Source organism: Arvicola amphibius, chromosome 4 (genome assembly GCF_903992535.2).
Source record: "Arvicola amphibius chromosome 4, mArvAmp1.2, whole genome shotgun sequence".
Taxonomy (NCBI): domain Eukaryota; kingdom Metazoa; phylum Chordata; class Mammalia; order Rodentia; family Cricetidae; genus Arvicola; species Arvicola amphibius.
In genome coordinates, this window is record NC_052050.1 from 122,023,478 (window position 1) to 122,167,656 (window position 144,179).

Here is a 144,179-nt window from a genome sequence, read left to right on the forward strand (position 1 = left end):
AACAACCACTTTGTAGGTCAATATGGCTGCTTCTCAGAAAATTCAGAATCAGTCTACCTCAAGACCCAGCAATACCACTCTTGGTGTACACATTCACTCCACAAGGACATTTACTCAGCCATGTTCATAACAGCATTATCCATAATAACCAGAACTAGGCAGCAACATAGAGGCCCCTCAATTGAAGAATGGATAAAGAAAATGTGGTACATTTAAATAATGGATTACTACTCAGCAATAAAAAACAATGACATCTTGAAATTTGCAGGAAAATGGATAGAACTACAGACAACATCCTAACCAAGGTAACCCAGACCCAGAAAGACAAACACAGTTTGTACTCACTCATAAGTAGATATTAGACATAAAGCAAAGGATATCTATTCTATAGTTCATGACCCTAGAGAAACTAGGTAATAAGGAGAACTCTATGAGAGACAGACATAGATACCACAGGGAAGGGCAAATAGACAAGATTTTGAAAGTTGGGAACATTGGGGGTAGAGAAAGGAGGGAAGAAAGGGAGGGGAGGGGAGAAGGGAAAGGAGGAAGAGAGTACAAGGGAATGGGATGCTCAACAAGGGAAAAAGACAGAGGGAGAGCAAGGGAAAAGATATCTTGATTGAGGGAGAAATTGTGGAGATAGCAAGAAACCTGACACTAGGGAGTTTCCCAGGAATCCACAAAGATGACCCCAGCTAGAACTCTAAGCAACTGTGGAGATGGTGAATGACTAGCCTTCCCCTGTAATCAGATTGATGACTACCTTAATTGTTATCATAGCACCTTCATCTAGCAATTAATGGAAGCAAGAGCCACTAATAAACACTGGACTGAACTTCTGGAGACTAGTCGAATAGAGGGAGGAGCAATAATATGAGCAAATGAGACAAGACCTTGATGGGAATACCCACAGAAACAACTGACCTGAGGTAGTGGGAGCTCACTGACTCTGGACTGATTGTCAGGGAATCTACATAGGACCAAATTAGGCTCCCTGTATGTGGGTGACAGTTATGTGGTTTGGGCGTCTGTGGGGCTACTGGCAGTGGGACCAGGACTTATCCCTTGTGCTTGAACTGGCTTTTTGAAGCCCATTCTGTTTGGAGGGATACATTGCTAAGACTAGATATATCTGGGAGGGCCTTGGTCCTGTCCCAAAGTGATGTGTCAGACTTTGATGACACCCCATGGGAAGCTGCACTATTTCTGAGAAGTGAAATAGCGCTGGGCGGGGGGAAGGTTGAGGAAGTGGGAGAAGGAGAAGGAATGGGAACTGGGATAGGTATGTAAAATGAGAAAAGATTGTTTTAAAAAGGAAGTGTATCAGTAACATTAAAAAGAAAAAGAGGGAAAAATTTAGAGTAGAAAGTGCTTGTTTTGACTTATCAATTTAGAGTATAGTCCATCATGATGGTGTTGGCATGGTGGCAGGGAGTATGAGATAGCTGGTCATATCTTATCTGCAATCAAGAAATACAGAGTCATGAATGTTGCTCATCAGCTAGCTTTGTAAATTTTGCTTTGTATGCCTTTAGATCCCTGGCCATGGGATAGTATCAACCATACTCTGAGACGGTTTTTCCTCCTCAGTTAAACATGTTTAGGAATAATCTCATCAATATCATAGAAATGTTATCTATGTTATTCTGAATCTAATTAAATTGACATATATGAACACACACAAATTAAGATCATACTAATGAAAAACAAACCTCAAAAGAATATATATGAATAATCATAATTTCTAGTTATGAATACGATGCAGTTTTAAATTATAAATCATAAATCAGGAAGAGAGATGTATAGAATCATGAATATGTGTTAAAGTCAGAAATCATAAGAAACTTGCAAAAAAGTACTGAAAACTATTCATAATGGCTATATGTTTAATATAAATTAAAACTTTAGTTTGGATTTCTATAGTGCTGTAATCCAGTTCCTGAATCAGGAAATAGGGCAGCTAACTTGAAAACAGGTAATATTTATTAGAAATAATTTAAAAATTTGCTTTAAAATTTCTACTTAAACCTCTTTCATGTACTACTTATTACTTTTTTATTATCAACCTTACCTAAATTTCCTGGAAGCTATTTGGAAATTCAAAGATACTGAATGTATCAATAATTTTAGAGCAAGAATTAAAACCCAGTGAATGTAGTAATAGTTTTTTATGGAATATAATATTTAGCAATGTCTTATTGCTCTGTACTTATTTTCTTGAGTACAAGAAAAATGTTTAAGAATATTTAATGGATTCCATTTGTCACCCATTGCAGCATCTCCATCTTCTGAAATAAATCACAAGCCAGATCAAGGGTGAGTTAACCAAGAGACTGAGGAGGTTTTATAAAGCTCTTAATCATTTACTTATATATTGCATTTAAAAAACAATTTGAAACCTGAAATTTGAAACTTGGTTCTGTTTCTTTTCCATTCCATAGATTGTCGAGGTGATAGAAACCTACATTTTCCTCTCCTATAAATGGAGGGAACAGTAACAATGGTGTATAAGGTTTTAATTTTTTTTTCTTTTTTTTATTTAAAAAATTTCCATCTCTTATGTTAGTGTATGTACATGTGTTTATTTGTGTTTGTGTGTATAGTTATATATGTTTACGTGTATAAATTTCTGTTTGTGTGTACCTTCACTTTTAAAAATTTATATATTTACACATGAATATTTATGCATGTTCATTGTGTTTATCCATATGTATGCATAAGCATGTTTATATTTGTGTGTACATGTGTTTATATATGTGTGTATACTTATGCATGTGTGTACTTATGTGTGAACACATATGTGTACATGTGTATGCTTATGTGTACACAAATAAACACATGTACATACACTAACATAAATGTAAACATGTAAATGTAACAGGTACACACATAAGTATATACATGCACACACATAAATATGCATAAGCTCACACATGAATATATAAATTTAACATGCATAAATGCACATATGTATGCACATAAGTATACAAATGTACACACATAAATATACTTATATACATACATATAGTCATATACAAAACACATAAAAACATGTACACACACATAAGTATGAATTTGTACACATACATTGTAAAAAAAGATAAGAAAAAAAATTTCCATCTCCTCCCCTCTTCCTCCCCCTTCCCTTCCCTCCCCTCCCCCCATACCCTCCCTCCCTCCCTTTTCAGGCCAAGGAGCCATCGGGGTTCCCTACTCTATGTTAAGACCAAGGTCCTCCCAACTCCCCCCTGGTCCAGGAAGGTGATCAACCAAGCTGAGAAGGCTCCCACAGAGCCTGTCCATACAGAATAGTCAAAGATCAGCGCCTTTGTCCTTGGCTTCTCCATCAGCCTCCACCGTCGGCCACATTCAGAGAGTCTGGTTTGGTCTCATGTTCCATCAGTCCCAATCCAACTGGAGTTGGTGATCTCCCGTTAGTTCTGTCCCACCGTCTCCATGGGTGAATGCACCCCTCACGGTCCTGACTTTCTTTCTCATGTTCTCTCTCCTTCTGCTCCTCATCAGGACCTTGGGAGCTCAGTCCGGTGCTCCAGTGTGGGGCTCTGTCATTTTCTTCATCTATCGCCAGGTGGAGGTTCTATGGTGATATGCAAGAAATTCATCAGTATGGCTATAGGAACTGGCCTTTTCAGGCTCCCTCTCCTCAGCTGCCCAAGGAACTAACTGGGGGCGTCTCCCTGGAAACCTGGGAACCCCTCTAGGTTCAAGTCTCTTGACAACCCTCAGGTGGCTCCCTAAATTAAGATATATGCTTCCCTGCTCCCATATCTACCCTTCCTGTATCCCAAGCATCCCATTCCTCCGAACTCCCCCCATTCTCCCCTTCACGCTTTTCTCTCCCCATCTTTCCTTGGCCCTGTCTCGCCCAACCCTCAAGTTCCCAAAGGCAGCCTACTGACTGGGAAAAGATCTTCACCAACCCTGCAACTGACAAAGGTCTGATCTCTAAAATATATAAGGAACTCAAGAGACTAGACGGTAAAATGCTAATTAACCCAATTAAAAAATGGGGTGCTGAACTGAACAGAGAATTCTCAACAGAAGAAGTTCAAATGACCAAAAGACACTTAAGGTCATGCTCAACCTCCCTAGCTATCAGGGAAATGCAAATCAAAACAACTTTGAGATATCATCTTACACCTGTCAGATTGGCTAAAATCCAAAACACCAATAATAACCTTTGCTGGAGAGGATGTGGGGTAAGGGGTACACTCATCCATTGCTGGTGGGAATGCACACTTGTGCAACCACTTTGGAAAGCAGTGTGGCTGTTTCTCAGGAAATTCGGGATCAACCTACCCCAGGACCCAGCAATTCCACTATTGGGAATCTACCCAAGAGATGCCCAATCATACTACAAAAGCATTTGCTCATCTATGTTCATAGCAGCATTATTTGTAATAGCCAGATCCTGGAAACAACCTAGATGCCCTTCAGTGGAAGAATGGATGAAGAAACTGTGGAATATATACATGCTAGAATACTACTCAGCGGTAAAAAACAATGACATCTTGAATTTTGCATGCAAATGGATGGAAATAGAAAACACTATTCTGAGTGAGGTAACCCAGACCCAAAAAGATGAACATGGGATGTACTCACTCATAATCGGTTTCTAGCCATAATTAAAGGACATCGAGCCTATAAATTTGGGATCCTTGAGAAGATAATAAGAAGGTGAAACCCCCAAAAAAGATATAGTAATCCTCCTGGATATTGGAAGTAGACATGATCGCCAGGCAAAAATTGTATAAGGTTTTTAATGAGTACAGATTTTTACAAAGTAAACAAGACAGCTGTATCACACAGCACTGCAAGTGTATTTGCTATTATTTTTAAATTGACTAGCCTAACTCAATCACCAGCTGAAAAACTTCATGGCATTCTTACTATGTAGAGCTAAAACCTGAGTTGTTTCCCATGCTGAGTGAGGCATTTTATTTTCTATTCCTAACATACCTTATGTTCCTTGATTTAACCTTAGTGCACAAAATGTGTGTATTTGTATATTGTATGATTTTGAATATAGTTTCACAATATTGTTCACCATGTCTAAACAGGTTTGTCCAAATGCAGTAATCCATTGGAGGGCTAGTTTTCTTTGAATAGATCTTTTGTAAAAATTTTCGATTCTGTTTTGCACAGTGCTTGCTTTAAAACACAGCTTATTTAAGTGCAATTTTAAGCCTTTGTTGTTCTTTCTAATCTTTATTGATTAGTTTCTTTATTATATTCTTATTATATTTTTATACATTTGTATTTCAGTATTATAATCTGTGGCATAGTATCTCTTTTACAATCAGTAGTTTCACTTCAAAAAGTTCAGTAAATTTTTAATACGAAGAAAATGCTTACAGATTTGTAGTTCAACGTATAACTTCCTCAAACTGTAATTAGATCACAGTAATTTAAAATTATTTTACAGGTGTATATGTATGAGGTTCGTACATGTGTACACATGTTTTGACATATGCAGTTGCACACATGTGTGCAAGGGACAGAGGTGGATGTCATGTAATGCGCCACCTTATTCAGTGAGCAGAGTCTCTTTCTGATTTCAAAACTCATCTTGAGCTTGTCTGAAGAGGCATCTTGTGTCCTGGATTCTCTATCTCCTTCTCCTATATTTTTTTGGGGTGGGGATTATAGGTCTTTGAAATACTCAGAGGCTTTTTATATGGGTTCTGGAAGCTGAATTCCACCCCTAATGCGTTCCCAGGAAGCGCATTTGGTGTTAAATCATCTTCCCAGTGCCTCCCTCCCAAGTTTCCATGTAAACTTCTTTGCCACAACAATAATAGATTCGTCATGAACCTGAGAAATTAAAGCTGCCATATCCTGGGTTAATCATATTACTTACGTACTGCAGTGGGGAAGTAATGTATTTCTAACTGATCAGATCCCAATGAGTGGGATTACTGGACTGATTAACAAACGAAACACTTGCGAATATCCTTCATTGGACTTCAAGGTAATCATGAAATGTTTCACATTTTTAAGGTGTGATTACCATTGGCTTCCCTTTATTGCTTTTTAGTTAAGAATGTGGAGTTTCTCCCTAGACCTGTGATGGCTCCTTCTTTGGAGATATCTCTTTCATTGCTTTCGCACTTCCCATGGGAGGCCTTACACTTTCTGATGAGTGAATGGGGGTGTGTTGGGGGGACTTGGAAGAAGCAGGAGAAGTAGAGGGAGGGAGAACTGTGGCCGGTATGTAAAATAAATTTTAAAAAAGACAAAATATAAGAATGTGGAATTAACACCATCAAGTATAACCTTATAATTTTGTATAGTTTTTGTATTTTTCTAAAACAACTCTATGAAAGAGAATTCCTCTAGTATTCTAATAAATTGCCTATTAATTCTAAATTCATATTCAACATTAAAGATATCAACAGGAATATTAAGCCTAAAGACTAAGGGAGTCTACCTCTTTCAAATAGAGCCAATAATTATTTTTTAAAGGACCATGAGAAGAAAAGCAAATGCATCAAGCAGTTAGATATTTATACATGCATTCAACCACAGATATTGACCTAAGCACTTCATAATATCATCGCAGTTTGAGCAATTAATCATTCATGTATTTACACATTATTCAGGTCATTTATTTTTAATTAAATAAATGCAACACCTTTCAATGATTAATAATTAGATGTTTCATAAAAGTAAATTTTAATTTATTAAAAATGCTCGGAATGACAGAAATAAATGTTTAATCTACTGCTTTGTAAATATAGCTGAATAAATGTATGTGCACTGGTATATAAAAAATACATTTTAAAAGTTTGGGAGAAACTAGCCTAATTAGGTCCATACTCCTGTTTACAGAAATTACTGTTGCCCTGTGAACTAAGGCTCCATTTTATCTACTGTTCCACTGTTATTCTTGGAAAATGTATGTATTCCTCAGAATAAATACTCAGAACTACTCCCCAGTTGCACATAAAACTTGTGCCCTTAGATTTATTTCATATTTCATAAATCAATACTTTTACTTACACCAACATTCCATTTTTCTAAAAAAATGTAGTCCATAACACTTTCCTCTGTTACATGTCTGAGCTGGGATATCTACGTGTGCTTAAGAAAATATGACTATAATTTAATGTTTATTACAGGTGAGGAAGAAAATGCTTCTTGCATTTCATCCAAATAATCCCAGATGAGGAGCATTTTCATGCTTAATGAGTAGCTTTATTCACTATGTCTTTCTTTGTTTGTTTCATGGTTTGTGATGTGATATTCCTGTAATAATTTTTGGCTCTAAAATATGGCATTGTTGGTTTAAATACATCTTCAACTTGCAGGAAAACTGAAAAGATGCAATTTAAAGTGTTAATCTATCTTACTGATTTCCATAAACTTCTATTCTTATTAAATAGAGACATAATCTAAACTTTTATAACCTAATAATATTATCTTCCTTCCTTTTCACAAAAACATTTTCTGCATAAGAAATCATCATTTGTTTTATTTCCATAGTGGCAAAATAGTCTCTCATAGACCAATTTCTCTAGACAGGTACTTGAACACCTCACATTTACCACAGTAGGCTTAGTACAATCTACTGGCTGAGGCTCAGAAAATTAACATTGAAGTTCTCTGCATAGTAGACATTAACGCACTGTTTTTGTTTGGTGAGCTACTTTAGCATGTGAGATATAAAGTGCCACTGTGTGGGTATGTCTTGAGTTAGCTGAGTTATGGGTTCTTCAAGTAGTTTATGGATAAAAGATTTTAAATAACCTAGTTCAGAGCAGCTTGAAATGTTCTCCCAACTTCCTGAGGGTTACGTTCTTTCAGTTTCCAACAGATAATGGCATTGTCAATAAGCTTATGCACAGTTGAATATTTTTAATAGAAACCATAGTTAAACAAATGTAACATTGTCATAGTAAATGTTTAATAGTTAACTATGTAATTCTGAACTGCATTTGGGAGGATACTTCATCGAACTAATCTTAGGAACATCACAATCATTACAAAAAGCTTATGTTAGACTTGATAAAATGACATTTTTAGTTGCTTAATATCAAGGGTATAAATTGAGGACTACTGAGCCACAATAACAAAGAAAAGTTAAAGAGACAATAAAAGGAATATGGGACTTGATGACTAAAACAATACTTTTGTTGGCATTCAGGGAAGTCCAATTCACTGAAGGAATGGAGAAAGTTCAATTCAGTAGTTTCTGCTGACATAGGAACCTTTTTGTATCAGAGTAACCCTCTGTTGAACAAGCATAAGAGCTTGATTAGTACATAGAAGGCATCAGAGCATGACTATAGTGGTCCAAACTCTGGAATCATAGGAGGCATAGGGAGGCCACATGGAAATGAGTACCAGATTGTGTGGTTGCTTTTGATGACTTCTCGTACTCTATGGAGTGCAGTGTGAGACTTCAAGAGTCAAAGATCATGACATAGTTAAGGATATTTTGCTTACAGGTTTGGGTGAATAATGTCTGTGGTCACATTCTGAAGATAATGGAATAAAGTAAGTATATAGATAACTGAGGCATAGAATCCTGAAAATGTGCAGCATTCAGTGGAAACTATAAATGCCATTGCATACAAGATCTGTCACTTAGAAGACAGGATAGAGTAAACACACCCATATCTGGAATGTGTTGGGCCTTTCCAGTTTCCATTAAAGAAAGTCATCAGTTCGGTACACTATAATGTACATACACTGCCTGTTATTTAATAAAAATTAACAGAATTGTCCTAAAACTAAATAATTCTCAAGATAAAGAGCTATAAATTACACACACACACACACACACACACTCTCACACACATATGAAGCACTGGTGATACAGAGATTCTAATTACTTATAAACAATGACTTAAATAGTGATTATTAAAGTAAGAATGGAAAGATGGGAACTTGCTAGAAAATTAGAATTATGCAACTGAATGGAAATATGAAACCAAACATACTGATTAAAGAATTAAGCCAGGTAATAATAAGTGCAAGGCAGAAGTTAAAACTGGGAGCTGAAAAAAGCTTCATACTCTTTATCATATACAATAATATGACGAAAACATTTGGAAAAGCCCATATGGAGGATGGGAAATTCAATAAAATTAAGTGCAAGACAGAGCAGTATTTGAACTCTTATTGACTTACAGTTTTCCTACAAAGACAAAACCATCAAACAAACAATTCAAGAATATCGATAAACCCCAATTTGGAGAAATACAAAGAAAAATTTCAGTAAAGCATATCTTAGAAAAAAGCTGAACTAAATGCTAAAGAGAAAATCTTCAAAGTGATCAAACAACACATTGCATTTCCTTTGTTGAAATAAAAGAATGCAGTTGCTGGTGTTTTCTACAGAAACAACAGGAGCAAGAAGCCATCCTCTTTTAAAAGCCTAACTGCCAACCAAGGATTTTCTGTTAATAAAATATTTACTGAGGTGCTATATTTGTCCCAGATATAATAATATTTAAGGTAAGCATTAGTAAAAAAATAAACAGGAATCTATCATCATAATAAAATCATGAGTGCACCAGAAAAATGCTATTATTCTAAAGTTGTATTAAGCCAGAATACATACAAACACACACACACACACACACACACACACAGACACACACACGATAGCAAAGAGATTTTAGCGTCCTTCCCTCATTAATGTAATTAGACTCTAGCAAGGAATGTATCAGGCAAGGACTATTTAATACATACTACTACTTGAAATCTTAAATATGTAAAGATATTCTCTTTCAGTTTCTGGGACTGATAGTGTCAGTTAAGGTGGATCAGAATATGCATATCAATATAAATACAGGTGTAAAAATCGTTCTCTCTGTGTGTATCTGTATACATATTCCTGAAAACATTAAAAAATACAAGATAGCTCATAAAAAGAAAGTAGTCTTGAACTGGCACTAAAAACAAGGGGTTAGCTCTGTGACTAGCATACATAAGGAAAGTTATAAAGGCATTGCCAGGTAATTAGAGCTCTCTCATGTTATAGATGAACCACTCTGGAAAATTCTTGAGAAATATCTACAAATTCAATAATATACTCTCCAGTCTACCAACATTAGTTTAGCATAACTTATGATGAAAGAGGCCATGTTTGCTCTAAAGACTCATTCAAAGGAATATCTAAGTTTCCTTCATAGGACATTTTCTGTCCTTCTGTCCCTCCTCCAAAATGCAGACAAAAAAATCCAACAAAACAAAGCAAAATGGGACTGATGGAACAGGCGACCAAACCGGACTCTCTGAATGTGGCTGACGGTGGAGGAGGACTGAGAAACCAAGGACAACGGCGATGAGCATGAACTCTACAGCATGGACGGGCTCACTGTGAGCCTTGTCAGTTTGGTTGCTCACCTTCCTGGACTTAGGGGGAGTTGGGAGGACTTTGGACTTAACATAGTGAAGGGCACCCTGATGGCTCTTTGGCCTGGAGAGGGAGGGAGTGGGGGTATGGGTGGAAGGGAGGGGAGGGAAGGGAGATGAGGAGGGGAAGAGATGGAAATCTTTAATAAAAAAATGAGGAAAAAAAGACAAAGCAAAAAACAAATAAAAGACAAAAAACCAAAACCCAAATAAACCACAAAAACATCGTGACTGGCATTTTCCAGAGTCCCTTTTCTTCTCTCCCCCAGACTTGAATTTTGCCAATGAGAGTACTTCAAATCAGACACTGGAAGAGGAATGATTTGCACAGGACTTCCACTGAAATCAGTTGCAGCTTGACAAGTTAGATGAGTGATTGACAGCAGTTTCATAGCAAGCACTGAAAATCTAACTTGCTGCTGCAGACTAAGTGTGTTGTTTCCCACACATCCTTGAGAAGCATGAATTTTCCCAGATGCCTTTGAGAACTGTCTGTTTCGTGATTCAGGTAGAGATTCTCCAGTACCAGCCCCCACGACTTTCTTTATTGCTGCTTACATGTAAGGCCAACATGTTCACATGTGTGCCCTTCTAACTGAGAAGTCCTCACTAAATTTGTGTAAAGTCTGGTTCATATCTGAAAACATTATTTTGTCAGGATGACTGAGGAGTCTTGTTTCTTGATAGTTCCAGACTGTTACCAACCAATCGTTTTTGCAGCTGTAGTTCAATAGATAGTTCACTAGTTGGATGTGACAGTAGTGTATCGTATAGCTGCAGTCTACAGCCTTAACCAATTTTATTCCTTACAGAACTCTAGAAATATCCAAAGATGCTCCTGGTAGTCACAGCACAGCTATTTCTAGCTTATTTAACAAGTAGAGGCCAAGGACATTGTTAAACATGCAACCATGTGTAGAATGATCCCAAGTAACAGAATTAGGTACTCTAAAGTATAAATAGGGTTGATACTGAGAAACCCGCAATGCAACAGTAAAAATGAGAGCTGTGCCTTTGCTACTTTATTCAACGTTCAGAGATAATATTGCAGTATTGCAGTTTCCACAGCACGTGTCCTCAAACCTTCATCCCCCCCCCCCCCAGCTGCATCCCCACTCTGCCCTCGCAATCTCCGATTCAGAGCAAAACAATATTTAAAAGAGAAAACAACAAACAAAACAATTATACAAGCAAAGCATAACAGGGCATGACTCTTGGTGTCTTTGTCTGTCTGTCTGTCTGTCTGTCTGTCTGTCTGTCTGTCTGTCTCTGTCTCTTTCTTTCTGGTCTCTCTCTGTATACACACATACACACAAGAGAGAGAGAGAGAGATGGAGAAAGAGAGAGGAGGAGAGGGAGAGAGAAAATTAAAAATGCATGTAAAAACTAAAGAAGAGGTTCTGAATTTGAGAGGTAGTGGGAAACACATGGAAGTGGTTGGTGGAAACGGGAGGTTGGAAGGATTTTAAGTATAGTTCTCATAGATGAAGTTCTCAAAAGAAACAAGCTGAAATAATCCTGCAAAATAATAAACAAAAACTAATATGTATACATATTAGAGTACTACTCAGCGGTAAAAAACAATGACATCTTGAATTTTGCATGCAAATGGATGGAAATAGAAAACACCATCCTGAGTGAGGTAACCCAGGCCCAAAAGATGAACATGGGATGTACTCACTCATAATTGGTTTCTAGCCATAAATAAAGGACATCGAGCCTATAATTCGTAAAAAATCCTAGAGAAGCTATATAAGAAGGTGAACCCAAAGAAAAACATATAGTTATCCTTCTGGATACTGGAAGTAGACAAGATTGCCGGACAAAAAATGGGAACATGCGGGTGGGGTGGGATGGGGAGAGAGGGAGATGGGGAGAGAAGAGTGTGAAGTGGAGGATGGGAAGAGCTTAGGGGAATAGGATGGTTGGGATATAGGAAGGGTGGAAAAAATAAAAAAAAATAAAAAAAAAACAAGAAAAAAAATAAACAAAAACTGAAGCTAAAAATATAAAAATAAAATAACTAACAGAAGATATCAGTTAAGAAAATTCAAGAGTTGGACTTAGAAAAATATTCTATATTTGACTTTATGGCAATATCTTATAGAGAGAACAGACTGATGAGAATTATTTGAACGATAAGAAGTGAAAAACCTGAATCCTGAGACTTTAGACATTAGCACAGTGCATGTAGCACACGGGACAGTGAATTGCAATATTCCTATACAATGCATTTGGTGACGTACTAGCCATTTGTAGGCTTAACACAACAAGCATACTCCATAGTTTTAAAGCCCAATTCAAGACAATCTCACCTGTTATTGTCTGGAAAGTTAAGAATTCGGTAGATTTTTCTAGCTTCTAGCAATTTAGAAAAATCATAATGTGTTTGATTCATATATCATTCTACATATCTCTTTTTATATGTGGTTCATCTTATAGTGTGCTTTATTCTATACTTGATATTTCTAGAAATATTTGCCAGAAAGGGATATATGTCATTTTTGAAATTATATAAAAATAATTTCCCCAGGAAATCTGTGAAATATGTGCTATACTCATAAATCAAGGATTTCTTCTCACAATGATTCATGCCTAGAGTCTTATTTACACAAACTTTTAAAATATTGGTTTTGCAGGCAACTTCATTGTAAAATATTTTATCAAGTAAAGATGCAATAACTTATGTAGTTATTCTCTGCATATATAAAATTATCCTGCATGTATATAATTGATGTCACTTAAGTGTTATTAGAAATGCTTTATGTTGTTTGACTATACATTCTATTAATTATTAATAATGACTTTCTAATCAATTCTTTCTACACATAAATTATACATTTAATTAAGACTTGATCATTGTTACAGTTGTAGTTAGTTTGAAATGTCTCCCATAGACTCATGGTTTGAACACTGGAACTCCAGATAATGATTTTATTTTGAAAGTTGTGGAGCTTTGAGTTGGTGGGGCCGGGGTGGCAGAGTAGGTCACTGTGGTCCATTCTTTGAGTGCCATTTTCTGGTCTTGCTGCACTAAGCATCTTCTACCACATGTTTCTACAGTACAATTCCCCCATGTCTTTCCTTCTGTAAAGACATGAGACCCTCTATTACCACAGGTCAGAATCAACTTTCCTCTCCTAAATGGCCTGTTTTGGGCAATGAAACGCTAAGGTAACTCATACATACACGTTAATGTTTTATAAAGGAATCTATTTAAGGAAACTATTCAAAAGCACAGATTGAAATTTGTACATTTATATGAGTGCATAAAGATAAAATGAAAACTAAAGTTCTGGTATATTAAATTACAATTATTGAAATAGCTATCACCTTTTGATTTATGAACACTCAATCGAGTAATATTTTCAATCTTTGTGTTGTAGGATTGTTATGATATTTTGGCAAAGAATGAACTGAATCAGAAATACATGAGTCGATTACATCTATGGGGAACATATGGAATAAAGTAATCTTTTAAAAATATGGCATACATTATTAGATTATGAGTGAATATAAAGAAAAGAATTGCTTTAAGCTTGATCCCTGTCATGTTAATAAAGATAATTGTGGTTCATATAATCATGTTCCTGTTAATTCACAAATAAGCTTATCCCTGCAAGGGTGGAAACACAATTCCTAAGATTTATGATTGATTCTTAAATTACTCACAGCAATAAAGGCACACAGAGTTGATTTCATACATATTATAGGAACAATGAAATTCTTTTGTTTGGTGCTATTTTAGCTTAACTGAAATTATAGTGTTTCCTACCATGTTGGGTAGTTTCAAAATAACTTATAGATAAATTAAGTATATTATAAATTAGTTTAAATGATAGAAATTTTATTTTTTTAAAGTTGAGATACCAAACACAAAGTCCTTAACAACACTCTGAATAGTTACACATTAAAAATCATTAATGGTGTTTTTAAGAACTGTGGGATTCTTTCTGTATGGAAAATTCCATGATCCTCAGTTTTGATAATTTGTAATAATAAACCAACTTAGAAAAAGTGAATGCATCTTAGTAATAACAATCGTGAATAACCTCATTTTGCTAGCTACCAGTTAATACCAGTTAATTAGCTGCTATGTGATCTTAAATAATTGGGTATTTTGAGAGTATCATTAGAAAAAGACTCTTGCTAGGAATATCTTTAGGGGTAACAGATATAAAAACTAAATGTAATAACTGGCTAATAACTAAAACTGTCATGAACAAGGTAAAACAAATTAACAAACAAAAATCTACACAAGATTTACTCCCCTAATGAACATTCAGAAATAAAAAAAATACCAAATATCCTGGATGATCCTATGTGGTAGAATGTTAAACAAACTTAATTTCTAGAAACCACTAATATATAATCAATTACAAAAAGCAGGGTTTTTTCTTTTTTATTCTTTTGGTAAAGGTACTACATTCTTAGTAGATACTCCACTTCCAAAATCACAGTACTGCAAACCCTTAAATCTCCGAGTCAGAAGAATTTACTATAAGACAAGATTTGGAAATATTGTGGAAAGGGACAAGAAATAATTTCTTTGGGAGAGGTCAAAATACCATGATTATAAAGTGTGGATTACTAATGTCAAATCCCTAGGGAACGATGGTGTGCCCTCCCCCTTGGAATGAAGACCTACTTAATGGTAGGTTACTTAAAATTTTAATAGCATCTCTGGTAATAGCTAGTAGATTGATAATGAATTAGAAATCATGACATGCAAACTGATTGACATACTACTCACAAACAGATAATGTAATCAAAGCCACAATATACACCCACACATCACAACACTGGATTGATCAGACCTATGTATTTCAGGAATAAAGGAGCAGTAAAAAATTCTATACTTCTACAAAGAACAATGTATTTTAGAGTTGAGTCATTGACCAGTATAGCATTTTGCTAAATATTTTATATGTGCTCATTAATCTTTGCAAGGCAAGCTTATAATTAACTTCAACCTACCAATTTCTATAATAATCCTTCCCTCATATCGCCTAATAAATATCTCATGATTATTTTCATGTTTCATTTGTTACAGTAGCAAACTAAACAAACCAAAACTATTTCAACTACACACTTGTTTTTGTTAGTCTTCTGTTTGTACAGTCTGTCATTAGCAACACAAAAAGTTTAGTGAAATTTTAAACTTTTAAAAAATGTATGTACAAGAATTCCAGCACTGCTATTTCAAAGTTTTATCTAAATAGATAATCTTATAGTGGGATTTAAAATGTTTTCCTCATGGTTGCTTTTAATTAAACCTAAAGTCTGATGATTGGCAAATTAAATAACTCTAAAGAATTATTAAAAGGGAAATACAAGAAGGATGAAAATCCTAATTCCCATTGAATTTAAATGTTTCAGCAACCATATATGTTAATGAAAATTTACTCATACTTATTCATTTTCTTTGGTATGTAAGATTGATTTTATGACATATATTCTAAAAGGATAATTCCATACTAAAATCTTCTATTGATCCAAGTTCTTACAATAAAAACTGGGAGGTACAAACGTAGAATTTGATCAAGAGTACTTTGGTTCCTACTATAATGAATACCTAGAAAACTATATTAATACAACTATCTCTTCATGCTGACACAATAATGACATCCAGTACCCCAGATACTTATTATCTTTGAATTGCCATGAGAAAAATCAAGGAATTAGGACATTTATACTAATTATATGTAATAATTTTATGAATTATCCAACTATTGAAAACCTATATAATCTATGATTAAACATAGGATACTAAAAGTTATTTCATACTTTAAAATATCATATTTATCTTTTGCATACACCCTGGGTAGTCAGACAACCTTCAATGGCAGGAGACATAGACATCAGCACCAAACTTGTTTGTAGTAGGGTCATGGACCAAGACATGGCCCTTGAGAGCAGGTCATTCCTTGATGTCACCATGCCACCAATATCAGCCCATTCATCACTTCCTTTTACCTCATCACATCTATCTCTCTCCACATAACCTAACCATTCTGCTTCTCTCTATCCACTTTAGTTGACCATATAATTACTCACAATCACGGTATTCAAACATCTTGCACCTCAAGGCTGGTGGTGTTTTCTCTCTTCCCTGGGCAGGCAGCCTCAGTTGGGCAAGTGGTTGTCCTTCACCCACTCAATCCTAATATACTAATGGCACAGGGCAGGCCATATATACATCACACAAACGTATATATTCTTTTATACACAAATACACTGTGCATAATATAGCTTCTATGACTGTTTGCAGGGATGATCATTTGCTATTGAATAATGTATTGGTATGCTCACCCCTGAAGGTTGCTATCTGTTCCACTCTGAACATTCCATTGTTTATGTAGTTCTTTGTGTAGGGCTACCATAGTAAAATGGATGGGGAAAAAGTCCACAAGGTCTCAGTGGTTTTATTTTGTTTTATATTTTAAAGAAGAGAAATGAAATTGGGTAAGTCTAGGAGTAGTGATGGGGGCCAATATGTCCAAATTATATTTTATGAAATTTTCAAAGGTTTATTACAAATATTTAAAAATTTTAGAAAATTATTTTCAGGAAATAACAACTCAAGCTTGATAGTAACGCCACCATCCAGAAATAACTACAATATTACTATTTAATAAATAGCCTTCATTTAAAGCCCAAATTTGATTGAGAAAAAATCCATATTGTAATGATATGATGCATTTTACAATCTGTGTCTTGTTCTGAGCAGAGTATTTGCTCATAGTTTTTAAGTGTTCTTGTAAATGCTGCATTGCTTTTGCTGTGGTGTGGATATGAATTGTTGCCATAGATGTATGCATTTGAATAACTAGTTCTCAGCCATTTGTCAATATTGTAGAACCTTTAGAGAGAAAGGGAAACTGGAAGAAGGGGTTCATTGGGGGCAGGCCTTGGAAATTTATAGCTCCATTTCTTGTCTGTTCTCTGCTTTTTTTTTTCTACAGAAATGTAATGAAGTTAGAAACTTAATTTGTGAGTAAAGTGGCTCATTTGGCACCAGAAGCTAGAGCACTGTTCCCAATGAATTGCCTGCCCCACCATGAAGGACTATATTTTCAAGTCATAAGCCAAAATAAAGCTTTCATCCCTTAGTTGCTTCCTGGCAGATATTTGCTTGCATGAATGGAACAAATTACTAATACAATCAGTTTAATCCAGAGTGACCAGAAAACAAACATACTGGAAATTCATACTGGAAATAGCTCACTGTTATACAGAGTTGACTGAGAACACATTGGACGTACAACTAATCAAGCTTGGACGCACACCTGTCAGTCTGTGTTCAGTGATGATGTAGGCTCACATCAACATTCAGAAGCCTTATTCTATTGTGGTCTATGCATGTCTTAACTTTGTACTTATTTTTTTATAGGAAACACATGCTGCTTGCCTTTTTCTATTCATATTTGTAGTTCTTCAGAGTTGATTATGCAAGAGAAAGGAAAAAATAAGCTTGTGCTCTTTTTAAATATTTTATACAGCTCTCAAGGTTTAGCCACCTCCTACAGGGTCCATCTATCAATGCTATTGGTTTAGAAATTAAGCTTTATTGTGAATAAAGAAAAATTAGAAATGGTCCTGAGGCCAATTGCCCAATTATTTTATTTTAAAATAAAGTCTCTAGTCAAAACAAATGTTGAGTGAAGTATCCCAATGATGAATAAGGTATTTAGAAACTATATTGATGGATGTGGTGGCAATGCAGCTACATATTAGGTATAAGTGTCTAATTTTCTGAGGACAAATTGCTGTTCCTGCCATGTTGGAGGAATTCCAATGTGATCAATCTTAATTTGCCACCAGTTGGCTGTCTTTCCCTCCAGGGAATGGTGCCATATCAAAGAAGTGAGAGTCATTCCTGTTGTTGACATATTGGATATGCAGTAGTAATAATGGCCAAATAAGTCCAGGTAAGACAAAATTGTGTAATCATCTTATACCCACAGATTTGATATATTTTTCATGTCCTTAGTGAGAACTAGGTCAGTTGGTGAAAGAGGCAGATTAAGTAGCATAAAAAAGATCAATTTTGCCTATCTGACAAAAGAAAGCTTGAAATGCAGAAGACACACTTTAATTATCAATCTAAAGGCCATTAAAGATTCCTGCATTTAGTTCTTATACTGAGCTCCATCTATATCCCTTGTAGTCAATCCGGTATTGCTATTTTTCAAAGATGGTGACAATTAGTAGAGACATTAACTACCATTTACATAGCAACATAGCATCAACATTCTAGTCACATATTCTCTCAGGCAAAGCAGACATAAAGATATATCACTTAACATCCGTTAAGCATCTCCACAGGGACTAGAACCTTTCTTATCAGCATTCAAGAACGTATCTTTGTGCCAGGTTCGCTGTGTGGTATTCCATCCCGCCCTGCCCCCACCTTGGCCCTTTTGTCTGGGCTGCGACCCTGGGCTGCCTGGAATCCCTGATCCTGTGCACTGACATTCCATCTGATCTGGTGAGTGAATGCGGACCCTGGGGCAACCTGCCCTGGAAGAGAGCACAGACCCCCTACCCCCACTTCCCTCTGCAGGCTTGTGTCTGTTTCTCCCGTCCCTGTCTCTCCCAAGCTTTCCCTAGTGTTCTCAGGTGTCCTGCTCCTGTTCTAAGGCTATGTGAGCAATCAATGTTGTTTTAATGTGGGGCAGCATTTAATGCAGAGAAGTCATGTGGAGAGGAATCCCACCAAATGGGGGAAAATCTTTGCCAGCTATGTGCCTCATGAGTAAGTAAACCAAGAATACATATAGTATTTGAAAAAAAAAAGGTAAAAAAAAGAAACCCAAAACCAAATGACCCATTTAAAAAAAATGGGCTCAGATCTCATCGGAGTTAGTAGTTTAAAGAAGAAAAGACTGCCTAAGAAATACCTCAAAAATGTTATTTGTCCTAGCAGTCAAAATAGCTTCCAGGTCTCATTTTAACAGAGCCAGAAAGGGAAAGATGAACAAACCAACGGATAACAAATGCTGAAGGGGATGTGAGGAAAAGGAACCGTTATTCACTGTTCGTTGGATTTCAAACAACTCTTGTCACTCGGAAAACCAGTGTGGAGAATTTGCCAAGAGATAAAAATGAATATGCCCAAAGAATTCAACATCCCAGGCCATCAATACTTACTCTTTTGTGTTTATTGCTTTTGGGTTCACAAGAATTATAAAGGGGAAACAAGCTAATTGTACATCAATTGATGACTTGGTGCAGGACAATTATATTCTGTCAATTATATATTAAATAAACGCTGATTGGCCAGTAGTCAGGCAGGAAGTAGAGGCGGGATAACCAGACAGGAAGTAGAGGAGGATCAATTAGAACAAGAGAATTCTGGGAAGGAGGAAGCCCTTTCCTTCTCAGTCCTGTCCAGACACCGAAGAAGGAAGATGTGACCTGTCGCGCTGAAAAAGGTACTAAGCCAGTTGGCTGACATAGACAAGAATAACGGGCTAATAGAAGTTATGAGTTAATAAGAAGCCTTAGATAATGGGCCAATCAGTTTATAACTTATGGAGACCTCTGTGTGATTTTCTTTGGGGCTAAATGGCTGTGGGACCTGGTGGGAAGACAGAAACGAGGCAGGACAGAAACCCCAACAAGCAGATCCTCAGTCTACAATGACTGGATATCAAAATGTGGTAATATAAACTATGGATTACTATCCAGCTATAAAGAAAAATGAAATATTGACATTTGTAAGTAAATGGTTGGAAATAGAACAGATCATTTTGAATGAGGGAGCCTAGACCCAGAAAGATAAATGTCACATGCTGTCATCTGAGGCCCCTAAGTCCATATCTTCATATGTGGGTATGTGAGCTGAGAAACTGAGGGGAACAAGAAAGTAAAACAGATCAGCAAATGATTTGTGAAGTTGTACTGGTAAAGCCAAAGGCAAAGCGGATGTCTCAAGATTCTAGGGAGGCCCAGAACAAAGAACAATTTCCCATGAAGGCCACACTAGTCGAGGTCAGTGACTAGATTCAGCACAAAAATGTCGCCACTGGTGCTGCAGTTAACAAGGCTACAGAAGCCAGCATCTTCAAGCCTTTTGGAGCCCACATCGTGTGACCAACAGCCTTACAGCCAGTCAGAAAGCTATAGAATGTTATGTTTCACCTTCTCAACTTTTACGTTGCTTTTAGTATGTCTCTCCTCCTACGCTTTTATACTTTTATTTGGAATGGGAAACCTTGCTTTGTATCATGGCATGATTTTAGGAGGAATCTCAGGTAAGATTTTAACTTAAATCTCAAGAGACATCTGGCTGGGAAGAAATGGTTGTAGGGTCATCTAATTCATTAAGGCCTTGGCAAAAGGTCTTAGATGTACTGTCTCAAATAGCTCTGGCTGAGGTTCCATCTTCTGGGGTCAGAATAATCAGTTTCAATTATTGTACAGTCTTCTGAAGACATTTGTACAATTTTCTAGATGTCTGATGATAAACTGTCTAGCTTATGCTCAAGGCAAAAACATAGTCTAACAGATGCTATTTATGAATTCAAAATTTCCCATTTTGCAGCATTTTCACATGTTTAGAGAAAAATGAAAATCAGAAAGAATGCTTATATATATATATATATATATATATTTAAAAACTTATCATTAACACTAATCAATATCCTTAAAGTGAAATTTGAGAGTACTCATTGCTTGCTCAGCACCAAGAGGAGATGGGTTTCCTGCTCATCTTTCTTATTAGGATGGTTGTTACTTTTTGCTTCTTCCATCAGTGTGGAAATTGATACTATAATTTAGAATCAAACAAAGCTGTTGGGGAATCAAAAAATTCTGGCTGCTAGGGGACTGCAGAAAAGATATCTCCAGTGATCTTCTTGTAATCATACTGTTTTAGATAATTCACACCAGGACATCAGAAATTCACTGGCCGCTTGTGCAAGTCTGTAAATCGCTGACAGCTATTCATCTTCTGATGGTTGCCATTTGAGGAAAATTGCTTTATCTCTCCAAATCCATTTAAAAATTCTTGGAAGAATATGATCATAACTTTCTAGGCAAGATGCTTACAACATTTATGCCTCTCTATATAATACAGAGTTTACAATGGTATGAAATACACTGACGATCAGGCCAGTCATGGTCAAACCACAACACAGTACATTGTGTTTCCTATATATACAAATGATTAACTCTCTTAATATGTACACAGAACACTAGTTTTTGGACTAACTGTTACCGCATTTGTAGCCCCTAAATCTACAATGTGCTGTAATACTACTGAAAATGTCAGAAGAAATGTCATTTTGATTTAACTTTAAAAGTAGAAAATTAAAAGTCTAAAAGAACCACACACTAAGCAACTGTTAAAACTAATCTTTGCTTTATGAGTCATGTTAGTGCATATAGATTCTATAACTTACTAGCAACGGGGACTTATGCTTTAACAAAATAATTACATGGAATTTAAAATGTTTTATTTTAGGCATAGTGATTAATTTACTAGTTTCTGTGAATTAAATATTAATTTTATAGCAACTATTTCTGAGTCAATGCTATGAATTCAATATATTTCTCATTAATTTACTCTAAGTTCTTCAAAACTATACTTAGAGATGAAACACTACTCAGCCATAAAAATGAATTAACTATTATTGCATGCAGCTGAGTGAATATTAAAAAGCATTTTACTGAAAGAATCTAGGCATAAAGGAATAAAAGCTCTAAGATTCTGCCCAAATTAATCTAAAGAAGAGTTGACTAAACTGTGGTTGAAAATAGACTAATGCCTCAGCACAGAAATATAGACAGTTATGACTGAATTATGGATACATAAATTTCTGTATTTTGAGAAGGGTATGTTCTGGTTGTCCTAGCAAAAACATGTGAGTATAAATAATTGAGATTTAGGCAAACATTCTTACCTAAGTACACTTTTGTTGCATAACTCTCCCTTAGGTGGGGTACTAATTAATGTTTATTCTCCTCAGTCAGAAAAAGAACAACAAGAAAATAATTATTCTGATGACATTCAGTTCAGTGAACAAATGAGATCACTGAAATTTACTTAAAGGAGTAGGTGTGAGGCATTGCATCTAGGTATATTGGTGACAAAAAAAGCCACATCTCCAGAACGTCCCTCTGCCTGGTTGAAGACCTCATGATGTCTCCACTGTAGAGTCCCTCCTTCATATGGCCATGCACATCCTATAGACTATAGGACACCCCAAGATCACCTGTAGGAAATGACTGAAATCCAAAATTCCTATGCTTCCTTGCATGGAGAGTATTAACAGCCCTGTGACTATGAACACGGATCTACTTAGAACTATGTTAAATATTTACTTTGTTAACAAAATTCTGAGACCAGACACAAGCATTTTGTCTTAGGGTCATACTCGTTTTAGTCTAAGAAGTCTAAGAAGGTGAAAGGTTTTGTTTAGGAGCATGATGTTGAAAAAGAACACAATTCCTATCAATGCCAGGAGTCGAACTTCCTAGAGGAACAGGTACCTTGTAGGGAGAAGCGCTGAATGGGTTTTTTTTTTCTCTCTTTCTTTCTTTTTTTCTTTTTATTTTTTTAGAGATTTGCAGAATATCTTAGAAGGCTGAATGTCTTTTTTAGGCTGCTGATTATGATGGGAGGACTACAGGTTGAATCCCTTTAGTGATAATGGAACATGCAATTAAAATAAAAACTCCATTGTAATGTCTATAATTAGGAAAAATGGTTTATGGAGAAAAATGCTGTCTTTGAAAACTCTATTTTTAGGGTTTTTTTTTTTTGAACTTTAAATGTGAGAGCAAAGACAGAAAAACAATCATCTTAAACATCCCTTTGTTTTCAATTGACCATGGATGACAATTCTTTTTAAAGTACTTATTTCGAGGCACTCTGAACTTAATTGCTTCCTCCCAGGAAAGATTAAGCAGCTTTAGGTTGTGAGAGAAGCATTTTGTAAAAGGAGGTTTACATTCTGTGGAACAACCCTGATGACAAGGATTTAAATGATGAACCACCTTAGAGGAAGAGGATTTAAATGATGACTCAGCAGCTCTCTCTTGTGCAGCTTCTAAATCCCTGGCGCAGGCGGAGGCGCGCGCGTAATGTGAGGTGCTCTCAAAACCTGTGGACACCAGATTTCTACCACCAGAAACTGATTTAATTGTTTTTGAGGTTGTTGTGGATATTCTGAAGCTTTTCTCCCTAGGTGCTTATATATAAACTTTGCCCTTTACTGTCATTGTGGTTGCGTTTCTCAGTAGGATCTGAAAATTTTTTGATTCCTTTTGTTCCCTACCAGCAGAAGGAACCTGTCTTTGGCTTGTTGAACTAGATGGGGTTCAGTTGTCAACATGGCACTATTTTCTCCTGGTGACCTCACTTAAACCTGACACAGGGAGACTATCTCCTGTACATGGTTATCAGTCAATGGGAACTTATGGCATGAAAACTATAGAAATGACATCAAGCTATATTACCAGTAAGACACTCAGAACTTATTTATTGGGAACAGACATGAGTTAATACTGATTAAAACAACAACAACAGAACCAACATAATACAAAACAAAACAGCAAAACAGTGGACAAGATTCCTCACAAACAGAGGCAAGCAGCAGACTTTTATTTCATGTTTTTGGAGGATTAGAGTGGAGAAAGTTTGGGGAACATAGGATAGAGGTAAAGGTAGAGGGACTGGTATGAGGATTAAAGTTTTTCAGTTGCCTATTATTCATGAGCATGGTTTCTAAAACTAGTTTGTTTTTGTACACAACATTCTGGTCTTGTACTCGATAGACTTGTGGTCAGTGATTTCACCAAGAGACATTGAATTTCTCTCCTGTTGCTTGTGGTGGCACCCCACGAAATTTCTCCCATCTTCTTCCCCGTTAGCAAGTCTATGTTCTTGTTTAGGTCTTGTTTAGGCAGCCTTATCGTTGAGGGATCATGGATAAAGTTTCTCTGCCATTTCTAGGATACAAGAGATCACAGCAGTTTTCCTAGTTTTCTGGCTCTTACACTACGTGTGCCCCTATTCTGCGATGCTCCCTGAGCTTTAGGTGCAGGAGTTGTATCTTAGATGTATCCCTGGGGGTCCGGCAATTCATGTTCACTTGTTCTCTGTATTCTTGCTAGTTGTGGTTTTGCAATTTACCTAAAGATTTTGAAACATCAAAAAGGGCAACAGCAAGTAAAAGCAGAGATAGTAGCTTGTTTCTCCTATTGAAATTTTCTATCAGATACCCTTGTGTTCTCACTGAGTGCCTCTGCTTTTAGCGAAAGTAAACTTTTGGTTTCTGAAAAGGTCCCGTATTTAACTGTTATTATCCTCCTCCCCTCAGAGATGTCATCATCACAGGAAGTGGAAAGCTAGCAATGCAATGTCCAGCTGAGTAACTTCTGAAACATTGATGAAGTTAACTATGAATGATGAAATGCACTTTTCTCTCTTGTATTCATCATTTAGGTAGCCCCATTGGTGTTTGCTTGGCCTGGTCATGCAAGGTTCTAGCCTATCAACATCTGAGTTTATGAGCTAAACTAGCTGACATCAGGTAAAAACATAGTGACAGCAAAGCTGTTAGTTAAACACACATCAGAAACAGAGGAATTTACCTTGTGCCTTTCATGTGCTTATGTTTTGTCTTTGTTGTTGTTGTGATTGTCTCTGGAGTAGCCCATCCTTCTGACTATCTCCTTTCACTCCCCAGCTTGTGGGAGAACTTCCTCCTGCTTGTCATACTGTTCTATTAACAGATGCCAGATCAAGGACAAAAATTTTACAATCTGTCTTCTTGAGGTGGTCTCTCCCTGTCTAACAAAAAATTTATAAATTAATAGGTAGGATTATAATTCAACGGTACAGCAACCTTATAACTTTATATATTACATATTATCAAAACTAACAACTCTATCAATTTTATTTCCTTAAAACAAATCCCTTACTTTCCACATATTAGGTAGATAGGTGGCAGTACTTACCTGGGGGAAGAATCTAAGTGTTACAGATTCAACCTTTTATACCCAGAATTCTTATTTCTCTTTTTAGTTGTCCCTTACAAGTCTCTTTCTTCCTGGTTCTTAACTTGCACCTAAGTCAAGGGCCCGCTGTTAACGAGTACCCTAACCTAATTAGCTGGGATGCAGAGGAATACATTATGCAGATGTGTGGACATTAAAAGTTACAGGGCTTTAATTGAAAATGTGTTTTCCCTTCGATTTTATAGCTTTGTTTATTGTAATACTAATTCAGTAATTTAACATAAGTGTCTTTTTTTTTTTAAATGTAAGGCATTATTGATACCAACTTTCATCTGTTCTCTGGCAGGGTTTGTTCTTCACTAATCTGAAAGTAGGATGTGCTATAGGAAAACAGATTCCATGCGTGTATACTGTGGAAAGTGCTCATTCTTTAGAGGACAAATAAAGGTCACGTGGAATGCATTAAACATGGAACATGTTTGGAACATGGAAGATCGACTGATAGAGCTAGTTAGGTATTTGACACATGCAAGGATTGTAAAAGTTGCCGGAGCCATAACAGACAGATGTGGCTTCTGTGGTCTTTTCTGCTATGTTAACTAGGTTGCTGTGGTGATTTCAATGAGAATCACGTCCCCATGACCTCATATGGTTGATTATTTGGTCCACAGTTGGTAGAACATTAGGGAAGTATTAGGAGGGGTGGCATTGATGGAGAATGTGTGTCACTTGTGATTTCAAAATCCTACACCCCCTCTGGTTCCTAGTGTCTGCCTCAGCTTTTGGATCAAGTCTCAACCACTGTGCCAGCAGCATGTCTGCCTCCCTGCTGTCCAGCTTCCTGCCCTGATGGCAATAGCTCCTATAACTAAAAATATAGTCTATGATTCCATCAATTTAATTTTACATACCAAATATTTAAAAATGAGTAGAACTAAGGCAAATGTTTATTGTATCAACGTGGATAATAAAAGATGAACTTTGAAAGAAGACCATTGCGTAATAAATGTCCACACACTGATTAAAATCTGTGAGTTAAAAGAATGAACTGCTATAGTGTAGCGTAAATGCAGCAAAGTCAAATGTACTAAAAAAGAAAGCAAACTAAAATTGACTACTTATAGTAGATTCTACTTAGGAAAGCAATTCAAAAAATGGACTAAATGTCAGTAAATATGTTGTTTTGCAGCACGAGTTCTAATAGATCTTAAAAATAAAAGCCAACAGTCAGACATAAGGGAAAAGGGTGAGATATCAGAGAGACCAAGGAACAGAATCATGAGCCATATTACCACTCGACTTCCCAGTCTAAAGGAGACCAAGTTCCTGTTTTCTCCCAACTTACTACTTTTGCTTTCACTGCCCAGCCACATCACTTCCTGTCTGTCTGTACAGATGTACAGACCACTATGGTTAGCTAGTGGCTAGCACTGCCCTCTGATCTTCAGGCAAGTTTTATTTGTACAAACAAGGTATTACCATATTTCCCTTTTTATCTCAAAATTAAAAAGGAAGGTTATAACTAATTGAAGAAAAACTATATAAATAAGTACAATAGCTATATACAATATACATGTATACACACACAAACATACACACACATATATATACATATATACATATATACAATAAACACAACAACAATGTGCAGTCCATTACCATTGACAACTGACAAATTCAGAGAAATTACTGTATATCTATCCTATCTTAGTCCAAAAGTTGTCCCTCTTTACTTTCTATTTTAACTTGCATTACCTAAACTATCTTTTTATGTTGATCTACCTTATTCATTTTACATTTCTTTAGTGGCATTTCTTTAGTGGATTTCTTTTCTGATTCTGGTAACAAGGAAAACTAAAAAGTCTCAGAGATCCAAGAAGGGAATAATATCTGAGTAAGCAGAATGTACAAGCAAGCGACTTCCAAAAATATGAGGAATGACAGCCAGCAGCCTGGACAGCCACTCAAGATTCTTCTGCAATGTTGGGGCATCCATCTTTAGGCTATAGGCTTAACATATCTGACAGACTTCCCTGTGAAGCAGGATTTTCTGAAGGGCTGTTGTACTTTGTCTTGGCAACATTTAGCAGGTTTTTTCTTTTGTGTCTTGCTTGTATGATTTGGACAGCATACTGTCAGCAGATGAAGCAAGAGCACTTTCTTGCCTAGTGGCTAACTTTTGCCACAAAGAAAGTAAACTCCATGTGGAGTTTCTTTGATGCCCATTATCTTCTTTGTAGTAGACGGGTGCTTCCAGGAGCAGACATTTGCCATTGTTATAAAAGAAGGAAAAATAACTTGCATTATTAAACTATCCTAAATGACATGTTCTGTAGGTCTCTGGAGTGTTTGTTGACTCCCACTCTATCTAACATATATCTCTGTTTGATCGTGAAACCATACCTAATATGACTAGTAGTTCAATTGTAATAAATGACTAATTGCTAACCTGCATTTCCTTATTATTCTAAATAGTTGATAATAATAAATTTCAATGACTAGAAAATTGCATTACATTGTTAAATGAATTTCATAGGTACCATACCTTGAACAAGATTAGAAATGTATGTACAGTATATTTTTATAACAATAATTCCAACTTTGTATCAATATATGAAATTCTAACATAAATATTTAAAACTAGTAAGTGCTTTTTTGGTTTAAAATGTAGATTTAATAATCTAGTTTTTAACCCTATTTCTGTATGCCCCCCTTATTTCTTTTCAGAGTAGATTCAATAATCTCCCTTTATATACTACCTTTAGATAATACCATATCTGTATTCCCCACTTGTCAATATTTCTTCTACTCAGTGTTAGCTTCTATCTTTCTTTACAACAACTGGATGAAGGACAGCTTACTTCTTCCCATTTTCTCTCTCAAATCCTCCATGAGAACCACCCTGCCATTATTACCAGGATATCATGTTAACCACCCATTTACATTGTCAAATACACAGCTTCTGTCACTATAATCAACTTTGTACCAACTATATTTTTACTTTTCAGTTTCAGTTCGTACAGATGACCACTCCTTCCATCTCAGAATCCTTCTGAATATTGTTTTCTAAGATGCCATGATTTATTGTTTAACAAACCTTCTTTTTCTGTTTGTCTCTTTTTCTCAGCTCAAGTACTGAATCACTCAAAGAGACTTTCTACTGCTTTCATCTCATTTGATGATCATGGATAAAGGTGTTTATCTGACATTTTGATTTCAAGTGAAGAGTGCTAGATCTTCAAGTAAGCATATTTCCACTTTACATTTATTTGTATATTAACCATGAAAGATTATACTAAATATAACTCCAAAAGCATCTTTGGTCTCTGAAACACACTCTCAGGTTAAACTATTTTTATCACAATTTCTTCTACCTTATTAAAAGGGATTATAATTTCTCATCTTGGATAGGACAACAGTATTTTCAAATTTGCCATCCCAAGCTCTCTTTTTGTGTGCGTGCAGCAACAATTATCTTCATAAATTGGGCAGGAAAACCTAAGCAACTCATAATAAGCACCTCTAAGTTTTTATGAATGGAATATGAGCATATATAAGCATTGATTAATCCCGAAAAAAATTAGTTCAAAACCAGCCAATTATATTATAAAAATTTACAAAAAAAACCTTCTCAGAGGAGAGGATAGGGAGAGCTTGAGGGAATGGGATGGTTGGGATGGAGAAGGGGTGGATGTGGGAGTAGGGAAGTATATATCTTAATTACGGAAGCCATTTTAGGGTTGGCAAGAGACTTGACTTTAGAGGGGTTCCCAGGTGTTCATGGAGATGTCCTCAGCTTTTTCCTTGGGTACTTGGGCATTAGAGGAAAGGGTGCCTGAACTGGCCTTGTCCTATAGCCACACTGATGATTATCTTGCATATTACCATAGAACCTTCATCTGGTGATGGGTGGAGATAGAGACAGAGACCCACATTGGAGCACTGGTCTGAGCTCCCAAGGTCCTAATGAGGAGCAGAAGGAGGGAGAACATGAGCAAGGAAGTCAGGAGTGTGAGGGGTGCGTTCACCCACTAAGACGGTGGGACAGATCTAATGGGAGATCACCAAGGCCAGTTGGAATGGGACTGATGGAGCATGTGATCAAACAAGACTCTTTGAATGTGGCTGACGGTGGAGGCTGACTAAGAAGCCAAGGACAATGGCTCTGGGCTTTGATTCTACTGCATGGAGGACTCTGTGGGAGGAGCATTGTCAGTTTGCATGCTCACCTTCCTGGACTTGGGGGGAGTTGGGAGGACCTTGGACTTCCCATAGTGCAGGGAACCCTGATTGCTCTTTGGTCTGGAGAGGGAGGGAGTGGGTGTGTGGGTGGAGGGGAGGGGAGAGAAGTGGGAGGAGTGGAGGAGATGGAAATTTTTAATAAAAAAATAAAATATAAGTATTAATTTAAAAAAGAACAATAAAATGTATGCAAAATCATGTAAAAAAACCTTCTCAGTTTTCAGGCTTTGTATCTTCTATTTACTGGGAAAATGATGCCTGCTGTAATGAGGCTGTTTCTTTCAAACAGAAATACTTCTTCCTGGAGAGAGGAGAAAAGCTCAAGGAACTCGCTAGATTGCTAGATGGGGTTTAGAAAATTCAGAGATTCTTATTGGCTACTATATGCGTATTTATTTCTTCCAAGGTTAAGCCATACATCTAGGAAGGAAACTTCATAATACACATAGAATATACAATGTGATCTGAAAACGTAATTGAAGACTATGTTTATAGGGAGGTGAAGCAATCTATTCCACAGGGAAGCTCATTAAGAAAGGACACAAACAACACAGAAAAGCTTCAGGAAGTCCTTGAAGCCAACTTGTGTCACTAGACCCCTTCCTCCCCAAGAGCATAGAAATGATAAAGACTGCTGAAGGAAAGGCAGAGAAACCTGGAAGAAGTCGAGAGTAGCTGAACAACCTAGAAGAAACAATATCAGCTCAGCTGTTTGAAAGAGGCCAGGGCTATCCAGCCTGAAAAACGACAGCGGACAATTTGATGAGCTGCTGTAGGGTGTATGCAGTGTGCTCCAAGTTTCCAGTTTTTGTGAGCTGTCACCCACACTACAGTGGGCTTGGTGATGCAGCTGTCTTTGAGTTATTTCTGCTCTTGGAAGCTACTCCTCACTCAGTGTTCTGGGATGAATGAGAATGGCTTCCATAGGCTCATATGCTCGAATACTTGGTTTACAGTTAATGGAATTATTTGGGAAAGGTTATGTTGTGGGAGCTCCTTCCGCTCCTTCAGCCAATAGCTGCTGAGATACCAGCCCATTGAGGCGTGGTCTCTCCTTCTTTAAAAAAGCAGCAACTGACCTCCGCTAGCTCTCTGGCTTCCAGCTCCGCTTCCGGTGACTAGGCTCCCTTCCTGATTGCGCAGAGGGCTGTTGTCTGGGATGGTGATCTGTAAGTTTTTCTCCTTTAAATAAATAACCATTCTATTAATCATAATTCCAAACTGGTGTGGGATTGTTTGTGATTTACGCCTTCAGTTTTAGAACATGTCGGAGAAAGTTTGTCACTTGGAGCAGTCTTTTGGTGTCATGGCATTTCCAGTGTGTTCTTCACCTCCTGCTTATGGATTCAGATGTGAGATCTCAGCTGTACTTCCTGCCATCTGTCACTGTGCCTTCCCTCCACCATCATAGACTCTAATTCTCTGGAGCCATAAGCCCAACGAATGCTTTTTATATGTTGCCTTTGTTGTAGAGTCTTCTCAAAACAATAGAAAAGAAACTAAGAGAAACTGGTGCTAGAAAGGAGTTATTGCTTTTGGGGGGATTGTTGGGCTTTTTATTTGTTTGTTTGTTTTTAGGAATGTGGATGATTTGGGGATTTAGGACTAGCAAACTTGATCAGTGTAGGTGGGGCTTAACAGGCCATCCTGATAGAAGCTTGGAAGCCTGTAGTGCTAAGAACATTGTGGAATATAGAGGACCAGATGAAAAGGTTTCAGTCGAGAACAATATTGGTTAAAGGGTTAATGATAATTGTGATATTTTGTAGACAAAATTTGCTGCCTGCTGCCTTTGTCTTGAGAATTTGCTTGAGGATAAGTTTAGAAGTCACAAATAATTTTTTTTAATGACTGAGGAGATTTTAGGACAATTATATTAACTCTTTCACACGGTTATTAGCAATCATAGTTGTGGTGGGCTACACTAAAATGAGAATTGTGGAAAAAATACAAACTGTACAGTTTGAAGAGATAAAGAACACCACAGACAATGATTATTCTGAAAGAGATAAGGAGACAAGGAGATCAAGGCCTGATCTGTATTGCTATGATGGGAAAGGTATCCTCAGTGTAAGACCACACCCAGCTAAATTTCCAAACTGTGCAAGAAGACGTTGAAGGATTTTCTCCTATTAAACAGCGAAAACAAAGGGGAGCTGCTGCAAATGTAACTTAAGGGGCAGGCATGATTTCAAGAGGGCAGCTGAACATGGCAGTGCTGTCCAAATGGTTCTAACGTTAGAGATACAAAGGATTCAAGAATACAGGGGTTGTAGACTCTTCCACTGTAGCCAAGGATATATGCTGAGGTCAGTCAACGTGTGACATGGCAGTGGCTTCCTGAAGGGTCTGAGGGGCTATTGCATAAATCTGGTGCAAGAAAAATTAGGACTCTGTTGGAGGCCCCATGATGCTAGAATGCCAAATGATGGATTATCCAACAGTGATGTCTGTACATAAAGAATGTAACAAACCCAAGAGAGAGAAACATGCTATAGGCAGCAAAGATAGAAGGGCAGAGACATCTAAGCCCTTTGACCTTGTATGCCAAGCCAAAGGATTTGAAGTTTGCACTGCTGAGTTTCCAGTTTGCTTTGTTTCAATATTTTCTTAGTATGTCCAGTTGCTTCCCTTTCTGAAGGGTAATGTATATCCCGTGACATTATATGTTGGAACTATATAATTTGGTTTCTGATTTTATGGGGGATTACAGTTAAGAGATTGCCTTCAGTCTCAGGAGAGACTTTAAATTTGGGATTTTAGACCAGTCTTGATACTGTAAAAGGCTATGGGGAGTTTTGATGTTTGACTAAGGGAAATTTGCACTATGATATAGCTACAAGTTTATGAGATCCACATGCTGAATGTGGTAGTTTGAATGAGAATAGTTCCATAAAGTCGTATGTTTGAAACCTTGGTCCCCAACTTGGTGGCACTTCATGGGGAAGGTTAGGGAGTGTGCCATGCCTGGGGGAGGTGTCACTAGAAGTGGGCTTTGAGGTGTCAAAAGCCCATGTTATTCTGAGGTAGGTCTTTTTGCCTCCTGTTTCAGGATCAAGATATGAGCTCTCAGCTGCTGACAGTCACTATACCTTCTCTCTGCCATCATAGGCTCTAAGCTTTGGGAACCATGAGCTGATTAAACTCTTTCTTTTTGAAGTTGTCTTCTTCGTGGTCTTTTATCACAGCAATAAAAAGAAACTAAGACACCCATATTCTTGTGAGCAACTCCAATAACAAACAGTGGCTCACAAAGTTAGACTTTTGTGAAATAAACACTTTGGTAGGTCAAACCCTTCTTTTCTGGGTGAGAAGATGGATGTTGCGTCTCCCCAGGAAAAGTCTCTCACACAAGCAGCTTCCTCCCTAGGATTCTGCAAGGTGTAGCAGCTGCTGAGGAGAGAGTCTCTTCAGCCTGCAGAGCTGATTTCAATTTCAGCATGGAGTGGCTGTGATGTCGCTATTCCTCATCAAAATCACAGTGCTCTGTAGAATTTAGTCATTTTAGCAGCAAATTTTAGTACTTCATTTGCATGCAGTGTGGTGGAAGATTTCAAAAGGTTGTAGAGTCTTGCTAAGCCAAATATTTTAGAAAAATGAAAAAATATTGTTGCAGAAAGTTAGGTAAGTACAGATTAGGTTTTTGTTTTCAGTCTTCATGATGAAAATTTAATATTAAAAGTTAAAAGCATTTCTAATATTCCTAAGGACTACAGGATGTATTTTTTGCATGTTATATTTTACAAAGCCTCTGTGTACTCTAAAATACCTGTAGTATCTCTAAAGTATACAAAAATCTTCCTAAAATGTCAATAACTTTAAAAGTTGTTTACTTATTTTGTTTTAATCTTTTTATTTATTGTTTGTGTTTTTCAGATCACTGCTTCTTGATCCCATTTATTTCCTGTCCCTTAGTATCCACCCTCTGCCCTTGCAATGTCCCCTGTCCCCCAAAATAAAATAAAATTTAAGAGAAAAATGGGGGAAAACGAAAAAAAAAATATCATGGAAGTTGTAGTGCGACACAGCGAGTCACATAGTAAACCCTTTTATCCATATATCTTTAACTTGCAAGTGTTCACTGCAAAGCCCTTGGTCTGGTTTTATGCCCCTTGTTTCTGCTACACTATTGCTGCTGGGTCCTCCCTGGGACTCCTCTTGGTTATTCTGCTGTTGCTCTGTGTCATGTAGATTCTGCAGTTTTGGGTGTGCAGAGCTGTCTTCTTCATGTGCTCTAGTATTTCAGAGATTATGGTGGTTGTTGGGCTGGGTCAACACATAATCCCAGTTCTGGGCCTGAGTAGTTGCAGAAATAGTCAGCCTGCAAGTGCTCCCCTATCTTTACCACCAGGGTGAGCTCTTCAGCATGGCGCTGGCTAAGTGCACCCCTTGCAGCAATAAGCAAGGGACAGAGCCTGTTCTCCTACTGTTACTTCTCCCAAATCTACACCTTCAGGGCCAGCTCTACTGTGCTGCCTAGGCAAGACATAGAGGTGACTCACCTAGGTGCTGCAGCTGGTGAGGGACAGGAACAACTCTTCTGCTATATGACCTCAGGGCCTACTCTCCCACCTACCTCAGGCATAGGGATGGAGGGAGGACATTCCTCTCCCCTTGCCTATGCTTCTTTATGGCCTATGAGAAGTGGGACCAGATCTCCCATGCTCAAGATCTCAGGGCAGCTCACCTGTGCCCATCAACAGAGTCAGCTCCACTGTGTTTGTCTAGATGAGTTCAGGGCCACCTTTTCCAAGTGTTGCATCTGATAATGGGAGGGTCAGCTCCCTCACCACCTGGAGGCACTAGAGGCAAGGGGAGGACATCTTTCCCTCATTCCCACCACTATACCTCAGACAAGGGGCAATACCCCTCTCATGCCTTCAGGACTGGCTAACTCACATAACTGTCTACGGGGTCAATTCTACTGTGCTATCCAAGTGAGATGCAGGGCCCATTCTCCTTAGTGCTATAGCTGGTGAGGGGTTGTGTCAGGTCCCCCACCTACTGCGGGTGCCTAAGGTTGAAGGGAGGAGGTAAAAGTTATTTATGTTTTAAAAATTAATATCAAGTCATGAGTTATTGCTTTGACAGATCTCACCATGTATTTTGGGGAGGATTATGGAAGGGCTTTGGAACATTGTAGTAGAAAAGCCACTGAGTGCTCAGAGCTTTCTGAGCTATTGTGAGAACTTAGAAGATAATGTTGATAGTAGTTCAGACGGTGGTGGCCTGGTTTGTAAAGTTTCAGAGCAAAGTTTGACAGTCCATTAAATAATTTATCAAAGTCATTTGTGTGATGATTTCAATTAAGAATTACTACAGTAAATTTGTCAATTTTCTGGGTCAATGAATGCTGAGCAGCTGAGGCAGAAGAATCAGCTGTGAGTAATAGACCAGCATTATTGAGGGGGAATCTTCTGGAAGTATTTCCTCAGGGTCAGCACACAGAAGTTATGGTTGTGGGTGGTATCGCATGCTGCTAGCTGAACTTGATAATGTGTTAGAGTCACCCAGTCTAAGTGTTACTGGTTTTAAAGGCTTGAAGGGGATCACAGCAACTGGACTTTGGCTGTTTGTATCAGGGATGGAGACTGAAGAGAGGCCAGGAGAAGCTATCAGTGAAGGTTTAGTCTCAGGTGTAGTAGACGTTCCGGAACATAAGGGTTCATAGAGAGAAACTGATGCTTGGCAGCACATGGCAGTCAGTGTTCCTTAAGGAAACCCAGGAGGTACTATTGATGAAGGTACAACGTAGTATCTGTTTTGGATGATGTCAGCACAAAGGACTGGCCAGCAACAACTATTGTGTGCCACCAGCTTATGGAGTGGAGCTAAATGAAACAAACACTTCCCTCTCTAAGGTGCTTTTTGTTTGTGGTGATTTATCACAGCAATAGAAAGCTAAGACAGCTACCTTTATACAGAGGTATTTTGATGGTTGGGGTTATTTCCTTCCTACATGGTCACCTGTCTTTCAAGGTTTTCAGTGGTTCTTTTGAACCTATTCAGGCTATAGGCATCTCAGCTTGCCAATCCTGTCTTTATTTAAGCTGTCACCAACTTCAATAAAACATTTCTCCTTCTAGACCATCAATTTGACTATCACTCTATAGCTGCTTCCACATAATAAAGCTGGTGTCAACATAAGTTTTCTTGTAGAAATTAAAAACATGGTTGGAATCCTCATAATTTTCCTTCACTAGAAACTCAGTTTAGAGCATATCATGCTAGATACTCACAGGCTTCCTCTTGTTTATAATATAGTCAGTACAGTGAAACATATTATTAAACGTTATTAAAGTGTGTTTGTCCATCTTCTACTTAAATTATGATGAATATATTTCAGAGAGATCATAACACTTTCTCAGGAGAATGATTTAATCATCAACAGAAAAGGAAAGTCTAGTTTATCACCAACTAATTGGGACTTTTTCTTGTCAATTGGAAAGAGAAACTAAATAAATCCAGATATCATTTTGTATTTAACTTTTCTGTAATTGATTATACATGATGCTTGTAGCCAACTTATTGGATAAACTAATATAAATGTCTTTATGCTATCATAATGCCAATAACAACAATAATCTGTTTAAATATTTATTATGCACTCTAACTTTTACTAGGTAATATTGTCACATGTAATAAATATATTCATGTTATATAATATTTAAGAGTTCAGATATTTAATAATTACTATGAAAGAAAGTGAGAAGAAAAAAGTTAAACCGAGCTTTGTTTCTAACAGGGTAATTATGCACTATCTAGAAGATTAGTATCCACACTAACAAAAATATTCAGTAATGCTGTATTTACTCAGTGCCAAAAGATATTAATCTAGATATCAGAGCTATGAATGGTTTGAGATATTTTTTCTCATCTGGATAAAAAAAAGGCTTGTATCATAATGACACTCTGAGAAAAAAAAGTGTGTCTCAATTACAAGTGGAAATAATATTTAAATAATGAGTTTTCTGAGTCCAAAGTGATGGCTCAACAACTAAGATTATGTATTACTTTTGCAGAGGACAAGAGTTAAGTTCCTAGTCTTTCATTTGTGGCAGCTCACAACCAACCACCTGTAACTCCAGCTATAGAGACTCTGATACCATTTTCTGAGTTCTGTGGGTACCTACACACTCATGACATAACTTTCACATACACACACACACACAAATAAATAAATAAATTTTAAAATCTTACAGAATAATGAATTTTCTGCATATAGTAAGAATAGTTCAGTCAATGATTTCTAACATTTGTCACTGTAGATTGAAATACAAATGGGTCTTCTCTAAGTCACACTAATACAGAAAAATATGATGATTAGGACCACAATAAATTAACTATGGCAATATACATTTGGACACTCCTGCCCCAAACAAGCTGTACTGAAGTTAGACTTAGAGAGTATCATCCATCAGGAAAATTATATTACTAAGAAAATAATTCCGATTTTACATAAGATCTTAGTTTATGGGATAATATGCAAGCATTGGAAAAATATAAATATGAGCAATGGCATTGTAGCCCAAGTTTAGTTAAGAAAGAAATTACAAAAGTAAATGCCTGAATTTTAATGTAAAGAATGGTAGAAAATGGCTACCCAAATATTTTTCTAAATAACAGCATTGTGAAGCAACAAAGTTCTCTGTTAATTTAAGCAGAAGAGAGGTTTATTGTAAAACTATTAGGCATCTCATAGACTCATTGAAAAGCGGTAGAACAGGTGTGGTGCAGCTGAAATCATGCCCAGAGCATGGCCCAAGAGGTTTCTCATTACTCCTGCTGATGTCTCGATGTAATAGCCTCTACCGAACCAGTGCTCTTCAACTATGAAGTTTGTGACCTCACCATGAACATAAAATTTCTGATTAAAGTGGGTCATAATAAAATGGGCTTAACTGATAATTATGTTTTAAATTAGAATTCAGTCTTTGCTTGAAATTCAAGTGGATGTCAGCTTAGTAGAATGTTTAATAAATATAACTCTCAGACTTCTTCTAGACAACTTGAGAAATAAAAAGTCAGATCTAAAAATTAATACATTTAGGAATACTTTAAGAGCTTTGTCTTAAGAAAGATACATCGAGATCAGAAACTTTCATCGAACTGGCTTGGTTTTAGGCATAGCTAAATTTAGGTGGCTCAAATGTTCTCAGAAACTTTCTTCTCTGTGTTGAGAGTAAATTTTTTGCAGTTTAACTTGTTCAGTACTTCCATCATGTGAATGCTGCCTTTAACATTCAAGGGTTTTGTTGAGCTGTAATTTGGGATTAATTTCTTAACATCGAAATCAGTGGTTGGGTAAGTTGTCTTCTTACTGTTAAATTCTTAGAGTTATAATTGACAAATCTTGATCCTGATTCACCTTGTTTGAGCCAGGTATCTTACACAAAAGCAAATAAACTGATTTTGCTGTCACACTTAGACTATACAATCATGTTTATTGCCAGAGATTTGGGTTAGTTCCAAAGAAACTGTACATGTACTAAACATGTAATTAGACAAGAAGGGGTGAATATGTCATGCAAAATAGATGTGTATTTGTGATTCAGAACCACACGTGCCTAGTCATGCAAACCCCTCAAGTCATCCTTATTATTGTTTGACCAACAAATTGAATATCAAGTTGCCTTTCATTAAGAATTTTAAAATCAGTAGATTTAAATTTTTCCATGTTTGAACATTGTTATAAATACAACATGAATCCAGGTCCTCTATCATTGAACTCTACTCCAATTTACCTTTGAAACATCCCTAAAGTCAATTCCTAGTAATGAATTGTTTTTTAACTAGGGTAATGACAATACTACTTTGGACAAAGTTATTGGACTATAACTTGCATTTGTCACTATTTTAAAGTAGTTTCAGATAATAAATTCATTTTCTGTAATGTCAGATTTCTTATTTGAAAATTTCCATGTAAGATTTAATTTACTGTTTAATTCTCTGTGATCCAAGTAAATTTCATTTTAATTAATTGTTTCTTTGGAGCATAAACTTGACTAAGAAATAACTATACAGCAAACAGATGTCCTGGAATACATTTTTTAAATAAATACTTCTCAATTAAAATAAATATTGTTATAAAAGTGTTCATCCTGAATATATTTTGGATTTGACAAAGGATGTATAAATATGTGTATCCTTCACCAATGTTGCTTCAAACTCAATTAAACATATTCATGAAAAATGATTGTAAATAATACATGCTTACACATTCAGCATCATCATAAGTATAATGATGGAAGTACCCATAGTCTCTAAAATTTCTTATGTTTATATACATGTATTCTCTGTGCCCTGCTAACTACCTTCTCACTCTATGGGTTCATTTCATTTCTCAGAAATTCATAAAACATCTTAGTCTTCTTACTCAATGTTATTTTGGGATTGACCAATATCACTGTCTGTGTAAACAATTATCATTTCTTACTAGGTAGTCTACCATCAATGAAATATACTTAAATCTATTTACAGGCTATAGGTGAATGATGCCCATTGTCTGGGGAATGAATTAGCATAAGGCCTAAAAAACCATTTTAAAAAAGAGGGCTTTTATACCCATAAAATAGAAGCCAAGTACAGTTTCTTGGTTGCCACATTTTTTTTTTTTCTGGATGTGCTTTCATTGAGCAGGGGCACTGCAGCTCCTTTTTGAAAGATATGATAAAAACCTTGAGCAGCTTCTTTAAAAAAACAGCAGGTTCTTAGTTTACCAGAAAATAATGGCTCTGACTCTTTCAGGAGGTCTGGCTATGGAGCATTTAAATAGTGTTTGTAGACAGAGTGCTGCAAGTTGTTTAATGGCAACACAGACACACTGTGACCCAACCCTGAATATAGAGTGGAAAGAATGGCTCTCAGAAGCCAGGAATGCACCTCTGACAAGTTGGACTGGGTGTCCAGCCACACCCACTTAGCATTAAAACAAAGGCACTTCTGATCAGAAAATAATTACAGCAACACAATAAAGACAGATTCAGATTTAAAAGAAACCTCTAAATGGGTCACAGTGTTGGATAAATGTACATAGGCTTGGGAAAGAAAAGAAAAAGAATATGATAATTATAAAAAGATGTAAATGGGAGGAGGCAGAGGCAGGCGGATCTCTGTGAGTTCGAGACCAGCCTGCTCTACAAGAGCTAGCTCCAGGACAGTCTCTAAAGCTGCAGAGAAACCCTGTCTCGAAAAACCAAAAAAAAAAAAAAAAAAAAAAAAAGATGTAAATGGTTTTAAAAAGATAAAACAAAGTCTTTAAAGAGGCACATTAAGGTAGTCATAGATTAAAGGAGTAGAGAAAAATAAGCCACATAAAGATGGAAAATACACATAGAGTCAGGATTAGGTATATTATTGCGTTTTCTTTGAATTTTTTGATTGTGAAAGAAGAGAGACATATCATTTTACAGTTTACTAAGCTAAACCAACATAAGTATTTTAAAGGCATCTTGATTTCAAAATTTAGGTCTAAGAATATGTTGCTTTTGAAAAGAGGTTCTGCTTTTGTTTCCACAGAGGATGAGATCCTATGAATTCTTTCCAGACTACTGTGGTTTGATCAAACAAATCACCTGAAACAATGGCTTAGATGGTCCAATATCTTAACAACTTCAGAACTGCTGATTGAGATGGACCTATCACACAGAATACTCCATGAAAGACCTATTTAACAGTGCCCCTAATCATCAGGAAGTAATATAGGGAACAGTGCCCAAATTCCCTAAATAAATGTTTATTAATATGTATTTACATTTAAAGGGGATATGCTATAGATATGAATACTTTGCATTGGTGTGAATCTTGGTCTATTGATACAAATTTTAGGTCATTTGTATATTTCTGATCTTGATTAAGGGATTGTGTTTGTGCAGCTCATAAAAATGTAATATATAATTAAGAAATACAGGTTAATAGATAGCCATCTATAATAGTCAAGCTTGTAGTCATGTACAGAGATAAATTTCAGATGGACAGTTATTCTTTAAAACTTTCAAAAACTAACAGAAATTGACATTTAAAATGTTTTTTTAAAAACTAGGACTTTTCATGAAAATGAGACACATCTGGTCCTGGCTGCACCAATATACTTCAAGAGGAGGATGGGAATCAAAGGAGCTCCTTATGGAGTTTGCTAGCCATTTGTGCAAGAAACTGCTCTTGCCTGGATTGCTGGATGTTATGCTATATTAACTGTACATGCAGGACCCACAGAAAACTGACTGCTGAACTTGCCTGAAAGGTAAGATGGTCCTTCAAGATTCCCGCTTCATAAAAGAGTCTAACAGACATTCCTCAGGACACAGAAGAGACTGAGTGACAAACTGTCAATATAGGCAAAACTGTCTTTGAAATTTACTGTTTTATGGAAAACTCCCAAATACTATGGGCATGCAGGCTGAAGATGAGTGCCCTAATGTAACAGAAGAACTTTGGGTGACTGTCTAGGCAATGAGATGTCTCTGTCAATTCTAGAGTTTTGGAAGTTGTTTACAATGCACTTCCTGTTTACTTAGGTAATATATCCTTCTGGAGTCTTTGATGGAGTTGAAGAATAGATAGTTGTAGTTTTCTTTAGTTTTGATAAAAGATAAAGTAGATATAAATATTATAACTATAATTCTTGCTTGATAACTGTTTTCTTGTATGTGATTTTACTATGTTAATGTTAAAAATCTTTTTTTTAATTTGGACAGAAGAGGGGAAATAGTGTGGGATGGTTTTCTGTATATGTGTTGCTTTTATTGGTTAATGAATAAAGAAACTACTTTGGCCTGTGATAGGGCAGAATAAGATAGGCATGAAAACTAAATTGAATGCTAAGAGAATGTAGGCAGAGTCAGTGAGATGCCATGTAGCAGCCAGAGGTGAAATATGCAAGCTGCCAGCTGGAATCTTGCAAGTAGGCCATGAGCCTCATGGTAAAATATAAAATAATGGAAATGGGTTAATCTAAGATATGAGCTAGCCAATAAGAAGTTAGAGCTAATAGGCCAAGCAGTAATTTAATTAATAGATGTCCAATGTGTGGACAACTGCATCCACATAAAATCTGAGAGAGCTTGGGAAATAATTCTAGACAAAAAATAGAGAGTAAAGTATGGATATTGATAGCAGCACTTTTTTGGGTGAGCTCTGCTTGCTAGAGATTAGTGCTCATTTAAGAGAGATTTTCTGACTCAGCTTTAGCTGCAAAACCTTGCAGCTTTTTAAAGAGGTCCTGCCACAAAACACTTAAATGGTGTTGATAAAAAGATGACCACATTCTTTTTGGTGGTGGTAGGGACCTTGAAACACCATAGAGTTGTGGCAATAAACAACTGGTACCTCTGCCATGAGGCTCAAATCTCAGAAACCTAAGGAATGTGCTGGATCCAGCTGACAAAGCCACAGTTTTAACTCTAGCCATGTTGCTTAAAAATTAAAGATTCATGTGGTCAAAAAAAGAGAGATATACAGTAAAAATAGATTCAAAGACAAAACCTCTAAATGTTTTACAGTGTGTTTAAAAATATATGTAGGCTTGGGAGAAATTAAAAGATAAAGTCCCTAAAATAAAAAGGAAAGAAAGAGAGTAGTTGGGCATTGTGGCACACACCTTTAATCCCAGTTCTTGGGAGGCAGAGGCAGATGGGTCTCTGTGAGTTCAAGGTATGGTGGTACACACCTTAAATCCCAACACTTGTGAGGAAGAGGCAGACAGATCTCTGTGATTTCAAGGTATGATAGAACACACCTTTAATACCAGCACTTGAGAGGCAGAGGCAGGCAGACCTCTGTGGGTTCAAGAACAACCTAGTCTACAGAGTGAATTCCAGGAAAGCCAAAGATACACAGAGGAAACCTATCTCAAAAAGCCAAAAATTAAAAGTAAAAATGAAAGAAATAGAATTTAAAGTAAATCCACATAAAGATGGAAAATACACAGAGAGTCTGGATACTGTATATTATTATGTAGTCTTTGAATTGCTTGACAGCTAAGGAAGGAGCAACAGCTGCTAAAAGACATTTGAATATAAATGTTGCTGGATTAATAAAACATAAATATTTTATAAATGTCTTGACTTCAAAATTGATGTGTTACCTTGGAGAAGAGGTTTTGCTTTTGTTTCCATAGGAAATGAGAGGCTATGGATTTATTCTGGGCTAAGAAAAATAAGGTTTGATCAAGGAAGACCCCTGAAAAATCTCCAATTGGAGCTGATGGCCCAGATGTCTGAGATTACATGGAGAGCAGCCTCAAGACTGCTGGCTGAGATGATCAAGTCTCACAAGATACTCTAGTCATGACTTGATCATAATTCTAAATTTTCTCTAGGTCCCTATAAAATTATCAGTGCCCCCAATCAGCAGGAAGTAGCCTGGAAAATTATGCCCCCCAAAATGGACTATGGATATTTTCTTTGTTTAGAAATTTGGTTATAGACAGTAGTCAGAAGAATAGCTAAACAAAGAATATTAGATTCAGAGTTCTTGTTCTTTTTAAAGAAAGGGGGGAAGTGCTGTGGGACAGTGGATTTACTCTGTAAACATTTGTTTCTTGTACTTGTTTAATAAAATGTTGATTGCTTGGTAGCCAGGAAGTATAGACAGGGTGACCAGGCAAAAAGTAGAAATGGGGCAATGAGAACTGTTGGATGAGGAGGGTGGCCCTTTGTTTGTTCCAGCCACCTTGCTAGCTTATACCAGAAATAACCACACAGAAATTGTATTAATTAAATCATTGCCTGGCCCGTAATCTCTAGCCTCTTGTTGACTAACTCTCACATCTTGATTTAACCCATTTCTATTAATCCAAATGTCACTATGAGGTCATGACTTACCGAGAAAGATTCAGCATGTCTGATCAGGCAGCTCCATAGTGGTTCTCTCTCTAATTCTGCTTCCATTCTCCCAAAATTCACTTCTGTCTTCTCTACCTACTTGAGTTTTGCCCTATCAGGCCAAGCAGTTTCTTTATTGATTAACCAATGAAAGCAACACATAAACAGAAGGACCTCCTACACCAGAGAACAGGAGAATTCTGGGAAAAGAATTCTGCATTCTGCCATCATGATCCAGACACAAAGCAAGCAAGATGTGATTGCCTCACCAAAAAAGATATCAAGCCACGTTGATAACTCAGACAAGAATTATGGGCTAATGTAAGATATAAGAAATAGTTAATAAAAAGCCTGAGCTAATGGGTCAATCAGTTTATAACCAATGTTGACTTCTGTGTATTTCTTTGTGACTAAAAGTATGTGGGACCTTGTGGGACAGAAAACCTCAGTAAACAAAACTGTTTCCGTCTGGTTATTTTAGGTCTGGGCTATTGGGAAATGAGAAAGTAGCCTCAGCCTACAACATGCTGATGAACATTTTAGATGTTTTCTATTTTTAATAAATATATGTGCATAATATATTATTGTAGATATATCCATTTTGTATTGATACATTCTCTTAGTACCTAAATAAATATCAGAGTTAGGGATGAAAGTAGCAAATGATTGGAATATGTTTAACATATTATAGCAATTAAATTGTTTTATAAAATATTTAAGATATTTTACATTTTCATTATTGATGTTTGAGACTTCTAATCCTTCCACTTCCTTGTTAGCCCTTTGGCATTGTCACTTTTATTTAATTATGTATATTTGAACTTAGAAACCTAGTATTATATGGTCATATAGATAAAGTAAAACCATCAGTATAATAATTTCAATTACTATATCTATTACATTGTAGCATTTCATTTTTACAGAAAAGAGTAGCTAAAATCTTCTTAACAAGAATCTCTGATACAACCTAATTTTATTAGCTGTAGTCTTCATCTTGTACTTTATATCTCTAGATTTCCTTTTCATCCTGCATATCTGCCACATTATACCTTTACAATTACATCTCCCCTTTGTTCCCCCCAGCAGTAGGCTCTGTTAGGTTTTCTCATTTACTGGAAATAAAAATGTATTACTCTTTTACATAGATAACCTAGTAGATACGAATTTTTATAATATAATAGACTTACTTGTATTTGCCTTTTTATGTTACTAGATTTATCCTAGGGATTTCTACCCTAAGACCTTGGTGGAAATGTAGCTCACAATAGTGCTTGCCTAGACTATGTATGATACTAGATTTAATCCTGAATAAGAAAAGAAGAAATTATGTAAACATTTCCTTTTGTCCTAACATAGTTTCAAATGTAAGTTTATGATTGTGTGTCTTTAGTATATTGTGCTTTCTCTGGCACTTTGACCTTTGCAGTATGTTCACTTAAAATAAATACCCCCTTTCAGTTTTGATATCTTCTGCTTTGATTGTGTGTCATTTAGAAACTGGACAAGACTACTTGTTTAGTTAAGGACATGTAATTCCATGGTTGTAGAATATACATTTTATTGATTGAATACTTAAAAATGTAATGATGTTTGGGTTATGGCCTTACATGCATTTTTTTAGAAAGAGTTCCATGAGTTCTTGACTATTAAGTGTATAATCTGCCACTGATTGACTTGTTCTACCTTTGCCTGCTGATTTATTTTGATTAGTTGTGTTATTTGTCTTTCATAGATTTAGAAGTTTTCTGTTTATTTTTATCTATTAAGCTTAAGTATTGAATTGAGATCCTCAACATGAATTTCACATGTGATTCCCCACTTTTCATTCTAATCAAGTTTGATGCCTTGATTTTTTTATATTTTAGCTTTTTTACTAAACAAATAAATTTAATATGTATATATCATAGTATATACACACATATGTCCATATAGCATTACCTTAAAACTCTTTAAAATTATAGCTTATTTATTTGTTATATGTGTGTAATGAAATTATGCCACAAACGGTTTCCTCTCCCCCATAGGTTATGTCATAAAATTCCCAGTGCTACTCAAGAAAACCTCCTTCTTGAGTAGTTTTTCATGGGACTGACAAGACTCATAAAGTAACAAAGGCTATTACCATTTTCCTTAGTCAACTCACTAACTTAAAAGTAAGATCCTATTATAGAAGATACACACTTCTGACACAGCACTTAGAAGAGTCTAGCTTCAACAGACATGGAAGTCCCTTCATTGAGCACTATCTGCCATCATATCTGAAGGCACTATCAAAGCTGACACAAGAGAATTTTTACCAACAGTCCCAAACAACAGTAAAACCTGTGGGACCACAATAATGGTCAATTCTGCAAGATATCCCTAACAGTGACAGTTTGATCTTGTGGAAAGCCAATAGCTATATAATTGAACTTTTGGCCTGCTAAATAAAAGGGAATTCATGACAGGTACTATAAGTCTAACAAAGATCTTGGGGAATAACCTACTACTTCCATTTTTCTAAAACAATATAATTTTAAACTTTATTCTAATAATCATTTCTTTACCTGCAGATAAGCATAGCTCTTATTCTTCATCAAGTAAGCATCAGACATAGGTTATTATACAGAATAAAATGTGCCAAACAACAAAAAAACGTGATTTTGGGGTGCTCAACACTAACATTTACAAGGCCATCTCTATGCCAAAAGCTTAGGGAATACTGGGGAAGACTGGTGTGGAATGGGATTGTTAGAACCAGAGGACTAAAATGCCTACAGTGAGATAGTGTTTCCCAGTGGTATCAATGAAGCTGCACAATGAAATGATATCCCATTTGTTGCCAAAACAAGACTTGCATGATGAGAATGCCAGTTGACATGGCAACATGAACAGGGGATGTTTTTCAAGATTCACTGCTAGATAAAAAGCTAAGGCAATCAATGACTGCTGAGAGAGAAGGAAGGTCGGTTTTCTTTAGAAATTAACCCTTTTGGTTGTCCAAAAGTTCCAAGTGATGACCCATGCATGTGTGAACCATGTTAAGTAGACACTCTTTCCTTTTTTATTTTTTTATTTTTATTTTTATATTTTTTATTATTATTAGAAATTTCTGCCTCCTCCCTGCCTCCTATTTACCTCATCTCTGCCCCCTCCACTCTCTCTCCCTCTCCTGTCTGAAGAGCAGTAAGGGTCCCTTGCCCTGTGGGAAGTCCAAGGTCCCCCCCTCTCCGTCCAGGTCTAGGAAGGTGAGTATCCAAACAGGCTAAGCCCCTCCACCCCAAAGCCAGTATATATAGTAAGATCAAAATCCAGTGCCATTGTCCTTGGCTTCTCAGCAGCCCTCATTGTCTGCCATGTTCAGGGAGTCTGATTTTATCCCATGCTTTTTCAGTCCCAGTCCAGCTGGCCTTAGTGAGCTCTGATTAGATCAGCCCCACCGTCTCAGTGGGTGGATGCACCCATGAACAAGGAAGTTAGACACTCTTTCTTTGTGTATTTGTCTGATAATTATAAAGAAGATAGGTCCTCATGAACTTGAGAAGGAATTTCAGGGCATGGTAATAGAGGGATAGAAATGATATAAACATAATTACCATGTATGAAATTCTGAAAAACAAAAAATTGAACTATAAAAATCCCTGCAGCCTAGATGTCTACCTTTCCAGTAAGCTATTAATATTCAAAGTACATTGCGGTAGGAATTCCTACCACTAGTAGCCTTTAAGTTACCTGCCCCCTTGGGCATGGCCTCTTATATTATTGATGCTGATGTAAAGTGAATGTCTGGCCTCTTTTCTGGCTGCTGTGTTCGGTTGCTATTCCCCGTTCCAGCAGAGGATTGTGATCTGTGAGTCTACCCCTAAATAAATAACCCTCTATTATACTCAACTCTGAGCTAGTGTGGGATTTTCTTTAAGCGTCCTTCTTCAGTGCATTTAAGGTTCTTCTGGAGGCATTACCATCCCTGACTTCAAACTCTATTACAAAGCTACAGTATTGAAAACGGCTTGGTATTGGCATAAAAACAGAGAAGTTGACCAATGGAATCGTATAGAAGACCCGGATCTTAAACCACAAACCTATGAACACCTGATTTTTGATAAAGGAGCCAAAAGTACACAATGGAAGAAAGAGGGCATCTTCAACAAATGGTGCTGGCATAACTGGATGTCAACCTGTAGAAGAATGAAAGTAGATCCATATCTATCACCATGCACAAAACTCAAGTCCAAATGGATTAAAGACCTCAATATTAATTTGAACACATTGAGCTTGATAGAGGAGAAAGTGGGAAGTACTCTGCAACAAATGGGCACAGGGAACCGTTTCCTATGCATAACCCCAGCTGCACAGACTATAAGGGCAACATTGAATAAATGGGACCTCCTGAAGTTGAGCAGCTTCTGTAAAGCAAAGGACATTGTCACTAAGACACAAAGGCAGCCTACTGACTGGGAAAAGATCTTCACCAACCCTGCAACTGACAAAGGTCTGATCTCTAAAATATATAAGGAACTCAAGAGACTAGACGGTAAAATGCCAATTAACCCAATTAAAAAATGGGGCGCTGAACTGAACAGAGAATTCTCAACAGAAGAAGTTCGAATGGCCAAAAGACACTTAAGGTCATGCTCAACCTCCCTAGCTATCAGGGAAAAGCAAATCAAAACAACTTTGAGATATCATCTTACACCTGTCAGATTGGCTAAAATCCAAAACACCAATAATAACCTTTGCTGGAGAGGTTGTGGGGTAAGGGGCACACTCATCCATTGCTGGTGGGAATGCAAACTTGTGCAACCACTTTGGAAAGCAGTGTGGCGGTTTCTCAGGAAATTCGGGATCAACCTACCCCAGGACCCAGCAATTCCACTATTGGGAATCTACCCAAGAGATGCCCAATCATACAACAAAAGCATATGCTCATCTATGTTCATAGCAGCATTATTTGTAATAGCCAGATCCTGGAGACAGCCTAGATGCCCTTCAGTGGAAGAATGGATGAAGAAACTGTGGAATATATACATGCTAGAATACTACTCAGCGGTAAAAAACAATGACATCTTGAATTTTGCAGGCAAATGGATGGAAATAGAAAAACACTATTCTGAGTGAGGTAACCCAGACCCATAAAGATGAACATGGGATGTACTCACTCATATTCGGTTTCTAGCCATAATTAAAGGACATCGAGCCTATAAATTTGGGATCCTTGAGAAGATAATAAGAAGGTGAACTCCCAAAAAAAGATATAGTAATCCTCCTGGATATTGGAAGTAGACACGATCGCCAGGCAAAATTGGGAACTTGAGGGTTGGGCAAGTCTGGGCTAAGGAAAGATGGGGAGAGAAAAGTGTGAAGGGGAGAGCGGGGGGAGCTCGGAGGAATGGGGTGCTTGGAATATAGGAAGGGTGGATATGAGAGCAGGGAAGCATATATCTTAATTTAAGGAGCTACCTGAGGGTTGTCAAGAGACTTGACCCTAGAGGGGTTCCCAGGTTTCCAGGGAGACGCCCCCAGTTAGTTCCTTGGGCAGCTGAGGAGAGGGAGCCTGAAAAGGCCAGTTCCTATAGCCATACTGATGAATTTCTTGCATATCACCATAGAACCTCCACCTGACGATAGATGAAGAAAATGACAGAGCCCCACATTGAAGCACCGGACTGAGCTCCCAAGGTCCTGATGAGGAGCAGAAGGAGAGAGAACATGAGAAAGAAAGTCAGGACCGTGAGGGTACCTCCAGCTGGCGACAGATGGGGAAGGTGACTGAGCCCCACATTGGAGCACTGGACTGAGCTCCCAAGGTCCCGATGAGGAGCAGAATGAGCGGGAACATGAGGGAGAAAGTCAGGAACGAGAGGGGTGCGTTCACTCATGGAAACGGTGGGACAGAACTAATGGGAGATCACCAACTCCAGTTGGAATGGGATTGATGGATCATGCGACCAAACCCGTCTCTCTGAGTGTGGCCAACAGCGGGGGCTGACTGAGAAGCAAAGGACAATGGCTCTGGGCTCTGATTGTTCTTCATGGACAGGCTCTGTGGGAGCCTTCTCAGCTTGGTCGATCACCTTCCTGGACCTGGGGGGAGTTGGGAGGACCTTGGTCTTAGCATAGAGTGGGGAACCCTGATGGCTCCTTGGCCTTGAGAGGGAGGGAGGGGAGGTATGGGTGGAGGGGAGGGGAGGGAAGGGGGAGAAGGAGGGGAGGGAAGGGGGAGAAGGAGGGGAGGGAAGGGGGAGAAGGAGGGGAGGGAAGGGGGAGGAGGAGGGGAGGGAGGGGGGAGGAGGAGGGAAGGAGATGGAAATTTTTAAATATAAAAAAAATAAACCATGAGAAAAAAAATAAACCATGAGGAAAAAAAAAAGACATAAAAGTTATATGCTTTCATCTAATCTAAAAGTCTTCCCCTTTAAAGTGAAGTGTCTATAGTGCTATCTTTAATGAACTGTTGACATGTTTATGCTAAATCATACTTATAGTTGTCATTACAGTTAATGACTGAGCATCTTCAAGTTCAACATGAAAGACAACATGTATTGAACCAAGATTTGAAAATCAGTAATCTCTGTTTTGTCAAAAAAATAAGCATCAAATGAAATATCTACCTATTTGCCTACAGTTCTGTTTCAAGGAACTAAAAGAAATAAGTGTAGAATTTGAAAAATATAGTATGAATTTTACTTTCTGATATAAAAATAGAAGCTGTCAGCATCATGAAAGACATTTCAAACCAGTTAGTTCATGACTAATTATCTGATTAAAGGAAACAAATAATCATAATGTTGATGTCCTTTACTCTGGGAAGGCTGTGATAATAAAGACAGAAATTCAGGAAAAACTGTACAAAATATCCAAAACCACAACAGTTATCCAAAGCAAAATTGTATTTGGATTAAGAATTCATCTTGATGGTAGAAAGACAGTGGCTTAAACATGCTTTGCTTTCTATAGAGAAGGAGTTCAAATACATACTTGCACAGCCTTCTGAAAAGAGAGTGGTCTCCCGTTAAAAGTAAAAGGAACACAAGAAGAAAATGACGAAGGTCAGGGGACTACAAAGACCAACATTTGTTCTGGCAAAAAGTAAAAGGAGTAGAGATTCTGCAACAATGTGCTGTGCTGAGATGCTACAAGTCTCTATGGAGAGGACTAAGAAACTGTTAACACTAAGTGAAAATGAGACAGAAGCCCGGTGGAAAACTACCTAAAATGTCTTAATTAGATGTGCATTAAATTTTTCTAACACTGGGGGATAAAAAGGCACAGTTGTCTTACCCAATTGTGAACTCTATGAACTGTAAGAGAACATATGCCCACCTGTGCAGTAGTGACCCTATGGCCATGGGGTACGAGAATTTTCTCTCATTTGGTTTGAATTGTGCTCCATTTGGGGGAAACCATATGTGGTACAGCAAAACTGTTTAAAAACTTTTGCTTAGAGCAGATGGAGGGAACTCAGTTGTTTATCAAAATTGATTTAGAACCAAACTACCTTCTAAATGTTCATCTATGTGCATAGACATATACTAAACTCAGCTTTATTCAGAGAAGCTTCCTTCTCACATGCATGTGTGCAATGTGTTTGACTAAGTACATATAAATGTATATAAAATAAAGGAATCAGTAATTTCCCAAATACCTTGATTATAAGATTGAATACTAGTTTAAATTTGAAAGATTACTCTGTCCTCAATATAAAGCTAGTTGGATAAATATGTTTAGTTGTGCTTCCTCTATGTTTCTGGATATTTAGTCCAATACTTGTTAGCCCATGTGCTATGGACATTCCACATAATTAATGTTATAAATTTCTAACACATGTCTGGAATTTCATTCTTTTTTATATGTACAATTTCTTTATTAATTCATTTGTTGTTGGATATACAATTTTGTTCCCTATCTTAACTATTATGAACAATGTTGCAGTAAACATGGCAATACAAGTATCTATGTAGTATGCTGACATAGTCTTTTGGTATGTACCCAGGTTTGGTATAAATGATTCTATTTTCAACATTGAAGTCCATATCCTGCTATGATATCTTTATAATCTCTTCCTGGTACATTCTGGAATTTCATTCTTATATGGACTGACTGAACTGTTCACATGTGCCTGAAAAAAGTAGTGAGTATTAAGGAAAGTAATATACAATAGATAGATTACAGTCAGGAGGGCTTTAAGTGAATAGTGAAACAACCCCAATTTTTTACTCTTGGTCCTTATATATCCCAACCCAAAGGGGAGGACAAAAGACTTCATTACCATGGTACAAGAAACAAGCAAGCAAAATTACCTCCTTACATCTCAAAAACACCTAGTAGTCACACCTTAAGTCAAAAACCCTGTTGTCTGGTCTTTGAGGAGCATCCAGTAGCCACTCCTTTGGCCCAACATCCTGTTTCTTGGCCTTGATGAACAAGAATAGGTTTGAACTCTATGTTCTTTGGCCAAGATGGAACAGATGCAAAACTGGATTTTTATAAATTCTTTTCTAGATTGTTAGCGTAGCATTTTATTAAGAAGTAATCATTCAAAATATATGCAACAAAAAGAAAAAAATTGGTTTTACTTGCTACAGTCCTGATGTCCATTATCATACCATGTATTTTGCAATGTGGCTAAAAAAATAAAAATAACCTTATTGTCTCTTTTGTAATTATATGTAGAAAACTTATTTATATATTTATTGCTAAAGATAGGAAATTTGTTAATAAAACTGGAGGTTGAATTATATTTAAAAAACATATACATGTGCTGTTAGAAGCATGATATTTTGGACCTTAATTTTCTTTCACACATATTTATTAATGTTATTAATTTATACTATGTAGTTAATACTTAATAAAGTTAACCTTTAAAAACATTTCACAGGATCATGAATGTAATTGATATATGTGATCTTTTTTAAACACAATTATCAAGTGGTGAGTCTACACACTAAAGTTAAAAGCTAAGAACAATTAATATGCCTATTAAAGAGAAGTTCCTGAAAGTGTATGTTTTTGTTTAAACTGGTAGTAATATATGATTTTGAATTATTTGTTATGGTTTTGTGAACATCAATCTTTAGAGAAAATTTTGAGTAATGTGGTTACCTAGAGACTCACTTTTCCATGTTAAGTCATAATGTATTGTCACAAAAAGACCGGATACTAGAAAAATTATTATGAAGACATGTAATTATCTTCCTATCAAGAAGCTGTGATACCTTTAAGGTAATTATGTCAATAGATGGAACTGCCGAGTATTTACCAAAGAATATATTGGTGTGGTTTTTTTTTTTTTGTGATTCCTAATTATTCAGAATAGGGACAAACTTTTTCATCATCCCCCTGATAGATGTGTTTCATGCTCATTTCTCACCAATCTAAACTAAGGCTCATTTAATGAAAGGGATAATTTATAAGACTCATAATGACCAGATCACTTTTCAATAATATGTATTCGTTACCCTCTTAGCATTCTGAAGCAGCAGTTTCTTACATTTTTAGCTGTTTATACATTGAATAATATCCTAAATTCTACTGGAATTCATTACTGAGAAATATCAGATTCCCTATTGAAAATCACAGATGCCAAGCCTTTTAAGCCCACATCCTCAACTAAACAGGAATTTGGGGGTGAGCACAAGAGGCAGGAAACTCAAACAAAAAGCAAAAAGAGCAGTAATCCTTATAATTTTTTGAAGTACACGTTTAGTCTGTGCTCTTATATTTTGTTACTGAGCAGCATGGAGAGCCATAGATACACATTTTTTTTTCATAGCCATAATGTGATAAATGGCAGTCGACATCAAATCATGTCAGAAAAGTTTAAAAGCGGCATATTCTTTTTCTTGTTTCAGATGATAGGTTCAGGGCAGAAGATAATTTTGCAGCAGCGAAAACCTCATGGAACTGCTCATATAATTGGCAAAGTGATTAGGATGTCAGCAGCATAATATACCACTCCTGTTAGCATTTAGTTTGTAATTTCCAAAGACAGCATCGCATCTATAGAACCCATTTAATCTTCCTGTTACCGTACTTCAAATGTAGTATTGACAGATCTTCAGTGAGAGGTGGGATCAGTCTTCCTTGTCCATAAACTTGAGTGTACTATGTAGAATGTAGGAGAGTGTTGGTGAGTGACTCCTGAGGTTAAATTATCAACATTGAAATGGCAGTATGATCATCACCTTTGGTTGTCCCAGCTAACCGTCATCATCCATCCTGAGGTATGTGAATGATCTTACAAGAGGTCTTGACTGCTCAGTCCTTTGCCCCAGTTCCAATATATAAAACAGAGACAATATAACCCATGCGCTGTTTTTTAAAACATACTCTACTGAAAATAAGAATCAATAATTGTTGCTCCTACAAAGTTAATTTCTTCCAGAGATATGCTATCAAGCCAGCCTTTTGATAGTTAGTCTTTGCTTGCCTGTTATTATTTGACCTTAACATAATCTTCCTGTTTCAGGATCCTGATATGTAAGACAGGAGTTACGTTGCACTGTGTCTATCAAATTTCAAACGCGCAGGTAATTTGTTTATTAGGAATGCATAACTGATGCACCTCTGTAGCCTGGGCAGTGAATTGTACAGTGGGGGTGATGCTCTTTATGATACCACCACGTTTATTCCCATGCCCCATGCACACTGAACATTAAGTTTTTTTTTTAATTTATTCTGTCATTGTTACATCCCTACTGCTGTTTCCCCTTTATCATCTCCACACAGCCCTTCCCTCCACTTCCCTCTCCCTCAGATCTACTCCTTTTCCTTCCTCTTCAGCAAAGGGCAGACCTCCCAGGGATAACCTCCAAACATGAAATATCAAGTTATAATAAGACTAGGCACATGCCCTAATATTAGGGCTGAATCGGACTACATAGTAGGAGGAAAGGGTCCCAAAATGCTGGCAAAAGAGTTAAGAAAGCCCCTGGTCCCACAGTTGGAGGTCATACAAGAATATCAACCTGCACAACCACTATATATGCAGAGATCCTAGTTCAGACCCATACAGGCTCCCTGGTTGTCAGCTTACTCTCTGTGAGCCTTCTCTGAGTCCTGGTTAGTTGATTCTGTGGGCCATTTTCTTGTAGTACTCTTGATCCCTCTGGCTGCTTTGACCCTTCCTCCTCTTCTTCAACAAAATTCCCTGAGCTCTGCCTAGGGTTTGACTGTGGTTCTGTGCATCTGTTCCCATCAGTTGTAGGATGAAGCTTCTCTGATGAAGATTATGCTAGACTCTGGTCTAAAAGTATAACAGAGTATCATTAGGAAATATTTCATTTGACTTTTTTCCTGTTATGTGTTTAATACTATCCTTGGTCTCTGGGCTGCCTCTGGTTTCTGGCCCTGCAGGAAGCATCAGGCATGGACTCTTTTTTTGTGACATATGTCTCAAGTTAGATCAGTCTTTGGTGGTCATTCCCACAAGTTCTGTGCCACCTTTCCTCAAGTACAAGTTGTAGGCTGAAGACAGGACAGATTGTATGTCTAAGGTTTTGTGGATGGGTTGATGTCCCAATCTGTCCTTGGAAAAGCCTTGCCTGATTAGACAAGATGGAGGGTTCAGGCTCCAGGATCCCACTACTAGGAGTCTTGGCTAGGAAAACACTCATAGGTTTCTGGGACTTTGCATTACACTAGGTTTTCACCTTGTTGTAGGAGACTAGCCCAGACTTGAAATAACCACACAAAACTGTATTAATTAAATCACTGCTTGGCTTATTACCTCTAGCTTCTTATTGGCTAGCTCTTATATCCTAAACTAACTCAACTACATTAATCTGTGTATCACCACGTGATTGTGGCTTACCAGGTAAAATTCCATCTCTGGTGTCTGTCTCTGCTGTGGCTACATGGTATCTCCTGACTCTGACTTCTTTCTCCCAGAATTCAGTTTAGTTTTCCCCACCTAGCTCTATTCTGCCCTGTGCAGGTCAAAACAGTCTCTTTATTTATTAACCAGTAAAACAAAATCATATACAGAACCACTTGCCACACTACCACCTTACCCCAGAAATGTTCCCCAATTCCAATTATCTCTCCAACTACTCTCCCCTTATCTTCCTCATCAGGTTGCTCCCATCCCCATGCCCACCCTCACCCAGTGCACCTATGAAATTTTTTCTATTTTCCTTTCCCAAGGAGATTCAAATTTGACATCCCTTAAGCCCTCCTTGTTACTTAGCCTCTCTGGGTCTTTGGGGTGTAACATGATTATCATTAATTTACAACTGATGTCTATTTGTAAGTGAGTACATACCATGTTTGTCTTTTGGGGACTGTATGACCTCACTCAGCATGGGAAGTTTTTTTTTTATGATTCCATCCATTTACCTACAAATTTCATGATGTTATTTTTCTTAAGAGCTGAGTAATATTGTGTTGTGTAAATGGACCACATTCTTTTTATCAATTCTTTGGCTGCAGGACATCCAGGCTGTTTCCAGATTCTGGTTATCACAATAAAACTGCTATTAACAGAACTGAGAAAATATCCTTGTGTTAGGATGGACTATCCTTTGGGTATTTGCCCATAAGTGGTATAGTTGGATCATGAGGTAAATTGATTTCCAATTTTCTGAGAAATTGTCTCATTGATTTCTAAAGTGGCTGTGCAAGTTTGTTCTTCCACCAGCAATGCAAGAGTGTTCTCCTTGACAACATCCTTACTAGCCTGAGCTGTCTCTTGTGTTTCTGATCTTAGCCATTCTGACAGTTGTTAAAATGGAATCTCAGAATCATTTTGATTTGCATTTCACTGATTGAACATTTCCTTAAGTGCATCTTGGCCATTTGATATTCCTCTGCTTAGAATTCTCTGTTTAGATCTGTATCTCATTTTTCAACTGGAGTATTGTGGATTTTTTATTCCTGATGTCTAATTTCTTGAGTTTTTCATATATTTTGGATGTCAGCCCTTTGTCAGATGTGGAGTTGGTGGAAACCTTTTCCCACTCTGTACGTTGCCATTTGGTCCTACTGGTAGCGTTCTTTGCCGTAGAAAAGCTTTTCAGGTTCATGACATCCCATTTTTTTAACTATTTACCTAAGTGCTTGTACTATTAGTGTTCATGGCTATTCCTCATGTTCTCTTCTATCAGGTTCAGTGTGTCTATCTAGCTTTATTTTGAGGTATTTGATCCATTTAGAGCTGAGTTTTCTTCAGGGTGATATTTGCATTCTTCAGTATACCAATCTACACAGATCAGTACCATTTTTAATGCTGCTTTCTTTTTTCCCCATTGTGTTTCTATGGATTCTTTAGCAAAAATCAGGTGTTCATAGGTGTGTATATTTTTTCTATTGTTTTATAGTATTGGTTTAGTTATCTTGGGTTTTTTGTTTTTCCATATGAAGTTGAGTATTGTTCTTTCAAGGTCTATAAAGAATTGTGTTTGAATCTTGATGGGGAGTTCCTTGTTTTGGTAGATTTTTTTTTGCTAAGATTACCATATTTACTATTTTAATCATGATATTAAATCCATGAGAATGAGAGATCGTTCCATATTCTGATATCTTCTCTAAAAACATAAAGTTCTTGTCATACAGGTCTTTTACTTGCTTGATCAAAGGTAAACCAAGACAGTTTCTATTATTTGAGGCTATGGTGAAGGGTGTTTTTTTCAGCCCATTTGTCATTTGTATATAGGAAGACTACTGATCTGTTTTCTCCCTTTTTTTGAGTTAATCTTGTATCCAGCCAGATCACTGAAGGTGTTTATCAGTTTTAGGAGTCACCTGCTAGAATTTTTTTTGAGGTCTTTTGTTACTTACAGATTTTATTGATTATGAGCCATCAGTAGATTTAAAAAATAATCATGATTCTGTGAATATGAAGACATACAACACTGAGCAAACTTGAGTACTCAATAACACTTTTATAATATAATGTAAAAATGGCAATTCTACCTGGTAGAATTTTTGATGTCACTTATGTATACTATCATATCATCTGTGAATAGCAATAATTTGACTTCTTCCTTACTAATTTGTATCCACTTGCTCTCCAGTTGTTATCTTTTTCCTCTAGCTAGAAATTCAAGTACCATATTGAATAGCTATAGAGAGAGTACACAGCCTTATTTTGTTCCCATTTTTAGTGGACTTGCTTTGAGTTTCTTTCCATTTAGTTTGATGTTCAGTATAAGCCTACTGTAAATTACCATTATTATGTTTAGATATGTTACTCATATCTCTCCAAGATTTTATCATGAACAGATGTTGAGTCTGCCAAAGGATTATTCAGCGTCTAATGAGATATTAATGATTATTTTTCTTTCAGTTTCTTTATTTGAAGATTACATGTATAGATTTTCATTTTATGAACCATCCCTGCATTTCTAGGATGAAGCCTACTTGATCATGGTGGGTCAATTTTATGATGTTGAAATCTAATACTAAAAAATGATATATTATTTAAGGATTTCATTCAATGTATTTTGAGCATATTTACCCCCCACAATACTTCCCATAATTACCTTTAGCTTTGTGATTTCTTTAATCTTTTCCTATTATGTACAGTTTTTGTTGTTCAGCTAATCTTGGGAGTGGGACCTACTGTGACATATACTTAACCTACTGATTGTCTCATCATGGAGAAAACTGACTCTGTCTCCCAGAAGTTTTCAAATGCCAATAAATCTTGAGATAGTGCTGGAAATTCATTCTCACTTTTCCCACCTTTGTGATAGGATTTTCTCTGTGAAAGTCTTATGCATGCTGTCATAAAACTGTGACTTTATATGTGCACCAGTACTGTTTTCTCTGAAAAATATTGTTTCCCTAATGTTGTTGATCATGCCTGTTTCTAAAAGTATTTTTGCCTCCTCTTAGAGGATTTCTGAGTTTTGGGGATTGGTGTTAAATGTATGTCATATTTAAGACTGAGCATTCTACAGTTTCTGTTTTTTTTTTTTTTTCATGTTCACCAAGTAGGGTCGTCTGTGTTAATTTCTGTCAATTGCAATAATGAGAAGTTTCTCTGATGAAGGGTGCGATTTCTTCTCATCTATGAAGATAGCAATAACTCATTGGGAAGCATTTTAATACTATGTTCATTAAGCAAAATAATGGCATTAGATTAAGACCTAGTGCTTATATCCCATCTAGTCACAGGTTCCTAGCCCCTATACCAGTGTCAACTATGGTTCCTTGGAGCAGGCCTTAGAACCAATCAGGAAATGATTGACTACTTTCGTAATATTCATGCCACGATTGCATTAGTGCATGTAGACAGATTTTCTATCCCTTCTGCCAGCTCCAAAACCATGACCCAGAGACTTATAATTAATTAGAAAAGCTTGACCATAACTTAGGCTCATTGCTAGCTAACTCTTACAACTTAAACTAGCTCATTTTATCAATCTAATTTTTGACTTATTTTACTCTGTACTGTCAATGCTGCTTCCTTTCCATCTGGCCAGTGACTCTGCCCTTCTTCTAAACATATTTTTCTCTTTTTAGTTTTCCACCTATACCTCCTGCCTAGCTAATGACTGTTTAGAATTTATTATTAAATACATATAAGTGACATAGTTATGATGTACAAAAAGTAACCATATTATTTCCCTGGTTTTGTTTAAATAAAAAGGAAAGGGTTTAACTTGTACATATTTTCAGTCTGGTCATTGTTTTACCTTTTGGGGTTCATATCTAGGAGGGATTATAGATTTTTTTCTGTAGTAATATCTTTAGTGTCTTTCAGCATTGTGAATGCTAAACAGTAGGAATGAAACTTCTAGGTTAGTAACACCTTGATTCCTTATCATCTGTACATAAATATCTGCTGTCTTCTTTTGCTCATGATAGTATTAAAAACTTTGGTGTCATCTCAGTTTCAGATATCATGAGTGATAATGTTTGTCTTGCAAGAGTAAATTTGGGAAGAATGATTATTCTGGAATACAAAATTTCTGATGAGTAGTAAAGAAGAAATGATAGATCTAGCTGTATCTTAAATGTCATTAATTTGATGTATCACTAGGGAATTGTAATGTTCTTGGCATGTATTGTCATAGTTGATATAAATATTAATAATGATATAACATTATTTCATTAGTAGAATGATATGGGATGTCCTTCTGTATGCTGTGAATATGTATTGCTTTTATTGGTTGATTTATAATATAGATTTGGCCTATGGCAGGGCATAATATAGCGAAATAAGGAAGCCATACTAGTTATAGGGAGAAAGAAGATGAAGTTGAGAGAGTAGCCAGTAGCCATTGAAGAAATAAGTTGCCAGAAGATTTTCATTAAGCAGTGAGGCATGTGTTGATATGTAGATTAAAAGAAATGGGTTAATTTATAAGTAATAACTAGTCAATAAGAAGCCTGAAAGAGTGGTCAGGCAATTATAATTAAAATTAGCCTCTGAGTGATTATTTATAAGTGACTTTGGGGACTGGCACGTGGTAGAGAAACAAGTCCAGTAGGAATGGACAGAACAGAAAATATTCTCCAGCTATAATAGAATGCATTGATAATGGTTGAACTTGGAGTATTTTTTCTGTCATTTTAAGTTCAGAAAGACAAATATAATATGTACTCCCTCATAAGTGGTTTATAGACATAAAGCAAAGAAAAGCCAACCTAAAGTCTACAACCCAAAATAATCTAGACAACAAAGAGGACCCTAAGAGAAACATACATTTATCTAGATAGGAAGGAGAAAAAGACAAAATCTCCTGTGTAAATTGGGAGTGGGAGGGGTCATAGGAGAGGGAAGAAGGGAGGAGGAGGAAGGGGGTGTTGAGAAAAATCTATAGTGTAATAAGAACAATTGAAAAAAAGATTTAAAACCTGATTTTAATAAATTGGTACTAATAGTACAATTTGAAATTGCTGACATTATTTATATTGCTTGGGAAATTGTAACTCGTCTGTACAATTTTATTTAGAATGATTCACATAGGATATTTAAATACCACTCCTGTTATTTCACCATATTTAACATTTTGCAGTAGAAACAAATATTTGGCAGTGAGATAGTACATTTTTGAATTTGTGGGTAATTTCTATTAAAAAGGTCAACTATTCAATTCTTTGCCCATTCAGCTAATAAAATTACTGTTGTTGCATTGCACATTCTTTTCCATTTCTAGAGAAAATGCCAAGTCCTTTATACTCTGTCTCACAAATTATTAAGGAAAAACACTTACATTAATGACAAAATTCAAGGGCAAATCTTATTATAATTATTACTCATGTTCTCTTACTTTTTAGTTTAATACACTTACAGATGTGTAGTGAGTACTGGCCTTCAAGAATAATTTTTTTTATCTGGACTGTACTGGAAAATTCTTAAACATTTTTGTTTGTTTTTAATAACACTATAGTAATAGTAAGGATAATGGGTTATTATGCATACTACTTCTATACACTTTAATTGTTAGTTTCTGTTTCTTTTAAAACTTACTAAAGGTTAAGATTCTATCTTTCTAATGCTAATGTTCTTTAGTACAGTGCTTAGAAAATATTACAAGTTAATAGATTTAGCTTAAATAAACAGAAAATCAAATAATAATAATGATGATGTTAGTATTTTATGTCAAATAAGAACACAAGAGCCAAAAATGATGTGAGGCATGATTTAAAGAGGGAATTCACCATAGAGAAGAAATAGAAGGAATCCAAAATAGTAGGTAGGTAGAGAGAATGGAGATTCAATTACAACCAACATATTAGACATCTAAGAAAAGCTCCCTGAATATATTGTACAGGACTATTTCTTTTCCAAACTCTTTATGCAGTTTCATATGGTCCTCTACAAATTTTTATATACTAGTTAGTGCAAGATAATTGTGGATACTATTTATCATGTGGCTTTAATATGGGTATATCTACTCAACTGTCAAGCAATGCATGAAGGCTTGTTCCCTAGCTTGTAGGACTAATGACGTCTGGTAGGAACTTTAAAAGGTAATGTTGCAAGGAACAAGCTGCTTGTTGTTTCCCTGCTGTGTGGCTAGCTTAGATTCAAAATAAATCACACAGAAACTGTATTATTAAATCACTGTTTGGCCCATTAGCTCTAGCTTCTTACTGGCTACCTCTTACATATTAATTTAACCCATCTGTGCATCACCACAAGGTCATGGCCTACCAGCAAAATTTCAGCACATCTATCTCTGGTGGTGGCTCCATGGCATCTTTCTGACACTGACTCTGACTCCTCCCATACTATAGGACAAGCCAGTTCTTTATTCATTAACCAGTAAAAGCAACACATAGACAGAAGGACCTCCCACACCATTTCTCCTTTTCTGTTTAAACAACAAGGAAGGCTTTAACATTAACATGGTAAAATTAAATATAACAAAAAAGTTATTAAGCAAAAATTACAGTTACAATATTTATATCTATTTTATCTTTTACCATAACTAAGGAAAACTGTAACTATAATTTTAATTTTTTCAACTAAATCAAAGACTCCAGAGGATTTATTACCTAGGTAAGCAGGAAGTGCATTGTAAGCAACTTCCAACATTCTAGAATTGACAGACATCTCACTGCCTGGACAGTCACCCAAATTTCTTCTGTACCATTGGGGCATTCAATCTTCAGCCACAGGCCCAAAGTATCCAGGAGACTTTTCCATGAAGCAGAAAATGTCAAAGACAGTTCCACCTACATTGGCAGTTTGTTAGTCACTTTCTTCTGTGTCATGCAGAATGTCTAGAAGACTCTTTCATGTAGCAGGAATCCTGAAGGACCATCTCACCTTTAAGGAAATTCAGCAGTCATTTCTCTGTGGGTCTTGCATGTTCAGTTAAGCAGTCTAGGCAAGAGCAGTTTCTTGCCCAAATGTCTAGCAAACTCCATAAGGAACCTCTTTGATGCCCATCTTCCTATTGAAGTAACTAATGCTGCCAGGAGGAGACGTGTCTCACTGTCATGAAAAGTCTTAAGTTCTTAAACATTATAAATGCCATATTCTGAAGGTCTCTGAAAGATTTGAAGAATACCTATCTAACTGAAATATATCTCTATACATCTAGCAAATCTAAGATGACTAGAAGCTTGACTATTATAAATGATTATCTATTAAACTATATTTCTTGATTATACATTACATTTTTAAATGAACTACATAATCACAACATCCTAATCAGAAGCAGAAATATACATATAACAAAATTGACCTAAAATGTGTATCAATAAACCAAGATCCATACCAATGAAAAGTATCCATCTCTATATCATATCTCCCTTTATATGTAAACAAAAATTTATAGACAATATTTGGGAATTGGGCATAGTTTCTCTAAAGTGCTGCCAGTTGTTTATTGGGCAAAGTATTTTCTTTCTAGAGGTGTTAATAGCAACCATTCAGGGGGTCTTATTCCATCAAATCATATTGGTCTAGAAGTATTCCACATGTTCTCATCTTCTGTGAGAACAGAAGAAGAGCCTTTTTTAACAAAACAACATATCCTTAGACTCAAATTTTTCAATCAAGATACCCTTATGTTGGTTTAACTTAGCAGTCTATACAATGAAATGTCTCTCTGTACTTAGCTCCTTCACAGTCAAAAATTCAAAGAAAACACAATAATACACATAATCTAGACTCTTTGTAAATTTTCCAGCTTTACATGCCTTATTCTTTGTATACTCCTTTTAATCTAAGACTGTCTGTACTCTGCCTCTTTAAAAAAACTTTACCTTTTATTTAAAGCATTAACTTTATTTTATGACTCTCTATGCTCTTTCTCTTCTCTTTCCCAAGGCTACACATATTTATCCAATACCATGACTCATCTGGATTTGTATTTATTGCATATCTTTACTGTCCAAGAGTGCTTTTTAAAATGCTAAGTGCTTCTTAAAACTTAACTGCATGATTGCTATGGCATATACAATACTTTTTGCTTGCTTGCCCAGTCTGAAACTTAAGCTGCATATATATGAATGATACTTCCTGCTTGTCATGCCCATTCTAACATGGTGGAGCTGTTCGCTGCTCCCGAGAGCCATGCACCATCCCTTTTCCAGGCACTCAGCTGGTCTATATTGCCATCAAGCAAGCTGCAGCACTCTGCTCACAAAACCCATCCAAATTCTTGGTCTTTCGAAAGAGCCAGAGTTCATGCTAACACTACAGCCCATGGCCAGGAATCTGCTGTTTTGAAAGCATGCAGCTGCTATTGCTGAATCAGTAAGACCTCTCTTAGAGGAGCTGCGGCAACCTGCCAGCTGAAAAAAATACAGCTGAACTTTGGTTTTTTTGTGTTTAGTGTTTCTTTCCAAACCCTCTCAGGTTCTACATGGATCTAGTTCACCACATTTGTGTGCCAGTTTGTTGCAAGGAGCCACTTGTTGGTCTGGCTAGCTTAGACCCAAAATAATCACCCAGAAACAATATTATTGTAATCACTGTTGCCTTATTAGCTCTAGCTTCTTATTGGCTAACTCTTATATATTATTTTAACCCATTTCTAGTAATCTGTGCATTACCATGAGGTTATGGTCTACCACCAAAGTTTCAACATGTCTATCTCTGGCAGTGGCTCCATGGCATCTTTCTGACTCCACCTTCCTCCTCCCATGCTATATGCCATGCCAGTTGTTTATTCATTAACCAATAAAAGCAATACAGAGACAGAAGGACTTACCTTCAGAGGAAATACAGGATGTTGGTCACCTCTTGCCTTTCTTTAATATTAAGATATAAGGTAGATGGGTTTATTCTGTCATGTAATTGTGCTCTCCTTCCCAGAGACTCAAAAATAGGGAAATTATCATGAACAGGTTTGTTTAAAGCCACAAACCAAAATCAGTCTTTTTTCTTTGCTTGTTGATTATTTCAGGCACTTTTATAGCACTAGAAAGCACTTTTCCATTAAAAAATTTGACTATTCTGACCACAGTAGATATTTCCCAGGCTTCCATTCAGAGTCATGGTTGGTGGTATGGCTTATGCATAGGGCAGTTTTGATTTTCTCTACTTACAGGAAAGAATACATATGTTCAATGAAAAGGCAAAGCATTTTTGTATACTCTTCTTTAAAATTAACTTCAAAAATGACAAATTTAAATGAAATTATGACATAAAATAAAATTACATGCTAAACCATGTTTGTAAAACTTTTATTCCTGAAAATATAATGAGAAGAAAGAGTGTGACTTGCCATGTGAAAAAAAACCTAATACTAGCATTGACATGATGCTTGCTTTCTTTAGGCTGTGATGAACATGAAAATAGGCTTTAGATGTTGATTTTATGTCTTATTTTTTTTTTTGATGCCCTCTTTGGCCTTATAAAAATGTCCTTCAAATCATTGGGTACTCCACATTTGAAGAAAAAAATCATAGTCATTTTAAAATTTAGTTTCTGTAAGACATTGATTTATTATAGTAATTATTATTTCCCAAACTATATAGCATAAAAGCACTAGACCTGAGGACAGGAATGAGATTTTTTTTTTATATTTTTCGTTCCCAAATTTTAAAGTGTTTGTTTCATAGAATAAATGCTCTATATATGCTATTTAATTGAAATGAATTAAAACTCAATGCATATTGAGTATGAAAATAAGTATATAAGCCAACATGTTCATAATATATTATATATAATAACAATTATTTAAATATGATTAAGTTTAAGTTAAAATACTTGCAAATACTCTTATGCGAATGAATAGGGAAAAAGGAACATTCCATTATGACAATATGAAAGAAATAGTAAGCTTAAAATCCTTAAGAATTGTTTGCTTTAATGAGAAAGTATATTAAAAAGAACTGTCTTAGTTAGCATTTCAATTGCTTTGCAGAGACACCATGACCTCTGCAACTCTTCTAATGGAAAACATTTCATTAGGGTGGGTTATAGTTTCAGAGGTTTAATCCATTAGCATCATGGAGGGACATGGAGACCTGTAGACAAACATCTTGGTGGAAAAGGAGCTAAGAATTCTACATTTTAATCTACAGGCAGTAAGAAGTGATCTATGATACCAGGGTGTGACTTCTGCATAGGAGACATCAAAGCCCACTGGAATGTTACTGAATTCTTGAGGCAACATATCAGAATTCTTCTCCTCTGTGGACCTGACCCTCCAAAGATCAAATCACATTCAGCACTACTTTCTTCTATGTTCCTACCAGTATGACCCACTTATAGTGTTCAACTGTTTTCTGTTTTTTAATCCATAGTCTCAAGGTCCTTATTCCTTCAGGGATCAGCAGTGGAAACTGAATAACTCAGATGATGGAGGATTCCCCTTGGCTAATAAAGAAACTGCCTGGCCCATTTGATAGACCGCCCCTTAGGTGGGTGGAGTAGACAGAACAGGAAGAGGAAGTGAGGTAGAAGGATCAGTAAGATGCCACACCTCTCCTAAGTTAGTCAGACTGCCATGCCTCTCCTCAGAGAGATGCCAGACGTGATGAAGCTCCAGCCCAAGATGGACGTACGCTAGAATCTACCTGGTAAGGCACCACTTTGTGGTGCTACACAGATTATTAGATATGGGTTAGTCAAGATGTGAGTAAGAGGCTGAAAATAATGGGCCAGGCAGTGTTTTAAAAGAATACAATTTGTGTGATGTTATTATATTATAAGCTAGTCAGGAGGCCGGGAACTGGGCCGCAGGAACACAACCTGCAGCTCCTCACTACAGAATGGCGCCCACGTGGATGACTGGATCCATAGAAAGCTTGAGAAAGCTTGAGAAAGCTTGGGAAAGAATAGAGTAAAGCATGTTTTCTCAGTAGCAGCAATTTCTCAGGTTTGGCTTTGCTTGCTAGAGCAAGCGCTCTCATCTAAGAGAGGCTTCCTGACTCAGCTTTAGCTGCAAAATCCTGCAGCCCTTTTAAGAGGTCCTGCCACGAAACACTTAAACGGTGTTGATGAAAAGCTTTTCAGTTTTCAGCTGTAGCAGGAAAAAAGTTGTGCTGTTTTAATATGCTGGCTTTCTGGGCCGTCCGGCCAGGGCAAACTCTCTTTCAAGCAGGCGGTCCTGACTATGGAGCTTTTGAGTGTTGTTTAACACTGTTGCAGCTTGCTTGCTGGCAGGGACCTTGAACCGCCACAAAGTTGTGGTGATAAACATGGCTACAACCAGTACCTCTGCCGTGAGGCTGGAAAGCTAAGGAATGGGCTGGATCTAGCTGTCAAAGCCACGGCTTTAATCCTACCTATATTGCTTGGTAAATTAAAGACTCGTGTGGTCAGAAAAAGAGAGATATACAGTAAAGAGAGATTCAAAGACAAAGAAAACCTCTAAATGGTTTGCAGTGAGTTAAAAATACATGCAGGCTAAAAGTTAAAGTTCTTACAGTTAAAAAAAAGAGAAAGAAAGAAAGAAAAAGGAATTAGTTTGTTGTGGTGGTATACACCTTTAATCCCAACACTTGAGAGGCAAAGGTAGATTGACCTCTGTGACTTCAAGGTGTGGCAGGACACACCTTCAATCCCAATGCGTGGGAGGCAGAGACGGACAGATCTCTGTGAGTTCAAGGTGTTGTAGCACACACCTTTAATCCCAGCACTTGGGAAGCAGAGACAGTGGATCTCTGTGAGTTCAAGGACAGCCTGGTCCAAAGAGTTATTCCAGGACAAAGATATACAGAGAACCTGTCTCAAAAAATAAAAGTAAAAATAAAAGAAATAGAGGTTAAAATAAAGTCGTATAAGATGGAAAATACACAGAGAATCTTGATACTGTATGCTATTATGCTCTCTTTGAATTGTTTGAATGCTGAGGAAGAAGCAACAGCTGCTAAAAGATATTTGTTTGTAAATGCTGCTGAACTAATACAACATAGGTATTTTGAAAATACCTTGACTTCAGAATTTGGATCTAAGGATATAATACTTTGGAAAAGAGATTCTTCTTTTGTTTTTACAGAAAATAAGACCCTATGGATTGCATCTATCCCAATATGGTATGATAGACCACGCCCTCCTGAAAGGTTGCAGTGAACACCTTCAGAAAATTACTTCACCCAACTGATGACTGAGATGAACCTAGCACACGTTACACCATGAAGATCTGATTAACAGCGCCCCCATTCAGCAGGAAGCAGTTTGGAGAGAAATAACTGCGCCCATGTTCCCAAATATTGTTTATAAATTTTTTTTTTACATTTAAAAGGGGATATGATATGGAGATGAATAATTTGCATTGATATGGATTTTGCTTTAGTGATTTAAATTTAAGATAAATTTTGTTATATGTATGTGTATTTCTGATACTGATTAATGTATTGTGATTGTGTAGTTCATTTAAAAATGTAATGTATATAGGTTGTTAATGGATAGTTATCAATATTAGTAAAACTTGTAGTTATGTTAGGTAGATTTTCTAGCTATATAGAGATATATTTAAGTTACATAGGCATTCTTCATATCTTTCAAAGACTACAGAATATCGCATTTTAGATGTTTTAATAACTTAAGGCTTTTCATGACAATGAGACACGTCAGCTCCTGGCAGCACCAATCTACTTCAAGAGGAAGATGGGCATCGAAGAGGATCCTTATGGAGTTTGATAGCCACTTGGGCAAGAAACTGCTCTTGCCTGGACTGTTGGCATAAACTGGACACGAAGAACCCACAGAGAGAGGACTAAATATGAGATGATCTTTTGGGGTTCCTGATTCAAGAAAGAGTCTGCGAGACATTCTGAAGGACACAGCAGATAGTGAATGAACTGCCTTCGAAATTTCCTGCTGCATAGAAATGTCTGATGGATATTTATGGGCCTGTAGGCCGAAGATGGATTCCCCAACAGTACAAAAGAACTTTGGGTGACTGTCCAGGCAGCGAGATGTCTCTGTCATTTCTAGAGTTTGGAAGTTGCTTATTTCTTGTTTACTTAGGTAATATTATATCCTTCTGGAGTCTTTGATGGAGTTGAAGAATAGATAGATAGTTATAGTTTTCCTTAGTTATGATAAAAGATAAAGTAGATATAAATATTATAACTAATTCTTACTTGATAACTGTTTTGTTATATGTAATTTTACTATGTTAAAGTTAAAGCCTTTTTTTTTAAACAGAAAAAGGGGAAATGATGGAGGATTCCCCTTGGCTAATAAAGAAACTGCCTGGCCCATTTGATAGACCGCCCCTTAGGTGGGTGGAGTAGACAGAACAGGAAGAGGAAGTGAGGTAGAAGGATCAGTAAGATGCCACACCTCTCCTAAGTTAGTCAGACTGCCATGCCTCTCCTCAGAGAGATGCCAGACGCGATGAAGCTCCAGCCCAAGATGGACGTACGCTAGAATCTACCTGGTAAGGCACCACTTTGTGGTGCTACACAGATTATTAGATATGGGTTAGTCAAGATGTGAGTAAGAGGCTGAAAATAATGGGCCAGGCAGTGTTTTAAAAGAATACAATTTGTGTGATGTTATTATATTATAAGCTAGTCAGGAGGCCGGGAACTGGGCCGCAGGAACACAACCTGCAGCTCCTCACTACACTCAGAATATGGGTTCTTATTGATTTTGGGGGTCTCTTCAAGCATCCTCTATCTAGGCTCTAGAGGAAGTAGATGATATTCTCATTTCAGTGGACACTCATTTTGGACAGCAGCTGCTCTCAAAGTGTGGGATCTCCATTGGTGAGCAGTATTAAGTGTGGCCTGTTCTCTGTAAGATCATTTTGTTATGGACTCCATTAACTGCTGAGTGTGCTGGATTTCTATTGGTTAAAAAATATTCCTCTTCAGTATAACTTAGATGTTAATACAAATAGTTAAACAATGTTTTTCCTGTAAAACATCAAAATAGACTCTTTTAAAAAAATCTGTTTATCATCTTTATGATCTCCTAGAAGGTGGCCTAAGACTCTCATTGTCACCATATGGACAGAAAACATTATTTTTGGATAAATGTGGGTTTGCAAATGCCATTAATCAAATTTACAAGATTGTTTTCTAATACGCTTCGCCTGTCAACTTCCCTGGTAATTCTTTTACACCCCACAGTGAAAATGACCCATCATACAATCTGTTGATGACATTCATCGCATTAGAATTAGGCTCATAATAAATCTCACATACTTTCAAGTACAGTAATCAAGAGGATATGCTATTCAGCATGTATCACTTCCATCTGGTGTGCATTGTGAACGCCGCCTGGGCATTCCACTCTGGTCTGAACCAGCACTGCGCCTTGATATTAACACATCTGAAAATCAGGCCATGTTTTGTCAGTTTCTCTGTAGAATTTTTGCATTGTAGCTCAAAACATTTTTCAAATAGACCTCTACCTGGTATGCTTAAAAATCAAGAATACATTTACGTTTTACTTGATTTTTTTTTTCATTTTGATCAAGGAACATGCTTTATAATATAACTTTAATTAAAAATATTAATATAAAAGATTTCTTTTCCTATGTGTAAATAGAGACACCATGTACATGTTTGGTGCCCATGGATGACAGTAGATGGTATCAGATTTTCTGGAAATGGAGTTATATTTGATTGTGAGCTACAGTGTGAGTGCTGAGATTCAAACCCGGATCTGCTGGGGAAGCAGAGAGTACTCTTAAGTTCTAAACCATCTTCCCAGTCCCAGTTGTAATGGTCTTTTGGTGGACATTAGTGGTTTTTTTCATCTAAAATCATATTGTTAATACTGGGAATTCTTTGGCTTTATCTTATGTATGTATGTCTTTGTGTCTTTCATTTTGTAATTGTTTTTTTGTAAATTTTTTAGTGTTACTTTGAATAAGAACTGTCAGAGTAGACTCCACATTCTTATTTAAGATCTTAGTGGAAAAGGGTTTCATTTTCTCCCCAGTTACATAGTGATATTAGATACAGATTTTTTATATGCAGTCTTCACTGTATTGAAGTATTGTCATTCTACACACCAATTTTTCAAAGATTTTTATTATTAAGCAATTTCATATTTTTCAAGTGTTTTTCTACATTTCTTATGATTATATAATTTCTCTTTGTTTTTTATATGATGCAACGTGTTATTTTTATTGATTTTTGCATTTTGAACTATCTTTGCATCCTTGTCATAAAACCAACTATATTACTTGATATTACTTGTCCATGACATTTGATTTGTAAATACTTTGTTGAAGATTCTTTTATCTATGTTGATTGTGGACATTAATCTATTATTTTCTTTCTTTTCATATTTTATTAACAGATTCATCTCAATTTCATAAAAATATTTTGAATAGCTTTTTTATATTTTTCTGTGGCATAGCTTGAGGGTAATATGTGTTAGTTCTTTAAAGAAGGCAAAAATCAACAGTGAACAATTCTGGGCTTTACTTCATTCTGAGCTTTATAGCACTGATTGAATAATTAACTATTACTGTTCTATTCGTGATTTTTACATTCTTTTGGTTTAAATCATAATACAATTATGAACTTGGCATTATAATGTACTTTTTTAAAAAAAGAAATAAACTAGACAAACTAATTTGTTCTAATTATATAAACAAACAGTGAAAGAGAAAAATCTCATAACCAAACTAAGTTAATCTAATTTTGATATTCATTTTTTAGATATAATACTGCATTGTAATACTACATTGATGCTTCTTTATCTTTTGTTGGATGAGTTTTTCTAGAGAAGGGTGAACAAATCATAAGTATAGATAGAGCAGTAATGACACACTAAAGAAATTACTCCATCCAAGGCTGTCTTGGTAGATCAGTGTTCATCTGGGGTGTTACTCCAGGAACTTGAGTAACTGAAAGTAGCATCATCAAAACCTACAGCAGCATGGCTGATGGTCCTTCAAGCCACAACTTAGGAATTACTCATATACCTTGCAGCAACTTTATCAGTGGAGTTTCCTTCCAATCAGCAATTATTACTGCTCATATAATATCTGTTATGGCCTTTGCGAGTCTTCTGGGTTTCCAGAGATAAACGGGCCTTTTAAACTTACATGCGAGTTTCATGAACCTCTGAGTCCCCTCCTTTCTGCAAGGGAGGGCATTTCTATGAGGGTAACAGATCTTTTTCCATGGGTTAATTATTAATTTTTCTTGAATATATTTTTAATTTTATACTGTGAGTCATTTCTTCCTCTCTCATCATTCTCATAGTTTCTTAATTGTTCAATATTTTCAAAATCACCTATAGGTTCATATTAATTTTTGTTTTTGCTAGAATTTGCTGAAGTTATATCTTCATAAGTTTTTACTTTATCATGACCAATTTAGGCTCATTCATATTCTGATACCAGATAAAATTAACTGGCCTTTTAAATGTTCTTCCTCTTGACTGACACTGTTAGACTGACTTCCTTTCTGATTTAGTAGCTCTCTCACTGACCATTGGTTCGGGGCATGCACTTCCAGAAGCTCTCTCTCAGAGTATTTCCCCTTGACTATTTGTTTGAGTAGAGATAGCACTTGTTTATATAGTGACCACACTTACAGTTTTGTTCTAATCTCTGAAGTATCAGAGCTTCATTTTGCCAATGAAAGAATTGTTTGCCACTGTGATTGAATGGCTGAATGATTGATAAAGATTGAGTCTCATATAGCACAGCTTTACCTTGAATTGGAAACATACACGAGGCTGGCCTCGAACCCAGGTTTCCTGCATTTAATCTCTGAGGTCAGGAATTAAAGGTTAGTGCCACCATGCCCAGTATTGAATCCTATATCACTACTGAAAAACTGATTTCCTCTAGTCTCATCTCAACTAAAGAGAAGTCTAGTACACTCTGATGGCAAAACTAAAAACAGTCTTCTCCTGATCCTCTTCCATTTTCATCTTCATGTGCTTTGAGTTATTCACTTGCAATTATGCTGAAATTGTTTATTTGTTTCTGTACTTAAGTGAGAGTGGCTTCCATTTCATAGTTATACTTCAGATTCTTGAGTGCTGGGGTTATGTTTGTCACCAAATCTGCCCTGAGGTATGATCTTTATTCCTGAGCAAAATCTTGTATTTTATTATTTGCTAAATTTGTATTTGCATTCATATTAGTTCTTTCAGAGTAAAACAATTGACATTCTTATTATTTCCTCATATTTGAATAGTGCTGAGCTCATATTATAAGCATATAAAACATTTATTTTGATGGATTGTTTTTAAAATTTTTTCTAATCGAAAATGGATTCTTCTCTTATAAAATACATCCCAGTCCTCCTCCACCGTCAGCCACATTCAGAGAGCCCGGTTTGGTCCCCTGTTCCATCAGTTCCATTCCAACTGGACTTGGTGGTCTCCCGTTAGATCTGTCCCACCGTCTCAATGGGTAAACGCACTCCTCACGGTCCTGACTTCCTTGCTCATGATCTCCCTCCTTTTGCTCCTCATCTGGACCTTGGGAGCTCAGTCTGGTGCTCCTATGTGGGGCTCTGTCATTTTCTCCATCCAATGCCAGGTGAAGGTTCTATGGTGATGTGCAAGATATTCATGAGTATGGCAAGGACAACGGCAATAAATGTGAACTCTACAGCATGGACGGGCTCACTGTGAGCCTTAACCTTCACCTGGCGATGGATGGAGATAGAGACAGAGCCCCACAATGGAGCACCGGACTGAGCTCCCAAAGTTCTGATGTGGAGCGAATGGAGAGAGATCATGAGAAAGAAAGTCAGAACCATGAGGGACGCGTTCACCCACTGAGACGGCAGGACAGAACTAATGGGAGACCACCAAGTCCACTTGGAATGGGACTGATGGAACATGCGACCAAATCGGACTCTCTGAGGGTGGCTGATGGTGGAGGCTGACCGAGGAGCCAAGGACAATGGCGATGGGCTTGGTCTCTACGACATGGACGGGCTCTGTGTGAGCCTTGTCAGTACGGTTGCTCACCTTCCTGGACCTGGGGGGAGTTAGGAGGACCTTGGACTCAACATAGTGTAGAGAACCCTGATGGCTGTTTGGCCTCAAGAGGGAGGGAGTGGGGGTGTGGGTGGAGGGGAGGGGAGGGAAGGGGAAGGAGGAGGGGAGGAGATGGCAATTTTTAATAAAAAATAAACTGGAAAAAAATGTTAAAAAAAATACATCCCAATCACAGTTTTTCCTCCTTCATTCTTCCCAGATTCTCCCCACCACGTCCTTTCTTCCCCAGATTCATTCCCACTCAAGTCCTCTTCTGTAAAGAGCAGGTCTCCAAGAGAGGACAACCAAACGGCAAACTCCAATAAAACAAGGCAAAATTCTCATATTGAGGCTGAATAAGGCATCCAAGATCAGGCCAAGAGTCAGAGATATGCCTCATCCCACTGTTAGGAGTCTCACAAAAGCACCAAGCTAACAGCAATAACACAATTACACAGAGGACCTGGTACAGACCCATGCAGGCCCCGTGCTTGCCACTTCGGTCTCTGTGAGTCCATGTGAGTCCTGATTAGGTGATTCAGTGGCCCGTGTTATCTTGGTATCCTCCGTTCTTCAGACTCCTCTAGTCTTTCAGCTCCTCCTCCACAGAGTTTCTAATTTGATAGGTCTCTATGAAGACCTCCAAGTTAGACTCTCTCTCTCTCTCTCTCTCTCTCTCTCTCTCTCTCTCTCTCTCTCTCTCTCTCTCTCTCTCTCTCTCTCTCTCTCTCTCTCTGTCTGTCTCTCTGTCTCTCTGTCTCTCTCTCTCTCTATCTCTATCTCTATCTCTATCTCTCTCTCTCCATAAATGTCTGGCTGGGAGTCTTTGCCTGTTTTTTATCTGCCTTTGGAGGAGGCCTCTCTAATGACAATTGAGCAAGGCACCGATCTATAGGTATAGCAGAATGTCATTAGAAATCGTTTCATTGGTTTTTCTTTTTATAAAAATTGCATGTTGTGTTTGGTTCTATCCTAGGCCTCTGCACTACCCAGTCTCCATGTCCTGGTCATCTTGATAGTGTAGGGAGAGTATGGGCTTCTTCTTGTGAAGAACCTCAAGTTAAACCAAACATTGTTTGTCTGCTCCCACAAGTTCTGGGTCACCATTGCCCCAGCACATCTTTCAGGCAGGAGAGATCAAGAGTTTGGTGATTGGCTTGGTGTTTGTGTTTCTCTTTCTGTAGGGTAGGAAGTACCAAAGACACTAGAATGTTAGGGTGAAGGCTGAGTGCAGGCACCAGCTTCACCTCTCTAAGTTAAATGAGCGGTGTGGATGCTGTTCTTGGCCACGGGGAGTAGCTGTTAGTTTTCAGAGAGTGACCTTCTATTCTAGCATCAGTCTAGGTTATTTGTGATCCATAGCACCACAAGGATCTGTGCTCAACAAGCTAGTTCACTGCTGCTTTACTCATAATAGCCATAAACTATAAACCACCTAGATGTTCACTAATAGTTACACAATGGAGTAGTCCTCAGGTCTTAAAAAAATGACATCAGCTGGGCATCATGGTGCATGCCATTAATACCAGCAATCTGGAGGCAGAGGCAGGGAGATCTCTGTAAATTCAAGGCCAGTCATTTCTACAAAGTGAGGTCTAGGACAGCTAGAATGTTATACAGAGAAATCCTGACTCAAAAAAAGATACTTTGAAAGTTGCAGGGAAATGGACAATTGGATGGAACTAGAAAAAAAATCCTTTTTTTAAAGCACCCTGTGAAAGAGGAGCTGAAACACTAGAGGAGACTAAAGGATGAAGGATATCAAGAGAAGATGGGCCAGCGAATCACCTAATCAGGACTCAGAGGGACTCACAGAGACTGAAGTAGCAAGTTAGGTAACCCCAGTCCTACTAAAATAAATATACTATATAATCACTTGTAAATGGATGTTATGGATATTAGACATTAAATAAATGATTATCAAACTATAATCCACAAACGCAAAGAGGTTAGCTAAAGAGGAAGCTCTAAAGGGGACACATGGATCTCCCTGGGAAGGAGAAATAGAAGCTCTATAGGTGGAATGGATTCAGGGGGAGAGTAAAGTGGAAAGGATCTGGTATGGGGGGGATGGAGTTGGGAGAGACAGCTGGAACTGGAAAGAACTGTGGTAATGCTGTGGAAACTTAATGCAGTAGAAACTTCTTGGAACCTATGAGGGTGACCATGGTGAGCATTTCTAGCAATAAAAGATAGGGAGCGCCGGGCGGTGGTGGCGCATGCCTTTAATCCCAGCACTTGGGAGGCAGAGGCAGAAGGATCTCTGTGAGTTCGAGGCCAGCCTGGTCTACAAGAGCTAGTTCCAGGACAGGCTCCAAAGCCACAGAGAAACTCTGTCTTGAAAAACCAAAAAAAAAAAAAAAAAAAAAAAAAAAAAAAAAAAGATAGGGAGCTCGAACCAGACATCTTTTATAGCCAGGCAAGGCTTCCAGTACTGGGACTGGGTTGCATTGGGTTAAGTTGTTTGCCAAGGAATTCCATGGTTGGCTTAATTCTTAGTCAATAACACAGGTCTTTGGTTCTCAGAAAATTGTTAACTTTCTTTTAAAATAATACTATGATATTGGTTGTTTAAGTACTTCTAAAGGTACTTCAACTGATTTTAATTACATAAAAGAACTAACTCTACACACAATAAAAATACATTACTAAAATTGTTTCCTGATGAGGAAATAAAATATATTTGGTTAACTTAGTCTCCAAATACACATTATACACCATCACACACACACACACACACACACACACACACACATGCTTCCATTTCTATGTTAATTTAAATGACATTTTTAATCAGGCTTCTATGAGGAAGTTTACTTGTACTGAACACTATTATGTCAATTTGACATAATCTAAAGCCATTTGGGTGGAGGCTGTCTCAATAGAGAAAATTCCCTCATAAGATGGAGCTATAGGCACGTCTGTAGGTAGTGATGGATGTGGGAGATTCCAGCCCATTCTGAATGGGGCCAAGCTTGGACTGATGGTCCTGTGTTCTGTAAGAAAATGTGCTGAGCATTGGAGCAAGCCAGTAAGCAGCTTTCCTCCATGGTTTTTACATCAGTTCCTGACTCCAGATTCTTGCCTTGAGTCCCTGCCCTAAGGTCCTTTGCTGTCAGGTTGACTATAATTGTAAGTAAACTGAACCTTTTTTTCCTCCCTACTTGCTATGGTCATTGTTTTTAATGACAGTAATAGAAACCCTGAGTGAGACATGACCACTTTTCACTTTAAATTGTCTATGACTGCTGATGCCGGTTCGCTGCCAGAGAACATTTTTACATACTGGTTTAATCTTCCCTGCTTTTATCTGTCTTTCCCCCTTGATCAGATGGTTCTATTTGTGGCTGCAGTGACTGATTCATCCACTCTGTTTCTTATGGTGTTTTGTGGCAATTTGTATTTTTATCATTAAGGAGATAATTTAAGAGATAAATGAGACCATATGTTTTGTTTGAAAGGTCCTATGTGTATATTGTCAACTTCCCAAATATCCTTTCTACTGTAACAGTGCATTCCTTGAGTAAAGCCTTCACCTGACAGCGAAAGAATGTTTTCGCCATGTGCAAGGGGCCATTTGTCAAATTTGACCTTTTCTGAGAAACAGCTACAATTATTAGTTGATTCAAGTGTCAAAGCCCCATCATAAGATAAGGAAGTCAGCTAGGAATTTTTTTTTCATTTGATAATAGGTTTCAGAAAGAGTTATGGATGGATTTGGTGTTTCTGTCTAAGATTGAAATCTTAGCCTGAAATGTGCCCAGAACAATTTACGTGGCTACCTTTGTTGAACTTAGTTATATATCAAAAGCTCAGTTTCCGTATAAATTGTTCATGAGGCCCCAATAATAAACTCCCCAAAGAACCTCTTATTTTAATTTATGGTGTTTCAGGTCCAGTACCTAAGCAGGGCATACTAGTTTTTATGAAATAATTTCTCTGGATGCCATCATTTTATAGAATATGTAAATATAAACAAACAATTAAAAAATGGGAAGTTTTATTTAAAACCTCAGATACAGGTGGTATACTTCACATACTTAATGATGGTGTATAATTGACTATAGAATTAAACACTTCAATTTTGTGAGGCTTACAGTACAATTTAAAACAAAAACAGCATAAAAAGAACAAAACCTTTATGGGAAACTTTATCACAGAAAGGCAAAGTGGGAGTAATAGAAATCTGTACTCAAAGGAATAGCCTAGAAATCCTCCTACGTATTCAACAGCACTGTATGCCAATATCTTCAAAGCTTATACAGATCCTTATATAGATGATCATAGAAAGCAAGGATATTAAATCAATATAGAAGATTTTATTTCAAATAGAGTATAAAAACATTATGTGTATGTAGAAAAGATGACAATAGAAAAATGAGCCAAACAAAGGAAAAATTTAAAAGCAAAGAAAGTGACTTGACATTAAAATCATAGCATGTGATAGGCTTAAAGCACACTTACGTGATTTAAAAATCCTGGCAAGAAAGAAATGTGCCTCACAATTATGAGGAACATTGGGTCAATTGAATGAAAAGCTAAAAATAACCTCAATTTCATTTTGGTTAGAATATATTACATTGAATATAAAAATTGAAAAACAAATTTTACATAATTATACATTAATTATGAGTTACTCTACTTGAGGGTGCCACATAACAAATAAATTGGAATGGAATTGGCATGTGCATTTATCATAAGTGCAGAGAACCTCATGATTTGCAGCTCCCTAGAAGAACTTTGGTATTCTTAAGGACATTGTGGCCCTCATTCTATCCATGATTTGTATTGCACTTTATATCATGAATAATACCATACAAATGAGAGCTTGAACAAAGAGGCTTAATAATCAGTGGAAAATTATTGTAGCTGTTTTGTGAGCTTTGTAAATTTTGGTGAAAACATTAAATACTCTCTTACTGTCATTTAGAAATATATTAAATGCAAATTGCTAAAACTAAACTACTTGCACCGTAACTTGAAACATTACGTTTAAATATTATTTTAATGAAATCTACCAAGATCCCTTTCAAATATTATAGGCCTTTCCACACCATGTTCCTTCCAGTATGGATCCCAGAACCTCTAACCCTATACTCCATGTACTATTAGCTTCTAAGTTTGTATCGGGTTTCAGGATTTTGCCCCCTCAATTTAATGCTATAAATATCTGAATTTTTCTATCATACTTATATCCCTCACTTATTTTCCCCTCGGACCTTATCATTACCTAATTTAGGTTGAAGGGTAACCTTTGCAAAAAATCCTTGTGCTATGTATTAATGATTTCTTCAATGTCAGACATGTGCCAGGGCTCTCTTAATCTTTTTCTGCTGTGGTTCCATTTACATTTGGTTCTCACTTGACTTCCATCGTGATCACTTTTGTTTCTTCACTACATGCACATATTTTACTTTATTTTCTATTTGATTACAGAATAAAAGAAATGTCTCCCCTATTTAACATTGGGAAGTAAAGAGGCCACACAACTATATGCATTACTGTGTGCACAAAGGGGAAAATACAACCCATACGATTCTAGGATTTTTTTAAATGGTAAGTTATGAAACTATTTTATATTATTATTCTGAAGAGTGTTTTAGGTTAAAAAAAAAAACCACTGGAGAAACCTGGGGAGGTGGGCAGAATGAATCACTTGACCTTCAAGTTTGACAGTTGTGTCAAACTTGAGTTAAGCTTCAACTTGGAATGATTTTATATGGAACTTCTGAATGAATGTATAAATACTGACGGATTTAGTGAACATTTTACTTATTAAATATGTATGTATTCTTGTGGTTATTTGTAATACATCATGAAGCAAAATATTAAAATAATTTGACTTTTCCTTAATACTATAATCTACCATGCAATATGTACTACTATAACATAGTTATACTCTATCAACATGTTGGATAAATGTCAGTATACACATACATATTACATATAGCTTTCACTGTATCTCTTTAATAGATTTTGTCTGTAAAAGAACAAAAAAATTCAATAACAATATTTTTGGCATCACTAAGCATCGAAGAAGGGGTCTCTCCAATTTTCTCTACAAAAGTGACTTCATGCCAGCGTGTGACACAGTGTAACAGAGTTTGAGAGATGGAGCAGGTTGATAATGGACTCATTACACAAATGTGTCCCTTTTCAGATAAGACAGTAGGGCAATACTGAAGAGCAGGAAAAGAAAATGGAGGTAAGAACATGGCTTGTTCAATGAAAACAACGCAGTGACATTATGTTTAATATCTTGAGAAGTATTCCTTTGAATCTCTTGTCTCCCTTAATTGATGCAATCATCCTCTAAAGTTACCAGGAGATAGTAAAGAGAGTGAGTCAGGAAAATGATTCAAAGATGTCGAATATCTTTCCTGAGGAGATGCAGAAGGCACACACAGAGTTCCTCATACTGCCACCCACTCAGCGTCAAGCCAAGGCTATGGCTGTTCCTCACCTTGTGCCCTTTTATAATTGGAAATAGAAGCTCTTCACACTCAAATGCAAAATTTCATTTACAGAAACAACAGAAGAAAACAAGATGTTTTCAGCATAAATCTTTAGCAACCTTGACTTTTTCCGAAGGTTGCCAGGTGTTATTACTATAGTCTGCAAAATATAATTTGCTAGAAATATGTTTAATGCAAGGTCAAGCCAAACACTCTGTGTATATTCATACAGAATGAAAATGATTAAATGATTTTCATATGGAATGCAGACTGCACTGTTTGTACATCATTTACGTATTTAATGGTTTGCTTTGGAGTGGTGCAGGGGGCTAGAAGCTCCGTTCTCTCTTGTCTCCCTTTACTTTCAGTACTGTCTAATCTGGATGATAATAACCTCATAAATTTACTATCTTCAAAAAGTATTTAAAAAGTTCCAATATATGTTTATGCATTGCATATATATTATTTCATTTTCATTCTGTTGTGATGAACATGGTGACTAAAATCAACTTCGAGGGGCATAGGGTTTTTGTTTTTGTTTTTGTCTTTTCCTTCAAAGTCACAGTTCATTATTGAAAGAAGTCAGGGCAAGAACTGAAGCAGGTACAAAAGCAAAAACTACATAAGAGTGTTACTCTCTGGCTTCTTCCCCTGGATCATGTTCTTATACAACCCAGGACCGTCTGCCCTAGCAGCAAATCAATCAACAATAAAGGTAATTCACTACAAACACAACCATGGGAAAATCTATCTGGGAAATTCTTTTTGCTTTGACAGGAACACTATTCAAAAATTGCAACAATATAGGTGCCTAACCAAGACAAGCATAATGATCACATCTGTCAACATGTCAAATGAGAAAGGGAGAAATTTCAGAAGTTCTTACCCATAGATGAAGAGTTACAGATGCTCCCTGGCTACTGAGGGAAGGAAAAGTAGCTTTCCTCAGGAGGTCCACCCTTGATATAGTATTCAACTCCTAGTGATCAGTTCTAAGCACATGTGCACAAGAGAAATACTAAAGGGACTCAGTAGGTTGTACCTGTGTATATTTCTGTACATGCACAAATGTATAAGTGTATGCATAAAGATTTAATAGTTATAAATGAGAGATATTGAATTTGATAGGCAGTGTGTGACAATATGAGAGCAGTAGTAGAGTAAAGAAGGTAAATACAGTACTCACACGTGAAATTTTAAAAGTTTAAATAATGATGTTGATGTAATGTGTTGGATAGAATTTTGGTTTCAGTAACAACTTGCCAGCAACAAGTTGTATCTTGCAATTGTAATAAAGGTCAGATAATTAGTCATTTTTTCTTTTATCTAAATTATATTGAATAAATATATAAATATTTATAGTTTAGAAACAAATTATTATAAAAGATTCACTGTTCAATGGTATTTTATTCAAATTTACTTGAGAATTATATTTGAAGAATTGTGATTTATAAAACAGTTCAGTGGAATAATATGTATTTAACAGCCCAAGACAGCACTTGGGCTTTTCCCTATGTAGCAAGCAATTTGTTCAAGATGAAGAATCTGATTTAAACACATGTGAGGTTTGCATATTTCCTAGAGGCTCACATTAAATCCATCCAGCAGTCTAACGACCTTGCCACCAGCTTCCTCCCAGAAAACTGACATTCATATCTGTAAGGTTAAATAAAATATATTACAAGAAAACCAAAATGAAGAGCAACCATGAATCAAAGAAGCGTGGCATAGGTTTTCTCATCTTCGGTGCAAAGTTAAACCTTTGGATAATGATCATGTCAAGAACAATATCTTTTCATGTGAACTGTCTGTACACTGAGACTGATAATTCAAGTGTGGGATGACACACTGAAATAATTCTTTTACGTATCATGCTTTTAAAAATGAAATTATTTTGGATTATGATCTTAAGAAGCATGCATTGACTATCCCTGACTCTGTAGATTTTTTTTTAGTAGAGGAGACTATGGAGATAGTGTAAGAATAAGCAGCAGCGTGGCAATCATGTATTCAAGATAAAATGTGCACTAAATTGCAATATAGTAGAAAAATCAGTCATTTATTTTGAAAAATTATAAAGATATTATTAGTGAGTTATGTTATAACAAATGGATATTAAATTATATTTTAACAATGTTAAAACCCTTAAAAGGTTTATCTGCTGTGATTTTATAAAACCTATCATTTTCCAGAACAGCATATTCTTCACACAACATCATATCTTGTATCATAGATTTGTTTCTGGGTCTATGTGTGCACTTAAACCTACATATATGTATGAGCATAACTGCAGGTGCCTGCAGAGGCCAAAGGCATCAGATACCTCAAACGTGAGTTGTAGATGGTTGTGAACTGCCTCAGTGTGGGTAGTGGGACAACAGAGACAACCCTGTTGTAGAGGTCTAGGTGAGCCTGCCCTGTAGTTGGAAGCATGAAAGAGTTGTCCCCATTATTCCTTTTACACATGACTTCACAGTCAATGAAGAGACGCCCTTCCTACTCTCATCCATCAAGCCTGAGACAGGTGAGAGAGCAAGCCCTGAGGTCATAGGAGTGGGGTGGTTGGCCCTGCCCCACATCAGCTGGAGCAATCATGAGAGTGGTCCCTCACCATACCTGGGCAACATAGTAGAGCTGACCTTGAAGGTGTAGGTGTGGGAGGTCTGACCCCGAGGACTTGAAAGAAAAAGAAATGGTCCAGTACCTGCTCATTCCTGCAAGGGCTAAACTCCCCAGGACAATACAGGAGAGCTCACCCTAGTGGTCAGGGCAAGGGAGAATTGGCAGGCTGACCATACCTTGCAACCACCCAGACCCAGAACCAGGGTTATGTGTTGGCCCACCCCAACATCCACTCCATCTGTGATCTGCTGCAACATGTGAAGGGACTGGTCCTGTAGACCCAAAGCTGCAGGTTCTCCACAACACAGGGAAATAATAAGAAAATCAGGAGGTGTTCCAGTGAAGGCCAAGCATTGATAGTGTAGCAGAAATTAGAGTCCTCAAGCCAGATCAATGACTCTGCAATTAACACTTGCAAGTAAAGATATATGGAAAAAAGGGTGTACTGTTTGACCCACTGTGTCACATTGCTGCTTCCATGATGAAACTGATTTTTTGCTTTATGTCTCTTTTTCCTTTCCTTTCTTAAACTTTTCTTTATTTTGCTTGTGGGAGCAAGGTTTGCAAGGGCAGAGGGTGGATACGAAGATACGAAGGGTGGGGAAATGAATGGGGTGGAGATGCATGATGTTAAAGACACTAAGAATAAACTTTTTTTTTTCCGAGTTAACTCATGGATTATTTGAACTGAGATACACTTGGAATCACCACCTAATGTTGGTCTCATAATGGCCATCTTACATATTTATCCAGAGACAAGCAAAACTTTACAAATACAGAAATGAGTCGAGCATTCCCACAATTCCTTTCCAAATCATTTTTATCATACCTTTGCCATGTCCTTTCATCCTTCTTTTTTAAATTGTTTAATTGATTTTATTGAACTATACATCTTTTCTCTGCTCCCCTCCCCCCCTTTTTTTTTCAGGACAATTTTGAAGTTTTAATTAAATCACTGGGGCTGACTGAGAAGCAAAGGACAATGGCGCTGGGCTCTAATCAGCATGGACGGGCTCTGTGGGAGCCTTCTCAGCTTGGTCGATCACCTTCCTGGACCTGGGGGGAGTTGGGAGGACCTTGGTCTTAGCATAGAGCAGGGAACCCTGATGGCTCCTTGGCCTGGAGAGGGAGGGAGGGGAGGTATGGGTGGAGGGGAGGAGAGGGAAAGGGGAGGAGGAGAGGAGGAGATGGAAATTTTTAAATATAAAAAAATAAACCATGAAAAAAAAGAAAAGAAAAAAAAAGAAAAAAAAAAGAATCTAGAGTTATAGGCCAAACAGTGATTTAAGAATAAACTTTTAAAGTCTTTTTAGTTCTGATACGATGGGCGAAACTAGAAATTATTTAAGCCATAGAAAGATAAACCCACATGATCTCATAAGTATTTTATGTATAAAGAGTTGTAGCGCACAGAAGTTGGGGATGAAGTGGTATTTCCCATCAGTCAGGGACATCAGGAAGCTGAGGCTTGGGACTTAAGGAACATTGGATGTCCTGGAACAGTGTGAGAGAAGGGAGGACCATGCTCATAGTACTGTTGCTCCTGATGCTGGATGTCAGTAAGCATTATATAGAGTACATTTCAGAGGCCTGGAAGATAACTTTTCTGGAGATGAACATGCATAACTGAGAAAGTCAATCCAAAGGTTACTTATGTAATTATTATAAAATACCCCACTAATACTTAAATTATTAATTTTCACATATTAACAAAAGGGAAAAATAATGTAAATAAGGGTGCTGGGAACTAATCTTGGATCCCCTGGAAGAGCATCCTGCACTCTTAACCACTGAGGTATCCCTGCATCCCTGAGATGTTGAGGATTTTAAAGAGTCCTCATCTTTTAATTTTTGATTGAGTTAAAATAATGCTTTCCTTTTTTGTTTTGAATACACAAATTCCTCTTTCTTCAATAAGTCATAGCAATCTGTTGTTGCATGTCCTACTTATTCAATTTTCCATATGGAGTAACTAAAAATGCACTGTAATTTCTTACTCTCATTTTGTTTCTAATTTGATTGATAGAAATTTCTGTATTTTGAAACATCAATATTATATTAAGTGATATTAGCATCCCATGTTTTTTTTCTGTTTTTCTAAAAAAACAAAAAACAAAAAACAAAAAAACATCTTGGCCCTTTCTTCAATCAGCTACACTGCGTTAATGCTTGGCATTCACCTAGGGGTCAGGCACACACTGTCCCATGATAGTCTGAAGAATGTGGTAAATTGTTGTTTCCTCTGATATAAAGCAGTCTAATGAAGCTACTTTCATTTATAGATACAAATGTAGAATAATGTGGAATCTCAGATACCCTATTAAACTGAAATGAGCCAGGAGTGGTGGTGCACACCTTAAATCCTCCTATCTGGGATGCAAAGGCCAGAAGATCTCTGTGAATTGGAGGCCAATCTGGGCTGCATAAATAGTATCAGAATAGCCAGGGCTGCCTTGAAGGACAATTTGAAAGTATCAAAACTAACTAACTCACTAACTAACTGATTAAATTAAATGAGCTCATAGAATATTGATGCTTCATATATTAACAAAAGCCAGAGGCAGGCAGTTAAACCTTGGAAGTAGATGGGAAACTTATTTGGTATTGTGTGGTTAGTGATGTCTCTAAGATAAAGGCAAAAAGCCAAACCTCCAGTCATTTACAGCTTTGCATTACATTGTGGTTTTATCTTAACATTCTTATAAATATCTGTCTATTCAGATTTCTAGTAATATTTTATTTGTGCTATAACAGACAAAGCTTGCCTGAAGGTCAGAGTATAGAGATAGCCACTAGTTAGTCATAGAAGCTAGGCAGTGAGGACCACACCTTTAAATCAAGCAATTCGGAGACAGAGGCAGAGGAATCTCTGTGAGTTCAAGGCTGCCCTGGGCTAGGCTACAGTAGATTGATCTAGTCTCAAAGAAAAACAGAGATGAGAGGTGGTGGCTCACCTTTAATACCAGTATTTGGGATCCCACATCCTTAATCCCAATACTAGGAAGGTGGAGATAGGACTGATATGGCTAGAAGGAGAGAGGAATATAAGGCAGAAGGAGACAGGAGCTCAGGGCCTTCAGTCTGAGAATTTGTAGAGACAGGATATCCAATTTGGTCTGAAGATTTTGTAGAGGTAAGAGCTAGTGGCTGGCTGCTCTGTATCTTTGATCTGTCAGATTTCATCCCCTGAAATCTAACTCTGGTCTTTTATTATTAAGAACAATTAGAAATCACATGGCACAGATTCTTAGACCTCTCCTCATAAACTGATTACATAAAAATTTCAGGGATATTTCTTTTAATTACAAAGATTATTTTTAATTGTCCCAATTTTAGAAAAAAGAAAACAGATCCTAATTTTCAAATTTCAAATTTCAAATGCCACATTTCTACAAATACAGTACTTTACAATTTTGGTTATAGCTAAGAGACCATTGCCTTTATTGAATGAATTTATAAGGATCCAAATGATGATATATAAGTTCTTAAATATGGTCTTAATGAAATATAATTTGGCAGTTAAAGTATATCATTATGAACATTTGACTGAGTTGTGTATGAAAATTGATATTTTGATCTACACAATAATTTTGTTGGTGATCTGTGTTAAGAGTAAGGCATATTCTTATAGAACAGCTGGATTATAAGAACACATAAATGTATGTTGTCATAATACATGGAAACTGCTACTGCAGTAAAAAAAACTATACTCCTCAATCATGACATTTATATGTTTCTTGAACTACAGAAAAAATACTAATTAATATACGAGATGTTGAACATTCTATGGATACAAATACATCTAAAAAATAAATTAGTATATATCAACCAGAACTCTGGTGCAGTTGTTAGGAATGTATTGTTTAGAATCAGACTGACAAGCTTTTATTCTTATGTCATCTTACAAAAATAACACAGAATAAGGAGTTTGAAAACTTATAATAATTCTTTTCTGAAAAAGACAAAAAAATTATTGTGTAAGTATGTTAATTATATATGGAACATTTTATAAACTTATATGAAATGGGCTCTCACATTGTTAGACCATATTCTTTTAAATATTGTTATATGCCGATTAAAAGTGAAGAACCTAAAACCAAAGATAACATCAACAACAAAACACATCTGTATATCACAAAGGAAAATTGGCCTATTTAGATATTACAAAAGGGAATAATTAGAAAGAATATTCTTTATAATGAATGCATCTGAAACCTATGCTTACATGTTATTACAAACATGCAGATGATTGAACACTCTCATTTTAGGACTTTGCAGATTTAGTTACAGTCTACCTATTTGATGTGAAGCAGTTGTTTTATGATTCATAATTTTCATTAAATCAAGCTTTAATTAAAAAGTTTCCACCTGGAGACACCTTCCTTTGATATCCTCAGCAAGGCTCGGTAGTCTTGTTTGCCTGTTCGTGACAGCATTAAATGTCAGGCTGACAAATGTCAGCTCAGCAGATGGATAATTGTACACTTTAACTCTTCTAATGGACAGATGTATTTTAGCATAAATTTTCATATAATATGTGATTAAAAACATAGCTCTTTAGCAATCTTATTATTTATGCAGATAATATATATCTATACAATCTTGGCTCAACAATAAAAATGTTATGAATGATAAATATGCATGAATCATTAATAACTAGGAGTGTTCAATTAAGCATAGCATTTAAGTAGAATTTCTGACAGTGCGTTTTGAGACAATGGGTGGTGGTGTTCATTTGTTTTCATAGATAAAATAACTAAAAGGTATGAATACAGATTGCATTGCATGTTATTAAGGCCACTGCTAATAGAAACTGGATTTTACAGAAATATACAGAAAAGCATATAAAGTTATTCTCAGAATTGTTGGAAGGCTACAGCATCTTTCCATGAGCCATCACCCTTGGTTGGTTGAGAGTTTTTCCAGTGCTGTTGATTATTACTCCTTCAGGCCTACAGCCTTGTAGATCTAGTCTGTTAGAATCTTAGACAGGGAAGAAGAATCTGTGACAGAAATCTAAAAGAAGTTGGAAAGGCAATTGTGGAGAAATGATCTTAGAATGTCAGTTTCCATGAAACTGTGTAGCATTTTGAGTATGGTTGAAACTAGAGCTGGGACAAAAGGATAAGAGAAAGGATTCATAAGATATCCACACTTCAGCCGGGCGGTGGTGGCACACGCCTTTAATCCCAGCACTCGGGAGGCAGAGGCAGGTGGATCTCTGTGAGTTCGAGACCAGCCTTGTCTACAAGAGCTAGTTCCAGGACAGGCTCCAAAGCTACAGAGAAACCCTGTCTCGAAAAAAAAAAAAAAAAAAAAAAAAAAAAAAAAAGATATCCACACTTCACGTCCTATTGTCACTGCTCCCAAGACTCAGCAGTTTACATAGTAAACACGTCTGCAAGATGGTGTCTAGTCAAGGTTTTTTGTAGGAAGTGAATGAAATAAACCTGAGAATCTGTTGTTGCAGACACTTCTAGGACTATAATCGACATAGCGTCCCTGTTGGCCCTCATGTTAGCAATGTTTTTGCTTGCTAGAGAGAGACAGAGGGAAGAAGTTTACCTTTAGAGAGTTTGATCCAACAGATCACAAATACTTTTAGTTCTCACTCCCTGCTGTTATAAAAAACACTGAAGCACTGGGGAATGGGCAGAGGGTCCCCAGGCTGCTTACGCCAATAGTTAGTCACCTCAGTCAAAGAGAGTCATGATATCCATGCATATCAGGGGAACCCGGATACAGTCACTGGATTGTATTTTCCAGAGTGACAGTAGCCGTTCTATCCTCGCTGCAAGAAAATGCTGCTTTGCACATATGTGTGCAATCTTTGTTCCTGCTACCATGACCCATTTGGGAGCCCATCCCATTAGTACTGGGGTCGCTCACGTCAAGCTGGCATAAAGTCTCAGAAAAATCATTCTGTTCATCTGACTGATACATTCATTTGTGGTGAACACTGTCATGAAGCACAAAGATTTTCATACTTTGTCTTTTGTTCCAGGGCTTTTGTACTCATTTATTCCCATCGATTCTCTTAAATTACTATCTTAATCTTGATATACTGAAAACCATAACCAAAATGCTGAGACATTTGTTATTGCCTAGAATCTCATGTATATCTTTACCACATCCTAACACTGACTCTTTTTAAAGTAATCAGTTAATATACAATGCAATAATATGAAATGAAAGTTGGAAGGCTATGTCCTCATTCTCTTTAATGGTGAAAGCAAGTACATCTCAATATATCTTGAAATGTGTGTTTAATAGCAATATAGAAAAGCTTCACAAAACATTAGACATCCATGTCTCACACTGTGAACCATATAGGAAGTCCTCTTCCTCATAAACCAACTACAGGACACATCTTTAATGTCACATGTTGATCTGGAGATAGTTGGGACATAATTAGGTATCGTAGTTCTCTGCATCCTGCTATCAAACATGTTGGAACATTTGGATTGGCATAGACTTGTTAACTAATATGACTTATCCACTACTGTTGGAATTTAAGCTGTGCTGTATTTTTACAGTACCTTGGGGATATGTTGCCACTATATGGTAGTAGCTCTGGTGCTCTAGTGACTGAAGATGAATGGACAATTGCTACAGGGGCCCAGTGGTCTACCAGGAGTTATTCACCAAAGATATCTTTAATTCTGCTTTGTTTATATCCAGGCCAGCAGTTTCAGCGGATTATACTCTCTTCTTTCTGCTTATGTGATTCTTAATTCAGTGCCAACACATTAAGTACCAATATATCGATTGGAATTATGGAAGGTTTCAAGTAGTGTTATCCCAACTATGGAATACAAAGTACTTGGTTCATTAATATACATTTCATTTCCACTAAGATAAAAGATATAGACTATTCTGTAATATGCCACCTGGTCTATATCACATCTGGTTCTGTGAAGGGGGATTTGATGGATTTTCTGACGCAAGGAAAAAAGGAATATAATATATTTCTGTGAAACAAATTTTCACAATGGTAATGATTTAATACAAAGCACTTGGTGTCTTACTATTGTCTAGGTCAGATATCTTCCCGGTCTCAATGGTTGTCTCTTCAGGATTTCACAGACATCAAATAGAGCATCCTTTCCTGTAAGGATAGAGTCCCGCTTCTCCGGCAGCATGTTCTTCTGTTTTCAGACTTATTAGCAGAATCCACTTCCTAGTAGCTGGATGACTGAGATCTCTTCTTGCAAATCATTAGCTGGAAAGCATTTTTTTGGCTCCTACCAATTTCAAATCCTTGATATAAGACTTTCCCATGGGTCTGTCAACATTACTGTTTGTTTCTCTAATTCAGCAGCAGAATTTCTATCTAGCCTAATGACTCTCATCTTTAAGGAAGAGTCCAGTTTTTTAAATGCTCACTGATTGGGTTGCTTCCATCTGAAGAATTATAATTTCTAGTATGATTAATTAATTTATAAATGTTGGTTGTTTCTGAAAAAAATGTTAACTTTATGAAAGCTAAACTGGTAATGTGAAATTATTATATTGTCTCTAGCAAGGACTGTAGAAAACTTCTTAGAATTGAGTAAGGTGGAACAAAGCCCTTATACTTCTGTCCAGAAGGCAGAATTGTATGCCATTCTTATGGTGCTAAGGGATTTTAAAGAACCTCTTAATATAGTTATAGATTTCACAGTATGCAGAAAGAGTTATCTTGCATATTGAAAATACTGAATTTATACCAGATGATACAGAGTTGACTTCATTGTTTATCCAGGTACAAGACATAATCAGGAATAGGCTTTGTCCGATGTACATAACACACATCCGGTCCCATACTGGTCTGCCAGGTCCTCTAGCACAAGTTTTTCCCAGTGATGATAAGAGAAAAAGTAGATGTAAATATTGCAACTGTAATTCTTGCTTGATATCTGTTTTGTTATATGTAATTTTACTATGTTGAAGTTAAACCTACCATTTTATTTGAACAGAAAAAAGCAAATGGCATGGGAAGTCCTTCTTTATATGTGTTGCTTCTATTGTTTGATAAATAAAGCTGTTTTAGCTGGTGGATTAGCAGAATAGAGCAAGGCAAGATTTCTAAGCAGAGATAGAGGAGGAAAGGAGGCAGAGTCAGAGAGATGCCATGTTGCTGCCAGAAAAGACAGAATCTAGCTGCCACCCAGAACTTCACAGATAATTGGGGTAAAATACAAATAATAGAAATGGGTTAATATAAGATGTAAGAGCTAGCAAGAAATACGCTTAAACTATTGGCCAAACAATATTGAAATTAATAAAGTTTCTATGTGATTATTTTGGGTCTGGGCAGTAGGGAATGAACGAGCAGCTTCGGATTACAAATGGCAAAGTTCATGGATGCTTCCATTCATATCCTTTTGGAACACAATATATGGGTATATGTATAGGTGTTCCAGGTTTTACCACTGTAATTTTATGCATAATACATGATAGTTTTTAATGTATTTGGCATCTATGTTTATTAGAGTTATGTCATAGCTTAAGACTGCCCTACTTTTCAGTATAATGGTGGCTTAAAACAATATTATATTTGGAAGCAAGAGCTAGAAGCTTTGCTTTGAAGCTGTGTATGTACACTCAACTCACGGCTGTATGTAGGTGGCATATTTGCAGGTTAGAGTGGATATAGGTTACAGCTTCTTGTTATATCACTTCTTTGTGTGACTACTGTTTTCAATGCTTTTCCTCATTGTGTAAACTTATTTTTTATAGAACAGAGATGAAATTTTCTTCACTTATTTATATAGATCTTATCACATCAAAACAGACTGAGAGATGATTTGTGTAGTGCTAGACAGAAACAGAACCTTGAAAGCTGGTAATGTTGCTTACTCTTTGCTTTTTGATGTTAATTAAAATGACTGTCATTGCTTATCACATTGTCTTTGAAATCAGTTACTTTGATCTGAGAATTACTTTTAACTTTAATGATTTCTGAAAACCTCTCTTCTTTGGTCAGACACACATTTAACAAGGCACACACTGTCCATATTTAAACAGTATGGTAGTTTTCATTATACATAGAAATCCTCCCCTATCATTTATGACTTTCACATTTTCATGCAATTTTTATGCATATAAGTCCACATCTGTAACTATACACTTCAGATCCTCTGTGGAAAATTTTTATAGATAAATAATCTTTGTTTTAATCAGTAATTGTTATGAATTTAGATATCTTCTGCAGTGATGGTCATTCATTTTATCTTATTCTTTTAGACTTGTATGCATATACTTTTGTGGAATACTTCATAACATTAGCTCAACAAAATACCTCTAGTACCATTTCCAATTCTTAATGGCCTTCAGTCAATCTGGAGTACACGCAGGAGGTGGTCAAGAAGGGCTTCACCGCGGTTGGTGTACAAAGAAGGGACATTGTTGTTCTTGGTGTGGAAAAAAAAATCAGTGGCCATGCTACAAGATGAAAGAACACTCCGGAAGATCTGCACTTTGGACGACAACGTCTGTATGGCCTTTGCAGGCCTCACTGCTGATGCAAGGATAGTCATCAACAGAGCCTGGGTAGAGTGCCAGACCCCCTGGCTGACTGTGGAGGATCCGGTCACTGTGGAGTGTATCACCCGCTACATTGCCAATCTGAAGCTGCGCTATACACAGAGCAATGGGCGTAGGCCATTTGGCATCTCTGCCCTCATTGTGGGTTTTGACTTTGATGGCACCCCCAGAGTCTATCAGACTGACCCCTCGGGCACATATCATGCCTGGAAGGCCAATGCCATAGGCCGGGGTGCCAAGTGAGTACGTGAATTCTTGGAGAAGAACTACATGAATGATGTCATGGAGATAGACGATCTGAGCATCAAACTGGTCATCAAGGTACTTCTGCAAGTGGTCCAGTCAGGTGGCAAAAACATTGAACTTGCTGTCATGAGGCAGGATCAACCCTTCAAGATTTTAAATCCTGAAGAAATTGAGAAATATGTTGCCGAAATCGAAAAAAGAAAAAGGAGAAAATGAAAAGAATAAACAAAAGAAAGCATCTTCATGAAGTGTGCGCTAGTTGGAGCAGCTTTCAGCCTTGGTTTTTCTGGCCTTCTGTCTGCTTGTCCCGGAGCCCAGTAAACATCTACATTTTTTAACTCTGAAAAACAAAAAAGACCCAAAAACTGATATATGACCCCTACCCATGTCATGCTTCCTGACCTATCACTTAAAGTTGGTACTTTGGTACTTAGTAACAATGGCTATAATAGAGATCGAAGGAATAAAATGCTTCAAAACCACATTTTATAATAATTACATGACTTTGTCCAGTTACCCCACTTAGCAGAAAGTTTGTTACTTGCTAGTATGTGTTCTCACATGTTAGCATACTTTTAACAGGTCTGGGGTACAGATTTTTGTCTTCTATGAGTGCCTGCTTTGGTTTTGTAACTGAAGGATCAAAATATTGTTGAATCAGTGTAAGTTCTCATGGTTCATCCTCTGAGAAACAATATGGGACAGACAGATCAGAACAATGTACATTTACTCAGGATAATCCTTGTTTGGAAGTCATCCAGCAAATCCCCCAAGTATGGGGTTTACATTGAGGTTAGATTGGTTCAATATCTATAGTTTAATAGGACTACTGTTTTATAAGGATATTTATCCCACACGTATTCTATAATTTCTGGATCTTATTTCATACAAATTAAGCTCATTAGAACTTCCTATTAACAAATAGACATGTTCACTTCTGTGTGGTTGCTCAATCTGTCACCCAGTTTAATTTTAGAAGAATGTTTATTGCTACTGCTATACTGTCTCTTCAATCTAAACAAATTCTGGCTAACTGGCAAGTGTTTCACACTGCATATAAAATACAGTTGAGGGTGTCTTTTTAAAGCATGATTCTTGGAGAAGCTTAGTCCGTCAAATACATGTTGACATATATGGCACTAAAACTGGTGGCATTTAAATGCATCATGTCAGATTTTTGGTGATGCCCACTTGACTCTGAGTAGTGCAATGAAGACACACTCATACTTACTGCCACTATTTATTTCTTATTATCCTAAGCTGTTTGACTGCTCTGTAGTCACCTCTTCCATACAGTTGGTTCCTAGGAGAGTGAGGCAGTATATAACATTGCTTCAGTACAAGGATCTGGGTACACTACGGAAATTCCTGTGTTTTAATTAGTTTTGTTTACTATTTGGTAAAACTTTCAGGAATGCAGGCAAACCAATTCAACTATGTTATATGGATGATATAGGTCATTTTATATTCATTTTTAATTTTATTTTTAAAAATGACATCTTGGAAAAGCTCAAATACCATTGAATTATTTGGTAGCTCTAAATATTCACAAAGACATGATTCTCTTTAGAATAACTAATAAAAGATTTCTGAGGCTTTTTCAGCAAAAGTTTGCCTAAGCTCTAGTAGAACTCTGTGTAGGTTTACATACAGGAGTTATAACAAAGCAGATTGTGTTATTTGGCCTCTTTTCAGCTTCCACATATTGTTTTTCCAGTTTTGAGAAGACAGAAACAGGAAACAAAACCAACCATATTATTGTGGGTGAAGTTGTCTTCATGGCAAAGTGGCTTAGTCTTGGTCTCTTAGTAGGATGCTAAAGCACTTTCAGTCTTAGTATCTTATAAAGATAAGATAAAATTATTATTATTATTATTATTATTATTATTATTATTATTGCTTGGGAAATAGACTACCAATAAAAAAAGACAAAGGAAAAAGGAGAGGAGACCTTATGATCTAGAGAAGAATATTAAGAAAGACTGAAGTAGTGCTATAAGTATTCTCTTGTATGGCTGACACTTATTTTGGCATTGATCCTTTTACAGTGGTTATTTGGTATCTATCTTTTTATTTCACTAACATTCATGCACTTAATTAAATTGCTAGGTTATGTTTAGTGTTTTGCATTGCTTTTGAAGAGTATAACTATTTGTTATTAGTTGTTTGTTATTTCACAAACACATTAACTGTACCATCTTTTAAAGTTATTGGATTTTCTGCCATATTTTGGAGTGATTTATAATTACAAAAGTGTCAAATTTGGGATTATGCTTATTAGTTTTTTTCATTTTAGGCCTAGTTATGTATAGCAATATAAATCCACCTGTTGAATTTTAGATATGTTCTCCCTGAAACCTTTTAAAAATTGAGTTTCTTGAAACATTTTTTTGTTAGTCAATGTTAATAATTTGAATATAGCAATGCAAGAAAATCATAGCCTAACTTGCACTAGACTGATGAACAAATGAATGTAGTTTGACAGTTTAATAAAGATTTTAAGATATATTTTTCACATTCAGGTGACTACAATTTTACTCTCAACATAGAATCATGAACTGAGTAATTCCCCCATTGCATTCAAGTTGTTGCTTAGTTCAAATCATGGATTTTCTTCCTGATGATGATACAAAGACAGAAATGTTAGCTACTATTTGTTCTCAATCTTTACTCTATATACAGCATTTTGAAGAGCATGTAATGAGAATGAGCTGAAAATATTCATTTGAAATATGGTGTTCTAATTTTCTTTCTTTTTTGTCAACCTCAAAAGCACTTTTTTGACCAATTTTATAGAAGAAACAGGATATTCAAAGATCCGACTTCAAACAACAAAGTCACAGATATTTAAAAACGGTATGGGATTTTACAACTTCTAGCAAAAAAAAATAGTTGCATCCAATTTCTTAGGTTCGTATCTCAACTTCCTTTAATTTTCTTTTCTTGATTATTGATTTCACTTATGTAGTAGACACGCTGATTGCTCAGATTACTTCCTTGAGTATGAGGTACAACAAAAAGAAGCTCCCTAAAAATCCCTTACCATTTCATGTGGAATAAAGAAGCTACTGTTGTCACTACCTCAGACTTCCAAGTGTAATTCTTAAACAATATTTAAGTTAAAGAGAAGGGGTGGGAATAGAAAACACTCCTTTCAAGTTTTTTTTTTTTTTCAGTTTTCTAGCACAGTGCCATGCTTAAATTATAGGGTAACTCATAAAATCTTCTGACTAAAACCCTGACTCCCTTCCCCCATATTCTAGTTCTAGGGATTGTGGGATGGTGAGGCTCCTTCCTTGTGCTGGAGGTACAAAGGGAAACATCACTCAAGAACACCGTCACATTAGCGGTGTAATATTCCTTTCACCTTTATCAGAGTCTTCTGTCTTTCAATCACTAAAGACACGACTGTTCTAATTTTCTTAATGTTATATGCTTTAGACAGATTTATAAAACACACATTTTTAGATACAAAATTGTTACCATAGACTTTACATTCATTGGCAAAAAAACAATTCCGTAAATCTTTAACCAAGCGAAAACCTTGCAGGGCCTAACTCTGAAATCAGAATCATTACAAACTCTGTCTATATGACTGAAATTAGAAAGAGAAACACAGGGTTTTAGACTGCAAAAAGGTTTTGCTTTAATTCTGGCAGATGTACGTTGTTCGTTAAAATATATCTGATCAATTAACCGAACAGAGTTGCATCAGTTTCTCCATATATTTTTCATTGTTGGCTGGGGAGCTCAGTAACCTGAAAAACACTATTTCTTTTCTTTTTTTTAGGTTATATACTGATTGGCCCACTAGCTCAGGCTTCGTATTAGCTCTTATAATGTATATTAACCCATTATTCTTATCTATGTTAGCCACATGGCTCAGTACCTTTCAGCAGGGCAGGTCACATCCTGCTTCTTCGGTGATCTGGGTATGAGTAGGAGGAATGGGCTTCCTTCTTCTCAGAATTCTCCTGGACAAAACATTATTTCAACAAGGATTTGCTAGAGACTTTCAATAAAGAAACCTTGTCTACCTTTGTTTTTTTTTTCCTTTATTGTTTTGTTTTCTCTATTGAATTTGGCTGATGTGAGAGCATTAGGGCCTGAGTTTAATCCCAAAAATATATACATATAAAGCCAAGAATCAAATCACATAATGGAAATTCCATCACCTGATGGAGGTAGGGTGGGGATAAAAAGATTCCTGTGTCTGTCTACTGACTAGCTTAACTGAATCAATGATTTTTCCATTCATTGAGAGATACAGTCTGGTGTGAGAGTGTGTCCCCTTCATATGATATGGGGACCACACTCATGAAATCTAACCCATAAGGGTATATCATTTAGGGTTATTATTGCTGTGATGAAATACTATGAACAAATGCAACTTGGGGAGGATAAGCTTTATTTGGCTTACCATTCCACACCAGCGTTCATTTTTGGATGAAGTTATGACAGGAACCAAAACAGGGCAGGAACTTGGAAGCAAGAAATTGAGGTAGAGGCCATGGAGGAGTGTTGCTTACAGGCTTGACCCTCATGGCTTGCCCAGCCTCATTTATTATAAAACCCAGGACCACCATCAAGAGGTAGCACAACCCACAAGGCCTTCCATCTAAAAGTCACTAAATAAGAAAATGCTTTACAGGCTTCCCTACAGCATGATCATTTGGAGACATTTTCTCAATTGAGGCCTCCACCTGTCTAATGACTGACTATACCTCACGTAAAGTTGACATAAAACTAGTCAGCAAAAGGCTGTTTAGGTAAGACGTGAATAATGACAACACGAGTTTCTGTGCCAGCATTATGAAATACATCTCATAGGCCCATGCTAGATGAAGAACTACCTGGATTTAAGAACTACTGATGAAGAGAATTAATTTTCCCAGGGATGAGTCCTTATTTGGTTATGCAATACCATGTGGTCAACCCTAAACAATATATGTACAAATAAAACTAGTAGGATTAGTATTCCTATATTTATGCAGTATGTATCAATCATCTATCTAATTTATCTATCTGTAATAATGAATTATGAAATTTATAAGAGAGTGAGTATACATGGTAAGAAGTGATGTAGCTAATTTTTTATTAGAAATAACTTTTTCTAGCTACTGTGATATTGGATGACAAATAATGAAATTTGTAGGTAGTCTTTACATAATATGACAATGTATTAATTAAAACTCAGATATATTAGAAGCTTGTCTAACTTTGTACTTCATATTGTATTCCAAAATATTCTCTCTCTCTCTCTCTCTCTCTCTCTCTCTCTCTCTCTCTCTCTCTCTCTCTCTCTCCTCTCCCTCTCTCTCCTCTCCCTCTCTCTCCTCTCTCTCTCTCTCTCTCTCTCTCTCTCTCTCTCTCTCTCTCTCTCTCTCTCTCTCTTTCTCTGTGTGTGTGTGTGTGTGTGACTGTGAACAGATGTAATATTGCAATGAGAACACAGAGGTCCCAATCTCTTTTTCACAATACTCACTGTAATGTTTCCTTTTGTACAAATACAATTGACACTGTCTAATTGTTAAAATGAATATAATAACTGTGCTTAGTGAAATTACAAGAGCTTACTTGCATATCAAACTTTTTCTTCTACGAACATCCTTTTTTATATTCAAAATTTTATGTATCATTGGTCTTTGTATTTACCTTGTTGTCTTCTTACATTCTCCTTGTCTATTAAAGTTTTTGGTCTTTCCTTGTCTTCCATTAACTAATATTTTCAAAGATGACAATTTATAGTAAAGGGAATCTCACTGAGAAAAGGAAGGTTCTACTGTTAGCAGGACATATTTGAGATGCATCTGGGATATTGTCTATTGTTAGAAATTATAAAAAACAGAAACAATATTTAGAAAATTGAAGCATGCCAAAAGGCCCCAAATATCCCAAAGTCAACACTGAAATGATCTGATCAACAAAGTAGATGAGTGGAATTGAGCTGTAAAGTCCAAAAAGAGTAGATAACCTTATGAATTCTCATAAAACTTACTGGACGACAGTACATAACTTTCAAAAAGAGATGCATTTCATTTTCAAAAATACTTGTAAATATTAAGTATAGAAATGATAAATTATGTGCTATAATGAGATTTCTGTGTAGAATACCAAATCAATACTGTCTGATAAAATACAACTTATGTAATTCTTATTAGATATGTAAACAATCTGCACAGTCTTCTTTTAATTAATCAAATAATTCATTCCATATAATATAAAGATAGTATTAAATTACTTTGTTTAATATGGAAAATATATAGACTAAAGCAATATATGTTCAATTGGGTTATGTTAACAAAACTTCTTGGATTTTATATATTAATATGCATTTTTTATTTTAATAACTATATGTTTTTGGATTTGGATGTTTATATTATACACAAGTTTAATTAATAATATACATGCCAATTTACTCTTACAATTTAGGGTTTTTTTTTCTTCAACCATTTCGCACACTAGGGAATATTGCATTCTTTTTAAAGTAAAAACTTCATTTCAGAGTTCTTCTATAAAGACAATGTATGTACAAATCTAAAATTCCTTCTGTATCATGTGATCCTTTCCCTACATATTATTTGGTTAAGATAAATTTACAGGAGTACTAATATGTCAAATAATAAATTCATTTCAGTTACTTTTATGTAAGCAAACATTACTTTCCACTATAAACTATGTGTAACTAATATCTCTAACATTTTGTTTAATTTTTAAGAAAATGTCACTTAAGTAAGTGTCAGATATTTTACAGAATCCTGCAGTGGCTCATTTTTATCCAAATTATTCACTAGATTCCCTAAATGTCTTGGGCTCCTAACATGTTACAATATTGATTTCAAAAATTCTGCCCCAGAGGTCAATGCCACTGTTAATTATTGTTTCTTACTCATGTATATTTACTATTACTGGATATATCATTATGTTTAACATCTGTGCTTATTTTATGTGATTAATTTAGGAACTGTTTGATATATTTTATAAGACTGACCATATGATATTGAAAATCATAATATTCTGACAATGTTCTATGAGAACATTTTTTGTGTATTGTGTTTATAACATAGCCCATGATTTCATGCATCACTCATCAAAATCAGCAGACACTTCTATTTACTAAATATGATTTCAAAATTGCGACTTACTTTTCAAATCCTTTTTGTTCAATTTGTTTACTTTCAGTAACTGAGTTATGTAAATATTATTCAAAATCAAATATAATGAGTTATTAATTTAGGTACTTTGAGAAACTACCAAAGGTTTGAATGCATTTTTAGTAACTGTAGCATCTGATAATTTCAGCAGCAAAAGTCACCTCCCTTCAATGTCAGTATGTAATATTTAGACTTTGAAATATGAGGGAGGAGGGTCTCTGTGAGCCTTATTATTTCTTTGTGACCTGAAGAAGTGTAACTTAAAGTGTCCACTCTGTAATTCCATGATGATTTCCATATTTAACGGAAGCCAGAGATCTATTTTAATAACCAAATACAGAACTGTTACCCAGTCTACTATAATCCTTGCCAGGAAGCAACACTTTTTTTAAGATTAAAATCTTCACTTATGGAACACCTGAAGAGGCTAGAAGGGACAGTAAGTTCTCTCACCAAATGCAAGAAAATGCAAAATCCAAGATGGAATGCACATTTAATTATGTTAATTTCTTTAATCAGCAAAATTTGAGAAGCTATACATCTGTTGGATTAGAGCGTGTTTGCCAAGCTCTTCAGATCTTTTAAATTTTGTGTGCTTGAAGAAAAATAAAATCTGTGTTTGCTCTCCTGACTTTGAGATCCTAACAGGATTGAATACAAGTTCATTTTGCCCAAGTTCAGTGTGCTATTTTGCTCAGTCAATTTCTTATGAACTTCCGATTTTGAAATTTAGACTCCAAAGAGTGATAATAAAACTTGATGCTAATCACATAGATTCTTTTTTTAAATTTGCTTTCTAAAAATTCATGCTTGATGAAAAATTGCAGTTGCTGTATTAAAGATTTCATCAGATCTGCAAATGTTTGAAAATGACATGACCTCTGCCCTCAACTGTTTACAGTCCAGTTCCAGTAATAAGCAAATAACAAAAGCCTTGAGAAATACACCAGGAAAACTAAGGAATAAGGGTCCTACCTCTCTGATGAAATGGAAGAGGAGAGCCTGTATTCCTGGAGTAATTCTGGCAGTGCTTAGATTTCTGCTTTAGTAGTCTATCTGCTTAGATAACTATAGTGGCTTCTCCTAATTGTAAGAAGGTGCAAGAAAATGCAAATAAAGTATAATGAAAAATATGATGGAAATTAATGGGCAAATGGATTGGTCTGGGGTGGCATATAACTAATATCATAGCGAATGCTGCTACATCTTACTATACCACAGGTACTTACAGTGATATTTTATTTGTATTTTAATAAATAAAGCTTGCCTGAAGATCAGAGTGCAGAGCCACTAGAGGCCAAAGAGTGGTGGCACACAACTTTAATCCAGGACTCAAAGCCATCTTGGTCTACATGAGAGTGAATCTGTCTAAAAGAGAAAGAACTCACACAAAGGTACTCCCAGCACTCGGGAGTCACACACCTTTAATCCCAGCACGAGGAAGGTGGGGACAGGATGACAAGGCTGGAGAGGAGGACACGTGAGTTCATTGCAGTCTGAGGTTGGATTGAGAGCGCTGAGTGCAGCCACACTGAGGATAGGATTCTCCCCTTGCTTGTTGGAACCTTGATAGAGGAAAGAACTCTCTAGTGGCTTGGCTGCTTTGCTTTTCTGATCTTCAGCTTGAACCACAATATCTGTCTCTGAGTTTATATTATTCGTGCTACAGGTGGTCTGCTGCATACATTATCAAAGTTTTATTCTTATAATAACTCAATAAGAGTAATTTTTCCATTCTGTGAGTGAATAATTTTAGCTCTTTGAACTAGATCTTGATTCTAGCACATACATTCACCTCATTGCCATTCAAAAGGAGAAATATAAACAAAATTAAGTTGGAAAAAGATACAGAATATGTTCTGGATAATATTTCTATTCCCCTTTATGTTGTTCTTAAACTTGGAGGAGAACATTTTAGCTTTTTTTTCCAGTCTAAGTATTTGTTTAATGGTGTTAATTTTACATGGTAACTTTATGTTTTACCTACTAATTGTAAATATAGGCTTAAGAAAGTGTTTTCCTGTCTCTATATTTTAAAGCATTTTTTGGCATCAGCACCATACATGATGCAGTATATAACACCACACAAAGTCAAACTTTTTCAGTATGTTTTAGTGGGTATTGTACTCAATGTCAGAGTGGCATAGAAGGAATTAGTACTTCAAAGGATATACAGGATGGTCCTACTCCCTAGCATAAATACGGCATAGTGAATTAAAATAGAACAACACAAACTGGATATATAAATAACGATACCATTTTAGAGATTTTTAATTGGAATATAAAACACGAAACTCCATGTTAATGAATGGCACACAGTGTTTCAGTACATTGTGCATATGCATACTGCTTAAAGCTTGCTTCCCTTTAAATATATCCATTTCCTCGAACATTCATTATTTAAGAATAAACTTTGCATTTAAAAAAATTCAATGATTTTTATTGAGTGCTACATTTTTTTCTGCTCTCCTCCCTGCCTCTCCCCTCACCTTCAACTTTCTCCCAAGGTCCTCATGCTTCCAATTTACTCAGGAGATTTTGTCTTTTTCTACTTCCCACGTGGATTAGATATATGTATGTCTCTCTTTGGGTCCTCATTGTTGTCTAGGTTCTCTGGGATTGTGATCTGTAGGCTGGTTTCCTTTGCTTTATGTTTAAAAACCACTTATAAGATTAAACTTTCAAAGCCTCCCTTTTAGCTTCTGTATTAATCCTATTGTGCCACTACACACCAGAGATTTCTGTTCTTGCTATAACACAGTATTTGTTCATCTAACTGTCCTCATCCCTTCCATACGCTACTCTTCTTAGCCACAGGTAGCTACTATTCCACTTAAGTCTTGAATGTGGTATTTTATTTTAGGTTCTGCCAGATTCTATTCTATTCTATTCTATTCTATTCTATTCTATTCTATTCTATTCTATTCTATTCTATTCTATTCTATTATCTATTCTATTCTGGTCCAGATTTATTTAACACAATGGTGTCCAGTTCAATTTAAGTTGTTGAAAACGAAAGCATTTCTACAAATGATATTCTGTGACATATCTGAATATGTCTGGCCCGTTTCCCTTTGGTATGAATGGCCACAAGAAACTATAAATAATGCTGTAGAGTCTAAAAGCAACCATAGAATAAAAGCTGAAAATATTTTTTCAGAGTTCACACATTTGTTTGAACAATACCCAGCTTAACCTTCAAATAAGTTATGAATATGAAAAAAAGAAAAATTGTCACCATCAATATTCAGTTTCAACCAAGTTATCCAACCAAATGTTAGTCTTTTGTGGATTGCTAAGTTTTAAAGAAATGAAATAATGCCTAGAAAAAAATTAAGAAATAAAAGTATTCCGCTAGATTTTTTAAAAGCATTTATTTAGTAAGGGGGGGCAGAAACATATTCATTTTTATAATTTATTTTTAATTTATCCTTTTCCCTTATCATCTTTAATTCTCTTCCACATACTTCTCCTTGCTTTCCTACCAAATTATTGTCTCTTTTTCTTGAAAAATTGCTATAAGTGAAAGAACTCAGAAAATACATTTATAAAACAACATACACATGGAAAAAATGGATCAGAGACAAAGTATTCCCATTTTTCAACTTATAAAGCACTGAGCAATATGTGAACTTAATAATGAATGCAAAATATGTTTTATAAACCATCTTAGTAAATTTAAAATTAAGTTCTATATCTCAGAATCAATGAAAAGTTAACATGAACCACGCATACTATATTGAGATAACACACAAACAAAATTACTCATAAAATGTTTAAAAGTAGAGACTAGAGAATAATTCATTAAATAATAAAGTAAACCTGGGTTGATAACAGTTCATTCATGCAGAATTAAGTTCCTGGGAAGGAAACTTAATAAATGCATGAAAGTGTCTTATATGACTATGTTTGAAGTCAATCCTTAGTGAAGAGAAGTAAGTGGTTATGAATTTTAAAACTTATGAGGGAATCACAGCAAATAGAAGGGACATGCTGACTTTTAACTTGAAAAAAGTCAGTTAAAATATAGAAAAATATAGCATAATATTCACTTAATGTGAAGCACACCAGGAGTTACACATTTTGATAGGTTAACCAATGTTAGTGAAAATTAAGATTTCTATATCCTTGTCACTATGCCTTCCTTCTCCCATTTTTTCCCTTAGACACAGAATTCTGTTTATTTTTCTGCTAAGAAGTTGTCCTAGCTGGGGTCGTCCTTGTTGATTTCTGGGAATTTCCATACTGCCTAGTTTCTTCCTAAATTCATGATGGACCCCTCTATTAAGATAAGGGAGGGGAGCAGAGGAAACTGCATAGATCCATAGAATCAATGAAAATAAAAAAAATTTAAAAGGAAAAATGAAAAAAAAAACAACAAAAAGGGTATCTCTTTCCTTGGTCTCCATCTCTGTCCAGCTCTCAACTTGACAATAGTGAAGAGCATGTCTGAGCTTCCCTTCTCCTGTAACCACATTTATGACTACCCTAGTTGTCAGCATAGGGCCTTCATTCAGTAACTAATGGGAAGAGATGCATAGATCCTCACAACTAAGCTGTGGGCCGAGCTCCTGGAGTCAAGTTGAAGAGCTTGAGAAGCGATATTTGAGCAAAGGGGTCAAGATCATGATAGGGAAATTCATAGAAACAGCTGACCAGAGCTAGTGGGAGCTTGCTGATTCTGAATTGACAGTTGGGGAACCTACACAGGACAGAACTCTGAATGGGGTGACAGTTGTGTGACTTGGGCAGTCTGCGGGGCCACTGGCAGTGGGATCAGGATTTATCCCTAGTGTATGAACTGACTTTTTTTTCATGGTTTATTTTTTTATATTGGACTCTCTGAATGTGGCTGAGAGTGGAGGAGGACTGAGAAACCAAGGACAACGGCAATGAACGTGAACTCTACAGCATGGACGGGCTCACTGTGAGCCTTGTCAGTTTGGTTGCTCACCTTCCTGGACTTAGGGGGAGCTGGGAGGACCTTGGACTTAACATAGTGAAGGGAACCCTGATGGCTCTTTGTCTTGGAGAGGGGTGGAGTGGGGGTATGGATGGAAGGGAGGGGAGGGAAGGGGGAGGAGGAGGGAAGGAGATGGAAATCTTTAATAAAAAAAAATTCCATTTCTTCCCCTCCTCCTCCCCCTTCCCTCCCCTCCCATCCACCCAAACCCCCTCCCTCCCTCTCCAGGCAAAGGAGCCATCAGGGTTCCCTACTCTATGTTAAGACCAAGGTCCTCCCAACTTCCCCCAGGTCCAGGAAGGTGATCAACCAAGCTGAGAAGGCTCCCACAGAGCCAGTCCATGCAGAAGAATCAAAGCCCAGCGCCTTTGTCCTGACTTTTTGAAGCTCATTCCCTCTGAAGGGATACCTTGCTCAGCCTAGATACAAGGCAGGGAGGGCCTTGGTCCTGCATCAACTTGATGTGATAGACTTTGTGACTCCCCATGGGAGGCGTTACCTTCTCTGAGGAGTAGATGGGGGGTGGGTTGGGAGCCGAAGGAGGGGAGAGAAGGGGAACTGGGGTTAGTATGTAAAATGTTTTTAAATAAAAAAGGAATCAATGTAAAAAAAAAAATTCAAACAGGTAAATAGCTTCTCCCTAGTGAGATGAAGAGAAGGCTGTTTACTTACTGTTTCCTTAGAGATGGACGTCTGCGGAGAGCCCGGAAATACTTGATCCCAGCAGACATCTCTTCCTTTTTCCCTTCCTTCTTTTGGCTATCTAAATCAGATATGGGTAGCTAGAAATTTAGTACTCATCCCCAAAATTGGAAGGTATTCTTGAGGGCATATTACTGTGCCATTCGAGTGTCAGTATAGTAGAAAAAGTGGTAAAGAAATTGGAGTGCTGACAGAACAGGAATGCCACAGGGGATCGGCTTTTGTCACTGGGAGAGTTGTTTTGTAAGGAGGAAGAAAAAGCCTCATCCTGCTCAGTTCTTCACCATTTTTAATTTTGTTTAGGACAGTCACACATTATTTCTAATGAAAATAGATAAAAAAGTTCACTCAAAAATTTCTTAAATATTCAATTTCTGAAATTGAACTGTAATTATATAATATACTTTTCCCATCCACCAATCTCACCCACAGACCCAATTTTGCTCTCCCTTATTCTATCCCCAAAACTAAATTTTTTCATTCAAGTAATCATAGGAAATTTCTAAAAGACTCAATAAATACTTGTTCTTTGTAATTTTCTGTAAAGTGAAAGATTTACAGAGTAAAACTCTGAGAATTATCTAGAGACTAATATACATACCTAACCAAGATTTCAAAATAGCACTATTTAATGAAAAGTATAGAAAAGTGGAAAATAATATATAAATAATTGAGGAGCACAAAAAAGCAATAATCCTTGCATTAAATAGCATTAACTTTCAGACTCCAGGTTTACCCCATTTTAACCCATATTTAAGCAGTGGATTTGACTGCTCATGCACTTTGTGTTCATAAGATACCACATTCTAGTAGTATCATATTTGGGGTTAGGACATCAGTGTATAATCTGGGGAATACAGGACTTAGACTATAGTAAATTTAATTCATACATAATATTGATACAATTTTAATCAGCATGAAAATTCATGATTATTAATCAAAACTATTTTTAAGAAAAGACAAAGTTATAATTGTATTTTGTAAGAGAAAAATAGACAATTTTTATATTTACATAATATTTTTCAGTTTTCCTATATACTTTTTCAAGACTATAAACCTCTAGAGATATGACTACTTGTAAAAAATATGAAACTATACAGTACCTAAACATGTTTGATAAAAATGTTAACACAAATCTGATTTTGTAATATTTGGGGAAATTTAATCTTTAGAAGTTACTTTATTTTTTAAACCTATGGTGTTAGATGTGTGTTTTCAGATTCAGTGAAAGATTTCTGTTGTTGACGTAAATAAGTTAAGAGGAAACAAACTCTGGTTTTCTACATAATTTGCTCTTGAGCTGAGAAAGATGTTTCATGTGAGACTTAAAATCTTGCTATCCTATACACAAAAGATTTCTGTGATTAAGAGTAATTTATCAATGTCTTGTGATAAACAAAAGGAGTCAGATGCAGGGAAACAACATAAGTCAAAGGGCAAATGGATTTGGCCTCCTCCTGCCTAATTCCAACCTAGCCTTTTACAAGAGTGCAATGTGAATGATGTATTTTATTTCTTAGATTTCTTTTCTTTAAATGTCATGGAAATTATTCCAATGTGGAAAAGTTCCATAGAAAAAATGCAATTGAGTATTTTTGGTATGTCAGGAAATGTATTTGGGCTTGATAGCTATATATTCCTTAAAGGTCTGCTTACGAGTCCTGAAGTTATAGAATGTTATCCTCTTTGCCACTTCTTACAGACTAAACTGCTTGCCACTTTTAATTGCATCTGTTCTCCTGATGAGAAATTGGATTAAAGACATTATGACTCATAATGTCTTTGTTTCTTCAAAGACAGTTTCTTGATTTATGGCCTATTTTTCAAACATGTTTAGATATATCCTAAAAATTTTATATATGTGGTGTTTTCTAAAGTATTCTTATTTTACTTCTAAAATAAAAAAGTCATATGCAGAAAAATCAATATAAATGGAACAAAAACCCTAAGTAGCATTAGAAATAAAAACTACAATAAAAATTTTCTATCTACGCACATTGAAATATTATCAGTACTAGTTAATACATTTTCTCATATTATTTTTGAAATGTAGAAATCTCTCCTATTTTGGGCTTCGGTATATAAGCATTAATTTGGTCAAAAGGGCAGCACAGCAGAATTCTTAAGAAAACAGTGAGATCAAAATATGAGGTTATAATTTCAGAAAGCTAAAAAAAGGATTTGCAAAAGTGAGGAATGAAGCATTTCTCTTCATGCAAAGAAAAGGAAGTGAAACTATAGAAGATGATGGGTCAGAAAAAATTGGGTGGGATTTAAAAGTATGTCTCATTTGTAGGTTTAAATGCATCTAGAATAAAATACTTGGGCTTTGAGTGCTGGAATTATGTGTTATTCCTGTTTTCTGCTATTAGTAGGGAACAGTCAGATCTTTCTTTGAAGGAGTATGTGACATTTTGATTGAACAGGGAACCAAAACAGCCTCAGAGCATTTCTTTAATGTCATGAAAATGCATCTGAGAAATTCATATTGTGCTGTAAAAACCCTAGAACTGCCTGGTAAATACAGGATGTAAAAAGGTCATAAGGTTGGAACTCAAGACAATACTGGGTGACAATAGAGATGACATTGAAGTCTAGACAGGACAAAGTAAATCTCAAGGGATACCACTATAGTTCTATAAAATCTAGCCCATCTCTGCAGTGAAATTTTACTAATCAGAAATATCTGAACAGACTCCTAAATCTCGAGATCACCTTCAATTAAACACAGGGGATATAACTCCTAGCCATCTCCTTGAAGGCTGCTCAACATTTGTCACTGGCAACTAACTGAAGGCATAATTTGCCAATGTACAGGTAAGTGATGCTTTGAGAAACCCATAGTTCTGAAATTTCCTGCATTTATATATCTTAATAATATGCAAGTATTTTTTTTCTCATGGTTTATTTTTTTTATATTTAAAAATTTCCATCTCCTTCCCTCCTCCTCCCCCCTCCCTCCCCTCCTTCTCCCCCTTCTCTCCCCTCCCCTCCACCCTACCTCCCCTCCCTCCCTCTCAAGGCCAAGGAGCCATCAGGGTTCCCCACTCTATGCTAAGACCAAGGTCCTCCCAACTCCCCCCAGGTCCAGGAAGGTGATCGACCAAGCTGAGAAGGCTCCCACAGAGCCTGTCCATGAAGAACAATCAGAGCCCAGCGCCATTGTCCTTTGCTTCTCAGTCAGCCCCCGCTGTTGGCCACACTCAGAGAGACGGGTTTGGTCGCATGATCCATCAGTCCCATTCCAACTGGAGTTGGTGATCTCCCATTAGTTCTGTCCCACCGTCTCCATGAGTGAACGCACCCCTCTCATTCCTGACTTTCTCCCTCATGTTCTCGCTCCTTCTGCTCCTCATCGGGACCTTGGGAGCTCAGTCCAGTGCTCCAATGTGGGGCTCAGTCACCTTCCCCATCTGTCGCCAGCTGGAGGTTCCCTCACGGTCCTGACTTTCTTTCTCATGTTCTCTCTCCTTCTGCTCCTCATCAGGACCTTGGGAGCTCAGTCCGGTGCTCCAAGGTGGGGCTCTGTCATTTTCTTCATCTATCGTCAGGTGGAGGTTCTATGGTGATATGCAAGAAATTCATCAGTATGGCTATAGGAACTGGCCTTTTCAGGCTCCCTCTCCTCAGCTGCCCAAGGAACTAACTGGGGGCGTCTCCCTGGAAACCTGGGAACCCCTCTAGGGTCAAGTCTCTTGACAACCCTCAGGTAGCTCCTTAAATTAAGATATATGCTTCCCTGCTCTCATATCCACCCTTCCTATATCCCAAGCACCCCATTCCTCCGAGTTCCCCCCCGCTCTCCCCTTCACACTTTTCTCTCCCCATCTTCCCTTGGCCCAGTCTTGCCCAACCCTCAAGTTCCCAATTTTGCCTGGCGATCGTGTCTACTTCCAATATCCAGGAGGATTACTATATCTTTTTTGGGAGTTCACCTTCTTATTATCTTCTCAAGGATCCCAAACTTATAGGCTCGATGTCCTTTAATTATGGCTAGAAACCGAATATGAGTGAGTACATCCCATGTTCATCTTTATGGGTCTGGGTTACCTCACTCAGAATAGTGTTTTCTATTTCCATCCATTTGCCTGCAAAATTCAAGATGTCATTGTTTTTTACCGCTGAGTAGTATTCTAGCATGTATATATTCCACAGTTTCTTCATCCATTCTTCCACTGAAGGGCATCTAGGCTGTCTCCAGGATCTGGCTATTACAAATAATGCTGCTATGAACATAGATGAGCATATGCTTTTGTTGTATGATTGGGCATCTCTTGGGTAGATTCCCAATAGTGGAATTGCTGGGTCCTGGGGTAGGTTGATCCCGAATTTCCTGAGAAACCGCCACACTGCTTTCCAAAGTGGTTGCACAAGTTTGCATTCCCACCAGCAATGGATGAGTGTGCCCCTTACCCCACAACCTCTCCAGCAAAGGTTATTATTGGTGTTTTGGATTTTAGCCAATCTGACAGGTGTAAGATGATATCTCAAAGTTGTTTTGATTTGCATTTCCCTGATAGCTAGGGAGGTTGAGCATGACCTTAAGTGTCTTTTGGCCATTCGAACTTCTTCTGTTGAGAATTCTCTGTTCAGTTCAGCGCCCCATTTTTTAATTGGGTTAATTGGCATTTTACCATCTAGTCTCTTGAGTTCCTTATATATTCTAGAGATCAGACCTTTGTCAGTTGCAGGGTTGGTGAAGATCTTTTCCCAGTCCGTAGGCTGCCTTTGTGTCTTAGTGACAATGTCCTTTGCTTTACAGAAGCTGCTCAACTTCAGGAGGTCCCATTTATTCAATGTTGCCCTTAATGTCTGTGCAGCTGGGGTTATGCATAGGAAACGGTTCCCTGTGCCCATTTGTTGTAGAGTACTTCCCACTTTCTCCTCTATCAAGCTCAATGTGTTCAAATTAATATTGAGGTCTTTAATCCATTTGGACTTGAGTTTTGTGCATGGTGATAGATATGGATCTACTTTCATTCTTCTACAGGTTGACATCCAGTTATGCCAGCACCATTTGTTGAAGATGCCCTCTTTCTTCCATTGTGTACTTTTGGCTCCTTTATCAAAAATCAGGTGTTCATAGGTTTGTGGTTTAAGATCCGGGTCTTCTATACGATTCCATTGGCCAACTTCTCTGTTTTTATGCCAATACCAAGCCGTTTTCAATACTGTAGCTTTGTAATAGAGTTTGAAGTCAGGGATGGTAATGCCTCCAGAAGTACCTTTATTGTATAAGATTTTTTTGGCTATCTTGGGTTTCTTGTTTTTCCATATAAAGTTGATTATTGTCCTCTCAATCTCTGTGAAGAATTTTAATGGGACCTTGATAGGGATTGCATTGAATCTATAGATTGCTTTTGGTAGAATTGCCATTTTTACTATGTTGATCCTCCCAATCCACGAGCAGGGGAGATCCTTCCATTTTCTGGTATCCTCTTCAATTTCTTTCTTCAAAGACTTAAAGTTCTTGTCAAATAAATCCTTCACTTCCTTGGTTAGCGATACTCCCAGATATCTTATGCTATTTGTGGCTATTGTGAAAGGTGATACTTCTCTGATTTCCCTCTCTGCTTCCTTATCCTTTGTGTATAGGAGGGCGACTGATTTTTTGGAGTTGATCTTGTATCCTGCCACGTTACTGAAGGAGTTTATCAGCTGTAGGAGTTCTTTGGTGGAGTTTTTGGGGTCGCTTATGTATACTATCATATCATCTGCAAATAATGAAAGTTTAACTTCTTCCTTTCCAAATTGAATCCCCTTGATTTCCTTATGTTGTCTTATTGCTATTGCTAGAACTTCAAGCACTATATTGAAGAGATAAGGAGAGAGTGGACAGCCTTGTCGTGTTCCTGAATTTAGTGGGATAGCCTTGAGTTTCTCTCCGTTTAATTTGATGTTAGCTGTCGGCTTGCTGTAAATAGCTTTTATTATATTTAGGAATGACCCTTGTATCCCTAATCTCTCCAAGACCTTTATCATAAAAGGGTGCTGAATTTTGTCAAATGCTTTTTCAGCATCTAATGAGATGACCATATGGTTTTTTTCCTTCAGTTTGTTTATATGATGGATTACATTAATAGATTTTCGTATGTTGAACCAGCCCTGCATCTCTGGGATGAAGCCTACTTGATCGTAATGGATAATTTTTCTAATGTGTTCTTGGATTCGGTTTGCCAGTATTTTATTGAGGATTTTTGCGTCAATGTTCATGAGTGAGATTGGCCTGTAATTCTCTTTCTTGGTTGAGTCTTTGTGTGGTTTAGGTATCAGGGTAACTGTAGCTTCATAGAAGGAATTTGGCAGTGACTCTTGTGTTTCTATATTATGAAATACCTTAAGGAGTATAGGTATTAGGTCTTCTTGGAAGTTCTGGTAGAATTCCGCATTGAAACCATCTGGTCCTGGGCTCTTTTTGGTAGGGAGGTTTCTGATAACAGTTTCTAATTTTTCGCGACTAACAGGACGATTTAGAGCATTTACCTGGTCCTGGTTTAACTTTGGTATATGGTATTTATCTAAAAAACTGTCCATTTCTTTTACATTTTCCAATTTTGTGGCATACAGGCTTTTGTAGTAAGATCTAATGATTTTCTGAATTTCCTCTGTGTCTGTGGTTATGTCCCCCTTTTCATTTCTGATCTTGTTAATTTGCGTGTTCTCCCTCTGCCGTTTGATTAGTTTGGCTAAGGGTTTGTCAATCTTGTTGACTTTCTCCAAGAACCAGCTTCTTGTTTCATTGATTCTTTGGATTGTTTTCTGTGTTTCTATTTTGTTGATTTCTGCCCTCAATTTGATTATTTCCAGTCTTCTACTTCTCCTAGGTGAGTCTGCTTCTTTTTTTTCCAGAGCTTTCAGGTGTGCTGTTAAGTCACCAATGAGCGCTTTCTCCGTTTTCTTTAAGTGGGCACCTAGTGCTATGAACTTTCCTCTTAGCACTGCTTTCATTGTGTCCCATAGGTTTGAGTATGTTGTGTCTTTGTTTTCATTAAATTCAAGAAAGACTTTAATTTCTTTCTTTATTTCTTCCTTGACCCAGGTGTGGGTCAGTAGTTGACTGTTCAGTTTCCATGAGTTTGTAGGTTTTCTGGGGGTAGCATTGTTGTTGAATTCTAATTTTAATCCATGGTGATCCGATAAGACACAGGTGGTTACTAATATTTTTTTGTAACTGTGGAAGTTTGCTTTGTTACCAAGTATATGGTCAATTTTCGAAAAGGTTCCATGAGCCGCAGAGAAGAAGGTATATTCTTTCCTATTTGGGTGGAATGTTCTATAGATGTCTGTTAAGTCCATTTGGTTCATTACCTCCATTAAGTCTTTCAATTCTCTGTTAGGTTTCTGTCTGATTGACCTGTCCATTGGTGAGAGAGGAGTGTTGAAGTCTCCAACTATTAGTGTGTGTGGTTTGATGGCTGCCTTGAGTTCTAGAAGTGTTTCTTTTACATAAGTGGGAGCTTTTATATTAGGGGCATAGATATTCAGGATTGAGACTTCATTCTGATGGATTTTTCCTGTTATGAGTATAAAGTGTCCCTTTCCATCTCTTCTGATTGATTTTAGTTTGAAGTCAACTTTGTTGGAAATTAGTATGGCCACACCCGCTTGTTTCTTAGGGCCATTTGCTTGATAAACCTTTTCCCAACCCTTTACTCTGAGTAGATGTCTGTCTTTGTGGTTGAGGTGTGTTTCTTGTAAACAGCAAAATGTTGGATTCTGTTTTCGTATCCAGTCTCTTAGCCTGTGCCTTTTTATAGGTGAATTGAGTCCATTGATATTAAGTGATATTAATGACCAGTGGTTGTTAACTTCAGTCATTTTTAGTAGTAGAGTTTGTGTGTTTCCCTTCTTCTAGTTGTGCTGGTGAAGGGTCGCTAGATGCCTTAGTTATTGTCGGCGTTGTTGGACTCCTTGGTTTGTGATTTTCCTTCTATTACTTTCTGCAAGGCTGGATTTGTGGCTGCATATTGTTTAAATCTGTTTTTGTCCTGGAATATCTTGTTTTCTCCATCAATGGTGAATGCAAGCTTTGCTGGGTATAATAGTCTAGGCTTGCATCCGTGTTCCCTAAGTGTCTGTAGCACATCTATCCAAGCTCTTCTGGCTTTCATGGTTTCCATTGAGAAATCAGGTGTAATTCTGATAGGTTTCCCTTTATATGTTACTTGACCTTTTTCCTTTGCAGCTCTTAATATCTGTTCTTTATTCTGTATGTTTTGTGTTTTGATTATTATATGGCGTGGGGATGCTTTCTTTTGATCCAGTCTATTTGGTGTTCTGTAGGCTTCTTGTACCTTCATAGGAACATCCTTCTTTAGGTTGTGGAAGTTTTCTTCTATAATTTTGTTGAATATGTTTTCTGGGCCTTTGAGTTGTAATTCTTCTCCTTCTTCTACCCCAATTATTCTTAGGTTTGGTCTTTTCATGGTGTCCCAGATTTCCTGAATGTTTTGTGTTAAGAATTTGTTAGATTTGTTTAGTTCTTTAATCTGTGAGTTTATTTCCTCTATAGTATCTTCAGAGTCCGAGATTCTTTCTTCCATCTCTTGTATTCGGTTGGAAATACTTGTTTCTGAAGTTTCTGTTCGTTTACTCAGAGTTTCCATTTCCAGTCGTCCCTCAGATTGTCTTTTCTTCAATACCTCCATTTCATTTATCAGGTCTTGTACTGTTTCCCTTACCTGTTTGATTGCTTTTTCTTGTTTTTCTTGTTTTTCTTGGGTATCTTTGAGAGATTTATTCATTTCGTCTACCTTTTTGTTTGTCATCTCCATTTCTTTATGGCAGTTTTTTACCTCCTGTTTAAGGTCCTCTATTATTTTCATAAAGTACTGTTTAATGTCGGTTTCTTCTATATCTTCTGGGGTAGGGTGTTCAATTCTTGTTGTTTCGGGATGTCTGGTTTGTGGTGATGTCATGTTGCCTTTCATGTTGTTGGAGGAGCTCCTGCATTGGTGCCTGCCCATCTCTTCCTTCAAAAGGAGCACGGAGGTGTTTGGTGTCCTAGACCAATCTTTGCTGTGACTGAAACTGGTTGGATCTCCCCAGTTCCAGAGGAGGACCTATTCTTTGCGTCACAATCTGAAGAAGCCCACACTCCCTTGCAGGAATCCTCAGACCTGCCTGGAGGCCAGGGTCCGACTCCTCTGGGTGGATGGCCTTAGAACAGGAGCAGGACACCTGAGAACACTAGGGGAAGCTTGTGAGACACACAGGGAAGGGAGAAACCGACACAAGCCTGCAGAGGGAAGTGGGGGTAGGGGGTCTGTGCTCTCTTCCAGGGCAGGTTGCCCCAGGGTCCGCATTCACTCACCAGTTCAGATGGAATGTCAGGGCACAGGATCAGGGATTCCAGGCAGCCCAGGGTCGCAGCCCAGACAAAAGGGCCAAGGTGGGGGCAGGGCGGGATGGAATACCACACAGCGAACCTGGCAGCACAATCTGAAGGAGCCCGCACCCCTCCACAGGAATCCTCAGACCTGCCTGGAGGCCAGAGTCTGACCCCTTTGGGTGGATGGCCTTAGAACTGGCGCAGGACACCCCAAAGAATGATGGATCCTCTGGCAGACTGTCAGGTCCCCTTGCAGGCCAAGCAGCTCTCAGACAAAGGCCTACCTTGCCCCAGGCAGTCAAATGAAGGAGGGGACCTCCCACCGGCCTGGGTGCACTCAATTCCAGGTCCCCAGAGCCCAAACAGGCTGAGCTGTGGGATTTTGTGGCCCCAAAGACAGGAGGATGAGGCAGGGGGGAGGGGGGAAAGATTCTGGGTGCAAGCTGGGAAGGGACAGGGAGAGAGAGGCGGTATCCGGGTAGAATAACCCCTGCAGGAAGAGCAGAAAGTGTGCTGGTGGCAGGGGGAGTTGTGGAGAGTCGGTGGTCCCTCTCCGGGCAGCTGCTGAGGTTCGGGCACTCACTCCTCACTAACCCCAAAGAATGATGGATCCTCCTGCAGACTGTCAGGTCCCCTTGCAGGCCGAGCAGCTCTCAGACAAAGGCCTACCTTGCTCCGGGCAGTCAAATGAAGGAGGGGACCTCCCACCGGCCTGGGTGCACTCAATTCCAGGTCCCCAGAGCCCAAACAGGCTGAGCTGTGGGATTTTGTGGCCCCAAAGACGGGGGGATGAGCAATATGCAAGTATTAGGACAGACTCAAGTAACATTGAAAATCTTCTAGAGAAACTTGATGGTAAAAATACGATATTATGTGATGAAATTTTAAATAAAAAACACAATTCTATATCAAAGCAAGCCAAGTAGTTTTATAGCACAAAGTATTTCAAAACAATGGAAGCACTCAATACCTATTTCAAAGTATCATTGCAGTAAATTTTTGAATATATATGTGAATACAATGAGCAACATGAAATTCATGCTAAAAGTATACCCTATAGGAGCTCATGATCCTTTTCTCAGTTGGTAGTTGATAAAGGTAGAAGGGTTTCTCTGGCATTGTGTTCAGCCATCCCCAAATCCTCTTCATTAAAGTTCTTTAGTGTTCCTCCCCAGCTGTCCCGTGTGTCATCTATTCTGTACCTATAAATACTCTTGAAACATCTATTGTATACACACAGTGTGCTAAATGTGTGTACGCTAATTATTTAGATACTTATGTGCAGCATGAGAAATGTTTTAGATAGAGTGTTGTAAAATGTAGTCTGTCTGTCTGAAACCACACGTTTAGTTAAAAAAATAGCTGAAGAAAAAATAAGAACATTTAAAAAGTTAAGGTTAAGAGACAGTTTACTGAGCAAAATCTTTATGGGTTAAGAATGGAAGTGTGATAAGATCATTAATTTGGGAAATGTATGTATGTAGAATCTAAGAACAGTAAGAATAAGGACTGCATCAAATTGGTGGCACCTAGGGAGTAAGACAGTCATGTTACAGAAGGGTGGACTCGGAGAAAGGTTACAAACATTGAATATGTTAAGTATATACCCAAATCAAAGGATATCAATAATTTCAGTCATGATATTAACAGTCTGCATTTAACAAAGAAAGTACATGTGAAAAGCATGGCATGAAGAAACCTGGTGGGAAGTCACAGCAAGACTGTTCGCGGTGAAAACGTTCATGAAGTGATAAGTGAGTGTCAGTGACTTCAGCTTCCCATGTGTCCACAAAGACACAGGATACCAAACACAACTGCATAGATATTCATTCTCAAATGCTCATTAGCGATAAATGACCCTATATTAAGTAGCACTCTTCAGACAGTCTAGGCAAGAATTGCCTACATAAGTACCATCTTTTAAAAGCTTCTCTTTCATGACGCTTATTTAAGTTCATAGATTTGGGACACAGTGAAATGTATTCTGCTTCCAACTCTCCTAGGTGTTTACTGAAATGTCAGCTGGGTGTCACCTGTTTTACTAATTGAAATGGCAGGACATTTCTTTAAGCCATAGAAGCCACTGTGAGTATGTGGCATGCTGAATCCTTAGTGATGTGGAAGAGTGTGTCATGGTGTCAAGAACTCAGTGTCACTGTTGAAGCATACACATCATAAATTCATGGGCAGAAGAATTGTCATATTATCTGCCTCAGTACTCAGTGATTATGGGAGCCTGATCTGCAGAATGAATATGTAGGAAGAATGCCGGGTCATTTTGTAGGTGAGATGAAATTAAGTAATTATCTTTTGAAATGAACACAGATTAAATGAAGAGATATAAAGATGAACATATTGTTGAAAAACAGATATGTCTCTAGTTAGACCAGCAATTAGTAAGAGGAAACATTCATGAAAAGCTTAAATGTCACCTCTGCTGTTATAGAAATGCAACATAACTATTATAGTCCTGTATGAACCGTGACTATGTAGCAATGTGTTGATAACTCGTCAACCTCCAAAAAACATAAAAAAGCCAAGTGTGGTAACACATGCTTAAAATCCCAGCATTGGAAAGGAGGAAACATGAAGGTACGTGGAGTTTACAGTTCAGAAATTCTAGTTGACTTGGCAAGCATCAGACCAGCAAGAGGCATTGTCTCAAAAAAGAAAGTGGACACTTTCTGTGGCTTGACATCTGAGATCAGCATATGGCCTAAGCACACATGGGCACAAACATGTACTCAATACCCACACATACATGTGCATACCCACACACAGAGACACACCACACACACACTTAAATATATACATTTAAGATGTTCTCTGGAGTCATTCAGTCATATATTCAGAATAAATGCATAATCTTTACCATCAATTATACAACTTTCTATGAATATAACCCAACTATTCAGAAAAAAAGGTGCAGTTTGAAAATAGTTTTATAGACAGGTTATACAGGTGTACTTCAAGCTCCTGCCTTGAGTTTCTGTCTTGACTTCTCTCAATGCTAAAATAAGTCCTTTAGGCCCCAAGTTTTTTTGGTCATGATGTTTATCACAGCTACAGAAAGCAAATTGGAACCAAAACCAAGAACCAATTTTGACTTCAGGTTCTAGTTTAAGGAAATTGATTTTATTGATTTCAAACACTTCAGTAGTAAATCTTTTTGTTTTGAACATATACAATAGAATCTGATTCCCGGAAACAGTAGTGTCCTCATAGATTGAATCACGTTTGAACACATCCCCAAAATATTAGCACATTTGATAGTTATAGTGCTTTAGGGTCTTCAAGATCTGGCCCACCTCTGACAGAGGTGTTGAGTCTACCAATTGATCTTATCTTCACTGTTTGCCTTAAGATTTATTTATTTATATTTCCTTTTATGAATGTTTTACCTGCTTGTATGTATGTGCTCTGAATGAATATCTGGTGCTCCTGGGTTCCAGAAGAAGCCATTGTATTCCCAGGAACTAGAGTTACTATCGGCTGTGAGCTGCTATGCTGGTGCTGGCAATTAAACCTAGGTCCTCTACAAGAGCAAAACATAATTTTAATCACTGAGCCAACTTTTCTTATCTTCATAAATGGGAACATTACACAGTATATCCATACTTATTCCATAAGTGAAGCCTTTCATTTGCTGTGACTGAGAAAACAATCTGTGAGACATATTTGATAAATCAACCTAGAATCATAGGGAACCAGGGGCCCCCATCCTCCAACTAATTATAGTTATCTATATGGTTGTTCCATTCTCTGCCTAGATTCCAGATTCTCCTAGTATTTTTACTTTTATTTTATTTTATTTTTACATTTATTTTATTCTTTCATTGTTTCACAACAACATATAGAATTTTTTAAATCAAAACCTCTCACTCAATTATTCTTTTACCATTCTCATCAGATTTCTTCTTCCTAAGTCTTACCCTCTGTTGGAACACAGTCCATGAATGGAGGCCCATGAAGAGATTTATGAGTGTTTGTGCGCAAACTCCAAAAACCCAGAACAATGTTCTTGTGACCTCAGTTTTTTAAAACACATGGAATTGTTCTTACATACACTTTCTTGCCCCTCTCAAGGTCCACAGGGGGGAGTGAGTTTACTTCTGATTATTTATTACAACTGGCTATTTGCTTGTTTAGATGCCTCTATAGAAAAGCAAGGTTTTGCCATGCACAGCTTGCCCTCAACATTGTACTCTTTACTCACGTGACTGCTCTAAGCCTCAGAGTATTAACTCTCTAATGCTCCGAATAAAGTTTGCTATTGTATAGAACTTTAGTCGACCTCATATATCAGCTCCTTTCTCCCAGGTTTCACCGCCTCTAGAGTAGTAAATACTATTTCTGTTTTCACGTCTCTACTTTGCTTGTGAGTGTGTGTGTTTGTGTGTGTGTGTGTGTGTGTGTGTGTGTGTGTGTGTGTGCATGCATGCACTCTGTAGGATTTAGATTGAGTGCATCACGGGTGAGATAATATTTACTTAAATAAGATCAATGCTTTAACACCACTGAAAACTGACACCCCCAACCCCGATACCTTTCATTTCTTCTCTGCAGGGAGAAGTGTTAGACTGAGAAGCCTCATTCCCCATATGTGGTAGGACGTTTACTTTCCTGGTGTTGTGCAGATCTTTTTCAAGGCATGGCTCCTACTATGAGTTGATGGATGCACCTGTCACATCATGTCCAGAAGAAACATTTGCGAGCATTCCTTTCCACTCCCCAGGCCTTGCATTCTTTCCTCACAGTCTTCCACAATGTCACCTAATATAGAGCCAGATTTAGAGCTGTGCAGTTAATGGTCTCTTTATTTTCAATGCACCAATCCATTATGAAACTCTGTGTTAACCCTCTCTGCTATAGAGAGAAACGTCTCAGACCAAGGCTTCAGGTTCTGTTTGTCTTGTGTTATATTAGGGACTATTGTTGCAAAAGTTTAACTTTTAAAATGAACATAAAAATAGAAACTGAACATAAAAATAGAAACTTTACTTTTTGTATAGATTTCAAGATTGTTAAGAAAAAACTGATGAGTGAGTAGAGGATTAATAGGTGAGCTATGAAAGAGAGCCATATTCCAGGAGAAGGATAATCATTAAGAAATTGATTTCAGGAAAATAGGATAGTGTGTTTAGAGTCTAATAAGTATTTCCAATTTGCCACTGGATTCTCTGTATTTATCTATTCTAATTTTCCTGGTTATAATAAAGAGAAAACTTTGTATGAGTGCATTTCTTTCCTAATTTGAGTTCCCCGTGAAACAATATATTTTTACCACTTTGCTCTTCATTTCATCTCTAATTTAGTATCTTGAATAAAAATGAATATGCAATAAACATTTTCTAAAGTAGCTGTGTTCTAAGCCATGTGAGCTGTAGAGAAATAGTGCATTTGCTTTACATTCTGTGAATGTTTGCCTTTTAAAATTTAAAATATCCAATTCACACATCTACTCCCTGAAAACATATCTGTTCCATCCTGAGAAAGGCACATAAGGGCTCCCATGTGTCTTGTGTAAACAAAGTGATTTCAAGTTGTATTTTTCTAGACACATCTGAACTTGTGAGTAATTATAAACATGTGTTAAAAATATCTTTGGAAAAAGTCCTTCTAAGTACTTACAACATCAACAGCTCTCTGTGCTACACAGAAATACACACATTAGTAAGACACTGCTAGTCAGAACTCATCAAAATGTGCTTTAAGCAAGAGTTCGTAGAGCTCTGTGTATAAATGCATAAATAAATAGCCCAGGATGCCTCTGTTAGACACTACTTACTACATTAACAGAGCTTACTCTGACAATGCAGGGGAAACTTACAATCCCCAAAAGTCAATCACCAACAAAGGTATAGATTTAACCACAAAGAACATTACAGTTTAGAGCAACAGACACGATTTTAGGGACAGATGGTTTCTTGAATGGTCACAATCTTCTTTTCAGCTCAACTAGGTATCATCTGACATCAAACAAAAATTTAGAAATTATCTACAAAATTTTATAACCTTGGAATGTAGTCTTTAATTGTCTCCAGAATCTGTATTTGTCATATATGCCATATCATATTTCTGACTTTGAAGCACTTTTATTTTTTGCAGGAAAAATATGTAGAAAAAAAAGTCTCTAAGACTCTACTACAGAATGTGGTGGCATATGCAGGGAGTACTCCTTCAGTTTATAGTGCAGAAGACTTCACAATGATTGTGTTTATCTAGCACATTCTCAAGATGGTAAAAAAAAAAAAAAAAGGAACGGAAACTTTAGCAGATCTTCAGTCTATTATAAATAGAATTTTAAATCTCCAGATATGCTAAAAGAGGATTGGCACTGGATAGCCTTTGACGTCTTGATAACTAGCTGTCAAATTCCAAGGGCAGCTGCAGCATTGCTCTTGGTGAGTAGAGGGCGACTAGTATGTGATGAGCTCTCAGCTGTTCAGTGATGGCTTCTAGCCAGGAGTTATTCACACCTCAATTCCAGTGCCATTTACTGGATATTTCCTATAATTAGCATGGCATCCTTCTTTTATTTCTCTTTATAACTCTAACACTTAAATGTTAGAATGGCATGTTTTTCTTTAAAAATTTAGGGATGTTTTTCTTTAACTATTGAAGGTAATCTATTATATATTATAATACATTATAATAATATAAGCTCTCTTTAGGGAAGCATGAGTTAATGAGGGTTGGAAATATGTATAGTGTTGGAATTGAAGATTGGAGAACACTGAAAATACTTTAAGATAATAACAGATCATTTGAAAAACAGTCAAGAACATGACAATCTAGTGAAAATTAAGCCAGGATAAGAGAAAAACACCGAGTTGGGATGGCATGTATTACTGTCTTCTATTAAGCTCCCTGACATGAGCCCAAAAATTCCTACAACACAGAAACTGAACTAGAGTAATGGCCATGCTAACATTGAAGAATTGTGTCTTTCTTTTAAGCATGATTATCGCCATTATGTCTATAAACCCATAGACTCATTAGGTCACTTTCTATTTACCTGAAAACACAAGCTTGAAAATAGAATAATCAGTGTCAAATTTCTGATGATTTTCTCTTTGACTAAAACAAAACTTAAAACTCAACATGGCGGACAATGAGGGCTGCTGAGAAACCAAGGACAATGGCACTGGATTTGGCTCCAACTACACATTCTGACTTTGTGGGGGCCTAGCCTGATTGGATGCTCACCTTACTAGACCTGGATGGAGGGGGGGAAGGAACTTGGACTTCCCTCAGGGCAGGGAACCCTTACTGCTCTTTGGACAGGAGAGGGACGGGAGTGGAGGGGGGAGGGGGAGGTAAATGGGAGGCTGGGAGGAGGCAGAAATTTTTAATAAAATAAATAAAAAATAAATAAAAAATAAAAAAATGAAAAAACTCAACTCCAACTCTTGCACTCCATCAGGCTCAAAAAGTGTTCCTAGGCAGACATGATATCTTTAGGTCCTCATCTCATTCTATGTTTGCTTTGTCCTGCCAAGTGCCTTCTGTTTCAACCTGCTTACTACTAGGAATATAATTCATTTCCTTTATTTTTTATAGGAAAGGGTTTCTATGAACTGATATCGAAAGTAATATCCATAATGCTACATGAGGCTTTGCATCAGGCTGCCTGTGGTAAGAAGTTGAGAGATTACAACATCAGCTTAAAATGTGATGCAGAGAGAGCAAACTGGAAGTATGGAAAACTGTACAATGAGAAGGCCAATGATCCAGTGATGCTCCTCAGCTAGGTTCACCTCTTAATCGTTCTATAACCTTCCCAAATAGTGCCACCAAAAGGGAACCGAGGAAGCAAATATAAGTCCATAAAGAGCATTTCCCATTCAAACCAACAGTAATGTGCAATTGTCCAGATCAAAGTCAATACTTTCGCTAGACTAAGTATTTTACAACTATATTTATCACAAACCAGACAATTAATTAGTTATCTTAAGAAATGGTTACTGGTGTATGAACAGAGTAGAAACAGAGACAGCAGAACAGTGCAAATACTTCCTGGACACAGTGAACACGAACACAAGTACATCACTATGCTTTGTGTTATACACTCATCGAGAGTGTCCAACTCTGCATGATATGAGGCATGATATATGCACATATGGAACCAAAATATATGGAAATTTTAATAACATTCTCTCATTTTTGTGTGAACTTAAAACTATCGTGAAATTGGGGAACTATTAATGCAAAAAATGGTAAAAGCCATCACTGCTCAGGACTTTGGCAATACTAGCATTAACCTCATTACCATTAGTATACAATTGATATGTGTTGAGTGAACTATACTATTTTCATATATTATCTCATTTAATCTATACTATTCAGTCCATAGATAATTATCATGGTTCCTATTGTTTTACAAATAATATTAAACAGAAAGGTGCTAGATAAATTGACCTAAAAATGTAGGCCAAACTGCCTGTCTAAGTCACACAAAGTTTTACAAAGTTTTACCTACCTCTAGAAGGTAGGAAAGAAAATGGGTAATCTAAAATGTATTTATTAGTAGGAGTTAAGTTACAAGTGCCAAACTGGCAGGAATGCTGGGTGATAGAGTACCTCCCCTTCCATTCTTTCGTCAAAACAGGGCAACTGAAGTACTGGAAACTATTCTTAAATAATCCGTGAGATGATTTATTGGAATGTCATAGTTTTCCTTTGGGGTATCTGAGAACCATTTGCTTTCCCCCTTCCCCACACATCAGAAAGTGCCCATCGATTATTGAGATGTAATATATGACTACTAAGTAAATAGATGAAGGGAACAACCTGCAAATTATCATACCAGTCTAGAGAAATTATCATTTTACAGACTAAAGACAATTTTTCTTTTGCTATAGACAGTCCAGACATAGTGAAAATATCCCTCATTTTCTATATTTTCTTCTCATTGTATTCAGAAGAGTGTTCTTCATGTGCATCCACTTAAGTGAATATATAGAAAGAATGGACAGCCTTGTCTGTTCCTGATTCTGGTGGGATTGCTTTAAATTCCTCTCCATTTAATTTTATGTTGGCTATATCTCACTGTAAATTGTCTTTATTACATTTAGGTATCTTTCTTGTATCCCTACTCTTTCCATTACTTTTATTATGAAAGGGTGGTAGATTACTATTGATAAATATGAATAAAGCCAGAAAACATCAGAAAATGTAAAATGGCTATATATTAAATTAACACTTCTCATTTGGACTTTCTGTTAAGATCACAATTTGTTGGCTGTGGTATTTTCAGTTCTAATTTTATTTTTTAAATCTCCTTGCAATTTTACAATGTGTGTTTTAAATAATGACACTTAAACTTACAGCAATGACTAGATTTTATTAGAAATTATTGAGGAATGGGTTATTTAAAAGCTTGATGACCTTGAGGTTTATGTAGGTTATGTATTTTAGAGTTTAGTGTGTGAAAGACTTTGAAATTTTATAACTGGCTGCCATTTAAGCAGACATTGTTATCGATACTGCTTTCAGTCTGTGATACTGCTGTTAGTATCTGTGATTGTTGGGTTGGGAGGTTTTCTTTCTGTGGGATTGATAATTAGATTCAGTATTTGTTCTGAAAGCCTAGACAATCTTTCTACAACTTCAAAGATATACATTTTTGATAGATAACTATTTGTTGAATTGTTCTCATAGCAAGATTCTCCTTGCTGTTATACAAAACTCATTTCAATATGGACACATATTGCTTTGTTCTTCTCTGTGTAAGATGAATTTATAGCAATCACAGAGAGTAATTTTGACAGGATTTCACAAAGCCTCTGGAAATATGGACCAAGAAGAACCATGAAAAATATCAGCCCAACAGAAGAATGGTAAGCCAACGAACTGAATGCAGAAAGGTTGGTTTGAATATTAGATTCAGTTAGTAAATCTTATTGATAAATTCAACAAATGAATGTTGGGATATGGATTTTAAAACATGAGTTCATAAATTGTATGAGTATAAAACAAGAAGAATAGCTGTAATAGTTGTTTGTGACATTAAGACTTTGTTTTCAACTAGAAAGAGAACTAGGTTTCTGAAAATTAGCAAGCCATAAGACATATTCTGGACTCTTATACCTTGTGCGACATTGGTCTCTTTTATTCATTTCCTGTGAAGCCAGATTCCTTTGGGTTAACTGAAAGATATTCAGAAACTTCCATTATATTTTTATAGAAGATTTCTATCTACCATTTGTCTTACTTATTTTTCTATTTCTTTGAAGATGCACTGTGATCAAAGCAACACATAAAATAAGGCATTTAATTTGTGGTCACAGTTTCAGTACTCATAACCAATATTGTGGGAACCAGGTGACAGACAGGAGCAATCACTGAGATCTAGCCTCTGTTTCACAAGCAGTAAAGTAAGGGAGAGAGAGAGGAGAGAGAGGAGAGGAGAGAGGGGGGGAGAGAAAGAGAATTCAGAATGTTCAGAATGGTAGAGATTTTAGAACTTCAAAGTTCACTCTCAGTGACGCACCTTATCCAATCCTTCCCAAAGAGTTCTAAAATCCTGGAACCGATTATTCACACATATGAGCCAAAGGGATCTTTCTGTTGAAAGAGGTGCCTTTGTTATGGTGTCTCCATGAGTAAGATGGGCCACTCCCATTCAAACCACCACAGAATTCATTTAGGTTCTCCTCTCAAATTTCCAGTTTCACTTAAGATTCTATATTCCTTGGTGACTGAATTCTCTTTTACTTCCAAGAAATCTTTGAATTTGACTTTTAATTTAGATTTCTTTCACCTATGAGATATTTTTATCTTGTAAGAATTTCTATATGAATCTTCTAATTTCATTTAGGGAAAGAGAGTATGGTCTCCATATGCTCATATAGTTGGATGCTTAATCATCAGGGAGTATGTTAGGATGAGGATTGGGATATTTGGCTTTGTTGGTGGAAGTATGGTATTGGGGGAAGGCTTTGAGGTTTCAAAAGTCTATTCCAGGCTCAGTCTCATTCTCTGTCCACAAATCTGTAGAACACTCAGTTACTTCTCCAACACCATGCCTACCTGTGTGCTGGCATTCTTCCAACCATGATGATAGTGGGCTAACCTCTGAAATTAATTGCTTTCCTTTATGAGTTATAAAGCCCCCAATTAATTGCTTTCTGTCGAAAAAGCTGCCTTTGTTATGGTGTCTCCACGAGTAAGATGGGCCACTCCCATTCAAATCACCACAGAATTCATTTATCTTCTCCTCTCAAATTTCCAGTTTCACTTAAGATTCTATATTCCTTGGTGACTGAATTTTCTTTTACTTCCAAGAAATCTTTGATTTTGACTTTTAATTTAGATTTCTTTCATCTATGAGATATTTTTATCTTGTAAGAATTTCTATATGAATCTTCTAATTTCATTTAGGGAAGAGGTGTATTGTCTATAGAATTAACCTAAACAAAAGTCAATAGCCAAAATATTCAATTATTATACACTATAGTAAATAAAAAATCATGACCACAATGTTGAATTATACACTACAGTGAAGAAAAATATCAACTCACCAAAATATTCAATTCTTATATACTATCATGATGAAAATTAAAAAAAAATAAAAAAAGAAAAAGTAAAGAAAAGAAAGAAAATAAAAAAAATAAGCACAAGTTATTTTAGTCATCAGCTGAATTCTGGGTGGAGTCTGACTCTAGCAATATCTGATGTTTTATACAGTAACCAATCTCCAGTGAGAGACCTGAGTTAAACGATTTACTAATTAACACATGGTAAGATATACACTTATTTGTCAAGATATGGACTCTATACAATGTTACAATATATAAGCCCACCATCTGTTATAAAAGAGCTCTTACTCCTACTATGCCTGGAGAAGTGGCTTTCTCTCTCTCTCTCTCTCTCTCTCTCTCTCTCTCTCTCTCTCTCTCTCTCTCTCTCTCTTTCCCTTCCATTGCCTCTCTGACTTTTTCCTATTTTGTATTTTCTATAATAAAGATATTTGTCTCTTCTGGCCTGGAAAATGCTTTACCCCTGCACTTTCAGCTGGTGGCTGTCATTCCCAGCCTGACATATGCAACAAGCAAAATCATTCTTATTTTTACTCTAACCTACTTTTCTAATTTTTTTCTTGTCCTAAGGAAGCATTAAATAATTTAATCATTTAAGAACATAATCTGCCATATTTACAAGAGTCAGTTGTATTTATTTCTGGTATTTATATCCTATAAAATTGTGGTTGAGTAAACATACATGAATACCTAGCACTGGCTTCTAGAGGAAACAGGGCTGGGTTGAAGTGAACCTCTTTTGTTGACAAATCATTCTGTACCTTGTTTTATGAGTATTTTGGTTTGAAGACACTGTGTTTAATATATAGTTGAATCTGACATTAAATTCATAAATTACACTGCAATATAAACTTTAATGGTGTTAACAATATATTTTCTCTGTAAGGAACAACAGAACACTTGACAAAGGATATGAATTTAAAGTGTGAACTAAAATAGGTAGTGGTTTGTCTCCTTTTTGACCTCAGTTGGAGATGTACCTGTCAAGAAAGTCAAATATTTCTCACTCTGTGCATGGTTGTGAGAGAATGTGAAAGTTCAGCTGATTTTGCTGTCACAAATAAATATTAACAAGTGATTGAATTTGTAAATACAGGATCCACAAGTAACAAGTAGTCTCTCCTTTTCACTAGGTCAAACCTAAGCAAGCCCTTGCCAATGGATTCAAAAAACTCTTTTTTTTTTAAACCTAAGAATGGAGTGTTCATATTGGAGTGTTCACAGACATATTCTGATTTCTGGAATTGTGATAATGACTAATTTTATACTGAATTATCATTCTGCAGCTCCTCGTGTGTCAAGTACTTAATGTTAACTCACATAATTCTAATGAGGTCACGTGAATAGGGGAAGGAAAGTGATAGGAGCCTACTCCTCAAGTGGAAGCCAAACATACCGTAAAGCCAAGCACAGGATAATGTCTTCCTGTAATAGGTGACAGATTACGTGCTTGTCAGGAATAACCCTGGTGCAGTTACAAGCAATGTGTTAGGAGTTGACAGTGATAAATAGCTTAGTAAAGCCACACACACACACACACACACACACACACACACACACACACACACACACATATATATATATATATATATATATATATATATATATATATATATATATATTCACGTTTAAAACCAGAAATTATAACTCCAGCACTCAACCAAATCCGGATAATGTACATTCTTTGGAAAAAATAATAAGCTGTGAACTTTCAAAAACAAGATTTACATATAAAATGTCTATGAATATGCTAGCTCAGTTGCCAAGAAAATAACAGCACATCTTTTTGAAGCAGAACTTTTAAAACCCCATATTTGCAGAGTCTTTGTCCCTGTTCTCAGTATATTCATGTTCTGTGATGTTTTTCCCACTGTGAGGGAAGGAGGGAAAGTGAATCATTTATCTGCCTTGGCAAAAATGAGTGAAATTTTTTTCTAAAGGATCTTGGCTAGACTTTGTCTAAGGAATGGAAAGTGCAGTCCTGGCTTTAGGTTCCTTCCCTAGAAACCCTGAGAAGTTAAACAGTTAAAGGCCTCACTGATGCTTTTAAAGTCTTGCCTTTGAAAGACCACTCAAGGTAGTACATTTTACATATGCCAAAAAGATTTCATCAAATAGTAAAAACCATTCCACATAGGAAAAAAAAAGTCTAAAAACAAAACAAAGAGAAGCAAAACAATAACAATAAAACCCTCAGTATACTGTAGGTTAACTTTCTCTGACCTCCATGGTGAAATCATCCCTGGTCTTAGCCCTCCTTCTCAGCTCTTGTTTCAAGTACTGTCTATTTAATCTGTGCACCGTTACCACTCCCTTTAAAGAGAGTCATTATATTAGATGCTATGATAGCAGGTGGACTAGTGTAAACCATCTTTGTCCATTAACAAATCCATGAAAAAGGGGTGAGAAGGGCAGTTAATTTCATTAACAAGTTGCTTTTCCACCACAAAATAAAAGTCATTATCACCACATAATGTGTCTACCTTGAAAGACAATTTAAATCAAAGGCTCTGAGCAGGCTAGGTCTAAAGTGCTTTGAGGCAAAGAGAAAAAGAGAAACGTTGAAAGGATACGATGTGGATATTCTCCACAATGAAAGCACTCAATGTACCTCTTATCTTAGAGTGGAGTTCTTGCAGGTTGCTAAAATGTTGAATTTGATACATAAATGGAGATAAAGTTTGAAAGAGGAAAAAATGGAAGAAAATATTTGAAACCATAAAAAAATTAAAATTCGTGCAAGACCTTTTCTTACTCCTCATATTGGCATACACTGTAACTCATCCCTATGTTGCTTACTAGCTTCATTATTTGCCATATTTGCTCTCTTCATGGGCTATTGCCTTTCTAAACAGACAGTTTCCAAACTAAAATCTTAGACACTGTAGGTAATATTCATGTCTCTCAATGCTTTATATATTCTATTCTTCATTCCACTTTTTGTTAAGATGATATTATGATAGCAGGATTTTTGTTCATTGTCAATATTTTCCACTGAGGTAAAAAAAATCCAAAATTGTAAGGGAATAACTGCATTTTAATTGACAATTCCTTAGTGTATTTACCAGTAGGCATTAAAGAAAAGCCCAAGATGAAATCTATAAAGCTCTCATCAGTGACCAGGCAGGTGCAGATCCTCCTGATAGTGTCTGTTCTCGGAGACAGAATTAGCATGATAACCACACTAGTAAAATATAACTACAAACCCAGCCATGTACAACGGAAGAAGGCATGCAAGTGTACGAGCACGAAGGTTTCATTGGAAAAGCCTGGGGTTAATGGTGAATTCTCTGAGAAAGTTCAAATGGAACTGGAACTGAAGCACAGCAATGGCAGGAGCACATGGTAGGTCCAAAAAGACGCTACAGAAAGGCCCCACTGAAGAGCACATGGTAGGTCTAAAAAGATGGTACAGAAAGACCCCACAAAAGAGAAAACAGAGGAATTGGAGGAAATAAGATGTGAGAACAGTGACCTAACAAAGTATGGTGGCAGCAGGAACTGACAAAGTAAAAGCTGTGAAGGCATCGAGACACCTGTGGGTCATACTTCACTTCCAATATCCTGAAGCAATTCCAAAACAAAGAACCATAAGCTGGGAATTGTTGCACGTAATTTCCGCTGAGTGAAGACTGGTGTAATAAGAAGCTGGAAAGCCAATAGCTAGGCAGGAGGTACAGGTTGGACTCTGGGAGAGAACTCTGGGAGGAAGGGGCTTGCCAGTCAGATAGAGAGAAAAAGGTGGTGCAGGATAGAAGAGAGAGATAATGCCACATAGTAGAATGTAAATAAATATAAATAGATTAAGTTAGAAGAGCTACTTGAGACAAGCCTAAGCTAAAGATCAGACACATAATGAATAATAAGTCTTTGTGTCATTATTTGTGGACTGACAGTTCTGATGAAAAAGTATACTACAAGGAAGGAATGAAAGGAGTGAATGCCAGGCACACATTCACCCTTTGAATCGTCTGTGTTCTCTGAACCATTTAACTTTTAAATCAGAAAAACAAGAAATACCAAATTTCAGGATAAGAAGATAATTTTTGCCTTCTGTTTCTGACATCATAATTAGCACACTGAGTATTTATTTTGTTCCTATTGTTTGTTCTGTCATTTTTCAAATGCATTCTTCAACATATTTTATGCTTGTATATAGTTAAATGGAAAAATTACTAAGATCCCTCCTATATGCAATAAAAAATATATATTTGAGATGTTATATGCCTTTGATAAAGTAGAATTTTATGATAATTTGATGTTTAAACAATATTTTCTTACAACAAATTAGATGTTAGATGTCAAACAGTTATGAATTTCCAAACATGCTTGTAAGCTGTAAAGTGGTAGGTATCTTTGTTTCATTTATACAATACATCCTGTCATTTACATGAGTGGAAGGAACCATGTAATTTGCTTGAGCTTCTGCTTTCTTTGACCAGCTCACCTGCTTTGTGGGTTTGATTATTCCTTCGATGATACAATTTTGAGGAATTTTCCAAGTATCATTGATTCTGAATACTTAAATCAATACTCTATCTTGAATCTCTCTTCCTGAATAACTACATTTTATTTTCTAGCAACTTCTCCTTTAGCATGGAATCAAAATTAGCTTCCCAACTATGAGCCATAATGTGGCATATGTACAATTTGTAAAAGGAATACCAGTAGGAAACAGTATCTTAATAGCAAATTAAGACCTGTGGTATCTTCTCCATAATTTTATATTTCTTTCAGTAGCATTTTCTTGGGATAAGATCTTGTTGTTGTAACTACGACACACTTTAGTCACATGACATAAAAATCTCAAACTGCTACTGACATGGAAGCTTCATTTCTGTTGGCTTATATAGTTCTGGAGGGTGATTTGCAGGATAGGAGAAGAAAAGTTATTAACAGTATTACCCAACTGTGAACACTGTTAGTGCAGTGATATTCTACCAGAAAAATAATCCCCGTGGTGCAAAGTGGCTTTCTGATTGGATTCCTGGCCAATCTGTAGGCGAGAACTCCTGTCTTGTACTGTAAACCTGAATCTTTGGTTGCAGATGTCAGAGGTACTAGGAGACAACATACTATTTCTGGTTTCTTAAATAAGGACAATATCAAACTGCCTTCTATACAATTACCTTCATAACTATTGGTTATTGTTTGGTTAGTGAATTCCTCCAGCAGTCATTAGAAAATCTTTTTTTTTTTTTTTTTTTTTTTTTTTTTTTTTTTTTTTTTTTTTTTTTTTTTTTTGCATCAGGTAGTATTCAACAAAGAGAACTATTCAAATTACACTTAGCAACTTCTGAGAGATCAGCCCTAAGTTGAGAATTGTGCCCCAAAAGCTTGGGGAACATTACAGAAGAAGGGTGGGAAAGAGTCTATGTGCCAGAAATTGGGGAGTGCAGCTGGAAACAGTGTCTTCGAGGTGTCACAGGGCTGAGGAGGTCAGGAAATCACATGTCATGGGTGAGAGGCTCACGAATGTCCACAACTTTTATGGGAACTACTGACAGTTAATAGTGGCTGAGGCAAGATATGCTTAGTTTCTCAGTAACCAGTGGCAAACTGTCCATGCTACAGTAAAAAAAAAACATATGCTCACTCCCATAAAGGCTGCCTCTTGAAGCTCAGTGGGTCATACACAAAATGACATGGAGATAAGAATGAGGTTTGTAAGGAAGAAAGGTTTCAGGGAAAGGTGAAAGCAGAATGAGACAGATAATAAGGCTTGAAAGAGTCTAAAATGTATTATATACATGTCTGAAACTGTCAAAAAGAAAATAAGGTCCGTAAGTATTTTCTCAAACGCCATGAGCTGCCCTTTCATTCTCTTGACACTTTTTCTTAATGTGCGAATGTTAGTAATTTTTGAAGGTCAGTTTATTGTGAGTTTTGTGTGTATGTGTGTTTGTTTATTCTTTTGGTGTCAAAATCACAAAACCGTTTTCACATAAAATGGTTTTGTTGATCATAGCTAATTTATTTACTTTGCAAAATCAGATTTCAAATAATTGTTTTCTTTTCCTTTAATTTTGCAATGTTGACATTAAAAATCGTCTTGACCTGTGATTTATAATGTAGCCTAGTATTCCCATGTTTATCTTTATGCATATATTTGAATCAGAAACCTAATATCATATTCCATTTATTATTTATTCCATTAATTATTTATTCATTGGTTAATGATAAAATCACAATTAGCATTGGGCCAAGTACTAGAGTTACAAAAGGGAAAAGATACACTTTCTAATTTCACGGCCTCTATAACAAGCAAAGAAGAAGAGCATTTCCAACATAAGCACTAGAACATGACCCCACGTAAAATAAGGTTAAAATTTTTTTACTAGAGTAGAAACTGAAAAATACCTGGCAGACTGTGCTTAAACAGATTTTGTTTTGTAGATCAGGCAGAGCATTAAGTATCATTACAAATGACTATAAATAATGTAAGGGTCACCTAATCAAAAGTTTAATAAAACAGTAGTTTTTGTTTTCTCTTGGATAACAGCAGTTAATTTTAATTTCAATTATACCCACTGTGCTTTACGCTTCTTTTCATTTCAGAATGAATCCCAATTTCCTGCAAATATCCCAGGGCCCAGCCTCATTCTTTTTTGATCATCTCTGTAGACATAATATTTGGTACCTGACCATTGAGGCATATTATACTCAATAATGATATAAAATGACATTTGAGAACATTTAAAGACTGTGCCACACCACTTAAAATCTATTTCAACATCCTTATTAAAAATATATACTGTTGAAACAGCTGTGATCAACTTTTGTTCTACCAATTCTAGCAAGTATTTTATTCACAATAAAGAAATTGAAGGGCTATGAAATTTGTGTGGAGCCATCTGCTTCTGAAATTACTCTCATACAGAGGTTTAATCCTCAGTGGTTTTCAACTACTTATGATTGTAGAAATGCACTGTACTTTTATGCCTTCAGTTAACTAAGAATACCTAATTCTACTCTCTCATCCTATAACAAGTGTCAGGGCACCCTGTTTTGAATGAAGAAGGCATGGCTAGTACCTAGGACTTGAACTTGATAATGAAACACATTACAGTGCTGTGTTTGTGTAACCGATTAGGAACTCTATACATCTGCTAAGAAACATATTGAGAAACGTGACATATGATCTCATTTGTAAAAACACAACTTAAAAAATTAATGTAGTTAAGAGCAGGTGGGGTTTCTATAAACAATGAAAAAGACTGGTTTCCATCAACATTTTAACTAGGATTGAGCCATATGTTGTCATTCCTTAATTTTCCTCAGTCTCCTAAAAATATGATCACCCAACAACACTCTTTTCTTTCTGTTTGTATTTCTACAGGCATTTCTGACCCATTTTAATTAATGTAAGTAGTTCATATGCAAAGCTGAATATTTGTATTAGGATATTTAGGCAAACTTAATTTTTTAACATGAAAATATCTGTTAAAATGCAACTACTTCTATTTGGCATTGGATTACTGTGCTCCTCTTTTAGGAAAATTGCTTTTCCCTATATTCTCAAAAATAAAAAGAAAATTAAAAACTCCAACTATTTCTGAATCGATGCCTGTTTTTATTTTCACTTATAAGATAATTTTCTATAGAAATTTATATTCTTTAGATTATGAGCCTGAATCTGATCTGTTTCTATAGTTCTATGTCTTGTGTTCCTCAGCTACTTCTAAAGCTTTGGTTCATCTTAATGTGCTCTGTCTCAGATGGGTCCTGGAGTTTCAGACTCAGTAACAGACTTGCACTGAGTTAAGATTGTCTGAATAGCACACTGTGAGATATCAGTCCTCATTTCTTGGTAATGAAAATTTGGGTTACATGAAAGTACAATCACTCATCTATTCTTATAGAAAATATAACAAATGGCATAATAGAAGAAAAACTAATCATATGGCATTGGTTATAAAAGTAGAATTTGTAATATTTGTAATAATCTTGATGGTTCTAGAATTCTTTGGCAAATATGGTTCATTTGTCAATGGAATTATTCTAAAATGGAAACTTTAAATTTATAAATACATGCATTTATGTGCTCTTGGAGATTTATTTGTTTCATTCAAACACTTTGCATTAAATTTTGTATTTATATGATACACAAAGAAGTCAGAAATTATAAATCAACGTTTCTTGAAAGCTAATGTAATACCCTTGAAGTGTTGGTAAATGTATATTATATATAGCTTGATAATATTTTTATATCACAGTGCAGTTGGCTGTATCAAATAATTTACAACTTGTCCTATGAACCACATTTTAAAATTTAAGTAATGTGAATAACCATTGTCTCAGCCTTTCAATTAATTCAGATAATATTGTTTCAAAGAGATGTATTAGGCAGTTAGAATATTATGACCAAATCCAGTGTTCTCTCTACATAAGGTACATTCATTTAAACTTTACAGCAAGAGGGTGATAAACAAATTAACAAACAAATAATGTATAAACATGTATAGTTTATAAAAAAAGCTATGAAAGAAAGAAATTACTGTCAAAATTAAAGTAAATGAGTCTACAAGACTAAGTAAATCAGTTTTGGAATAGAAAATTATGGACTTAGATCTATATTCTTGGGTTTAGGTCTTAGGTTTTCAGAATTTTGACATAAGAAAAATAATATCCCTTCATATGGGACATGATAGTGATTTAGAGCATAAATAAACTGTTCCTTATAAATAAATAAATCTATAGTATTATTAATACTATAATAACCCTTTTTATTAGTGAGAAAATTAATTTTCTTATGATATAAACAATGCTCAAATATGATAGCTTTTAAATTTTATTATGATGTGATTTTTGTGCTACAAAATGGTTATTGTGTCTGTTGTGCCGAATCTTCATATTCCTTCAAATTTTAGACATAAAATAATCTAATTTTCCACACAGTCGGAAAGTAAAATGAAAGTTGGAAGCCAACAATATAAAAATATAGCTCAACTATTATATAAAGCATATACTTAGATATATAAATTACCTATCCTATTAAGAAATACCTGCTCTTAGTTTCCTTCGTTGTTTTAGTTTTCTTACTTAGGAACAATATAATATACACAAAGGTAGTAAATAATATCATTAGCATATGAGTATATAGTTTCAAAGTAATACATGAATAGACACAAAATATATATGACTGTTATACACATTTTATTTTGATTTTATCACTACTGCTTCATGGAATTGACTAATAAACACAGTATATAGGAGCTGTGACAGTGCTGGTTGTCACCTTCAGTGGATCTGAATTAAACGAAGAGACGCTTTTGGGTTTGTCTGCAAGGGAATCTCCTGGGCAGTGTGACTGAGGAGCCAGAGCCTCACACAAACTAGGTGGTACCTTCCAGCAGTGGCCCAGATACAAGGAGGTCTTTAAGGAGGTCTTTTAAGGAGGTTAAAGAGCTGCTGCTTTAACCTGCTTGCTTTGATTCCTTGCTGGTATGTTTATCCTGTGGCTGCTACAGCTGCAGGCATCCTTTGCTGATGTCTGAAGGAAGATTCTTTGGCTTTTAAATGTAGATGAAGACTCATGCGTCTCTATAAATCTTCTAGGTATTCGTTGTAAGGTTGAGGTTGCAGAGGCCTCTAGCCTTGTGGACTGATTAACACTCAGGTTCACAGCTGTCCAGTGTATACACAGTGTCCTTTCTTGAATTGTTTAAGACCAATCTAATTAATACTTTTTACAACATATATTCATTCAAGTACTTCTATTCCCTTTGCGATTCCTGACTAATGACAGCACTTTAGAAATTATAAATTCTACTATATCTATTGTTCATGGGTGGATTCTTCTGTCCTGCCAACTAGTTCCCAAATAACCACAATGAGGCCTAGTATTAATGATCAATGCTCAGCCAATAAATATTAGGTTTCCTAATAGCTAACTCTTACACTTTAACTTAAGTCATATTTCTTATCTACATTCTGCCATGTGACTCGGTACCTTTCTTAGTACAGCAAGTTCATTTCCTTCTCTCTGCATCTCCTCCTCTTGATCCTAAGAATCACCCTCCTTACTTTCATGCTCTCTCTTTTTTTGTCTTCAAGTCCAACCTAGCCTCTACCTGTCCAATTAAAGGCCAGTCAGCTTCTTTATTAAACCAATTCGAGTGACATATATTCACACAGTGTAAAGGATTATTGCACAACTGTTAGAACACTTGTCTGGTTGGAAGAAGAGCTAAATGATAAAGGACTTGCCTAGTGAATCTGAGGGCCTAGGTCTTGTTCTCACTAGTTTTCAGATTTTTATCTGAAATAGTTGAAATAACAGATATAACATAAATACATTTGTTTTATTTTTATGTTTATTATATGTAAATTATATTTATAATAGAGGAATTTAATTTTTGCTCCTTATTACTGTAATAAAGTTAAAAGTAATAAATAATGAAAGAAGACATTATATAGACAAGCTTGATGAAATAAAATGACAGTATACACTGAGACACAGGATTCCTTACGAATGGACTAGAAGACATTTTAAAACATTCATTTCAATCAAAGTAATCAGTAATTTTTTTGTAATCTTGACCAAAATCCCAATAGAATTTTAAGTACCAACAGAAAAGATGATTCAAAAGCTCACTGGGAATTACAAAGACATAAATCAGATACGAGAAGAACGATGGTAGAAGTGTCACAGTTCCGATTCTAAAATATGTTTTAACCTATAATTTGTTAACCCAGCATGATTCTTCTGCATGGACGGGCTCTGTGGGAGCCTTCCCAACTTGGTTGATCACCTTCCTGGACCTGGGGGGAGTTGGGAGGACCTTGGTCTTAACATAGAGTAGGGAACCCTGATGGCTCCTTGGCCTGGAGAGGGAGGGAGGGGGGTATGGGTGGAGGGGAGGGGAGGGGAGGGGAGGGAAGGAGGATGAGGAGGGGAGGAGATGGAAATTTTTAAATATAAAAAAAAACATAAAAAAAAGAAACAGAGCAAAACACTGTACATCAAAGGCATTGAAGGAAACTCCTCCCAAACCAAAGTAGCCTTCAGAATTCACAAAGGATTATTGCAGCGTAGCAGCCACAGGATAGTCATACCAGCAAGGAATCATAGGAAGCAGGTAAAAGTAACAGTCATATATATGAGTGAATGTGTATTGTTTGGCAAAGATACAGCTAAGTTAAGAATCAATACCTCAGACCCATGCACTGGCAAGGCCTTTCCCATTTGAGACTCAGGGGCATAGCAAAGCCTTATTTGGTTCGGATTGTGAAGGTTGATCACATGTGCACAGAGAGTCCACTGTAGCCTTCTCCCATTGAATGTTTTATGGCCTGAAGATTAGCTTTATAAAGACTGCATCTACTGCCTTCTTATATTAACCCCCCACTAACCCTACCTCTTTGCTTACCTGTGTGTAATAACTTTGATCCTTATTCAACTGTATAATAAACACGCAAGCTTCTGTGGAGTTGTGGATTCCTCATCCAAATCTCTAGACCACCAAATTGCCGCTGTTCTATGTCCTGTGTGTCTTCCATTTCTTTATTCACTCAATACCCAAGTTAGATAACACCCTTGAGTTGAATAGAGCATGGCATAGGGGAAAATCAAAAACACCATTTACTGAAGTCTTCCTATAAGCAGAGCTGGAGAGAACACTAGAACACAGTGTATAATGTCTACATCACCTTGTTAACTAAGGCAAATGCACTGTAAGTTAAAAAAAATACAGGCTAGTATCTCTGATGAATTTTGATGCAAAATGCTGAATGGAGCAGGTAAAATTTGAATTATAGAAAAGTACTAATTTATATCAGAATCAAGTTATATTTTTCTCTCACGCAATGGTAGTTGAATATATGTAAGCTAATCACTGTGATATAACATAGAAGATAAAAACAAAGAATCTATGATCATGCCAGTTAATGATAAAAATGGTAAATTACTGCATCCTTTTCTCGATAAAATTACTTTGCAGTGTCATTTACCTTACTGAAGCTTTTTAGTTTCAGGAGTTTCCATTTATTTATTGTAGATCTCATTGTCTGTGATACTGGTGTTGTAATCAGGAAGTTGTTTTGTGCCAATCAGGTTCAATATAACTTGATTTACATTGAGGTCTTTGATCCACTTGAACTTGTGTTTTGTGCAGGGGAATAGAGATGGATCTATTTGCATTTTTCTACAAGCCAACATCCATTTATGCCAACACTATTTGTTAGAGATACTTTCTTTTATCCATTGTATAATTTTTGCTTCTTTGTCAATCAGGTTTTCATAGGCATGTAGATTTATGTTAAGGTCTTCCATTCAATTCTATTAATCCATGTGTCCGTTTTTATGCCAATATCAATCTGTTTTTATTACTAAAGTTCTGTAGTAGAGCTTTAAGACAGGGATGGTGTTGCCTTCAGATGATCCTTAATTGTACTGGGTTGTTTTAGTTATCCTTGTTTTTTTGCTTTTCCATTTGAAGTTGAGTATTGTTCTTTTGAGGTCTGTGAAGAATTGTATTGGGGTTTTGATGGGAAACAGGAGTGCTACTGACTTTTTAAAGTTAATCTTGTATCCAGCCACATTACTGAAGGTGTTTATCAGCTGTCGGAGCATAGAGAATGGAAAAAATATCTTCACAAAACTCAATTGTGACAGAGAGAGGGACTTCTAAAATATATAAAGAACACAAGAAACTAAGCATCAAAATGCAAAATAATCCAATTAAAAGTGGAGTGCAGATCTAAATAGAGAATTCTTAAGAGAAAAGTCTCCAATGGCCAAAATATACTTAAAGAATTATTCAGTATCTTTAGTCATCAGGAAATGCAAATCAAAATGCCACTGAGATACTTTCTTACATCTGTCAGAAAGGCTAAGATAAAAACACAATGACAGCTTGTCTTGGAGAGGATGTACAGTAAGTGGAGCACTTTTTCACTGCCGTTGGGAGTGCAAACTTGTACAGCCACTTTGGAAAAGAATATAATATTTTCTCATAAAATAGGAAATCAACCTTTTCAAGACTCTGCTATACCATTCTTGGACATATACCCAAAGGATGTTCATTTATACCATAAGGACACTTGCTCAGCTGAGTTCATAGTAGCATTATTCACAATAATTAGAACCTGGAAACAGCCTAGATGCTCCTCAACCAAAGAAAGAATAAGGAAAATGTGGTACATTTATACAATGGTGTGTTACTCAGTGGTTAAAAAAATGGCCTCATGAAATTTGCAGGAAAATAGATGGGACTAGAAAAATTCATCCTGCATGAGGTAAACCAGATCCAGAAAGACATGCATTGTGTGTACCCACTCATAAGGGGAATCTTAGGAATAAGGTATAGGATAATGAACCAGCAGTTCACAATCCCAGAGAGGTTAGGTAACAAGAATGGTTCAAAGAGGGATGTACAGACTTTCCTAGGAAGGGGAAATAGAAGAGATTCCCCTGGGAACTCAGAGCAGGGGTTGTGGGCATGGGGGTGGTGGAAATTTGATGGAGTGGCATGGGTAGGCTAGGTATGGGAGATTGCTACAGGAATTTCTACAGCCAGTAGCCTTTAAGTTACCCAACCACTTGTGCATGGCCTCTTATACTATTTATGTTGATGTAAAGTGCATGTCCAGCCTCATTTTTTAAAATTAATTTTTATTGAGCTCTACATTTTCTTTGCTCCCCTCCCTGCTACTCCCCTCTCCTTCACCCTTCTGCCAAGGTCTGCATGCTCCCAATTTATTCTGGACATGTTTTCTTTTTCTACTTCCCATGTAGATTAGACGTATGTATAACTCCTATAGGGTCCTCATTGTTGTCTTGGTTCTCTGGAATTGTGATGTGTGGGCTGGTTTTCTTTGCTTTATGTTTAAAATATACTTATGAGTGAGTATATGTGGCACTGTACTCTGGGTCTGGATTACCTCACTCCAAATAATGTTTTCTAGATCAATCAATTTTCCTGCAAAATTCAAGATGTTGTTATTTTTTCTGCTGTATAGTACTCCATTGTGTAAATGAACCACATTTTCTCTGATGACTAAAGATATTAATCATTTCTTTAAGTGCCTTTCAGTCATTTTAGATTCCTCTGTTGAGCGTTCTCTGTTTAGGTCTGTACTCCATTTTTTATTGGATTTTGTTCTTGAGATGATCAATTTCTTTAGTTTTTTTTTTTTTGTATATTTTGGAGATCAGATGCATCTGGCTTATTTTATGGCTGCGGGATTTGGTGTTGTTCTTCATTCCAGCAGAGGATATTGATTTGTAAGTTTACCCCTAAATAAATAACCCTCTCTTATTCTTAATTCTGACCTAGTGTGGGATTTATTTTAAGCATCCGTCTTCATCTGACGCCCAACATGGGTTGGGATCAGGACAGAGTGGGAGAGTAAAGAAAAAAATGTCTTGATAAGAGGGTCAACTTTAGGGTTAGAGAGAAATCTGGTGCCAGGGAAATCTCCAGGAACCTACAAAGATGATCCGGCTAGAACTAGGCAATGGTGGAGAGGGTGCTTGAACTGGTCATTTACTGTAATTATATTGATGACTATCCTAATTGTCATCAGAGAGCCTTTATCCAATAACTGACAGAAGCAGATACAGAGATCAAGAGCCAAGCACTGGGCCGGGCTTCAGGAGTCCTGATGAAGAAAAGGATGAGGGATTGATGATGGAGTAATCCACAGTGATAACTGATCTAAGCTAATGGGAGCTCATGGACTCTGGACCAATGGTTAGGGAGACTGCATGGGATAGAACTAGACTCTCTATATGTGTGTGATTGTTCTCTAGACTGGTTTGTTTGTAAGGTTCCCAGAAGTGGGATCAAGACACAGTTGGCTCTTAGCTGGCTATTGAAAAACTTTTCCCAATGCTGGATTAAATCACCCATCCTTGAGTCAGGGGTAGGATCTAGGTTCTGCCTCAGATTGATGTGCCATGCTTTGTTCAAGCCCATGGTAGGCATGCCCCTTTCTGAATGGAGATGTACAAGGTGTGGATGATGAATGGGTAAATGGGAGGTGGGTCAAGGGAATAGGAGGAGAGGAGGGAGATGAACCTGTGGTCAGTATGTATAATAAATGAAAAAGTGCTAATAAAAAATACTTTTAAAAATTAAAAAAGTATTTTGCAGATATGAATTACAAGGAATACTCTTCAAAATGATAAATATTATTAATTCCCAATGAACATTGTAACCATTGTGGAGAAAATAGAAGGTTTTTCTCAAAGGATTAATTCATAGCAAAAATTCTCATTCTCACCATTTCTGTTGACCATTAACTGGAGATGCAGACGACATGATAGTCAATGTAGAAAAATCCAAAGATTCCAATAAGACTGTATAGTTTTCAGAAAATAAATAATCACATTTTTGCCTAAATTTGCTGTTGATATTTTATGTTTATGCAATTGTAAATAAGATAATTTTCTTGACATAATTTTTGTGCAAGACAACTTGTCATGTATATAAAATATCATAGACTTTCTCCATTTTGATATGATTTTCTGGAATTTCTTTGAATCAATTTATTTATAGATGAAAAGTCTTATTGGTTGCTCTCCCTCTCTGTCCCTCCCACCATGCTCCAGGTCACCAGAGAGTGCTACATTCATTAAACATAGGCATTTTTATTTGGTCTAATCTGATCTAATTGAAGTTATTTTGCGTCAGCAGAGAGGCTCTTCTTAAGGATTATTTCTAAGAGTTATAACCTTCATATCATAGGAGGAAAAGCTTTTTAAAAAATATTACCTACACATTGATCTTAAGTCTTTTCTGGAGAAAATTAAATACCATAAACTCCATGAACTGAGCATCCCACTTAAGAACCGATGCCAAGGAGAATTGTTTTTCATGACTTTTATTAATTCATGGAGCATGTTGTCACGTCAATCCTTTACCCCTTCCTCTTGTAAAAGATAGGAAGCATGGAGAAAACCAAAGATCAGTAAGCAACTTCAGCTCTGATCCAGATTGCAAGAAGAAACCACCCAAGTAACCTCAGTTGGGGATGAATTTCCCCGTGGTGTTTCAGTATTGTAGGCCTCAACCGCAAATAAGCCTTCACAGGAGAAGCAGTTGATTGATGTAATTGATTTTTCCTCTACAGAAAATGTCATTCTTTTATGCACAATTGTATCATAGAGAGAGATAAGATAGGATGATTTGAACAAGATGTAATTATCAATTACAGGTTTCCTTTGTGTCTGTGGGCATTATCTTGTAAAGACTTCTCCTTTTCATTTGATTATTTGGAAATAATATAGCTACCTTTACTCTCAGCGAGTTGCAAATTTTGTTCCCACACAATATGATTGTAATTAAGAAAAAAAAACCTAGTCACTCTTATTATCTTTTGTATGTTTTAATAAAGAATAACTGAAAACTAATTCTAAGGGGAACAATGAAGCCATGACTAAAATGCACTACAAACATATCTTTTGATAGCCTTTATTAATATTTTTATAGACCTTTTAAGTTTAAGTGACTTTTAATGCAACAGGCTGCTCTGAGGTCTGTCTCTGTGTGCATATACACTCCCCGCAGTGCACACACAATATCATACATTTCGGTCTTTATCACACTGGAATCAATAAAGTAACAGACCACAATGCATTAGCATCATAAAGGAAATGTAATAAATGTCTTTATAACTGCAGTAAAAGTTGCATGAGCTCCAGCAGCTGTACTAGGGATGTTGCTACAGTACCGCTTTACAACCTAATGGTCCTCAGTGGGCTGATAATATTATGTGTGTGTGGATGCCAGTAATTTCCAGGGCCTGGATTTCAATTCAATAAATAATTGAAAGCACTTTCAGACTTTTCCATAAAATGTTTAATAAGAGATCAAACCCTTCCTCCCTGTAGTAGAAAAATTAAATAGTTTTTTATGGGAGTATTTTATGATGAAATTCTAATGACTAGCTTTGGGGAAAGCGCTGTTTTTAAACACTGCAGTTGAAAATAAAGAATGCTTCTAAGAAGTCGTGTTGCTTTGAATTTGATTAGCAACTCTTTGCATTATGATTTTTCTTTATGGCCTAAGATTCCAACTTAAATTTTGAGGACTGCCTGTAAGATCAAGGGTTACTGATATCAGAATTTAGAATGAACCAAAGTCATGCAAAAGTGTAGTCAAAAGCTTTGAATATGAAAGAATAAGAATGTTATAGTGAATAGGAATTTTTAAAATGTTAGAGGAGGTATTCCCATTCTGAATATATACAGCTTAATATGTGTTCTCTATAAGCTTAAGAAGAAAATCTGTAAACAGTATTCTATGCCATCCATAGAACAGACGATATGTGAAATAATTATTCTCTGTAAGCATGGAAATTTCATAAAATATTCAATTTTGTAGATTGGGATTTTTATTCAAATTAAAGAAAACTACCACAAATTATAATACAAATTTCTGTTAATACATGTGCTTTAAGAAAAAAAAAGAAAAACACAGAAGTATGACTTATTAAGTGTTTCTAGGTTGTTAAAGGTCTTAATTTTCCTTTGGCTATTTGAGGCCTTAGGGAATTAGTAAACACGCTGCACTGATTGAATTGAAGTTCCTCATCAATATTGCAAACATTGTCAATTACTCCATATGGCATATGTTCTTACTTCCTCAAATTTGCATCATTAGTAGGCTGTCATCTGAACATGATATGAAAAGACAAAAAAGCTATAGAGTAGTGGAATCCTTTAAGGCATGTCAAACTGTGTCACTCAACAGACACGTGTATGAACTGATGTGTGAGATGTATTCTAACAGAGAACTGAAGTGGTTTGTTGAATAGCATACACAAAGCTCAGAAAAGGAAAAGAGTGCTTCCTAATCTGCCATGGAATCTCTGACTGCTCAGCTTGCATTCTTTTCCCTTTTTATTTTTCTTCCAATGTCTAATTTCTCACTGAGATCTAAAAACCCAGAAAATTTAATTATACTACCCAATGCACTCCATTTCTGAACATTTCTTAACTAAGAGATCTTTTGTGTAAGTTTCAATGCCATCAAAATATATATTCAATAGCTTTTATATAGAAATGGCAATGATATTTAAAAAAAAAAAAACAAACTATATGAGTCTTCCAAGACTGTGTGGTTGAAGGAAAGCTGAGTATCTGGACAGAAGTCTTATTTTTCATTTTGAATGCTTTGACAGTTCTTGTACGCAATGTACAGGAACCTGAAGGGGCAAAACACAGTGCTTGGAAACAGTGAAGATAATTACAGATGGCAATTAGACAGAAAGAGACTACTACTTTTTGTCCCCTAGATTGAAATGGAAGAAAAGGAATCAATTGCTAAGGGTCTTCCTCCTTCTTCCATAGTTGCACAAATTCTCCTTTAACATGATTTTTCTTCCATTTCTTTGTATTTTTCAACTACAGTCAGCTCCTGCACACAGTTTTCTTTATGAGCAATAAATGTTCAGCCTGAAGGTCATCCCTCAATCCCTCTGTGGTTGCTGCATATGCAACAAGCATCATTT

General features: G+C 36.6%; 1 pseudogene; it reads left to right on the plus strand.

Moving 5' to 3' along the window:
* The first annotated feature begins 31,530 nt into the window (after positions 1–31,530).
* On the plus strand, positions 31,531–92,274 carry LOC119811606 (annotated as a pseudogene).
* The last annotated feature ends 51,905 nt before the right edge of the window (positions 92,275–144,179 follow it).